General features: G+C 39.1%; 4 protein-coding genes across 9 annotated transcripts; 2 read left to right on the top strand and 2 right to left on the bottom strand.

The window, feature by feature from the left end:
- Positions 1–9,247: 9,247 nt before the first annotated feature.
- NSUN3 (NOP2/Sun RNA methyltransferase 3) lies at positions 9,248–28,991 on the bottom strand. Its single transcript, XM_074816702.1, has 6 exons — positions 28,866–28,991; positions 27,426–27,535; positions 25,548–25,891; positions 23,802–23,956; positions 23,149–23,270; positions 9,248–9,518 (listed from the first exon to the last, which is right to left on the bottom strand). The coding sequence occupies exons 1-6, from the start codon at positions 28,989–28,991 to the stop codon at positions 9,257–9,259; spliced, it is 1,119 nt and encodes a 372-aa protein (XP_074672803.1). The 3' UTR covers positions 9,248–9,256.
- A 5,386-nt stretch (positions 28,992–34,377) lies between these two features.
- Positions 34,378–87,141, bottom strand: ARL13B (ARF like GTPase 13B). 6 transcript variants are annotated; one of them, XM_074812266.1, is made up of 12 exons: positions 86,954–87,141; positions 79,269–79,440; positions 77,472–77,542; positions 74,839–75,088; positions 49,439–49,544; positions 46,489–46,691; positions 44,004–44,100; positions 42,534–42,759; positions 41,940–42,056; positions 41,531–41,599; positions 39,655–39,698; positions 36,454–36,515 (listed from the first exon to the last, which is right to left on the bottom strand). In XM_074812266.1, exons 2-11 carry the CDS (start codon positions 79,325–79,327, stop codon positions 39,691–39,693), a joined length of 1,206 nt encoding a protein of 401 aa, XP_074668367.1. In that variant the 5' UTR covers positions 79,328–79,440; positions 86,954–87,141; the 3' UTR covers positions 36,454–36,515; positions 39,655–39,690. The 6 variants fall into 6 exon arrangements, with proteins under 6 accessions (XP_074668358.1, XP_074668402.1, XP_074668376.1 ...); XM_074812257.1 differs by lacking the exon at positions 39,655–39,698 and having other exon boundaries at positions 34,378–36,515; XM_074812301.1 differs by lacking the exon at positions 41,531–41,599 and having other exon boundaries at positions 34,378–36,515.
- STX19 (syntaxin 19) lies at positions 54,603–65,539 on the top strand. Its single transcript, XM_074816828.1, has 2 exons — positions 54,603–54,683; positions 64,193–65,539. The coding sequence occupies exon 2, from the start codon at positions 64,277–64,279 to the stop codon at positions 65,153–65,155; it is 879 nt and encodes a 292-aa protein (XP_074672929.1). The 5' UTR covers positions 54,603–54,683; positions 64,193–64,276; the 3' UTR covers positions 65,156–65,539.
- A 342-nt stretch (positions 87,142–87,483) lies between the features above and the next one.
- PROS1 (protein S) lies at positions 87,484–122,348 on the top strand. The gene is made up of 15 exons (XM_074812245.1): positions 87,484–87,938; positions 92,287–92,444; positions 93,516–93,540; positions 93,874–93,960; positions 97,749–97,871; positions 98,032–98,154; positions 100,002–100,127; positions 106,900–107,021; positions 109,497–109,615; positions 111,723–111,912; positions 112,890–113,057; positions 114,121–114,289; positions 115,855–116,003; positions 116,811–117,024; positions 119,987–122,348. Exons 1-15 carry the CDS (start codon positions 87,860–87,862, stop codon positions 120,130–120,132), a joined length of 1,998 nt encoding a protein of 665 aa, XP_074668346.1. The 5' UTR covers positions 87,484–87,859; the 3' UTR covers positions 120,133–122,348.
- Positions 122,349–144,179: the final 21,831 nt, after the last annotated feature.

Here is a 144,179-nt window from a genome sequence, read left to right as displayed (position 1 = left end):
ATGCTACTGGGTCAAGCTTGGCTTTTGTTGCTCCAAGATCTGTGTGGCTCACACATATCTATCTGTACATTTATCCTCTCATCATTTCTATGAGTAAAACACATAATTCTCAGTAGACAGATGGAAAAATGAGCACTGGAAACTTTGAGGACAAAACAGCAAATACACTTCAATAAGTCTTAACTCTGTTTTCAGATAAATCAATAGGAACTTTGATTCTGATAGCAGAGTTAGGCCTACACTAAGGGCTTCTAAAAATCACATCAGAAGCAAATTGACCAAAAGAAATCAATAGAAAATCTATTGTCATGGTTTAAGCCCAGCCAGTAACTAAACCCCACACAGCTGCTCACTCACTCCCCGCCCCGGTGGGATGGGGGAAAGAATCGGAAGGGTAAAAGTGAGAAAACTCGTGGGTTGAGATAAAGACAGTTTAACAGGTAAAGCAAAAGCCGCGCGCACGTGCACAAAGCAAACCAAGGAATTCATTCACCACTTCCCATCGGCAGGCAGGTGTTCAGCCATCTCCAGGAAAGCAGGGCTCCATTTTGCGTAACGGTCACTTGCGAAGACAAACACCATCACTCCAAATGTCTCCCCCTTCCTTCTTCTTCCCCCAGGTTTATATGCTGCGCGTGACGTCATATGGTATGGAATATCCCTTTGCTCAGTTGGGGTCAGCTGTCCCAGCTGTGTCCCCTCTCAGCTTCTTGTGCACCCCCAGCCCACTCGCTGGTGGGATGGTGTGAGGAGCAGAGAAGGCCTTGATGCTGTGCAGACACTGCTCAGCAATAATGAAAACATCTTTGCATTGTCAACACTGTTTTCAGCGCAGATCCAAAACACAGCCCCCTACCAGCTACTACGAAGAAAATTAACTCTATCCCAGCCAAAACCAGCACAACTAGGAATCAAACTCTGATCTCCTGAACTTCAGGTTAATGCTACAGCCACAACACCATCCTCTCCACAAAACCATAGTTGCAGTTTATAGGTGCTTTACAATGAATGGTGTTACAGTGCACAGTTCAACACTTGAGACACAGCTCTACATGAAACTGTTTTCAGCACTTCGTGTTTTCAGCACTTGAATTCAAGGTTTGCATTCTCTTGAGAACCACACAAAAATATAAGTCCCAGCCTAACAGTTCAAGTCAACTTTAAATAAAAGACTACTCACATATTTAGAAAACCCAGACAAACCTCTGAAAATACCAAGATGGTGAAAACCAGCCAACCAAGACCAACCAGTTAATTCATCTGTCTTAGGTAACTACTGTTTTCCAAGAGCGGCTGCAAGGGACTGGATGCAAGTGGACTTTTAGATGATGTACATTTAGATGATGCAAATGTCCTTCAGAAAGGTGGTGTTTGTCTGTTCAATTACTGTGTTACACCAACACAGCACAACTACTTAAATCTACGCATTCATAAATAGAGTCTTCAATGTCATGGCGCTAACTAAAGGCAAGGGTACTTCAACAGGCTAGATATACCCTAGCATACATCCAGTCAAGGGAAGAGTTTGTAAGTCTTTGTGTAATCCAATTCCAGGACCTGTGACTGCAGCAAGCACTAAGTGGAAGAGTGTGTTGTACAGTAAGGCTTCATGATCTGTCACCTGCAGTGCAGTCTGCTGAATTATTTAGTCTCTACTGGTACATAACTCACAACTACATTCTGAGTGTTTGAGGTAAACTGCAAACTGCCCAAGTCCTCTACAAACCCTGTTCCTCATTAAGCTGGGAATGTGACTGCTCTCCAGTGTACATTATTGTGAAGAAAGGAAGCTTCTTGAGTGAAGACATCAGCCTGTCAAGAAACTCCTTTTCCAGTATGCACATGCTGAATGCTGCTATGAATCCAGATCTTTCAATGCATAACCAGCAAGGCTTACGGTTACTAAAATATTGCTCATACATTGTACATTTTCTTTAAATAGGGTCAAGGATGGTGGTTTCTGGAGGGAACAGACACCTTACCTCTGTCTAAAATGTTCTCAATAAGAACACTAGCTAAAATATCCAAAGAATCAATAATTAATTTTATTTTTTGTTTGTAGCTTGCTAATTGAGTGAGTCGCTATCCAAACAGATGCTTTCCAAAAGGGACCTTTCTCAGCCGCTGGTGCTGCAGACTGCTGTGTAATGTACTAACCCACTGATCCATACTGCCTTCAATTTTCTTTGATGCTTCCTATTTTTCAAACGCTGAAGCATAATGTTAACCTTGCAGGTATAACATCATCTATTTCTAACATAGAAACCTCCTGCAATTTATTTGGGCAAATTTTCCAAAGACAGTACTTTACACATGGAGACCTTCTACATGCATACCATGCTTATAATAAATAGATAGATGGATAGGTATATAGATAGATAGGCAGATAAATAAATGTCAACCTTTACATCTCGTTCTGAAGACAGATCACGTTATCTCATCAGCTGGAGACTACATCAATGGTTATGACTTAGCCACTTTATAAAACATTCTCTGAACCTCAGATGAGAGGCAAGTTATACACGAAAAATAGTGTGTGCAGGAAATATACATTGTATATCTACAAAATGGGCCATATCCCACTGCCATTAAAATTGATGGGAGTTTTGCCATTCACTTCAATGGGATCAGCAGCAGTATATAAAGATGAATTGGCTATAAGCGCACACACTGGCGCTTTATGGGCATGACAATATAAAAGCCCTGTGTGAAGTAATGAAATGAATTATAACAGTGCTGGGTATGTCAATCTTCCTTCTTCTACCTTCAGTTGCTGTATCAGGAACATTAAACGTTTCCCTAGTTAGCCATAGAATCATAAAAATTACAGATAAAAAAGTACTATTAAGTCTACTTCCTGCCAACACAAAATTATTCCTCCCTGCACTTTTTCTAACCCTCTGTGCAGTCTAGTTTTACACCAGTCAAATGTTCTGGCATGTTCTCCTCCTTGTAAAGAATTATTTCATCAGCTACTTAATCACACACTCAGCCAAGCTAGATTTTTCCTAGAAAATAAATCAACAAAGCAAAGAATCCCTACCAAAAACCCATGATATATCGCTCTGAATTTCCTCTTCTTTTACTTTGGGACAATTAGAAAAATACTTTTTGAAATCTCTATCAGTTACATATTTCCCTGCTTTTCATAGCCCACCACATCCAAATGCAGGCAGTAGTAGATGCTCATTTGTTACTGGTGTGATGGTGAACACCAGAAGCAGGCAGGGAGGTGAACTGATCATTTAGTTCTCTGAATTTTGAGTAACATAATTCCAGAACTGAGGTCCAGTGGACACAAGAAACCTGAAATCTTTGAGGTAAAGTTTTAGCAGTCTACGGCAGGCATACTGGAAACTTACCAAAGCAGGGAACTGGAATTGGCAATTCTGGAGACCCTTTTCAATAATATGTTCATGGGGCACACACAACGCCAAATCCCTTGATACAGGCAGTCCTTATTTTGTCAGCCAGATTGAATGAGGAGTTTGGGGACATGGTTATTTCTGGTCAAAATCTAATGAAATGTTCAGTCTAGACACCACTATTTAATTCTCAGTAATACACACATGCTTGTCTTACATTTCTGAATAAGACTGAAATCATTAAAAAATGAAGCTATCATTCTGTATTCGCTTTCATGTTGCTCCTTGCCCATCCACTCCCTACTGCCTTATCACACTTCTGGGTTTCACCCTGTTTTAGTTAGGGCAGGGAGCACTAGCCTCCTTCCTCTTTTAGGGTAGGATGTTTAATAAGCAGTGAGTACATTAAAAAAAAGGGGAAAAGTACATCTAAAATATATGCTACGTCTTTATGTGTCTTCAAATCAAGGGACCTCAAGCAGGTTAAGATGCTACCAGAACACCTATTCAGAGACGAAGTTTTGCCTTGTTAGTCCGTGCCGTACTAAGGTACTTGAAAACCGTTCATTCACAGATACTCACTGAAGCAAGACACGCACCTCTAGAGATCTCCCCAGTAGCAAACGAAGTCACTTGATACAAAGGGAGAATCAGGAGTCCTGTCAGGGCCCATACCTGACACAGGTGCAGCTATACAAGTATTACACATGAACAGTGTGGGTGACCGAGACAAAGCAACAGTTAGCCCACATCTCCTTTGAATCACTGTAAGAGCTACTCTGATGCTGCATGTAAACAAACCTCTTGCCTATTTTGACTGCTTTATTTGATTAGCCTTGTCAGAAGTAAGGTCAGGCCAAACTCCTACAGTCATTAAAGATGAAAGCCATATATCAGGGAAGCATCATTTTGTAAAGAACAAGGTAGGAATGTCACTAACCAGCTGAAGCGCTAGCCTCATTCAAATTTGGGCAGCTGTGCTGCCTTCCAGTGCTCCTATCTTCTTTAACAAAAGACTTAATTCTGCAACAACTTTTGGAGCACTTCTTACTATGGAATTGATTATTACCTGTGGTTTTGGGGTAGCAGATCCATTTCCTTTTCTTCTGTGACCATGAATGCTTACATCACCATGACACACTGGTAAGTGACCATGGTACTGCCACGCCAATACTGTCACTATCACAAAGCGAAACAGCGAGGAAGCATTTATATAAGTGACCACCTTAAACATAGCTGTAGGGAGGTGAAATTCTTCAGTGAAATACAAAGACTGGCACAAAACCTAGGTTTATGTTCCATCCCTTTCTCTCAAGAGTAGTTGTGACTTTTTGATCGAGGCATTTTATTTTGGTACCACCTGAAACACATTTTTAAAATGGAGCCATGGGAGCTCTATGATGCTTGCTCCTGTTGAAAGCTATGTACAACTACTAAGAAAATAAAACCTTTCAAGGCCATTAAGGCCTTGACCTCAAATCTTAGGAGGCAGCCAGGAAGATCAGCCAATGAAAGCATTTTCTGACAAATGTTCCATGATTGCTATGACCTGTCTTACTAAAAACTATCTTTAGTAAAAAATCATGTGGTGGGGACACAGCAGCACCATCTAAAAGCTAAGACTAGTGACTGAATATGCTCTGTGCTCTCTGATTCAAGTTTGACATACTGATAACCAAGAAAGTTTCACTTTTACCAGAGTTTTTACCTGAAAGTTAAGAGACTACACCAACATGTGCCTGTACAAGTTCCCCTGGAAGAGTCTTATTTATAGCCAATTGCATAAAGTTAAATCAGCTTATCGGCAGGCCATATTCTATGACAGAACAGCCTATTTAAGACAGATCAGATTCTCAACATTTCCTCCCACCAAATCAATTTTTCTGATAGCAATGCTGCACTGGTACAACCATTCATTTTGCAAGAAACAGGTAGCCATGCTCTATTTAAGTGATCATAGCTAATTTAAATATCCTGTAAATTTAAAGGAAACCCCCCAGTTTTCATGATTGATGTCCTCAAAAGACATTTTTCTCCTAAGGTAGCCAAATGAACTAAGGGGGATCCTCCCATCCCAGCACAGGTAACTGGCTCCCACTCTCCCCCAAAGGAAGTCTTCTCTCCCCACACCCAGACCCTCACAGACCTTTTCCTCTGCAGGCTCCAGCATCGCTGGTCTTCCAGGCTAAAAGCCATGGCATCTCTTTTCCAGTATTTCACATTTTTCTTCCACTGCTGTGTTCCTGATCTTTTCATTTTACCCCTCTTTCAGCATGCTTCATCCTCTCTTTGCACATCTTAGTAAGAAAGCCAAATGTTCATTAGTCCCCTAGTTGACTGTAACAGCTCACAATCATTTGTGTGTAATCTGTTTTTCCACTCTATTCCAGAGTGGAGAATGCTTTTGACAAGCCATAATTGAATTGTTCACTGAATAAAGGATAAAATTTGGCAAATACTGAAGTCACCTTTATAGAAGGCCTTCATTTCTTATTGTGCCAACCCGCCCCCCCCCCCCCCCCCCCCCAAACTAACAGGGGAATTACTTTTTGTACGTTTGAAAAGGGAATGGCAGAAAAGCATGATAGTATTTGAGCTCCAGTTATCCCTGCTGCCTCTGAGGTATACTGGCACTGATGTGTGCTGTGCATAATATGATTGTGAGTAGTCGGACAAACGCTCTCTTAATTGCCTTCATTAGAGATCACGTAGATTTCTCTAGCTACTCCACAGTCCAACAAAAACGGTTATTTTCTTGCTCACAGCTTGCTCACCTGTCTTCTCCCTGGGGCTACAATTTTCTCTAAGTTAGCCTGACTTGTTTGCTATCCCATTTCCATCAGTTGCCTGCAAAAGAGGAGGCAGGACATAGTAGAGGAATTAAATTACAATTCCCTGAGAAAAAGGTATAAAAAAGGAAAATGTTGCAGCCTCGTCCTGAAGGTGAGCAGAAGTCATCTTAGGATATCAGAAGTATCTAAGAGGTGCCTGAATGGACACGAAAGCTTTTCAAGTACCACTGAGTGGATGCTGTTCCCCACATGTGCAAACCTTGCCCCTTACCTCCACAGGCATGCCTCCCATCCCTTCTGCTTTCCCTTCTCAGCCCTTCTCCCTTCACATCCCTGTCACCAGCCAGAACTGATTAGAACTGGAAAAAAAAACCACCTCTGCAGCACTCTGAACTAGCATTCATCTGCTCAAAGCAAAGTAAGTATCACATATTAATTAGCCTTGTTTTTCCCTGCCTTTTTGGTGCACTTTTAGACTAGTTGAAAAGAAACTCCAGGAGACCAGCAAAGGGTTATGTGGAACTCAGTGCAGCTTTTACATACATCAGGAGGCCTTACTGCATAATTTAGGTCTAATGCAATGCAGTTCACAGGGACTCGCCCATATGCTGAGATTGAGCGAAGTTCAGTTTTCAAGGATCCCTTTGTTCTTTCTGTGATTACCTAGCCCACATTCTCCTCAACCATTCAGTTTAACCACATATTTTAATTCCATCCCTGAGTAAGTTACATTCTTGGCTTTCCATTTCAATTTCCACAGGGCAAATAAAACTGATGGAAAGCGTTTTGACAAGGGTATTGTTATTGCATCCAGTAGCCTGAGATGACTCCAAATCTAGATATTACATTTAATGTTTCTGGGACAGATGCTGTTAGGTCTTTTCATAAGAACACAGTATCATCTGCATACATTAGTAACTTCTGTGCCTCAAGTTGCATACGCTTTATATCCTCTTCAGTTTTCAGAGACACTGCTGACGATGTAATACTACGGGGGCACCTCAAACATTTTTCATCACAAAGGAGGTGAAAGAATAACCATGGAAGCTCATGCACCAAAGAGGCAGAGTACCTTATGCATTAATTTCCTTCAGCAAAAGATGCAGCAGCGAAAAAAACTGCGCAGCCCATCTTCCTCTTAGTCACAGAAGCCTGAAGAACCAAAGCTACAGCTCACAATCAGCATCTGCTTGCAGACAACTAAGATTTTCTTCAGTTCAGGTGCTGTGCTTCTGAACTCTGCCTTCTTACTGCTCTGGATTCTATGGACAGGACCTTCCCAGCAGCCACAATGCTCAGAGGAGGGACAAATGTTGAGTGCTGCATGACCACGGGTGTACTGACAGAGAACTGGGGTGAATGCAGAGTCGAGGCTCATCAGCGTAACAAGGTGAACAGAGAATAAAGGCAGTGAAAAGCCAACCGAATTTTTCAGAGACAAAAAGCAGTTCTGTCATGGTTGTATTTCTGAGCTCACAGCAACAGAATCACCAGAGAATTTAATGTACAACTACTGCATTGCCAGCATGGTTACATGAAGGACCCTACAGAAGGCCTCAGGCAATCAACTTTATTCCTGCCTTTGTTAACGAGGTGCAGAATGACCAATTTGGTAGTTTTTCCAGTACTTACAAGCTAATATTCTTTTGTATTCAGAAAAAAATTAAATCCGTATTGTCATGTTTGTGCTTGCAAAAAACTTATAATTACATATACACAAGAGATGTACACACAAAACATATGAAATATCTAAATGTACACACACACATTTCCACACAAGCAACTTATCTACCAGAAAAAAAAAAAAAAAAAAAAGTCTCTTCTTCAAAACACCATTCCTTAAAAACAATTATTATAAGCTTCAGTCAGGGAAAGGACCTCTCTTTGCTTGAGAGAGGGATGAAAGGGCTCCGTTCTGCTTCAGGACAAACATTTGACCTAACATATACACTGTTACATGATCCTCTCATAGGCATAATTCGAGCACTGTTGGATCAGAAGTTTTCACACCTAGCCCACAGGCAGTACATAGGGAGACACAGTCTGCATGTGCATACACATGACCATGTGTGTGTATGTGCACGTATGTCTATACATTAACCCACATTGTGTAGCAGAATTGAGGGAACCTGAAAACACCATCAGTACATGTTCTCACTGGGACTCTCTTTCCTTACACACCACAGGTAAAACATCATGAATTCATGCAACATTTCTTAACTTGGTGGACAAGCCACTTCTCCAGATTGTCTGTTTTGCTCGTCATGACTGTAATTATGTAACAAAACTCTTTGAATACTGTGCTATTATTGCAGTCATTAATCATTATGCTTCTTTTTCAAATATGTTCTCTAGAGACTGCTGGATATACTGCATTATGCCACAAACTGAGTACCAAAGCTAAACACATCTAAATCTACCATTTTAAGGATATTACAACATAATTTACTCTTTCAATTTATATTTTTGTAAGCTGAAAAATGTAAAAAAAAGAAAAAGCTGGTGTCAATATAGCTGATAACTTTTACGACTGTAAACAAAAGGCAGTTTTTAACCAGTAAACAACTTAGCAAATATGAAACTTGTTTTGCCAGTTGCTTGGAATAGTCAGCGCTTAAGATGACAGACTCTGCATACAAACCAGTTCTTACAAGAAAACAGATTTCTAGATGTGTTTGAGAGAGAATGCAAGATTTCCATGACTTCAGACCACTGAAACCATTCATTTGAAAATATACTGTATTTAAACTGAATTAGTAACCAAAAAACCAAAACCAAAAAACAGTGCAAAACCCCACCTCTATTCTAGGCCTCTGTTCTAGGATACAAATCCATTTAAGAGCATTACCTTGAAAATAATACAAAGAGTCCTTGACTTCATAAGGACTTCACAGAAGCCCCCAAGTCCACATTAGAAGACACATTCAATATTTTAAGCTAAACTAAGTGTCTAGCTTCCTTTTATTAGGGGGCAGCTGATACAAACCTGCAATGCTCTAGATTCAGTTGCCTTGGACATGTTCATACACACATACTATATTAGAAATAAATATTAATTTCTCACATATCCCATATAAAAAACTAAAGGCATCAGATGGACTACATTTTCTTTAATTTAGCAACATACATTGGACCCCATGCTTTCCCTTTCTCTGGGAGAACCAGAAGTTCATGCTGTTGCATACCACTGAGGAAAGTGAATTCCTGAGAAACAGCTTTGGCCATTTCACTTATGTCTACAGGCATAACATTACTGCAGGAGTTTAGAATGAGATTTATTACATCGCTGTTTTCTGCCTTTGAGAGAGTGCATGTAGAATAGACCAACGATCCACCAGGACGCAATGCTTTAATAGCAGACCTACAAATAAAGAAAAAAAAAATGCAACATAAGAAGTGACATACTGGGGGTGGAGGAACATGTAAAGACTTCTAAGTCTAGAGTTGTAAGTAGGTATACATACATATGAGAAAAATATCATCATGAAAATGTCTTAACAGTATATAATTGACAGTTCAGGAAACTACCTGCAACACATTTTTGCTTTCTCATTTATTAATGTATTCTCAGTTAACTGAAAGTATTTTTTACACAACAGTGACAAGCAGAAAGCAGCATCCATTCAGAGTTGCAGAACATATTTCAAGAATTTATATGCACAGCACAACTGTGAAAATGCTGCAACTGTGCATACAAAATGGGTTACACCACATCAAAAGTGCTAGTTAGATACTTAGCTAGCTGCTTGCATGAACAAATATCAGAATGTACAGTTGCAGTAATAGCCTGAACTAATTACTGGGCTGTAATTCTACAAACATTTCTGCAAATTCAGCAATATATTTAGCAGGTAAGAGGACTCGGGGGTTTCACTGAGCCACTACTTTTCAACCTGATTTCCTAAGGAAATATGACTTACTGGATTTCCTGTTTATGTTCCCCTCACCTATTAACCTGCTGACAAATTTTGACTAAACAAAGGCAAAATGGTGGCTTAAGATTTCAAGTATCCTGAAAGCTTCATGACTACTGGTGGATGGACAGAACAGAGGCTCTTTTTCACTTTCCCACTGAAACCGAGTTTAAAAATTACTTTAAAGCAGATCTGCAAGGTCCTCTTTTTGGATAGATAAAATATAACCTATGAGAGTATAGAAATGAGATATGCAATCCATATTTACCTACTGCAAATTAAGAGAGTAAGAAAAATCTCAAATCTTGCACCACAGAAGAGCATTCTTCAAATCTGGTACCACCACATAACTGAAAGAGGAAGCTACACTAAAGGTTCATTTGCTATTAAAATGCTCTCTTAAAATAATCCCTTTTAATCATACACTTTGGAGCCTTCCGGGACATAATGGCTCAAAGACTGAGTTGTAAGCTAGTATTCAAACAGATCACCTCACTGCTTCTGGAAAACAGATACTACTGGGCTGAAGCAAATACCACATTAAAATACAATTGTTCCCTAACCAAAATTTCTTTTGTTTAAAAGCAAGAGAATCTGAACAGGTGAATGCTGTTACTCAGGTTGTGAATATCAGAGAGACAAGGCAGGCATTCAGGGGACCTGCAAGTGTGTCATTGGGAATTTAGCAGGTGCTCGAGGGCAGGGCAGATATTGGAAGCATGGATTTATGGAGCACAGTGACACACACAGTATTGCTGTATGGAAAGACACTGAATAATCTTAGATTGGTAGATATTACTGACAATACTGCACTAACCCCTCAAAAACAAATCTACGGGGAAAAATAAAAAGAAAACACCCCCTATCCTCAGACTGCATGAGGTGAGCAGCCCCCAAATGCAGTGAGCCTGATTCCGAGCCCAGATAAACAAACACAATGCCACTGAAACAGCAATTACTCCAGAGATACACTGAGGACTTTCTAAGGGTGATATCTGAAAAAAAAACAGTTGAGAAAGGAAAGAAGAAAATACAAGGGGAAAAAGATAAGTCCTTTTAACAGGATTGGACCTTTTCAGGAAAAGAATCAATAAAAAAAAGCCTCATCACAAGCAGGATCAAAGCAGATCACAGATCAAAGCTGCTCTGAAAGTCCTGTTTGAAATAATATGGAAACACCAGGACAAATTACTGTTTCAAACAGAGATAATACAACTGTGTTCACCTTCCCAGGTGAAAATTCCTGCATATTACACCCAATCTGTTTCTCTGGGGAGTGTACACATTATCTTGCTCATTTTTTCTATGAGTCTTGGTTACATTAATCAGCAAGCCAAGTACATATTTTACCGGAGTCTATACTACTCCAATTTTAGTTAGCGTAAAAGAGCAGAGCTCTCAAGTGAAGATGCTCAAAGAAAAATCAGTGTTTAATGCCTTTGTTGTATCAGTCTTCAGTAAAAAGATGGAGAGTGAGCAGATGGCTAGCACATTTAGCGTATGTGAGTGAGCAGTTCAAGTTCAGCCTGTTATAGGGAAAAAACATGTTACGGAGCACTTAGTCTGAATACTTTCAATTCAACTGAGTCTAATGGACTCATTCTAGGATACTTCCAAAATTAGCTAAAGCTATCACAAAACTACAAGCTTATCTCAGACCTCTGAGTAGCTTTTGGGAGCCTACACAAATGTTTAAGACTGTTTTAGACACAGGTTGATACAGGATGACACTTACCTTGAGACAGTAAAACAGAGCAGGTGTCATCCTAACGTCCCTTCCAGATCTTACTTTCTAAAATTCTGCAGTTACCAGCACGCATTTGAATTGCTCAGCTCCAGACACTCATCCTTCCTCCCCTCTTCATCCCAACACACAAACACTCTTCAGCAGGCTACAAAAGCACCAGTCCTGGCCTCGAGGTCCTAGGTTGTCTCCACTGTCACTCCAGCTACCTTCCTTGTTTGCAGCTGTCCATTTAAAAGGGCAGGGCTTATGCGGCTGCAACCACAGTGCACCCAGATGTATGAAAGGTAACTTGTAAAGCACAGCAGGAATGTACAACCTTCCCTTCTCATGAACAACAAGACAGTAAGAGAACCACACACTGATTCCAGCTTCTCAGCCTCATACTGCTTCTGGAAAACATAAAAGCATTTTTTCCCCCCATGTAATAGTTGCTTGTTTTTTAGCTTTCACATTAGAACTCAAAGAGAACAGAGCTGAAGTCTAAATGGGCTCTCAAAGTTAAGCTGATCTTCACAGTATTATTAGAAACCACCTACTTTACTCATTTTCATAGAATTGTCCCCTCCAGCTACACCTTTTCCATGCATACAGGAATGCCAAGCCACGAGAGGGCAGCTAGCTGGCTTGAAAATGCAAAAATATTTTTGCATGACAATCAAGATGTACTTTTAGCACACCTGATAACTTTACTCATAGAAGTAGATAACAGCAACTGCTTTCCTACCTATAAGACAGATACTACATGAACATTCAAACAAGTGAGAAAATATTTTTACCATGTAAGAGTGGAAAAGGTAGAACGTAAAGGTAAACACCAAAAAAGTAGATATAACTACAGCTTACAGGGTTAAAAGCCTGGGCACTTGTTAAGAGTCCTTTCCTTACCATATGTAAAGTAACAACCATTCAAGACAACACTTTTAAAGGCACCATGCTCCTACAACTGAGTCACTGGGGCAGTGATTCAGAGGAAAGCGCAGCATGGGCTTCCGAACAAAATCCTGAAAATCTCACATCAAAACGCCCCTAACTCTAAGCCTCCTTAGCTTAGGAATCTTCACTGGCCCATGACCCAGAAAGGTCAGGCTGCTCAGTGCAGTTATCTTTATTCTGAACCTAAGTCACGAATTAAAATATCTAAGGAGGATTGGTTTACACTGCAAGGTTAATCAATGTATCTATCCATCTTGTCAAGTTCAGCAACAGTTGTTTCAGTGTCTGTGTTCAAAGTCAACTGACCGCCACCCCTGATTAAGCCGTGCTTGGCTTTTGATAAACCTGCACTGAGCTGCAAAATTCAAAGTGAGGAAGTGCTGGGCTCAAAGTCACAGGGTGATGCTATGCTGGGCTAAGCAGATCCAGAGAGTTTGGTCCCCTCGTCATCAGCAAGACAGACAGACAGACAATTCACTCATAAGAGAATTTGTTCAGATAAATTTAAGAAACTAGTCTTCCTCTATAACCAATGGAGGGAAACAAGCTTATCCAAGGGAGAGGTCTGAGCTGGAGAATAACTTACAGACATCTAGCAGAACTCACTGCTGCTATGACTTCACCATCTAAAAATGTAAGATTCCTCTTACATTACATCTTGATTATCCTCCAAATCCTTCCTTAAAGCTTGACTCTTAGCTGAAGGAATTTGGTGCCTGTTGTAAGGTACTTTGTAACACCTAAAAATGGGCTCCAAATCTAGAATGATTAAAAAGAATGCCAGGGTAAAAGACCCTGAAAATATTTTTTCACCTTCCTCTTATTATAATATATTGTTTAAAAATAAAATACATTAAAGGTAATTAATCTGCAGTTAGTTTTCTCTTAGTGGTACAGATGACCTTCATGTTTATTAAAGAATTAAAACTTCCAGTTCAAATATAGATCTAGTTATATATAATGTCATAATTTTAAATTCAGGTATACACATTTACTATAAAGAATTTTACATGTTAGAGGTACTAATACTGCAAAGTCTCAAGCTTCATATGGATAAACATAAGAACACACATTAAAAGCACAAGAAACTTTCCCTGGAACCTCGTAACTTGTTCACCTTTCCCTACAACCATTTCTGCTTTAGTAAGACGACAACCCCTCAGTACTTGCAGTTGAGACCCTACAGTAGCACCATCACTGTTGACAGCTAATATGTGTAAATCAAGCTTTTATGTTGCCTGTTATTATACTACACCACTGCACAAGTGTGAGGTTATTGTTCTAGTGTCATAATATAGTCAAGGCCTAGCAGAAAAGACCAAAATTGGTGAAATGCACAACAATCCATTAACATGCCCTATTTACCAGGTAAATATGAAAATATTTTAAATAAATATATATTTTTAAATATATATTTTTATATAAATATAAAAATCTTGCCTGTATACAAGATCTCCAAGGTTAGTTCTTCCAGGAGACAATATAAAACAGTATGCAAAAGTAGTAATTATATCAGAGAACTGCAAGTATTAATGCATGTTCGTTACAAGACGACATATGTGCTAAACTAAAGAAAAAAAAAGCAGCTCTTTTCTGGGGTTCTGAACACAACTTTAGTTCATATCAGTATATCAGAATTTAGGAGACTTTAGTGATATCCAATAGTTGAAAATTTTAATGACATTTTCAAATCATGAATAGCTTGGAATTACAATAGCTGGAAAATTGCCGGAGTGGGATTCACTGGCACATCATTCTATAGGAACTTGCCTGATGCTTCTCCACACTTCCTTTGAACTACTGACATTATCATTTTATAGCCACTGAATCCACTCTTAAATCTTCAGGACATTAGCACAACAGACACCTGTAATCCAAACAAAAGGTTGATGTCCATCCCGTGCAGGAAGTACTCTAGAACAATTTAACACACACAGATTGTTCCTCTCCTCATTCTAAATTAAGTTTAGTGGTTTTTTTTTTAAAAAAAAAAAAAAAGAATTAGCAATACTTTCCATTTTTGCAAGGTGTGTCTTTGGATACGGGCTCAATGACATGTATTGTACTATGGAAGTCAGAGGTACGAAAGATGCATTAATCTGTCCTAACTCCTCATATTACAGAAGTACTGCATAAGATTTTTATTTTTTTTTTTAAGAAATGTATTATTTTAAAGCAGTTTTATCTAGTTTATTTCTCAAGAATTACTTTAAATCTAACAATGGAAAAAATGCTAACAGTAAATTAGGGAAAAGAGAGCAGTTTTATTATTTAATATCTCAGGGAAAAAAAGATCACTCTAAAGCCACACAATAATTTTAAAACCAAAAAACTCTTACATGCAACTAAAATGTGGTTAGCCAGAACCAAAAAAGAGGATTTTTCACACTTTTCAACATGAAAGGCTGACATTTTGTTCATTCTAAAAGTCTTGGCATCTCAAACATCCTTTTAAAAATAGGCAGACAATAAATACATATTTCATTCCATAGCTAGCACCTGCATGTCCAGCCTACTCCTCCTGTGCTTGGGTTTATGTTGCATGCCATTGGAAGCGTCAGCATTAATTATGTTAATCATTCAACCATTTTCAGTATTAAAGTAAAAAGATTACATATATTTTAGAGCAATTTTAAAATAATACAACACTTCAACAGTGCCATCTTTTGGCAGCTGGGATGTATTTCTGCTCAATATGCAAGATAATGTCTGATCAGAATAAAAACTGCTAACCCTTTTATAAACTGGAAGGCCGCTATAAGGTCTCCCTGGTGCCTTCTCTTCTCCAGGCTGAACAACCCCAACTCTCTCAGCCTGTCCTCACAGGGGAGATGCTCCAGCCCCTGATCATCTTCGTGGCCTCCTCTGGACCCGCTCGAGCAGGTCTGTGTCCTTCTTATGTTGAGGGCCCCGGAGCTGGACACAGTACTCCAGGTGGGGTCTCAGCAGAGAGGAGTAGAGGGGGACAATCCCCTCCCTCGACCTGCTGGCCACACTTCTCCTGATACAGCCCAGGATACGGTTGGTTTTCTGGGCTGTGAGCACACATTGCTGGCTCATAGTCACTTTTCCATCCTCTAATATCCACAAGTCCTTCTCTGTAGGGCTGCTCTCAATCCACTCATGCCCCAGCCTGTATTTGTGCTTGGGATTGCATTGACCCATGTGCAGGACCTTGCACTTGGCCTTGTTGTACCTTCATGAGGTTCACACAGACCCACCTCTCCAGCCTGTCCAGGTCCCTCTGGGTGACATCCCTTCCCTCCAGCGTGTCGACCACACCACACAGCTTGGGGTCATCAGCAAACTTGCTGAGGGTGCACTCAGTCCCACTGTCCATGTTGCCAACAAAGATGTTAAACAGCGCCGGTCCCAACACCGACACCTGAGGAACGAACGCCACTTGTCACTGCTCTCCACTTGGACACTGAGCCTTTGACCACAACTCTTTTGAGTGCCAGCATCCAGCCAATTCCTTATCCACTGAGTTGTCCATCCATGAAATCCCTGTCTCTCCAATTTAGACACAAGGACGTCATGCGGGACAGTGTCAAATATAGATATGAAGATATTACTGAAGATATCACACATTTCCTTCTTCCTCTTGGAAGGAGTCCAGATACATTGTGGCAATAAGGCCTGCATGTTAAAGGTTTTGCTTTTATTTCTCCAAACCAATTCAAAATGATAAGGAAATTCCTCCTTTGTCAAAATACCAATTTTTTTAATACTTCATGATGGGCGGTGACAGAGGTGCACAGAAGACAAAGACAGTAGTTCAAGTATTCTCTCCATATCCCAAGCAGGTACTCCCTCTGCTCCTCTCAAAGTAAGCTTTGCTACAGTGGAGAGAATTGCAGTTCAGAATAACACGGTAGCAACAGTACAAACATGAAGTGAACTGCTTTTTTTCAGCATTAGATTGAACTCTAAATAAAAGTAGACACAGTCACCAAAAAACACCCCAAACAACCAAACACCACAAATTCAAAAAACCCAGCCTGTTCTGCTCTAGCCAAAATGTGTCCTGAAAATTCTGATAAATAACATTTCCATAGCAAACAAATTTAAATTCTTCTAAAGAAAAAAAATGAACGTTCAGTTTAACATTATTGAGTCTTCTCCTCTAATGCATGGCAGCTTCCGAAATATTTGTCTCGCTAACACAGGGCTATGAGACATCCTTTGCAGTACCAGAACTGCAGTGCCTTTGCAATGGTAACAGATTGGTTTATTTCCCGTTCACAGATTTAAGAGCCACAAGTGCCAACACAATGCTCAAGAATTTTGCTTTCACTCTCAATGTTGCAGCTGCCCCACACACTCACACACTGGATTTCTGCAGGCCCTGTATCACTAACAGCAAGGCTGTTTCCAGCTGTCCAGCAGCCAGAGGTAGTCCACTGTCACAGACCTTCAATCCTTCTGTTGTTTTAGTCATCCCAGAATTACCTTCCTACCTTATACACTCTCAGAGGTCCATCCCTCTTTCCAACTTAAACTTACTATTTACAAGAAGAACAACATATATAGCCCAAGCAGGACCACCTCAGCTACAGAAGGGAGAACAAAAGACCTTTGAAGCCCACTACAGACTTTGCCACACAGCTTTAGTGTTTTTCCTTACAGCTTTTGAAACACACGTATACACAGAAAGGACTGAAGGTGGAATTAAAGCAAAATTTGTGTCTGAATTTAAACCTGTGATCTCAAAACAAATGACTAGCTGCTGGGTAGCTTATTTGTTTATTCATGCAGTTATTTATTAACTCAATTAACTGTTTTGCAACATATCATTAGGGACTTGATCTGTGAGTTACTCACAGGGCACTGCCACAGCTTAAGGAACCAGGCGGTACATAAAATCAGGAACTATTTATTTTAACATCTCTGATGGAAGACAACATGGAGCTAGAACAGTGGCCACAGCAGTCACTCTTTGTGAAGAAATTCAAACCAACCACGAGTCTAAAACACTCAGTAAAATGACTCATACCACCAGCAACATAATCAACAGTGTTTTGAGGAATGGCACAGCACAAACATAGCACATTTAAAGCATACGAAGTTAGAACAAAAACCAAAATCTCCTTGTCCAGTCAGCAGCTACCTAACTGTTTTCATCTGGAGGGTCAAGAATGCACAGAGAGGGAACACCGTTTGCACAGCAAGACACTCTGGGCAGCATGCCCAATCTGGAGCCCAGGGCCAGCAGACTATATAAAGTATGCAGCTTTTCTAAGATAGAAGGTGGTTAATGAAGGAATCATCCACACAACCCACAAAAGATTTGCTGGTCCAGCAGTTGCAATTCTAAAAAATTCCCAGTGGAGCTAATTGACTAGATGGTTATGGATAACAAGTGGATTAAATGGGCAGCTACAGGGCAGCAAAGGGAAAAATTCCAGGGAAAGAGCTGAAGAACAGTGTGATGAAGCAATCCTCAACATGATTTTCTCCACTTTCTTACGTGCCTTCTTTCCCTTCTCCACAGAAAATGGCATCCACTTCTTTCCTCAGCTCACCTTTCCCCTTCTGGTACCACAGTTCAGAATCCCCTCAGGTCACTCCAAAACACCCTTGAACTTCACCCAGGGAGCTCCTTCCAGCACATCTGAAACAGAAATCTGTGGCACAAGATGGCTGACGTATTTCTGGAGGGACTCCCTTGTGCTTCTCCTTCCCCCATGACATTCAGCCCTACCACCCTTTTAATGCCTGACACTAACACTCAAGCAACTTCTACGATGGTAAATTTTTTTAAAGGTTCAAGACACTGGCTCTCCTTGCCTTTGCAATGAACATTAAAGGCTGCTATTTTTTTTGTCAGTAGCAAATCACAAAACTGAATCACTGCATAGGACAGCTAGCTATTTCTGAGTATCTTCCTTTTTACTTCACTTTTGTCTTAAAACAGAAATGGTGCAATAGTACCATATGCTAAATATATGATGGTATAATGTCTAAAAAACAACTTTTGCCTTCACTGTACAACATCCCCCCCCCAATTAAGAGCACACAATTCCTCTTCTAGGTACACGTAGAAAACTCTACATTTCAGTGAAAACTAGAGGTGACACTGAATGCAGGAGGAGGACTACCAGGATTTTTCCAGTAAATCACAGTATTTACTACACACTATGTGAAAAAGACTTTTTTTCAACAAGTAAATCTATACGCATTCTATGAAACCACATCACTAATTTTCACATACCAGAGAAAACAGAGCAGCTTATAACTTAAGGTTTGCTATGTTTGTGTCCTATACTTTCACCAACAGTTTTAACATTTATTCTAACTAAGATATATTTTCAAAGGTCTGGAACTAGAGAAAATAAAGCAGGTCCTGTGGCATGTAGATTAGGCTTTAGAGACTCAGGTTGTCAATTCTACCTGATGACTCAAGGAAAACAGTCAATCTCATTTTACTTCCCATGTGTGTAGATTGCTAAACCACCATAGGAAATGGGTGCATCATCATCAGTCACTGCTCTGGGACAGAAGCAAGACAAACACAGATCAAAAACTTTATGAAGCCGCTTGCACAACATCTGGTTACTTACATATGACATTAACTAATGGTTTAAGTACCCTTTAATTCAGAAAAATAGGTTCAGAATACTTGGGTTGAGGTTGCTTTATTTCCTTCAAAATAAAAGCATGTGCACAACCCTTCTACCTCCCAAACTATTCAATAAGAAAAAAAACAAAACAAAACAACCCAAAACCTCAAAACTTCTGGTAACCTTTTCTTGAAAAAGACCAGCAATTTCAAATACCATGTTATGACTGATACCCAAAGCAAAAACGTTCTTTGTACAGAGGGAAACATTCATTTTACCTCACTATTGCGCTCCACTTGCATGGGTTTGTAAGAGGAGATTTGTATGTTATACAGAACCAGACACAGTTCCTTAAAAATCGTATTTAGAAACAAAACAGGGATTGAAACATTTCATGAACTAGGAAGAATAAAGGGTTTTCTGGATTTCTCAAGCCAAGTTTAATACTTCACCCTGAGTTCTGGAAAATGAGAATACATACAACTTGAAAGAGATAAGCTAGGAAAATGAGCATTTTGTATGGCTTATTTCGCCACCAGTAATCCAAAGCACACTTCAAACTTCTCATGCATCCCGAATTCACCCAAATCTCTTAACTTTGCTTTGAATAATACCTAAGACATACACACAGTCTCGATTGTAGCCAACTACTAGGAAGAAAAAGAGGTGAAAATGGAAAGTCAACCAATATGTATTTTTTAAAGTTAGTCTGAGCTCCTGTGGACCAGAACGCTATTAAATACCAATTGGCGCTGAGAGATGTTGTGTATAGAAGAGTTACAGTAGTCTGAATGCCTTTGCTGCGTTTTCTAAATTGCATCCTGTTGGATTTATTTTCAGCTGAACCTTAATGCAGTTTCTTTTAGCTGCAGTAACTGGTCTAGGAATAATTATAACATCCATAACAGTTTCACCACTAAGGTATTATGCACTTGAGCTTAATCCAAAATTTAATTTCTATCTGAAAACTGATAACATTGGCAAATTCACTTAGAGGAACCACTGTATTTTGTGCTAGCATTCAGTGTCAGGAAATGAACATTCCTTCCTTACTTTGCAGTTTGTTTTCTGCATGAACACTCCAAATAATAACAAGATTTGCAGTGTGTTCTTGCATTATGGCACGCAGCAGGGATGCTTTGATTTTGGTATTAACAATCGTTACAATCTCAATTTCCTTCAAATCAGTGGTGCCCTCACTGCTTTTAAAATTTGCTCTTCAGCATTTATGCCACTTATTTACATTTCAGTTTTTATTCAGACTGGAGTAGGAAGATTGTTGCATCAGTTTCAACACTTCTTCCAGATCTTCATTCTCTGAAACCTCTACGTTCTTAATAAATGACACTGTCTTGCAAAACCTACTTTTCTTTCTTTCACTTCCTCTCTGATGTCCCCAGCTTCCCCCCCCCAAGCAGATCTGCTTTAAAAAAAAAAAAAAAGCACAAGATGACCAAACCCAGAAAAACAGATTACAAGTGAAGCATTTCCTTAATTAAGAGGGAATCTCAAATTCTGGGCTAAATGTGACTTGATAGAAATGAAAACAGAACGACCCTTTGCAGTTCATTCTTCCCACTTGTGTGTTATACTTAATACTACTGCTAAACTGAAATAATGCTTGGTCCTTATACTTTAAGCTTCATCTTCAAATGGCACAGTATTTCTTACACTACTCTCAACAATATTGCTGGCATCAAGCTTTATGCTCGTTTTTGTTTTACAGATACAGGAATCAAGGTGAGAAACGCCCATGAGCATAAACCACCAGGTAATCTGAATAGATAGACCACAGGTAGCTCTTCATGAGCTGACTCACATAAAACGCAGTACAGCTGGATCAACATAGCTTCAGCCTTCCTGAATATTACTGGAAGTATCAGAGATGGGATTCAAACTCAATTTTTTATTTATAATTATAGACTCTAGCCATAAAAAAAAGGCTTGAACAGGGTAGCATTCCACAATTTTAATTCTGCCAAACATCTAATGCACTTGCATGAACCAGTTAGCCTTTCCTGGTCTCATTTTATCATTTCCTTCTTCCCTTTCACATGGGATCTGAGATGTTTTTAGTAGTGGAAATTCATTCTAAAGTGATTGGATAAAAGGTACAATAAAAATACAGTGAACAGCTATACCATTTACTAAGTATACGTCAAATATTTTACCCAATAACGCTTGTAATCTCTAACTCTTGAACCTAACCATTTATTTCATATGCTCCAAAATCTTTTAAAAGACAAAAAAAAAAATCCAGTGCACATAACAATAGATTGGTCAATCTACAGAACTACTCAGATCTATGTAGAGCAATGAAATTACCGTCCTTTTACTTCAATTTACATATCAAAAGTATATTGTCCTTACAAATCTAATTTTTATTGCTGTTGCTATAGTAAAGTATACTTTCAACAGAAGCAAAGTTCTCTTCTTGATTTAGGAATACTCAATTAAATCTGATTTGGGCTGACAGGAATGTCTCCTTTTTTTAAAAACAAGGTTTCTGCTGTCATGAGTTCTCCACTTCAGGATTACAATCTGGAGTGATTTATGCAAATTCTCAAAAGTTTCTCTGCATGATATATGCTTTCTTTTGGTACAGGTTCACAAATTGGATTTTATATGTCAAATATTGAAAAGGGAAAACTGAAACAGGTCAGTGTTTTAGATGTGATTGATTTCTTCAAAGGAAATGGGTGACATGATGCATTATTGCAATAAGATACTTGTATTTCTGTTATAAATCATAGGCTTCTGCAAGGCCTTTTTCAACTGGAAGTCATGCAAAACTATCTTGAACTGCTGCAATGGGAACTTTCTATAAAAACTTTCTTTTTCTTTTTTATAATATGTTATTTTTCCCTCAATTTGCTTTGACAGATGGACTTCAGGCGTGACTGCAAAAAACACTCAAGTCTAGAAGGTATTATTGGGAAATCACTTTTTTTTCCCCCCCAATAAGAAAAACTGTAGTTTGAAATGCTTCACAAATTCTAGCCTATGGCTGGTATTAAAAAATGTAATACACAACAACCTTGATTTGAATTACAGGTGGATGTACTTGAAAAATAAACAAACAATCCTTTCCCACCAAACCCCACATTCTTTTACTTTTTTTTCCCTATCAATTATGATCAGTAATCTTTCTCTGCTACACATAGTCAAACGGGTATTAAATTCTAGCAGCATGTAAGAAAGTACAATAGTGGACGCAATCTTTTCATATAAACAGCCCAGAAAGCAAATTCTGAAGCAGCACTAACTAATGACCTAAGTGACGGCTGGTAACGAGTCCTGACTTACAGCTCAGTTATCAAAAAGAGTGCAATAAAGAACTGTAAAGGATAATTCTGTGAAAGAACAACAACAAAAGGAGTTGGGGAAGAACGCCCAACTTGGTAGGTTTATAAACTACTTTCACAGACATTTAAAAAAGCACTATTAAAAATTATATGTGTGTTTTTGCTTCAGCTGAGGAATATATCTGAAACCATTTTAGCTGTGTCCACCAAAAATATTTTGATGTTGTACCAGCCTGTTCTGAGTCATCTGAAAATGGACATATACGTGAACAAGTGAGTTGAGGACTGTACAGCAGTACAGTAATAGAGGACCTATGCCTCACTGCTTATATTACCCCGTACAAACTTCCATATTCACATTAACCTAGATCAACTGTTTATTGCAAACAGCATTGCAACAACATATTCTTCACTTTCTTTTCACATGGTGAAACCTGGTTTTGATTATGAAACATGACAAATCTTGCCTCCATATCATTTTTATTAATTATGAAAAACTCCTTTAATAGCTTTCCTTTGCACTTCTCACCTTAGCAGCTGGAATTGTAGAGATGGTAACTCCTTCCTTTGTATTAGCCTAAGTGTAGCTTGCTGAATATCAGAAGAGAATAGCCAACTTCTGTCATTTGAACAAGGAGCATCAACCAGTACCTAAACAATAAATAAGAGCAAATAAGACAATTCACAATAAAGATATTCACTTTCTGAACACTGTGTGCCAAAAATCCACTCAACTTACTTTTGCAAACACTTAGAACACCCTTTTTATTTTCCATTTTTGTGGCAGAAATGATGTAATTACTATTTTGAGATGTTTTTATTGAGTTATGGAGGGAGAAGGGGGGGGATAAGAAATTACTGCTCCAAAAGTACCCTCTACCTGATGAGCTCTCACTTGTTGCCCCCCTTCCTAATTACACATTGCGCAAAGAACATTGCTGCAAGGTCTCCAGAATTCACTACCAAGACTCAGTGGGTAACATCATCTAACACAATTAAATGTACAACATGCTTCATAAAGTAATTCCTGAGGCTCTGCAAACCCTGTACATGACCTTGGTTCCCCTTGACAGATCAGATATTTTTGTGGGGGCCAGAAAAAAAAAGAAAATTAAAAAGCAAGCAGCACAGGAAGAAGCAGCAGAATGTAGAAATATATTTGCGAATAAGACATAATGTTACCTTGTCATATAATTCAGGCTTAAGATCTCCAATCTGTCTACCATCCAGTTTAGAGACCATTATTAAGTTAATCAAAGGATCCGGGATGAAGGATTCTATTGTCTGTTTCAACCACCTTGATCTCAAATCATCATATTCATTACAGTGAAACTGACCTTAGAAAATTAAAAAAAAATAAAGTTTTGGTTTTTTACAAATACAAGGAGTTACACCAATTTCAGAAGCTCTACTGTTTTGCCATGACTATACACCTTATGTGCTTATGTTATTGCATGTTTTATAACACTGCTGAATTTTTATAAACCCAAGTAAATTTCAACATGCTTCTACAGAGGAATCCATATTTAGTAGCAAATACTTATTGTAGCAATAGACTTCCATAGTAAAACAAACTTTAAACATAATCCATATCCAAAGACCAGTGCTAAGTGAGTGCCTTTCTGGGCTCCTTGAGCCATTGTCTAAATTAAATACATTACCCTTATTAATTACCTCTTAAATAAATAAAATATCGGTTTTGTGTATCCTAAGCCAAGCAGTCCAACTCCCTAGTTATTTGAAATTTAACCTAGAAGTGTTTTAACTGAAACCTTTTGGTTGCACTTATTTTAACACTGTAGCCAGAGTAGTTAGCCCTTCAGAAGAAACACTGCTGTTGCTTGCACCCAGACCAGAAACACAGCACAGTATCTTTTCCTTAGTCCCGTTTTCTAATTTAATAAAATTTCTATTTTCATGTCTCCACAGGTTGTCCTACACCATGTTTGTCAAGCACAATATGGTACATTTTAGCATTCTTTGAGGTATATTAAGAGTCAACTTCCTTATATCTTATGTTCACAGCAACAATTTAGTATCTTCAGAAGCAACCATAGGATAGAAGTAGATATTTTTGCAAACCTTTTGTAAAGGGCAATCCACATTTAATTTACCTCAGTGGCATCACCTCATTCCTCTAGAAGAGGAAGGGAGAACCAGCAGTAATCAACAGGTGCAGGTGGTTATAGTAACGGTCTCATCAGTAAGAACATAAGGTGCTGGGAACATTTTGAGACAGTTACTACCCAAGCTAATACAGACACTTGGAAACAGCAATCACAGCTTGCCTTAACTCCCTGCCCTGGAAAGACCAACCTGCTGTTTGCTGTTACCTTCTAAACACTATGATTATTTTTGTGCCCTTGTGGAACACCAGGTGGATTGACCCACAAAGCTTATTAAATACTGATACAGAACAATTCCTCATCATAAGCTTTCTCCTTCTGCCTCGATCTTGCACATTTAATTTGTTATTCTCTGTTTTACATCAGTACACTTAGATTTACTTATACGGTTTGCATAGAACTGGCCAGAGAGGTAGCAGAGGAAAAGGAAAAAAAAAGAAACAAAATTACAAGTATCGTTAAGATTGCAGATTACTTAACTCCCTGTGCCAACAAATCTACATCATTTTAAGTAACTTTTTGAACAGTAACAAAAAAGCAACCAGTGGAGGAAGAAAAACATAAGAGCTACTCCACTTTTGTCTGTCAGTCTACAGTAACCTATATTTAAATAACTACTGCATTTTTCATCCTCTTTTAGGTAAACAGACTTCATAAAAATCTTACTAAACAGCATAGAACTACTTAAACTGCTGTTTGGTTTTTTGCCCCGAACCCAAATCTTGTACAGAAAACAGGCACAACTGAAATAGCCCAAGCACAGAGCCAGGGATCAGCTTCTAACAGCACCTCGATGCTTTACCTGGATAGGCACACTGCAGTGTAGCTACTGATTTACCCCCTGGTGCAGCACAGAGATCCAAAACATCTTCCCCATCTTTCACTTCTAATGCCAACACTGGCAACAGTGAAGCGGCATTCAGCAGGTAATACTCTTTCAGTTTACCAGCCTGGTGTTTTTGTGCAGGGAATCTCCCAGGGGTTCTCCTGATGTAACACTTAAAGGATGCTGGAAGATAGGGCAAACTTCCTGGAAAGGCAGGATGATATCCCTTCATACGCAAGGTGTTTTCCAGTTCAGCGGATGGGCTGAACTTGTTAAGCAGAATGGCGTACTGCCAGCACAATGGGTATGTGAGTACATCTCTAGATTGAAAAAAGGAAAAGTAATTTAACAGCTTGACAAATAAAATGAGCTTTCCATAGTGTAGGAAGCCTTTTCTTACATAAGAGTAACAATCTCACCATGGGATGATTCTGATATAATCAAAAAGGAAACATTTTGATTAGGTGTGATTAAGAAAAGTATGCAGGAAAATAATTTTAATAGGAAATCAAGCCACCATTTTCTCTAGTTATTGCATTTAAAGCACTTATTCTGAAACAAGATGTTCTCTACTTTTCCTCATTCTTTAACAAACAACTGCAGAATTTACAAATGATGAAGCATAATGCTTCTTCTGACTATAAAGTACTTCCCTAGGGACAAAGGACAACTGTAATATTAGTTGTAAATATCACAACAAAAAGAATCACATTGCCTTTGCAATGGTTGTTCCAGCCAACACCATACAACGGAGTTTTTACAAGTGTTCTTTTCTAAATTTCCTTTCATGTTCTGCAAACATTGGGCCAGAAAAACTTTAACCAATAGATATTCCTATCAGACAGTCAAAAAGCAGTGTTTTGCAGTGGGAGGAACATGCTTGTTCGTATTTCAGTTCACTTTTTCAGACCTTTCTTACATGGATTTCCCCCACTTTCCATTTGAATTCCTCTCATTACTTTTTCTTTTAGCCTCAAAAAATACTCCTCAGGAATATTTACTGCCTAAAAGAGAAACACATTGATCCAACCTGAAAGAGTTTTTAAGTTGATTCACTTAAACTAATGCTACACATCTTTTTTTTTTTTTTTTTTAAACAATGGAGACACTTATTTTAAACTAGAGGAATCACACGGTTTCTAAGACTGATCATGCAAGATGCTTTTCCGTTCAAAGTAACATGGCACTGATCATGGGTCGCTCCTCATGCACTTTAGGTCAGTCAATTGCTTTTGTTCAAATTCCTGTTGAAAAGTATATAAGCTAGGCAGTGAACTTCTCCAGAAGGGCTCCTCCGCTGGCTTTCCGACGAACAACCACCACCAGCGAGCAGGAAAAGTGTCTTCTCTCAGTACCACAGCCAGTTCTTTAGAGGCTGTGTGATCAAGGCCCAAAGCGATAGCCTTTTCTGTACATGTTGCCAATATTCAACTTCTTCTAATGGAAGAAATCAGGGGAGGTACCTGTCTCCTAAAATCTTTGTCTCAGTCTCTCAAGATACTATAAAGCTGTAGGGAAAAAAACCCTAACAGAAGCTGTTAAGTATAAAGGGATGGTTTTTGGATCAAGTTTTTATAAAACAGTCAACAAACACATAAGATTGTAGTCTTCTTGGAGTGCACAGCATACAGGAGAACAGAAGCTTCATCACATCCAAAAGAATCATGTCAAGGAAAAAACTAAAATTCCAAGCTTTAGTCTTCTGCTATTTAACACTTATACACTAGTTCTAAACTGAAAATAAACTTAAGCAGTTGTAACAGTCCATGACTGTTTTCAAAGTTATTTTATGAACCACTTAAAAAAATAACAGAACCTCTCCTCTCACACCGCCATCTCCCCAAAACAACAGACCTGATGCTGGCCCATGCTTCTCCCAGTTCCGTTGTGTACTGCTTCTCAAAATGATCCAGAGCAACTTGACAAATCTGCTTTTGAAGTTTCTTTTTAGTTTTATTTTCCAGCTTCAGAGAAAGGAGAAAAAAAGCAGTAAAAAAACCCCAAATGAAACTCTAGTGAGAATTTTAGTTCCCACTAAATTATTAAAAGAACATTTTATCAATTTAAATGATGTCTGTCAGTGATATTAGGATGCTCAAATATCAAGGTCACGCCACACATGCAATCAAGACCTAACAGAAATTTCAGAGAACAAACAAGTTAAGCTAATGTACTCCTCTCTTCCCTACCTGTGAAGAGGTTATTCAAAGCTTGCTGATAATACTCTTCTACATCCACTGTGCTAATAATACAGTGGGTTCCTGGGACTCTAATATACCAGGAGCAAAATAAGCAAGACATGAGATCCTGCACTACGATCACTTCTGCCAAGATGTACCCATGTGCTTAACTAAAAGAAAAAAAAAATAATTTGAATCGTTGTGGAAGTCAGCTGGAGTTGAGCCATGAAGCACTGTAATAACTAATTTATTCCAGGAATAAGGAAAAAAAAAAAATCGCTTATACCTTTTGGTTCTTTTATATTTTTAACCTGTGAAAATTTATTTTAATGGGGGGGAAGAACTTCTGGTTTCTTAGCAAACTTGGGCTACTCAGAAGGAAAACCCCAAAGTTAAAACACTAAATTTAGATGGATTTCCCTCCCCAAGGACATGCAGCAGCCTTCCCCTTCCTCCAGCCGCCCTACCATCCTGCCTCCTCCTCCCGCTCCCCTCTGAACCACTAACAGAAGGACCTGCCAAGGTCCGAGTGACTTCTGTTGTCCGTTAATTGCTTAATGAAGCACCACGGTGCACTGGCAGGTCCGGTTTTTCTCTCTCTAACCAACAGATTCCTAGCCGGGGGGCTGCGCGGCCTCGCGGACCGGGGCCACCGCGGCACCGCAGCCACCCGCGGGCTGGCGGGCGGGAACGGCCCCAAAGGCCAAACGGGGCCCGGGGAGCTTCCAGGACTGAGGAGGGCCGGAGTGCGCAGGTGTCTGCGGAAGGGACATGGGACTGACCACAAAGAGGGTGTAACGGCTGCCGAGGGGGACCCTGGCACCGGGCACAAGGCAGCATCGGGCCGCCTTCGGCAGCTGCAAACACCCCCGGGAGCGCTACCACACTGCACACCGCCACCGCTGCCAACGGAGAAGCTTCAGTGTGAGCCCAGGGACGGACCCTCCGCTCTGCCCTGCCCGCGGGCGGCCGCCGCCACCCCTCTCGGGCAGAGCACCGCCCCGCGGCCGCTGTAGGGCCCCGGGCCCGCGGAAGGGCGACGCGCAGGAAGGGGCCGAGCGTCCCTCCCGCCCCGCTTCCGGCCACCGCTGCCCCGGCCCCGCCGGCGCCTCACCTGCTCCGAGGCCCGGGCGGGATGGCGGGATCCTCCCGGGGGATCCTCCCGCCGCGGCGGGAGGGCGGCACCGGCGCGCGGCGGGGTCGGCAGCAGCAGCCGGGCCGCCGCGCGCGGCAGCCGCATGGTGGGAGCCGGGGGCGGGACCGCGGCGCCCCCTGGCGGCTGAGGGGGCAGCGCCACTCGCCCGGACCCCCGCCCCCGCCCCGGGTTACCAGAAATAAAGACTCGAAACCAAGATGGGGTCAGAGAGGAGATGGGGGGTTTATTCTGCACAGGGTGCCAGGTGGAAAGCACCCACAAATCCAGCACACCATATAAAAGAACTTAGAAGTATTCATACACTCCAAACTACATGATTACACATTTACTGTAATGATTACTGGTTAATTACTTACTGCCTCTGTCCCTCATCGGTTAGTAACATGCTCGCTCGGATTTAAGGTTACAGTGGGTTTCTAATTTTCTGTGCAGGCTCAAAGGGTGAGGGTCTTTATTCAGGCAGGGGTCTTCGAAGCAGTGGGTGTGATTTTTACTATTATAATGAGGATAGTTCTTCCAAAGGACACTCTAATCTCTAATTAAACTGATTTACCTTGAACAATTCTAACAAGCTTCCGTGTTCCAGGATGTTTCTCCAAGGACAGTCACTCCTGATTACAAGTTTCTTACTAATTATTGTTAACGGTTTGAAGAACAGACTGACCTAGCTGATGCATACAGTCTGCCCTTACATTTGATGAGAAACATTTATATGGACAATAATACATATTATATGTCCTTGGGTGTGATGAGAAACAGTTGTGCGGCCTACACTGTGTGATGAGAAAAGTTGTGCAGCCTACAGTTTCCCAGTAAACAATACATTCTTTCTCATGGATAGCAAGCACATAAAATTTAACCAACTCTGAACAAGGCCTCTTATTCAGGGTAACACTTGTGTGCCATTGTTTCCAGGAGGGGCGGGGGTTGGTCGGAGGTTTGTTTCTTTGATTTTGGTTTCTGTGTGGTTTTCTTTTTTTACCACGAGAGGCTGTACTGTCCTCTAGTCTCCTCTGCCTCTCCAGGAGAGAAACCAGGATTAGGCATCAACCAGACCCTCGATTATCAACTTATAAAACTGATCCTCATCCCAGAGCCTGCCCGAGGCGCTGCTGCCATGCCCGCCACCACCACCAGACCTCTGCTAATGCCTTTTCACCAGCCCTCAACCCCTGGCTGGCCCAGGCTTATGCAGACTCTGCAACTGCTATTCAGCTGCTCAGCAGCCTCTTCTAAACCACACTGGAGATCAGCTCTAGCTGAATCTGCTGCTACCACAAAGAAAAATGGATAGAAAGTTGAGAATTCTTCACACAAATGTCTTGCACGTGTTTTCAGATAACTCATTCTCAGGAGAACCACCTGACCCCAGTTCGTCAACTGTAACTGGTTTAGCAGTGCTAAAACCTGAGGCGGCTGATATGCGTGGGCAGTTCCTTTCCTGATGCCTGTGCCTGAACAGAACCATGGAGACCTGCAAACTCCTCCTGTGGGAAAGGGCATCTTGCTCTGTTGGCCATCTCTTGCTGCAGTTGTCATGGCCTAGCAAAACAAAGTCACCGCACACCCTCCCTCTCTCAAAAGCTTGCTTGTCCATCAGCATTTGCTGACTGCTTCAGTAAGAGCGACCCCTGTGGAAACAGCAAGTTTGTTTAACAGTAGTTTCAATTAATGGCTGCCCACAAGCTTCTCCGTGCCGAAACCAGCCTCCAAAATCCAGACTGGAAAGGGGTGCAAATGTAAAGGCAGGAGTGCTATCATATAGATAAATATTTGAGTTTCTGGTACTAATGAAGACTAAGAACACTTACGCAAACCTCATGCAAATTACCATCAAACGTGAAAGCTTATTTAAAATGTTTTAATCAGGATCCTGACGAAGAGCCAGTAGACAAAATGGAGACTTTCTACATACCAAATGTGAAAGGAAACCAGAAAGGCTTTTTGATAAATGAGTTGTACCAGCAGATACAGAGAAAAACTGGTATAAAAAGTACAGTTCTCTGTGGTTGTAATTCTGCCAAGACCAGTAACATACAAGAAAATACATAATTGAATTTTACTAGACCAATAAAACAAAAAAGTATGCTGAATGAGTCACCTTCCCCTAAATCTAGGGCTATATTCCACTTGTAGATAGTGCCATCAGTGCTGCTTAATGTGTCTGAAACCAGTAAGATTTGCAACGCATCAGAAGCAAAGGAAGGACTTCAGTTAAACAGTTTGTTCACTAGCAACACCAGCATCACAAAGAGCTGAACTGCAACAAAACAGTAAAAATGCAGCTGCAGCCTGTATCTCTCCTGTGTGCTGCTTAAGAGATGGACTGACTCTGGGGGGATTAACTTCAGAACCTTTTGAAAGGCAGGCTACTGTTCTTAATAAAAATTAATCCAAAACTATTTCTGTCACCTAAGCACCTACGCTTGCCAGGGTAAATGACCATGTGCATGCCCAGATGCCCTGTTAAACCACAACCTGTACCTCATTTCTGCAAAATCCATTGTATCTCCACAACTCCACAGTAACTGTGGTCCACAATTCTCTTAAGCTAACACATTTCCTTTAAACCTAAGTTACCTTATTTCAAAACTGTGTTTTCTAAGCATGTCCTTGCATTCAGGAAAGCAAAGGAAGAGGACAGAGTGTCCCCTGATTGTCCCCTGATACTTTCAGAGAGTGGAGGATGGCTGAAATGTCTTAAAATTAGCGAGTAAATATTCAGAAATATCACCACCAGCACATCAACATCCTCCAAGCCTAGTGAACAGAAAAAGTCATTACTAGTGACTTTCACTGTTCAGTTTCAGGTGTCCACAGTTTCCTGGAGCAGGCACACATTGAGTCTTCACCATTATTACATAGTAATTTAGAAATACACAAGCAAACAATATTCTCCTTGTTTGTTACATTAGGGCAGACTCAGGAAAAGCTTGCTAGGTTTTATGGAGATCAAAGTCATGGATGGCATGACTTTTAGGATAAAAAATATGTAGATTAGAAGATCACGTAAATTAATGCTATTGGGATGTAGTACTCTTTGGGAAACTTTTTAGAGACTACTTTTCTGCATGATAAATTTTAGGACCCTGCTTTTTGCAGTAGCAGATGCAAACATGGTGGGAAGATGGGCTAAGCATCAGTTTGAGGTCTGCAAAATCTACTCCCTTCTGAAGAAAATTTTGATGTTTATGTATACGCTTCAAAATACCAAGTCTCCTATTCTTCAGTCGTTCAGTCTATTATCTAGCTGCTTATCAGTGAATCATTATTTCAGTAGCACAGCTACCTTATTCAGTGTCACCTGGCTTTGCTGGTCTTCACAAGTTTAACCCACATTCCTCGCTTGATGCAAGGACTTCATTTCTTGTTACTCATCCTCACTCAACTTTTCCCCCTCTCAATCTTTCCACTAGCCCAGCAGGAAGCGAATTTGCAGTGATCTTAAACTCTTATTCACTGGGGAGTATACATAGATTGCTAAGCATTACAGGGTCCACTTCCTTCTCAAAAGCACAATTTTGTTACCATAGAGCAGTTGCCAGAGCATTCCTAAGTAAGAAAATACAGTTTATGTGAACAGTAGGGGGAGAAGATAGGAAAAAAAAAAAAACAAAAACCAAACAGAAACTCTCACAAAACCAACCAAACAAGAAAAAGATTCTTCTGTCCTAAGATAAACTTGTCTTAAATTACACTTACTTTTAAAATACAGTTCCTCACTCCATTTACAGATGCATCTATTGAAATACTATGGGGTACGTTCTATTCAAAATAGTAAAAAACTTTGTTGAATGAATTCCAGAAGCTAGGAAGCTAACAGACAGCATGGCAAAGTTAGTGGCTAGCACCCTGAAGTTACAGTACTAAGCTTTCAACTAAAATATAAAATACTAGAGTATCTTAGTGGAAAATACTGTTCGAATGTTATTTAAAGAAATAATAAAAAAAAAAGCCTACCCTTCTTGCTTTGTTACTGTCCCATCAATCTTTTCTAATGTGACATCATTATATCAAAAACAACAGTTCTCAGGAAATACACTGGTTTCTGCTGGAGAAAAAAATTGTTGTGAGACCACTCCTGGCAACTTTATTTTAAAAGTAATCTAAAATAGCAAAACTGAGAAATCCATTTTTAAGTGACAGGTAGGCCTCCAGAGGATAGAGTTACGGTTCTGTGAGTTTCAAGGAAAGGATAATCACCACAGCCTTTCTTTATAAAGCTCACACAGCATTCACAGCCCAGAAAGTGAGAGAGAGCATGGGCTGAGAGCCTGTTGCACAGGGGCTTCCGTGGCCCCACTGGCAGCCAGCGGTGTGATGGATGTGCTCGAGGATTGCCAGTTACACTTGCCTCGCAGGCCTCTCTGCGGGTGCCTGGCTGCTTCCATCTCGATCCTCGCAACCAGGGCTCACAAGAGGGCCATTAGAAAGCAGGCATCAGCTGTCTATTGGAGTGCTTCTTTTAAAGCTTTCTAATTCTCCATCAGGACTGTGGAATTGAAATAGAAAACTCACAAGATTATCAAATAGCTTCCTCTAAAATCACAGTGCTTTCGTCTCACTTCAATATGAGTTCCCCTCACTGTGCATTACTTACACGGAGAGGTCATGTCACAGACGTGAAACTAAACCTAATGGATATCAAATATATGTACTTTTAATAATAGAATTATAGCTATTATATTCTATTTAAAACCTCTAAATCTCTAAGGTCCTCCTGTGGATTTCAGGTTTTGGCTAAAAAGGAAGACAACAATGAGAATGACATATTTTGAAGCACTTATTAGCTTTTACATTAATTCACCTCATGAAAGTTACTATTCCTTATCTTAGAAGATACATTTGACTTACCTTTAAAATATTTTGTCTAAAATGTATTTAAAATATTGTGCACAGATAATGCAAAATATTCTGCTTATGTAGCACATTTCTGTGTTCTTACCACTCATGTATTTAATTACAAATACTCTTAGCTGAATGCAGACACATTTTGAGTGATGTTACTGACAGCAAAGAGCATCGGAACCTGACAGAACCTTCTAATTTGTGCAATAATTACCTCTCAACTTACAACTGTGCAACTTATTACCTCTCAAATATTAAGTGCACTATCAAAGCACTTTATATGTATATATATACACATAACTTAGTGCCAATCTCTCAATATATTCTAAATTTGACCACATTGCAGTTGTAAAAATATGCAAAGATTCCATCTATGAGGTCTCTATTTTATACATTTTAGCAAGGTAAATGAGGCTTGCAGCCATTAAACATTTATGACTACACTTGCTTATGAAAAATTGTAAATTTTTGATAATATGGGAAACGTTGATACCGTGCATTACTTTTACTCTATACATAAATGTCATCTTGAGCACATAAAAAGTCAAGGTAGTGTAAATTACTGAAAAAACTACTGTAGAATAATTACAGAGCATATTAATAAACAAAACTGTATGAAACATTTTTGAGTACTTTGGTCACATATTGGTAAAATTTATTTTAAAAGCAGAAACAAAACTGATGCATGTGTCCACACACACAACACGCATAGCACACACTTCACATGTAAGTATCAACATACATTTCAGTTTCTCAAATTTTGTTACCACAGCAGTATTTAGCTTTATTTTTAACAAAGATTTCCATTAATTTATTTTAGATAAGTGTTAAAATAAAAGGGTAATACATTTCTAGAAACTGAAGTTGTAAAAAAAAAAAAAAAACCCAAACCAAACACCTGTGAAAGTAGAGCCTTTAAGCCAAAAAAGTTAAGTGGTAACATAGCTAAAGATAGAAAGATCGAGTTTGCACACAAACTTTTATGCAACTCCCCCTCTACTTAATATTGTGTTTGTTTGAAGTGAAAACGACTTAAATCCTGAGAATAATCAAACTGAACCGTGTGACACTATTAGAATACAACTCTCATGCTGACAGTCACGTACAAATTGTTTCATCCTTACACTAAACTAGCAAACTTGGAATATTCCTCTCCACACATTCCAAATGTAATATTCTTAAGACTGATTATTTTTTTCCCCACTTAAAAATACTCTTTTAAAAATATTAATTAATAATTTTATTTTGATTAATATGGTAGAAGTTTATTTGTGCAACTCATTGCTGTAAGGGATATATGGCAAAGATTTCTAATGTCAAAGTGCTGAATATAGACATTGCATTGTTTTAACATCTACTAAAATCATTTGGTAATACCATGTTATGGAAGACTGAGGCCGTAATAGAAAATCACCAAGTTCTGCTGCTTCAAAAAAAACTTTGAATGGGGGTTTTATCCTTGCTGTAACTAAGTGGCATAATGACATACCTTTTTATACAATAAACCAATGGCTGTCTCCAAAGTAAGAGGAAAAACATTTACATAGGAATATATCCAATTGTAACCCTTGTTGTTTGTGTATCACTTGTATGTGATTTTTTAAAATGTAAAATTAACACATTACATGGAAGTATTATATAAGTCCTTAAAAACCTGGGGTTTCTTTAGTTTTCAAGATGGTATTTTAGTATTATCGAGATTAAAAACTGCTGGAGCTTAATCCACATACTGGTTGATTCAGTTTTCCATCAAAATTGATGACTGAATTAGTGCAAAACTTCCACTCACTATGTGCAATTTGCTTGCACGTTGTAGCAGACAATACAATATTCAGCTTTACTTTTTCAACTGAATTTATTACCTATGCCAAACTCACTTAACAAAACAAAGAAAAGAACACATAAGAAAACTTTCAGACAATTACAATAGCATTAATCTTGTATAAAATGCATTTATCTTAAACTTTCCTTTCTACCTTCCCCCACCCTTCAGACTGCCAGAAACATGAAATATGCATCTGGTAATGTAATCCCTAATAAGAGGTATTGCTACCGTAAGAGAAATGTAAGAGTCAAACATCCTGTATTTGTATGCATTTGACTATCAGCTTTCTAATGCTTTGTAGGTATCATTTTATTGGTAACAGGTATGCGTGTCCACTCAAACTTTCAAATAATTTTATAAAAAGTTAGAAAAATATACTCAATATTTGTTGCATAACATTCCTATATTCACCCTATCATACATTAATCTTACAAAATGCTTTAGAATCATTTATTAGCTGCAAAAATACCAACCACTGCGCAGCACCTGGAGAAGGGTCTTGGTGAAAATGTAAAATCCAGTATTATGTGATCTTGAAGGTATTTTTCTTCAGGTTTACAGCTATGTATTTTCACAAGTAAACCCAATAAATATTCAATACCATGTTCATATGAGCATCCATGGACCCATAGACCTTTCTTGATTTGATGCTAAATCCTGAAGAAGAGCTGGTGATGTGAAAAGTAAATGACAAATTCCAATCTAAGTATGATAGAATAAACTCCATGTTTAATTGTCACCAATTTATTTTGCAACAAGCTGATAAGAGTGTCTTTTTAAAAATTTTCCTTCAAGGGCAAAACATGTTTCTGATACAATTTTTTGATTATGTTCTTTTAAATGCTGTTTGTGATCCAGTTAAGCAATGACATCATGGGTATCACTGTTGGGTCTTTGGCGTATAGTCAGCGGTGGCAGAGGCTTTCCATAGAAATCTGTATAAGAAATGCCAGAGAAGAAAAACACATTAATCTGTCATTTACCATCTCCCTTGCTTAAAGGATGTTTAAATGATGTAAATTCTTGCTTCCTTAATGAAAGCTAGGTAGCCTACAGGTTTAGAGCTAATTCCTACAAGCAACTTTCAGACATAGTGCTAATTAGTGTCTGGAGGTGTATTGGCCAAAAGAGGGTTTAATTACATTTTGTTATACATGCATCAGCATTTGCAAGATCAAGCCCAAAGGTGATCTGTAAACATCCCTAAAAAAGGAAATGATACATCCAGAGTGTACAAATGGCAACTGAAAAAATGAAGTATTAAAATTTGAATGTCACTGTAGTCGAGTCTGCCTTGCAATAAAGTTTTAAGTGACAGTAACGCTATGCAGCATCCAAAATTTTGGGACCATTTATGCATGGCATCTATCTTGAAAGCCATACTAACTTTTTAAAAGAAAGTATTCTGTTAAGAATTTTTAGATAAAACGGCAACATTTCCTTTTGTCAATAATGGAGTTTAAAATAGTAAAATTTTTCAAGACAAAGTTATTAAGCACACCAGAAGAGAATAACAAGTATTCTCAAACATTTATAATTGATATAAAAGAAAAAAACCCATGCAGACTGGTACATGCAAAGCATTTCACAAGCAAAATAACGTCATGAAAGATGGTAAGAGGAAAACAGGTAGAAATAAGAAAAAATAAAAGCAGCTTTTTGAGGCATTCAAATCTCAATTTTGTTTATACAGACAACCTCTGCCGCACCAAAGCCTTGATGGCCTGCCAACACAAATTCCAGCTTTAATAAACCATAATTTTCCAAGAAAAATATATTCCACTTGTTCTACATATGCAATAACTTGTGTTAAAAATTGCATTCCTGAGCTAAAATTAACAAAAGCAAGCAAGTTGGATTATATTACTCTAAGAATATGTGTGCATGCCTGTAGGATCAAGGTTTTACTTATCCTTACATTTAATCAGTAAAATAACACTTTTAAATTATTGTTGTAAATATTTTGATTTTAATAGAGCTAATCCAGTGTTACAGCAGCATGTGAAAAGCAACAAAACTGCAACCAATGATTATAGGGTAAATGAAAACCTGTACAATGGATGTTTTTATTAGTCAGTTTCTTGAGGTCTGGCAGATGACTTTAGGACTGGAAGGCAATTTTACCTCCTATAATGAGAGGTGTTTATTGTTCTTGCTAATATATCCTCCAGTGACCATAAATAGACACTCATTACCTAGTGTTGTGCTAGAGTCATTAGCATGACTGGAAAAATTGCAGTCTTTAGTGAAAATAAGTGTATAATTAAAGATTTATATAATTGACTCTACTGCCTGTTAACTCTGCCTAAACATCCAATGTAATGTTGTGTGCAAAAATGATCACAAGAATGACTCAATATATATACTAAATAGTCTGCTCACCAACACTTTTAATTTTCCAGTTTGCACATTAAATCATTAACACAGATTTATGTCTCTGAGAACACCTAGCATTACAAACCAGACCTTTGGAGGTTGTTTCAACCTCACACTACACTAATTTTATATATTTCAGCAGGAAGGTCTGTGACACTTTAAAAAAAAATAATTTTTAAGACAAAACCAAAGGAGCAAGTGCTATCCTAACTGACAAAGACCTGTAGTAGAATGCATGGGAATACTGAGAAACACCTGTTCCTGTGTTTTTCCATGGACTAGAAGAAATCAACATTACAAAAAGTCCTATCTGGTTTGAATTTTAAGGGGCTTGACTTACACTGAGGAGCTATAAAAGCAGACCATTAAATACTTTTTTTGTTCCTTGCTTTTATGGACAGTAACAATTTTACCTGGAGTTCTGACAAAAGCATCTACTGGGCATCCTACTAGAATTGAGTTTTTTCAGTCTGGTCTACATGAAGGTAGGTGCTCATTTGTCCCATATACAAAGACTTTTCAGCCACTTGGCCAATAACCATTTGTCAAAGCAAATTGTTCAACAGAACGCAGTGTTGCTGTAGAAAACAGTGCACTTCAGAGAATCCAAAAACCCACAAAAAAGGAAGCTTTAAAGTCCCAGCTAAAGGAAATAAAAAAATACTTCAAGCTTTCCCTGCAAATTGTGCCTTCATGCCATTTATATAAATTAATCATGAAAGCAAAAAGGAAACCAGGTCTTTTTATTTCACAAAGGTTGAATGCCTGAAAAACTTTTAAAACCAGCTTTGCAGTGAATTTTGGGGAAAAAAAATAAAGATCAAACTGGATTTATTTCTGTGCTGAAGGGACAGTCAAAAAGAAGTTGGTTTTCAGAAAGATGCAGTTCAGGGAATATTCTAAAGAAATGGATCAAAGGTAGGCTCTACTGGTCTTAGGAAAACTCGAATGAGTTTCCAAGCAGGAGCAGGTTCTCCATCTGCAAAATATGTAAAAAGACATTGAAAAACACTGTTGTGTGACAGAAAATGGGGAAAGACAGATGGCAAGCTAAAATCAGTGCAAGATGGACTTGGTAGTGTTAGGTTAACAGCTGAACTTAAGGGACATTTCCAACCTAAATGATTCTATGGCTCTCAAATGGTATGAGTAAAAAACCATCTGCTTTAAGTAAAGTAAGTAATTGACATTCCTTGATTATCAGGTCCTAACTAAATATTTGACAATGCTGGACCATGCAGCTGAAGAGCTTTTTTCATTTACAAATAATGCTTTCCTAATAGATGTTTTCTTGCTTTCTCAAGATTTTCTGTATCTGTGTGAATCTTGTGAGTGTCTGAAAATTCCTGAAAAAAACAAATCTCAGCAAAGATCGGGTAATGTCTTGGATTCAGCTGCAAAGTTCTAAGCACTCCATGTTTCCTCTGATCAAAATGGTTACACCTCTGGTCAAGAGGTCATTCCCCTACCAACATCTTTTCCATCATTAGATTCCAAAATAATTATTATCCTTATTTTACAAATGGAATAAATTAACAGAGATCTTAGGCTACTAACTCACACACCTGTGTGTAGGGAACGTAGCTTAAGCATTTTTTATCTCTTTGTCCCACCCACGCTCTTGCTACAAAACACAACACCTCCCTTAGGCAGAGTTAAAAATTAAGTACCACCTCTTCCCTTTCTTCCCCTCCCTACCTCTTCATCTGGCTTTTCTTTCTTGCCGCCTTCTTTCTATATGCCTTTAAAAAAAAGAGCAAGATGGTTTTATAATTAAGACTACAAATTACATTTTATGCACATGAATTACGCTCCTGTGAAAAATAAATATCTAGGTTTTAGAGATCTTAATTCCCCTATTGGCATCTTCTGATTCTTTGGCAGAGAAGCTCCATGTTCTGTTGCTTCAGAACTTCAGCAGGTATGTCCACATGGTGCTGTACTATGTGGTAGTAGTACAATCAATTCAAGTCAGGGTTAGGCTCAAGGATCACTACAGACACACTGAGCTCCTTTCCCTCTAAGTTCCTCAATTAATGTTCTCTTTGTTCAATTTGTATTGTAAGTGTTCCCACTGCTTTAGTGTGGTTATCCTCCTCTCATATTACTCCAGATGTCTCCACATTCACTTGGCTTTTCAAAATTTGGAAAACAAAAATGTAAGAAAATGAATAAATTATCATCTCAAACTGAGAAAAAGATGCATGAGCATATGAAAACAATCTTCCATGGTCTTCCAAAAATAGAAAATAGTCATAATTGAAGAGAGAAATCAAAAGCCTGCCTACTAACACCTTGACATTTCCAGTTATTAAACTTATTTTTCCTTTCAGTTTGTGAACTTCCAGGGACACTGGCTCTTCAGGCAAAGCAGCAGATCTCAAGCTTTATCACTGACACCTCTCCTTGCAGACCAATAATCTAGTTTTCAGTTGCAAGTCTCACTACTTCCGCAATCAAATTTATCACAGAATCACAGAATTGTCTAGGTTGGAAAAGACCTTGAAGATCATCCAGTCCAACCATCAACCCAACATTAACAGTTCCCAACTACACCATATCCCTCAGCGCTGTGTCGACCCGACTCTTAAACATCCAGGGATGGGGACTCCAGCACCTCCCATCATAGCTGGGATTGCAGTCCTTCATTTGGAGTTGCTAACATAATGCACTTAATTCAGAAGTAACCACATGGCTTTAGATTTCTTTCTCACAAGAAAACACCCCCAAATCAATGGCAAAAATCTTACAGACAATGCTTTTAAAACCATATGGAAAGAGTAGCAGTGGGTAGAAGAAATTTTAGACTATCTCAAGAGGCAACACAAGGAGTCAGCTTGCATATAGCAAATCCATGTGGACATGGGCTGTGGTTCACAGAACTACAGAAATACATGGGGCCCTTTTGGGTTCAGTATTTTGAAGCAATTAGCACTTCCAGATCAGATCACCAGATCAGTGTGGAAACAAACAGGCAGCTTAATGCAGAACCAGCCCGGGTGTGGAAGAGCCACTATGGATGCCAAATTAATAAACCCTGCTGGATCTCTGCAGTCCTGCTTAAGGCTTTCTGCAGTATCCTCTCTGCTGAGTACCTCAGACTTCTTTCAGTACCCAGGTAAGCCAACTCCTGTCCCCATTGCATCAGATAATGATGAACTGTCTACATATGGACAATGGAAATATACTCTGAAACTTTCACGTTGAATGCAGTGTGTGTTTGGACTCTTAAAGTAACCGGTCTAGTTACTCTTTGTTATATGGCACATTATAATATTTAGGTGTATGCTGCTGTGCAACTAATTTCACATCATTAATAGCTTATGATATCCCGTGCCACTTTAAACTTTGTAAGGGAATCTGAGAGACCTTTTTTTCTTTGGTAAAAAAAGAAGTAAGACTTGAAAAATCAAAAAGATGCTTTCTACTAAGCAAAGGGTTAGCTTTTGGTCAGTGAAAACTGGCATTAAGAAATTAAAAAAAAAAAAAGATGAAGACTGAAATGAATGTAGAAGTGAATGAACAGTGCAGAATGCTTTAAAAAAAGTACAAAACCCAAAATATTTTCAATTACCAGCATGATGTGTTTCACCAAGAGGCTCAAGTTTTCGAAGTCTATTAAGTTTGGGAGTTCCCCAGCCAACTAAAGGAAAACAAAGACAGTCAAAACATGCCACGACGGCACTTGAATCTGATGAAATGTACGGAAGCCAGTTCTCTTTGGAAGAAATCAAAGGATTTAGAAATGCCAAAAGTATGTAATATATTGTGAATAATGATTCCCTCATGGAATAGATCAAATTAATACTGCTGAAAGTTCATACCATGAAGTGGGAAACTGCATCAAAGATTTCCTAGAGTATAGAGTTTAGTAGCATATCTCTGTATGAAGACCATTTCAGTTTCTTCATTCACAAATTAATATTTTAAAGGATTAATAACCACAAATTGAGACATCGATTATTGTTTGTTAGTACACTTACCAGGTGGAAGAGCTGGTGGTGGTGTAGGATTTTTGGGAATAGTGTCCTCTGCATTAACAGGTTCTACTCTGTGGCCTCTTTTTAATTTAGGTTTTTTATTTTTTTTCTTACTGTTGTCTATACCAAACAGAAATAAAGCATTACCTATCATATAGTTACATTCAGAGAATATTTTAGATCAACCTCTAATACAATTGTTGGGCTGACATACATCAGCATTTTCAGTCCAAACTTATACACAAAATTATATGAAATGTAAAATTTACACAAATTTTGCTATAGAAAATAAACTGTAAGCATAAAATATATGCAAACTCTATCTTTTAATAAAGAAATTCAACTTAGTTTGGTACTGATGGAAAGTGGGCCACATATTTGATTATGATAAAAAAAAACCTAGTTTGAGCTACAGTGTCAGTCACACCAACAAATGCACTTTTTTTTGAAGCAGATTTTCCAACACAATAACCTAATGGTGCATTTTTATGTTTCAATAGATTAAATTGATGTGTGGTATCATGAAAAATAATAGACAGAGGGAGAAACTATGTGAAAAATAACATTAAATGACACATTAAAAGGAAGCAGTTTTACCTGAGTCAAGGGATTCTGAGGCTTGCTGCTCATTCTCTTCTTCATGCTGCAAAAGCTGTGTAGTTGTAGAATTGCAAGTTTCTAGTCTACTGTCATTTGTGTTTTGGCTACTGCTACTTGACAACCGCTGGGCATCCATTTGTTCCTGCTCTGTTTGCGATTTCAAGACAATTGTAGCCTTTTCAGTCTCCAGTCTTTGCCGCTTCTTTTCCATTTGTTTTTCATTCTAACAGAGATAATTTTTTTAAACAATGTCTAATGATGTAAAGTGACTAATAAGACAGGGAGGTTACTTTAAAAATCAAAGTATTCCTAAAATATTTTTCTGCCCCACAATTAGCATAGAAAATATTTTCATGAAGAAATTAAATTTCCAATATCCTGTCCACAGGAAGAAAAAAAAATTAAAAAAAAAAATTTGAAAAAAAGGTTTAACAGCAAAAGAAATGATCTTTAGGTTTATAACCTGTTTTCTTGCTTTTGTTTTGGTCATATGACAAAAAAACAGTAGCTATATAAACAACATCAACAGTCCTGCGCAAAAGGTTAGAAAACTCCGAATTTCTTCCTCTTCAATTATCTATTTTTTAATTTTTTTGATGTTTTACTTAAAACAAAGTACACGTGCACAGAGCTTAAGTATCCAGAAAGTGCTACCATGAGTTGGACAAATACCAGTTGTGTCATACCGACTCAATGATAGGCTATTTTACAGGTTCTATATCACTAAATCACCTGCACTACTCGCAGCTATACCCTTCTCTTCTTACTCTGTATGTTTTATAAAGTGTATTACTGTGCATGTAGATGACTTTACAAGATACATGGATATAGGTGCTTTTGTCCTCGAGACAAGCAATGTTTGAATTACTTACTGGAAAAGTCTCTGAGAGTTTACATGTTTCTTGAGATTATGTTATCTCAAGTCAACTGAATAAAAAAATATGGTACAATAAATAAGAACTGCCTGAACTCAGAAACACTGGTTAAGGAAACTTTTTATGTTAATATGCTTTTCATATGTCAAAGCTAAGAAAACTTTTCAGTTGTCTCTGTTTGCAACAGAAAACAGTTACACTCAGAAAGTTGAAGCAGTCGAGGAGATTTTGTAAGACTCACTACATTACTAAAATATTTTGCAAGAAACTAATACACCTTGAATATTTTCCACTCCTGAATATCCAGTAGTTTAATTAGGAAATGTGTTCAGTCATCTGTTTATAATACCTTTATTTTACTGTGCCTACAAAGCTTTTTGTCCCCAAATCACAATAGGGGATTTTCTTAACATGAAAGCATTGTTTCAATGCACAAAAACCAAGACTGCCAAGATTAAAAAAAAATAAATAAAATAATGCTGTGCATACAGACTTAGAACAATTCTTTGAAATGAACCATTTTTCTCATTACCTCGCAGACATTTGTTAGTGGTAGGTCTAAACCGATCCAGATTTCCACATATTCTCATACCTCAGAAATTACAGCAGATATAGGCTGGAAGGGGTTTACAGAGTTCCCAGGCTCAGGGTCTTCCTCATCGGGTACACTTCTTCCTTCTTCTCTTTCCCTTTGTTGTTGTTGTTGGGTTTATGATGTTGTTGTTTTAATGTTTTTGGGGTTCGGTGTTTTGGTGTTTTTTGGGGGGGTGAGAAACAGAGATGATGAACAAAGAATTATGAAGAAGCCAAGCCATGAAATTTACATAATAGAGAACACTTATCAGGTCATCTAACTTATCCTCCAATTTATGCCAGCTGATTTTTACAATATGCTTCAGTATTTTGAAAAACATTCTACAGAAATCACATTGACAGGCTAACATCAATAAAGCACAAGTATATGTTATGGCAGAAGTAGAAACACATGCTGCTATGTGCCAGAATGTTCAATCAGCACTTCAGGAAGTAGGAGCAGTTTCTGAGGACAGAATATGTGACAGAATACATCTGTAACTGGAAGGTTTTGATTGTTCAACAGTATGCTGAAATTTTCATGCTGAAATTTTCACACTGGTAATCTTTTATAACAATTGTTTCAAGGTATTCAATCGGTTTTTTAAAAAAATAAAAATCTATATGGTGGGAAACCAGACTAGCTAAAACCTATTCTTCTGTTTTTAGTACACCTCCATTTCTCACAGTTGTAGATTCTTCTCAATATACATAAGGGAGAACCAGTACCAGACTGTTCAGTTTATACAGAACAGTTAGGGAATCATATTTGCTTTAACTAGACTCAGAAAAGTTCAGAAAGACACATAATGCTCAGTATACTCTTGTGGCACCAGCACTAGTTATTTTTTATGTACCAGACCTCTCTGTAAGAAATATTAAATTACTGTGTATTAAATAATATGTCTTTAATAAAGTCACATACTTTTCATCAATCAATCTGATGGTACTTGTGCATAGGAAGTCACTGTTTCACCTACTTTACAGTTGCAAGTATGGGGAGAGGAAGTAACCCTGTTGTTCAGAGGCACAGATGGAAATGAAAAAGAGGTCACCGATCTACCTGGGAAACCATGCTACTTGGAAGGAATGGCCAGTGCTATGTTAAAACTTACTGGCACTACCTCTCTCTCTGGTTTTCCATTTGGAACAAGGCAATTGCTACTAACATATTGTAGAGGAAATGCACTTTTTAAAAAACATTCCAGGAAGCAAATCTGAACAAAAAGCAGTCTGGGGAATTATTAAAGGACAGAATGAAATAGAATTGCACTTGAATCAAGATTAAACTATTTCTTACAGTAAGAAAGCAATTTGATGCAAAACAGCAAAATGAGAGCTAATACCATCTCTTATGACTGAGCCAAGCCCTCAGCTACAGACGAAACCAGCAGAAGTTATTAGTTAGCTTTCCTCTAAGACACAAGAAGTTTAGCAAAACTTTTAACCCTTTAATCCAATTCAGACCCAACCAATTCTCCCAGTGAACAATCAATCAAGATCACTGAGCAGGAACAGAATATATGGAAAATGCCCATATCATCAGAGAATCTCTTTGAGACATGTTTCAAGGTCAGTCCTCCTCCCTACACCTCTCAACATGGCGTAAACCCAACGGAATCCAATGGTCAGAGGGTTTTGTCTAAGCAGAGACATCTGGCAGGCTAACAGCATATGAATTTTTTTATGTTTGTGAAATATGTACGAAGACCATATCAAATTCCAGGTGTTTAAAATGTGCTTAAGTAATTTACTTGAAGTAAAGCAAATCATCAAGAGTACAAGCCAAGACACTTCACAGTAGCTTCACAGTTACTTCTCACAGTAACTAAGACTCTCAAATCTCTGCATATATAGGACAGATGGGGGGACAGGGGTGCTCAACAAATTTTTTAAGAATGTCCCAGTAAAATGATTCATATCAGTCTCTAATAGGAAGCATGGTGGGCTGCTGATGATAAAGGGCTTTGAAGGGAAGCAATAAATCACTTGTCCTGCTTCCCCTCCCTGCATCACCTTCAATCTCTCCATGTCTCACCTGCTGGATATCCTGTAGCTTATTAAGCATAATGTTGAATAAAGTTTCACCTCTAGTCTTTGACATTCACATATGGGTTACAAAGTCTAACTTAAATTAATAAAAGTTTATTTCAGAACACACTTGAAGGTAACTTAAGATTGAATGACAGGATTTATTTTTTAAGTTAGTCTCTTGTGATGTTATATTAGCAAGCCCAAATTTATTTGACAACTACCTTGCAATTCTCATTCACAGTACATTTCCAGCATAGAGTGGATAAAATAAAGAGGATGAACCAGGCAAAAACTTGTAGGTCTTAAACAAAGGCTCTAGCGTTCAGGTTCACACTTTTAATATGGAGACTCTTGGCTTGTAAGCTTTAAATCCTCGATAGCTTGTTCCCGTAAGGTCTCTGTACAGGAGTGAATCGGGTATCTTAGAGAAAGGGAGGAAGGGGAGGTAGAAAAAATTACAGAGAGAATACCTTTCTTCTCGTATCCTTCTCACTCTCTCAGCTCGTTCTAGTTTCTTTTGTTCTTCATATGCTTTTTGTTCTGTAGTGTCTCTTTGGATGCGCTCATTTAAGGCATCAAAATCTTTTGCTATGATATGTAGAAGCCAATATAAACCCTTTTTTATTGATTTATCAATTTTCTTCCCACAGCCCATGATAGCTGAGCAAGGTTCCTGTAAATATAAGGAGAAGGAAAGGAAAATTTTTTGCAGTTCAGATCACATTCCTTCACTGAAAACAAGAAATCAGCCAAACAATTACTGTTTACTGTGGAGCTTGCAAAACACTGAGAAGTATGAGAAATAAATTTGCATTTAGGTATTCTATAAATTTAGGTGCTTTTTTTGCCAAGATACAAATCACATTGGTTCTACCAAATTTCATTATTTCCAGTCCCATTTAAAAAATACAATAGTGCACAGAAAAACATGTTTACATGTCTGTCTCTAGACATATATACACCTGTTAAATATACACACAGCTGTTACATATACAGCTATGTCTATGTATATTTACACATCTGTTTCTATACACATCCATATCTGTGCATCTAAATAGAAATATAATTTATCAAGCCCAAATATGCATGTTCTGTTTTGCTGCTGGTTTATAAAAAGTCCATGTTATAATTATCTAGTAAAATGGAAAAAATGAGGTGCAAGAGAATCAGCTTCACTTCAGTTCATGAAAGAAATGTTCAACTTGTTCATAAGCACCTAGGGGATAAAATAAATCCCCTAGTGTGAATTTGTCAGGAAAACTGTCAAACCAATTCAATTTTTTAGATCAAAACAGGTACTGTGGATAGGGGTGAAGCAAAATATTATGCATCTTGATTGGAGTAAAACTGTTGTCATGATATTCTCACTAGTAAGCAAGAGAAACATGATCTAGGCAAATCTATTGGAAGATGGGTGCAAAACCCATTTCTAAATTAGTTTGGAATCTTTTATCTAGCTTGGATGCAACAATTCAAGGAAGTGGATTGACTGGAAGGAATCAAGAAGAGTAGAGTGAGAAAAATCAGACAAAATTGATTATGAAAACACATCTGGTAAGAAAACATTGAAGGAACAGGAGTAGTTCTCTTGAGATGAAAAAGCTTCAAGGAGATATAATAGCCTTCAAAAACTTAAGGCATAACTGCAAACAGAAGAATAATAATTTGCTGTTCATGTTTATTGTCAGGAGGACATGTATAATGGGCTTTAATTCGAACAAAAGAGATATGGGCTTGATTCTAGCTTAGAACATGGAAAAGGACTAGATGATGTCTCAAGATCTACTCAGAACTATTTTTCAGAATGTTTTGGACCACTGTATGGGTCTTCTAAACTATTCTCTGAAAAATAATTGAATAGATCCAGCTATGTATTTGACAATGAGAAAATGATATTTCATTCTGATTGTGTTCAGTATTTGTGTTCATGAATGAAGGAAGATTAGAAAAGACTAATTCTCCAATGTCAACACCTAAAAAATTCTCTGTTATCTCTTCATTTGACAAGCATTTAAATGGCATCATAGTCAGATATGGTATGTACGATTTACAACAGAAAAAAATAATTCTGACCTGTTATGTCCCCCCAGAGTGCCAAACCTAGTTTGCATTTAAATACATTCCTACTTTGTCTAAATTAAGGTTCAGATATGACTGTTGTTCACTATGGAACACTACAATACTCTCTAGCAGAACCTAATCAGGGAGAAGATATATAGGCAATAATACCTTCTTTCTCTGACAAAACTAAGATAAAACAATAGACAGCAGTGGGGCAATTTTCTTCTTGGTTTGCACCAAGACTATTGTTGCTGTCGTTCAGTTGTAAAATAGAGAAATTTAGAAATATAGAATATACAGACATACTAAAAATCCTCTTTTTTGGGTCATTCTCACTGACACTGTGTGACAAATGACTCCTTCCACCTGCTTTAATATTTTGTGGGGAAATGTAAAGATCCAGAAGAAAAGTAATTAAAATAAGAACAAACAAAAGTTTTTTTGGTCCTTGCCTAATTTTATTTAAAACTTGTTTCATAATGCCCCTGTTTAAATTCACCCCATGAGTCATCATATTGAAATAACTTGGGACCATGTTTACCTTTAATGAGCCTAATAAAGAAGCTGCCCATCTGAGTATGTAAGACTCTCATCTGATTTCAGCTAAAATGCCTTAAGAGTATGTGATCTAGTTTCTTTGTTGATTACGCCCAAGATATAAATGGAGAACAAGAAGAGCATTTTACTGGAACATGTCATAAATTAAGTAATTCTGAAGTACCGGAAAAATACACTAGAATCTTTCCGGTCTTTTATATTGATAATGCTTTGCAAGAAAATATTTTTGTCACAGAAGTCCCGTGGAAAAAAAAGGTGAACTTGCAATTTTTATTCCTGTGATTCCTACATATGCAGAGCACAAAGTCTACTGACTGAAGAAAAGCACTCAAAGAGTCATGACATAATGAACATAGCTATGCCCTGCTATAAATCAACTTTCTAGAGAAAATAATAGCAATATGTATTACCCTATGAACTTTGCAACGCTCCTGAGGGAATTAAAAGTCTTTTTTAATTTTTAAAACCCAAATACCAGCCGGAATGGTTTTGCAAAATTGCCTTCTAATTTTGGTTAATAACAGCATAACTCTCATTACTTTTTAAAATGTTTCTTATTGCAATTAGAAAAAGATTATAAAAGTAAAGCCCACAAATAGTTAACTAACAAACTGGTTGATTAAAAGAAAGCAGAACATCAAGGTGAACAGTAGAACTGTTTGCAGAACAGATATATGTACTGTATTTTTGCTGAGATTGTAGGATTTTAGTTTCAGTTTTCTCTACGTGGCACAATCTCCTACCTTATTGCAAGCTTTACATATATATATTAGAAAATGAAGCACCTTAAAATATACTTACAATTTGACATAGACACTTGTGTTCATTGACAAGCTTTTCCAGAGATAAGGACTCAATTACATCTGCTTCTGAGAGAGCTCCTTCTCTGTCCTGCTTATTTGCCAGCCTAAAGAAAAGATCAAAATAAACACTTCATACCCTGACACGAGAAAGATTTTCAGATCTCCAAAAGCTAAGTTTTTGACAAAAGTAGGAAGAAGAAGGGGAAGAAGGAGAAAATAAAGAGAAAATAATTTGTTTCAGTTTTAATTCTTAATTGTTCTTTCTACTTAATAAACATGTTAGTCCAGGCACAAGTTTCAGCAGATACTAACATTAAAGAATTACTAAGGTGCTTCATAATTATTTAATAATAATTAATAGACAAAGCAACTATATTTTACAGTTAAGAAGATGGATGTAAAAGACTGTACTGCACTACATCTAAAGCTACACAGTACAATCTGTTGGAGTCTACAGATCAAAGTTCAGAACTTTGCAACTTCCCAAACCATGCGTATTTGCTTGCATAATACTGCTTCATGATCATCTTGGGTCGGTCTACTATCCAGAATTTCTCTCTGATGTCAAACGATTTGATATGTAATGTTTTGAACCTGCTCTTTGTAAGTAAAGATTAAAGCTCAGAGGGAGGAACTTGCATGAATGCCTCTAAAACCCACACTTTATTATTAAATAGAGAGCAGTAAAAAAAAAAAAAAAAGGGTGTATGAAACACATAGCTTACAAAATAAGTATTCTGTAAGATGAAGTGCCATCATTGTCTTACTTCTTAGAGATATGGTAGCAAAGGGAACACCAGAAGATTAACAACTTAAGTTTTTGGGGGACTCTTATTCTTGATCAGATTTGTCTTCTATCTATGTAATCACATCCAACACTACAGCCAATAATGTGTGTTTTTTAAAAGGCACAAAACAGATCTGATTTATCACTCAAAGAATGTTATGCATTATTTCACACTTTAATATGGACATACACTCTGAAGCAGAGGCTGTTACGTTCCTTTCAACACTGTTATCAATAACTACTACAAAGATAAGAGGGATGTCCAGAATTATAAACAACTCAAACACTTAAGTTTCCCCTCAGCAAACTCCTGTCGATGCCATGTTCTAACCACAGAAATGAAAGTTACTTCCTTTTGTCAAGACTAATTTTTTAATGTTTCACCGAAAACTCCTCTATATATGAAATGAAACTGGAAAAGCTTCCCATCTAAAGCCCTTAAAAGGTACATCACAAACTACCTGTAAGAAAAAGCAAGGGTAACTGCCAAAACCTGTATGGAACCACCTCTCACAGAAAGGCAAAATCTTTTCCCTCATGAGGATTTCTCTCAGCTATCCAAGTAATAATTTTCATGAAACTCACAGGACTTGACTATTCTTGAGACTGCAATTTCCTGATTAAAACAGATTTAAACTGGTCAACATCCAAGAAGGTAGGATGGATTAACATGGTAAGTTTACCTAAGTATGTAGGAATGTGTTAGCCGAGCAGACGTATTTCCTAAGAAGAAACTTTAAAAAGTACTTTCGGTCATGTTCTGAGTTCACTTACAAGCAAATTTTAATAACAAATGGACAAATTTAGATAGAAATCCAAAATATATATTTTAAACAGACAAACAAAAATGGTTAAAAAAATGCATAGGAAATCATTCATGTTTCTTGAGGGTCTGAGAGTTTTATAAGGAATAATCAAAACTTCACAAAAGAGGTCAAGTCAAAAAAGAGTTGTTCTCATCTTCAATAAAAACTCTTTGTGACAATAGGATACAGAGTCTTTCCTCTCCCATTACCTGCTTTTAATTAAAAGCTAGTATGGTAAAACTCTAGGAACTATGAAAAGATATTAAATCATATTTTATGAGCAATGGACTACTCCTGTTCAAAGGTACTGTTTTTCAGCATGAAAACTGGTACTGTTTGCTTTGAACCAGTGTAGACCATTCTGGAATATAAGCATACAATGCAATTTTATTTTGTATTTTCTACAACAGTAATAATCCAAGCCAAGTGCAAAGGCTGCAAAGAGGAGTATTAAATAACATTAGACAATCCAAAAAATGTACTTGTCTCTCTCCAATAAAGGGATTCCACTAAAACAATGTTGTTCTGAAATTTAGCAACCCTTCCATTACATGAGAACTCTGATTCAACTCTCTGGATAAAATGACAGATATTTGCCTTCCATGAACGCAAGGGCAGATGGCTTTGGAACCAGACATCATAGCCTTTCCTTTGAAATCTCACGTCATCATCATCATTAACTCAAATGGCTTTTAGGGAATGTTAGGCCAAAGCTTGTACTTTGGATTTATCATACTCGTTGCTGGGAAGGAACAATGGTAGGAATGCACTCCACAGTTACCAGAACTTGACAGTTACTTCAGTTTGATCTAAGACGTGATTCCTTCCTATCTTCCATAATCACAGTATAAAAGCCTCAATTCTTAATTATTTTAGTCCCAAGAGAGTTTTTAGCTTCAAAGAGACGTTAAAAAAAAAGCTGTGCTGCATCTACAGCTCAGAAAAACATTCCTTGTCACCAATAACCTCATGCACTGTGATTCATTACCTAATCTTTCTTTTAAAGAAGAGTTTATGAAGGAGACCACAGATGGACAGCTTCTCAAATGTCTGTCTCAATCTTCATCACTCTTAACTATTTGTGGTCCAAAAGGTTCACTTATTTATCATCATCTTGGGGATAAAAACCCCTACATCCTACTGATAATCAAAACTTTGCTGACTTGCCTGAAGAGCTAGAAAGAGCATAAGGCTCTTCCTCCCCACCCCTCCCTTTGAGAATGTCCTGGTTTGAGCCCAGAGGGCAACTGAACACCACACAGTTGCTCACTCCCCCATTCCCCCTGCCCCATGCTGGGAAGGAGAAAGTAAAGCAAAAGGCTCAGGAATCAAGATAAAGACAGGGAGGGATACGTCATCCATTACTGTCACGGTGAAAAGACAGACTTGGGGGAAGAAAAAAGAACATAGATTTAATACAGACACTAACAACACTTAACAGAGTAGGGCCATGAGAAACATTACTACATCCTGAAAACTCCCTCCCCTGCCCCTCCCTTCTTCCCAGGCTCAGTTTTGCTCCCAATATCTCTACCTTCTTCCCCCCAGCAGCTCAGGGGCAGGGAATGGGGGGTGCAGTCGGTCCTGCTGCTTCTTCCACCTTGGTGGGGGGAGGAACTTCTGGCATTCCTCCCCTCTTCCAGCGTGGTCCCCCTCTCACAGGAGACAGTCCTCCACAAACCAACTCTGACATCAGTTACTCACATGGGCATGTGGGTTATGGTCACCCCCTCGTGTTGCAATCCTCCCAGGGCTGAACTACAACAGCAGGGCCTTCTTCCCATGGGGTCCTGGCCTTCTTCGGGTGCAGTCACCTGTCCCAGTGTGGGGTCCTCCACAGGCTGCAGGTCAGCATCTGCTCCACCACAGACCCCCATGGGCAGTGGGGGGGGCAGCCCTGCCGTTTCACCATGGGATACAGGGCGGTCTCTGCTCTGGCACACCTCCCCCCTTCTCCTCCTTCTTTCCACTGACCTCGGTGTTTGCATCTGTTCTCCTCGCAACTCCTCCTCACAACTCCCACAACTCCTCCCAGGTTCCCCTTCTTAAATGCGTTATCACAGAGGTGCAGCCACTGTCACTAATTGGCTCGACCTTGGTGCAAAGGAGGGTCCAACCTGGAGCCAGGGGAGCTTTGAGAAGCTTCTCACAGGGGGCCACTGCTGTAGTCCCCTCCCCTGCTACCAAAAACCCCCGCCACTCACTCAAACCCAGGACAGATAATCCATTCCCACTTCACAAAAAAAGAGTACTTCTATGGTACTTTGTACGATTTAGTGCAGAGATTCTCTAACTGTTGCTCACTGCATATATAGAACCAAGGGCATTTTCAATATGCTTATGATACTCTGCCACTATTCCTTCTCACCAACCAGCTAGAACAAGTAATGTCTTCTCAGCATTTAGCTATGAAATAGGGCCAAAACTAAACCAGGGTAAAACTGAAATGAAATTCAAGAAAGCTATGGAAAGTAATTAAAAGATTGGAAACAATTATCTCCACTTTTTTTTTTTTCTACATAAGCTATCTTTGTTACAGTCTGAAAATCCTACTGCACCGCCCCTTCGTTTCAAAACACATTCCTCAGCAGTGCTGTCAATTCATCTAGATCTAATTGAAGAAAATAGTTCTGAGCACAAGAGTTTGTTGCCACAGCCTATCCTTTTTTCACCTAAAGATTAAATAACTGCACTATTTACTATGTTACTGGACTGCACATTCTACAAAGCACAGCTGAAGCAGAATGGAATGTTGGTAAGCTGCATAGCTCAGTGTGTGACACTAACGTCCTATAACTTGCAGTAGGTGCTGATTTTAAACCTCTAATATCTTGAAAGGTGTAAGATTTATCTTTTTTGTCAATTAGCTTCCATTTTCTCACAGCACTTGTTGCAATACTGACTGTATTCAAAAAATACAGCTGAGGTGCTGTATCTGGAAAAGCAGCATATCCAAAAATAGCTGTCTCCATCTTATGCTCCCCAAGAACTGAAGTGGGATTTGCACAGGTCATACATACACCCCTGCCCGCTTCAGACTTTAGGTCAAACCTATAAATAGAGTTAAAATATTTTTAAGATACTGTGATAAAGGGTAGTATTTTGCTGGTGTGTTGTTTTTTTTTTTTTTTTTTTTCTTTCTTTTCAGGTAAATGCGTTAATAGATCAATGATCTACCCTTGCTTGTTTTTGCCTTCGTGCTTCAGTGTAGAACGCAACCCCTGAGCTTACACTTGTGCTCCATAGGTAGGCAGTGCTCCACTTCCAGCTTACAAGGCCTCTATCTAGGGAGCTGCTCCTTAGACACTTCCTGCTACTGGGCAGCCCCAGCACTGATCCGCCTCTCAGCAAGGCTGGGTTTCAAACAGGCAGAACCAGATTCCCCAAGTAGAAAGCAATCAATTTGCCTGTCTACTGCAGTTGCAGAAGTCAGCTTCTCTCTCACACCACCACTCCTGAAGATGAACCCCTGGAAAACTATATAAGAACTAGAAGCAGAAGGCAGGCAGAAAATACTTAATGGGATGCCACCCAAAACACATTACTTAGGCAAATCTTTGAAACAATGTTTTTCAGATTATACTGAAGCTTAACCTCAGGAGTTCCTCTGTAAAGGATAAAAGAGAAAGCCACCAGCACAGGATTAAAAGGTAAAGACTTTTCTTTTACTTAATGTTTATAAAGCTGCAAATATCAGAAAAAGGCTGTGTAGTGTGGTTTAGAATGGAAATGTGCCTAAGTGTCAAGACACACAAATAATGGATGTCTACTCTGAATGTTTCTCTGGGTGAATATAGTCTCAGAGCTCTGTTGCTCATGCACAGGAATGCTTGCTTTTGAGGCAGTTTTACGCATAAAATGCATATTCTTTAGGGAACACGTCAGAGTTATCTTAAAGGATAGACCTTGATTTTAATTTTCCAAGTCAGAAGAACTTCATTATATAGTAATTTTTCATGTTTAAAAAAACTGTAGGAGGTATACATATGAAAACATAGTTGAAAGCCCAGGATAGTGTCTGTTGGTTTATCACATTAAGTTTGCTGAGTAAGAAGATTTCATATATAAAATCATGCTTGGCTTATTTCAGTTGCACATAAAGTATATTTGGAACTTTAGTGTAACAAACTTACTTTACGCAAGAAATAAAGAAAAGGTAGGCACCAACTGTTTCTGTATCAAGTAGGAATTTTTTAAGCAGCTAGACAGCTTCTGAACTTTATTTTAAGAGTCATGGGAAACAATGTGGAAAGGGAGTGTATGTGTGCATTGGCACAACTGACATCTACAGTTGAGTAACATTATTTCTCTTAGAAGCCAGAAGATATGCCAGAGAAAAACAAAGTCTGAATGCAAACTGTATGTGTTCCTTGACCTGATTCTAAAACATAAATTACTAAGCAAAGAGGAAAAAGAAAAAAATAATCAGTATTAAAGTTTACTTTACAATCCAAAAGATTTGGTGAAAAAAAATCCAGTATGAAATGGACACATTCGTATTTCAGCGATCATCAAAAATCCAAGAAGTGTTACTGAAAGGGTTCCTTTGCGAAAAGGGTATTTTGTGTGAGGGTATGTGCACACACATGTGCGTTCTTGTTTTGCAGACTTGGAGGGTTTTTTAATACACTGTTACTTTCCAATTTACGCATTTCCCTCCACTTGTGTGGGATTCTCATGCAGTAACATAACACTGAAAACTAAACACACTGGGGTACACACTGGGTGGGGTAATCTGTAAAAGTATCTCAGAGATGCTGCTTCTGGGGTTCAGTTTAATCAGAGTCAGCTATCACAAACCCAAAATTTTGGGTCAAACCTGCATGGTGGCCATCAAAATTAAGGAAGAACAAAGCATCCCTGAGGTCAAAATATTACAGTATCAGAACTATCGACATGACTAAAAGCAACTTTAGGAAAATGTATCTTTATGAGAATGATTTATCTAAGATCAAGACTATTTAAAAATATTTAAAAGCTTTTAACTGCACTGAAATAATCCAAAGGGTGAGTGTTAACAGATCTTAAACTACATTCTTCTTTAGCACTCTAAGCCCCTGTGCCTTCTGCACCGTTGACAACAATTACAAACCCATCAGTAACTTTTTACTGATTGACTCTAAAATAAGATGGCTTATTTCATTTCTTTAGTGTGTTTTTCATGCCTTCAATTCTTAAGCAAAACAATTCTTTGAACATTACGGTAAGCTATAATGAAAAACTGGTGAATAAAGTGCTGTAAGATTATCTGCCTGCAAACATCAATTAAGAGTTTGCTTTCATGCAGTTGCAGGGAGATATAAGAGACATTTCTCTAATTCAACCTTTTCCCTAAACAGTTCCTCCAGGTCACATTTAAATAAGGATATTTAGAAATAAGATTCTAAACTCATCTTGTTTATAATATCTCTAGGCAACTCTAGAGCAACTTCATTCTCATACTACCTGTTGAAGTGGTTACAAGAATGTCAACACTTCCAATTTGTTTCATTTTGGTTAAGTGGCCTCAATCTTACCACAGGTCTGAATCATATTCCTATTTACCAAAAACATATTTCTCTGACACACTCTGCTCTGTTATCAGTTTAATCATACCTATTGATCAAATAGGCTGGATACAAAGAGATGTCTGACCTCATATCAAGCATATTATGTTCAGCTTCCAGATGTGTAATTTCAAAAGCAATGACAATAAATATTGCCATATATTTTTGTATGAGATTTACAAAAATTGTAAATATGAATTATTTTCTTATACTCTATTTCATCTTGATATACCAATACCTAGGCAAACACTGAAGTTATTTAGTCAAAGTTGCCTATAAAATACGTTTTTAAAAAAGCTGCCTGGAAATCCTTACATTTATTACAGGTGAGTTTCCAAGGCTGTGGTACGTAGCTATATGGTCTGACAAAGATGAAATGGGAATGTAAAGTATGTGGGATGTTGCACAGTACAAATTTTGAGCCTGCAGTTGTACTGACAGGAAGACAAAAATCTTGAAACTGATTTATAGCGATACAAAGTCATTAACTAGGAGCTCAAAGTATATATCCTATTAAATGGAAAGAATTTCACCTGTCCTCTATCCTGCTGCAGCCCTTTCTCTTGCTCCTAATATATTTTCAAATACTGCTTTAAAATATATCAATACTTGGACCTTAAATATGTGATCTTTTGGCAGAGGAGATTACGGTTTTCTTTCTGGATTTCTGTGACCAGAAAGGTGGCCATCATATTTGCAGCAGCTAATTAAGTGAAGATGCTGATTTCTATTATTATTCTTGCTGGAAATAAACAAATAAACCGAGGTATCTACAATGTATACATTTATTTCTCTCTAGTGCTCATTTCTGAGGTCTCACTGGTTTAACAGTTGAAAAAAACACCATCAAAACATTAAGTAAATTCTTCAGTTTTGCTTTTAATCAAGGGATAATCCATTTCCTTACCAATTACAGAGAACAATCTACACACTAACTGACTTGCAGGGTGAGATCATTGTTTTGTCAGTCAGGACTTGTAGGTGCAGCATGTGTCACCGTAACTGTGACTTATGTCAGTGCAAAAGCATGAACTCACCACCTTCCACTACCCAAAGTATCAGTAGGGAACATGAGAACTGCTGTCTGTAGACATGGAAATGGTCAAGCCTTCCACATCTGCAGCCACACATTCATAACAAAGGTTCCAAAACTGCAAGCAACAATCTCAGATTTGGCACTGGTTCACTGTGCATCTTTGAACCAAATAATTCATAAAATAACAAAACCCCCACGTTTTTTCTAATTGGAACGTAAGAGAAGCACTGACAGCTGTAGAGATTTCAAAAGTATAAAAACTTGTAATATAGATGATTCACAAAGTGCTGTACTCTCCCACTCCACTAATGCTAAAGTCTATACCTTGTATTATTCCCTTCTCTTCTCTCTCAGGATTCTTTCCCATATCGTACAATGCCACACAGTCAACACAAGACAGCTACATCTCCTACATGATTGTGTTACAGATTTCTGGCCAAACAGCCAAGAACATCTCAACTATTTTAAGTAACTAAGGTTCATTTTCCCCCTCTACCTCTCCCTTGGAGAGCTTACTCCAGCAGCATGATTTGGTTACACTTTTCCAGCAACTTTGGACTCCTCCTTACCCATCTTTGAACTCATTTGAATACTCAGACCTGTTTTATTTCATTTGAATCTCATGTTTTCACTCAGTGTCAGAATTTCTCCACCTCCCATGATCTATTTCACACTAATGAGAGAACTCCCAGGCTACCTTGCTTCAAATGCAGCATTTTTATGCTCCTGCATACTGGTCATTTTGGTTTCACTGGGTAGCCTTTTGGCAGTTCTGATGGGTAACATTGTCTCAAGGGGACAAGCAACCAGTATTCCCTCAATGTTAGGTAGTAGGTAATGCCAGAAGCAATGTGCTACAGGTTATTTCCCAGAAACAAAGGCTGACAAGTACAAATGACTTTTTATTTTTTAATATTAGGAATGAGATATCTATTAGCACTTAAGTCCCCCATGCTGAAAATGTTACTTATTTTGTATATACACTGATACAATTTAGCTACCTTACACATTCAAGGGCATCTTTTTTAGGCTCATAACCAGGGCAAGCTCTCTCTACCTTTGGTATTTTCCTGTTGAACCACTCCCACACTTCCACAAACAGAAACTTGACTTTAGAACTATTTTTAAATATGTTTTTCCAAGGACTTATCACCTTAAGACAGAGATGCTTTAAGAGGATATTTTCATCCAACCACCTCGCTGTGTGATAATCCTTGGTTTAAGCATGTTTGTTTACAAAGTATTTAAGTTAAAGGAAACTTTTTAAACAAAGGAGAAAATAAATATAACCTGTAGCAAAATTACTTACTTTAGTTACTTAAGACACATCTTCGGGTAATAGGGAAAGATTCCAAAACACCATCAAAAAGTTCCTTCTTTTCTTGTGAGAATATATGAGAGAGCACAGCCTTTGGAGCAAACTGAAAATTCAACTCAAGCCCCTAATTTTCCCCACAGACTACTGTGAGTATCTTAAACTGTAGGCATTGAAATGGTATATTTGTCTCACTAATTTTTTGTTGTTAAACTTAAGACACTTAAAGCAGTAATCAAGTTCCAGACTAGAGTATCACTCCAAACATTACTCAGATTTATTGTGCTCAAAAATAAGTTATACAGGTTTGTTGGCACCATGTAACAGAGCTATAATGTAACTTCACTGCAGCCTGGAAATGGATTAAAAAAAAAGAAAAAAAAAAAAAAGATTACTTGTAACCTGAAATTCCTTTGGGACATATTGCTTGAAAGTATCCCCTACCCAGTGTCCTTAACTGATTTATAACTAAGAAATAGAAAAACAAACTGACTCTTATTTTTGTTTCAATCATTAAAAAAAAAAAAAGTAGCTATGATGCAGAACACAGATCATACATCTTAAAGAGAGTTCTGTCCCTTGATTGTCTGCAAGTCCTCTTCTCCTAGTGGACCACAGTATGTTAAAATGAACATAAGAAGGCATTCAAATTGCATCAAAGATCAAAAACAGAGCCTTTTGTGTCAGGCATTTTAATGAAGGTGCTGAATAACCATGAAGTAGTGAATAAAACTATAGAAATTAAAATAAACATGAGGTTTTGGTAAGTCAGGGGGTGTGGAGGAAATCAACCAATTCATCAAAGCCAGAAAAGGAGCCATTAAATCTAATCACAACCAGTAACAAGAATTCCATATGATCAGCTTACTTCACATATCCATTTATGCCTTTTAACTTAATGCAGCTCAAATCTCATTTTTGGATGTAGGCTTCCTGTTTACTGGGTCTACTGATAAATTATATAGCTGGAAGAATACTCTATATGGCTGCTTTACAATTAAGCAAAAGGACCTTTCCACTTGCTTTTTTTTTTTTTTCTTTTTTCCTCCTTAAAAAATGGAGAAGATAATATAAAAATTTTCATTTCATTCAAATTCATTATCTTCAAATTTAGGACATACTTTGTCATCATGACAGATTAATAATGGTGGTCCAGTCATTGGGATCTATTATTCCCCTAGTCAGTGTGCTGAGGTAATTGTCATTATAAAGACTTTCCCAGCCACATATGTCACCAGTTTGACTAGAGAGATTCATAACCCTGATGAGCAACACAGTAAAGTTATCAGAAGGCAAAGACTCTTGCAATACCCTTAAAATGTATTTGACAAGGATGTGAAAATTGCATTTCTGAACCTGTCAACTATATATAACTACATACAAAGATGCCTACCAGAAGAACAAATACAAACTTAACCACCAGTGGATCTGCATGATAAAAACATTGCGAGGGGCGGGGAGGGAAGCCTTTCTAGAAGATAAGGTATGCCAGAATGACCAAACTGAAATGCCTAATGTGCATTCCTACTTTTTCTCCTCAAATACGTGTATGAAAGTACATCAATAATCCTTGAACTCTGAGTACAACTTAGCTACTGGGCAAAGCTGGGCCCAATTCTTCCTCCTTTCCCTTCTTTACCTCTGCCACCTCCTCCCCAAATCCATCCTATAGCCCTGTCTGTTCTTTGGCTGTTTTCAATCTTACATTGCTTCTAAGTGTGAACAGAGAAGGTACAGTGCCACAACAGTTTGACTAAGTTATTGTAGCATATTATTAGAGCAACTCCATTTTTAACTCCATCTTTTATTAAAGACTGGCTAGCAGCTTGTGATTCCAGCTGCAAACATATGGTTTCAGCATCACTAACAGTTCAGATAAGACTACAGAGCAGCATTTATGACTGACCAGAAACATAGGCAAACCTCACCGATGCTCTTCAGATGTATATGTGCAAGAGCAGGGCCATTTCTAAACATAGTCAATAATTTGAAGCTACAGTTTAACAAGACAATGCTTTCCCATCTACTGATTTGCTTTGCTTTTACTACAGTCAGTCTCTTAGCTGTTTGAACCCAAATTTTCCAACCTTTGATGAAGAAAAAGTCTGATGAGGATGTGCTAGGCTGTGCTACTTTATCACTTCAAAAGGATCATCTTTTAAGATCTTTTTTTGAATGTAGGGGACACACTAAGTCACTGCAGTGCTTTCAGTCCACATACTCCATTTACTCAACCCTAAAAGAACAGGCATATTCTCCCTCTATTGACAAAAACTTCAAGGAAATAGATCTTTCATCTCAATCAAAAGAATAACAGGATGTGCCCCTATACATATACACAAACACACAGAACAACAACAAGGACTCAGTATATGAACAAAGCTTGTTGTGGAATACCCAAGAAGTCAACCTAACAATTTTCCAAGGTTATCTTTGTCATGAAGACATCCTTATTTATTTGAAACCAGCATGCATTTCAGTTGCCAGTATAATCAACCACATTTATTGGCAAGCACATTCAGTGGCAGGTTTTGAAGGCAAGCCCGATAGGATATAAGATACGAAACTAGAGTTCAATTGCTTACATTCCAGTCTTTAGTTAGTTTGATGTTTAAATGAGAAAAAAAATATTCCATTAACAGCAATCCTAAGCATTTTCCGCTTACTTCTTAGCAATTTGATACTTGAGAATATTTGCAGATTTGCAATTCTGTTGTTTTGGTTTTGTTGTTTTTTTTCCCAAAGGAATACAGCTATTTCAAGACCAATGCCCCCCAAACATTGAAAAGTAGATGTCAATTGTTAATGCATACACAAATTGAAGATGAAGCTCATTATTGTTCTTATGCCCCTGTGTTTAACTTACTTTCAAACCACGGAAGATATGAAAAATTGGTAACTGCCCTTTTGAGAAATTGTACTGTGTTCTGAAGGAGTAACTGAATGACTGCATGCATGTATTAGACCTTTTCAGTAATTACTTGCATTCTCTTAGATACAAGAAAGTCTTGCCACCTCACATCATAAGCATTAACGGTGCCCTTAGAACTTGCTTTTAATCACAGGCTTGTCAAGCCATGCTAAATTAACATGGGTCAACAGATGTGTTAGGCTATACTAAAACACATTTTCTGGTCACTTCTCTGAAGCCTTGTTTAGCGCTCCTGGTTCCTTTCACATGCCCCAGGCTGAACTTTCCCTGTGGCAGTCTCCCTTGTGCCAAGCAAATCTGAAACATTCCTAAAGAATGTTATCTTGAAGAAATTGCTTGAGTTCTGCTGCAGGGAGATACACAGCAAGTTAGGCAATGAAAAGGAAATACTGTAACAAAATTAATGCATGTTGCATTTTCCCCACCCCTAAGTAACGTTTTCCAATAAATTACTTGCAAGCTTGCCTGATCACAAGTCTCAGGACATTACTGTAACTTCTAATGACTGGCAGGCTTTTTGGATTCTCTTGAGATGAATCAACAAACACTAAATTCAGATATTAAGGCATTAAGGGGAAAAAAAATAAAAGCAGTAAGGGAAATCCATGCTAGGGTAGAATATCAACATTCTTTCTCACGATTGATCTCTGTAGCATTTCAAGTTTTGTTTTTCAGCTAATCCTCCTGCAGACAGCCAGACTTAAGTCTGTGGAAGACATGTTCACACTGTTCAATTCCATGATTTATATTATGCGAAAATCCATTTAGGGACTTTAAATATTCATAAGGGAGCAGAGGTACCGCAGCAGTATCATTTCAAGCTGTTCATCGTAACAAAATCGTTTGCATATTGACAGGTTACTGGATTGATCCTTTGCAGTTATTACAAAGGCATCATTTTGGATACTATAGAGAAATACTACTTTGCTTAGTAAAAAAAAATTAAAGAAAAAATCTTCAGAATTGGGATTTAAGAAGAAACACACCTATAAAACACTATTATTTCAGAAAACTGCCCTGAAACCTCTGAAAACAGCCAAAAGATACTACTGTACTGTTTAACATTTACACTTGAACAGCTCTTTGAAAGACACACATTTGATTTAACCAGAAGATGCCTAAGTAAAAATCCCATCATCTTCTAGTCCTGAACATTTTATTTTTCACAAAAATTTTCCATTCTTGATCCTAATCCAAGGAAAACATTCATGTAGAGTTTGAGGAAAATACTTTCTTCCCTATAATTAAAAATAGTTGAACTTAAATATCTATGTTCTAAAACATACACAATAGAAACTTTCTCTTAATTATATCTCCAGTAAAGCTTGCACAACAGCTAGGGTAGAAAACAGAACTAAATCCAATTTCTATTAAATAAGAAACAGTACTGAATTGTATCCCATTATGGTGCACAAAGTACATTTACATAAATTTTATGAAGGCTGCAAATGACAGTGTAAGAATAGATGACAGGAATTCAAAAAAGGCTTAGAAAATTTTCAAGCTGCAACATTAGTGATATGGATCCACCTCTATAAAAACTCGGACATTAAAAGAAGCATTTTCATTCTAAATTATTAGAGTTCTGTTCTGTTTTGCTGTAAAGTTAACTGCTTCAGTTACTATCAGTTTAACTCCCCAGGCAAGGGAAGGCAATGAAAATGGAGAAAGGTTTTTCAGTGTGGCTAAACTAAAAGTCTAAGGTAGCTGATTCATGACAGAACACTGATTCACTAGACAGACTATCTCATAACCTCAAAAGCTGAAGTGTGTGTTTCCCACTGAGTATCCAAAAATGGAGCAGCAGATTCACTTCTACATCCACAAAGATTTAAAAGTTGATTAGTTTTCATCAAATAGAGAATTACGATAAAATAAGAATTTGAGTTACTCCTCCTCCCCAAAATAAAAGTCCTCTCCACATGCCATATTCCTCATTGTTCTAAGTTCTGGACCCTACACCACAAATGTACCACAAAAATGGACTTGGGCTGCAACGCACTGTATGAGGAAAAAACACTATAGTGAAGAAGCTGAGGGAAGACTGTTAATTGTGCCCATCTGAAGATAAATTAAAAACTTTAGGTTATGATTAAGTCCTACAGAAACCGGATTAAATGGCGGAGTGTGCTGACACCACCTATTTTGTACGTTTGTTCAGAATACCTACCACTTCCAATTCATTGCTACATTTACTTTATTTTTGAGCAGAGGGAAGTAGCTCTAATCTCCAAAACTAGTATGTATACATATAACTGCTACATATAACTGCTAACTAATATGTATACATATAACTGCTAACTTTGATTGTTGTTACACTTTGATTACAGTGAAACGAGAAAAAAGATATTGGAGTTAACTCCCTGTGTTGCAAGAGCAGGAAAAAACCTGAAAAAAACCTGAACACAAAAACCATGAGAGACCGCCTCCAAGAGCTTAAACTGAGAGCTAAGGAACTACAGATAGCTGGAGAAAACAACGGTGCCATTGTGCAAGAAGAAGAGCAGGAGGAGTTTGAACAGCAGGCCATTATTTATGAGAAAGAGCCCATAACTGAGAGGCACTTGCATGAAATCCAGAAGCTTCAGACTGAAATTAATAATTTGGTGGAGGAAGTTCATAAATTCAGTCAACAACAAAAAAGCCTAGTATCTTCAATGAGAAGATTCAGTGTCCTTAAAAAGGAATCTAACATAGCAAGAGAAATAAAAATTCAAGCAGAGCACGTACGAAAATGTTTGGATGAACTGTCAAAAACAGTGAAAAAAGCTGAAAATGAACATGGGCCATCACGTGCCACAGTAAGAATTCTAGCTTCTCAGCATGCTTTCTTGTCCCAGCGTTACCTAAGTGCTATGCTCTCATACAACGATGCTATAACTGCTAAGCAAGAGAAATGCAGAAGATTTATTGTCCGTCAGCTGGAAGTAGCTGGTAAAGAGGTATCCGAGGAAGAAGTCAATGACATGCTCCAACAAGGAAAATGGGAGATTTTCAATGAAAATCTACTCACTGAAGTCAAAATAACCAAAGCTCAGCTTTCGGAGATTGAACAGAGACACAAAGAACTAGTCAGTCTGGAGAACCAGATCAAAGACTTAAAGGAACTTTTTATCCAGATATCAATTCTGGTGGAGGAGCAAGGGGAGATGATGAACAACATTGAAATCAGTATGAACAACACTCAAGAATACACTCAAGTATCTAAAGAAAAATTCGGGCTTGCAGTCAAGTATCGAAAAAGAAACCCTTGCAAAGCAGTATGCTGCTGGTGTTCTCCATGCTGCAAATGACAAAAAAAATAAACTGTTTAAGATATCAATGGCTCCTACTTAGTAAACTGATCTTGTAAGAGAGCCTCAGGATCCCTCGATTGCTTCATTTTTCTTCCCATTTCCCCTTCCACAGAGCTCTCAGGAAAAACTGCATCTGTTTTTCCAGAATTAGAAGAATGCAAAGAATTTTATGGTTTTCACAGAAACACATGAACTAGGGGAAAGGATCAAAGGACACAAGTGACACTTTTTTGTTGTGTTTTTTTGTTTGGTTTGCACCACAATGTGGCAACAAACTACCTGTTATTTTGGGAAGCATTGAAAATATTGTTAAATCTCAAAGACAGGATTCATAAGAACGGTTTAGTTACCTTTTACAAAATAATAATTAGTGGTTTTAATTGCCTTATGGGTTTTTAGACTCATATTTACTTGATTCAAATTCTAAGTTTTTTCTTCCAGGAATCTGAAATTCTACAAAAAAAAAATCTACACATAGAGCAGACATTGTTAGTAAAACAAACAAGAAGTCAGAAAACAGTTATCAGGAGTCTTTCAATACTACCTCTGTAGGAAAAGTTACTTACAGGCTTACTTACCTACTTAACACTATGAAATAATGCTCATGTTATAGTAGGACAGTGTGCACTGTCTTATGGAATGTAAAACGGACATTGCGTTATTTACTTTAATAACACCATGCTGTATTTCTTACAGATAGGTGTCAAGCTGATATTTTCTGAACACATTAAAGACCACTAGCAGCAGAAGACCACAACACCAAACCTACGGGGACATTTGTTAGCAGTCTGCTGAGAAGCCAACCATTAGTAAACTGACATAGAGATATTTACATTATTCAAAAACATAGGCAGACCCCTACTAGGTAAGGATAGGGGAATATGATACTTTATTACAGTGGTAAGACACATTCTTACTGCTGCTAGCTTATCTAAATATGCAGTTGCCTCTGCAATCTCACTAGTACAAAAATGAAGGAAAAAAAGGTAATAAAAAATAGAACTCCATCCTTATAAAAAGAAACATAATCTAGAACCAGAGAATGATATAGGTTGGAAGGAACTTCTGGGGGACATCCAGACCAACCTCTTATTCAAACTCTTGCTCAAATTAAGACAGGAATTTCCCTGGTTGCAGCTCTTGTCCACCACTTCTCACCCTACCACCACGCCTCTGAGAAGAGCCTTGTTCTGTATCTTCACAACAAATGCAGCTCTCTGACTCTCCTCATCTGTCACACGCTCCCATACCCAAGCAGCGTGGACTCACTATAGTATAATTGCATTTGTCTTCACGGTCTTCTTGTAGTGGGAAGTCCAGAACCGGACACGGTATAGGACATGCGCTTATTTGTACTACTACAGAAGTGGCCAGAAGAACTAGTTGAGGGTTTCCAGAACTCTAAATGGCTCCATGAAATTCTGCCAAGTGTGGAAACCTAGGATCCTCATGCAGGTATGCAAAATAGATGCCTAAAGTACTAAATATGAATACCTACCCAGAGAACCTAAAACAGAGCAGCTAGCCACTGACTCAACATGTCCCTGAAGATACCTTAGATGTTCTTCATGAAATAGCTGAATTAGCAAGACATGAGCTATACCACTACTTTATTTTGCAGCAGCAGTTATTTCTACAGTGAAGAGAAACAAGCAGATGCAAAGTGCTTCTGCTTTCCGTAGTCCCAATGGTTGGTTTCTGCTCTGTACCAAATCCCTTTTGGAGCTGAATGAGAAATAGTGCTCTAATGCAATTTAACAGAAAATAACAATGCAACTGAGATAAAAAAGTTACTTCCAAAAAGAAAAAAACAACCACTAAAACCAAACACCAAACCAGGAATATATTTCTGAACTCCTTTATGCTGTGCAAAGACACAATCAATATCACTATATCTGGATACAGTCAGAGAAGTCAGAACAAATTGCACTGCAATTCTGCAAGACACTAAGTGAACTAGATGTCTTTAATTACATCTAGTGAAAAAAAATTAAATCAATCTACTATCAAAAGGCACTACTGATTTTTTTCCACATTGCAATATTTATAAATAGTTGCATTCCTTCCATCCAAGCTTAAAATTGCAACTGAAATTAACTGATATCAAAGTACAATCAGATGCCTGAACCTTAAAGTGAAGAAGATTATTTACACAGTAGCGATGAAAAATAAAATTAGATGACATCACTGATACTATTCCATTAAATAATTTCCCTTAACTGTTACATATATGGAAGATACCTTTACATTCCAAGGGCAGAGCAGAAACTAGGCAATAAGCAATACAGAGAAAAAAGTTGCTATGGCTAACATGATCTCTCATATACGCATATGTATGCATGTATGTATATAAATGTAACACACAGAAATAAGCACTCCACAGAAACACCATCCCATCTTCTTTTCCTGTTTTTACTTTTAAAAAAACCAAAGGTACATAACTGATAGCCCTTTCCTTCTCTCCTGGGCCCTTAAAAAGAAAAGCATTATGGTACTTCTGTGAAGTATTATTGCAGCCAGCACTGACAGAAGAGAAACCCAAAATACACCACCTGTTCACACAGCATCCCCCATGCAGGAGCGTTCACACAAGCACCCTTATTTGAGAGAGAAACGTGTTCCTGGGCTAGCCCTTCCTCTTCACACAACAGATATGTTTCTTTGAAGTAAGCATGGTCTTGTTAAACAAAAGCTGTACTTTAAATCCTGGAATAAAACTCAAGTTTCACTAATACTCAGGAAGATGGCCACCTATCCATACACAAGTAAATAATTCAAGTAGTTTTCAGCTGTATATTGGTTAGAAAATGGCAAAACAGAAACATAGTAACACACTGCAGAAGAACTAAGAGCGAAAACCAGAAAGACTTGTGGAAAGCTTTCTCTTAATACGAGGTGCTATTAACCGAAAATAAATAGTATTAGCTACAACTTACATTGACATCATGAGAATTTGATATTGTGCATTCAAAATGATTAACAGCAGAAATTTTGCAGTAATCATTAAAATAACTTTCCAGTGTTTTTTTAATTACATAGTTATGCAGAAGAGCCAACAAATTAAAGCAGAGCTGCTAGTGTTCTAATAAGAAATGTGAAATATTAATAGCTATAATCCCTCATCACCAAAATAATGGGTAGAAAGTAGCTTTCTACTAAAAAAGAATACCTGCCCAGCAATCTCTCTGGTATAAAAATATCAGCCTTAGGACATGGACTTGTATTTCCTCTTGCAAGTGTTTCATGTCAAACTAAAAAAAATCAAACACAAAACCACAAAAAAACCCCAACAAAGACAAAAATAATCCCAAACAAAAACAGTATTTGCCTACATAATATGAAATCTAAGTATTCCTTTCTCATAAAAAGACAAAAAAAATTTTCTAAGAGAAGAAAATTTAAACTTGCATACCTATATAAGTCTTGAGGATGCTGACAGAAGAATTGGCCCATGAACATAAGAACTGCAGGAATTCTTGTTTTCTACAACTCAATTTCCCCATACATAACAGACTGATTAACTACTTAAGCACTTAAGTATTAAACGAGGCCTACATGAGCAAAGCAAATATAAATTAAATAGTAACAATGAAGTAAAAAAAATGCTAAACAAAGTTTAACGTCTTCAGATAATTTGTACTAAGAGTCAATAACAGCTAATACCATCGGCACTTTAGGAAAACTGTCTTAAAATGATACTGCGATACCTCCACGGGTGATGATAGATAATACGATGCCACAGTACCAGTTCAATTTGAAGAAAGTATCATACTGAACAGTATCAGAACTCCTATATTCCCATACTGCTGTAATACAGAGCATCTTGTACCAATCTTATGCCCACATTGCACAATTCAGCATATTCTCTTTCCAGGCTACTGGGCTCCCACTTCTCTCTGAATAGTGCTCAGGCTTGCTATCCATTTCTTTATCAGGTAGGATGACGAGCAAGAGTTTTCTTCCCCTTTACCCTTCTTCTGTCAGCAGTGTCTTCTTACCCCTGGCAAAAAGCAGAGTTGCCACGTGCGCTATGGGATTAGTGTACTATGGGATTGGGGCACACCACAATACAGTTGATTGGGATGGAAGAAGAGATGGCAAAAGGAAGAGCGGGGCAGCGACTCCAACTCTACTTTGCTCTGTAATGAAGGTTGCATCTCAAACTCTTTAGTAATGGCACCTGTTATTCATTGTGAAATGAGACCCATCTACCCATGATAATTCATGGCGACATCTTGCTAGCACACTTACAGTATAAAGTTGATTATGAAAAAAGACATCAAAGATGACATGCAGTGATTTTCAGTGCTTTTCAGAAAGGACTGTTTCTTGTTTTGGCAGATGTAAAACAAAATAGGAAAAATATTCTGGGGAAACATTCTGTTATTCAAAGAAACAATAGAAATAGTATATTTACTGGGAAAAGATAGCATTTAAAAAACACCAGCTTTTAACTTTTTTTCTTAAAGTCACTTTTTCCAGAATAAACCACATACATTTCTTCTACTGAAAAGATTTTAAAGTATTTGTTGTGGATACAATTTTCCACATACTTCATGAAAGAACTGAAGGCCTCATTTGCACACCTCCCTATACATTATGATTAAAATCCTTTTACTGCACACATCACAGTCCTAGCTGGACAACATACCCAAAATTGTTCTCCCACCTCTCCTCCCCTGCTTCTTCCCAATGCACACATTAACTTAGTTGCTCACCTGGGTGATAAATTATAACTATACTGTCTTTGGGGATAGTGCCAGAGAGCAAGCTCTGGCCTCTGGATAAAGTGTTGTGGACTAGCACCCATGTACACTGTTTGGAGGGAAGAGCTTCTGGAGATCCCCCTCTGGAGAGGACTGGTTGCATCCACACTACAGCACTTGACCCCAATCTCTTGTGGCTGCACATGACATCCCTCTGGCCTTAGGACTTACATATATAAAATCATTTTTTCTAAAATTCAACATGTCCAAAATAACAATCAGTGCAACGCATCTCATGAAAGAACTGTTCATGCTGATATCATATGGTTAAAGTTTTGGGACATAGCATGAGGGTATGTAGTGTGCAAGACCTGCTGATGCAGTGTTGGAGACCTATCCTGATTAGTAGGAGCTGAAGTCGGTATGGTCTACACCCTTATTATCTGACCAAACTACAGTGTTATGCAAACATGTCCTCTCAGAAAGGGGGAGGACATGTAACTGTTTCTCTCCAAGAAGGAATAAGTGAATCAGCTGCCACATATACAGTATGGCTTATTGTGGTGACAGCACCCAAAGAACAACAAAAGGGGGGAGAGGGAAGGGAGTGAATGACTAAATCTCTCAGTGTAGACAAACCACATAATTACTGTGCTGTTCAAAATGGAAAGAAAAAAGTTTAATTTGTCTACTTTCATTAAGGACTGTGTGTCAAATACTTCCAAGTCTTTGCTGGTGACCATTAAGTGCATCACTGTTGAAGTTTGCTCCTATTCTTGGGGTTTTTTCTGTGTGTTCTTTTTTGTTTTGGGATTGAAGTTTTTCTTTGGGGGGGAGTTGGGTTTTGTTTGTTTATTTTTAATTTTTTTAACAACTCCAACTCCACATCAGTAAATGAGAAAATCTCAAAAGTGAATGAATCTACAGAGCACCGAACAAATATATAGAGCAGTGGACAAACCTGCCACCACATAACAGCAAACAACCAGAGAATACTTTTATTTAAATGTTACTATCAGAGATGTTTTTACTGTAATGAACCAGACTCCATAGTTATAAACAACATTATCTTTTTATAGGAAGAAACATACAGTTATCTAAATTAGAATATGTTATTTTCTTTCTTAAATCTTTAAAAAGGAGATATATTTAAATAAAGGAACTTCATGATTCAGCATATATTTTACCCATTACCTCACATCAAAATTTGTTTACCTGAGCAGAAAAAGTGTTTTCCCCACTACTTTTTTAGATCATTTTTGCAAGGACAGTTAGCTCCTACAATAACTGTAGCGCTGACCTCATACAGGTAGAAGAGAGAGAGCAAAAATTGTTTTAATTTATTCACTTCACCTATTCTCAAAGGTGACAGACAGCAGTCCTTCGCTTGTTGCACCAAAACCAGACACAGCATGTGCTTACCCAGACAGAGAGGAAATACTGAATGGAGGAAGGGAAGAGAAGGAGAAAGAGGGTAAGACTTCAGGAACTAGTGAGAGAAGTCAGAGTATGTAAGAAAAGGTGAGTATATTAGGGAATGTGTTTATTCATTAGCACAGAGTTATACAAATTGGATTTTATTTCCTCTTGGAATTATTACTGAACAGCCAATTTTCCAAAAGCATTCAACAACAGCACTCCTCTTCATCCAAATCCTAAGAACTTTACAAGTAAATCAAGATGAAAGTTCCAGTAAGCATTAATTTACCTAACAGGGAATGCAACTTCTGTTTCAAGTTCTTTTATGTATGATGAAGTTGTCCATGGTATAAAGGCAAATTAGGAAGAGAACTCCCGACAGATCAGAATTCTTGTCCAGAGGCAAATTCTTGCTTCCTTACCATTGTTACCACTCCAGTATCACTCCTTTCCAAGTTTTATTAACTAATAAGGAAAATATTACACAGCACAGCCACAAATATGATATTGCTAACCTGATAACTGGTATGTTCCTTTACAAATACACGAAAGGAATTTTCTGATGAGCAATGGTTTATTTCAAAGGTCTACCTTAGCTACCAGTCATGAAGACTTTATTTTTCCCCCAATCCAACTGGCAAGATCAGTTTTGTCCAGATAGATGAAAGCCCGTAAATGCAAAAGAAAAAGGTAATTCTGTCTTTTTGATTATTGTCTACCAGAAGTACACAAAAGGAAAAAAAAAATGAAAAAGAAAAAAAGGCATAACCAGCAGGTTATTTCAAAGACAAACAAATGCTAGGTACACACAATGACACACCTGATACTGCATATATGCTGCTGCCTTCAAAAACCAGAATGGACTTGCATCCAGTCTTAGAGCATACCTGCATATACTTCATTGTACCAGATGCTGCATATAGCACAAATTAGGGTAAATAACATTAGACTAAAATCAGTGCTGATCATTGAAGTTTTTGGTCATTGGTTCCAGTATAAACATTTCAATTGTTTCATTCTGATCAGGTCACCAATACCTCTTTCATCATTCTTCAGCACAGACACACTTTGAAGTTACAGCTCGCTCCTTTTCATTCCTTTAGAGCTTAGGTTCTTTTACTAGTTTTTAAGATGATAATTGGTAATTAATAAAACATTAATAACTGCTTTGTATTTAAGCATAAAAATAACACAGTAGAGAAATCTATGCACCTACAGACATCAGAGAATAAACAAATTACACCTGTTTTTCTGCTTCTCACTGTTTATTTCAAGTGCTGGAGGGAAGCAGTAGCCCAGACCAGACATGCACTTGTGGAGTGTGGAAATCACACAGAGAAAGACTGTCTCTCCTCTGGCATGAAATTAGAACAGTATTCTATTAAAAGATAAATAGATTGTGCTCTGCACTGCAAAAGCATGGGAGAGAAGGGAGTTACTTAAAGTAAACTTCACCTTTCGTGGATTTAATACTCAGAGGACACTGCATTGTTTTCAGTAAATACCGGCCTTCACACATACATGCACAGACTAAAATGCACTAATTAGAAACTTAGCAAGGTATTAGGGAACTTATTGCTACGTGGATACCAAATATTAAAAAAACCCAAGCAAACAAAAAACAAACAAAAGCTGAATCTCCTTAGAAAAGGAAAAATCAAAAAAGGACAACTTTCACCACAAATTTGGAATCTGCTGTTTGCTTTATTCTGCTTTTGACACATTTTCATTTTTCAGTTTTAGGGACTCAAAAGAAAAAAGTTGATGCCACAGAACTCTTATTTGGCAAGTATAAGTGACGGGTATTTGCATCTCCAACCAAAGGCATCTTCAGGGAAGGAAGGCGCATGGGACCAGTTTAATCCCATTTGCTAAGGACTCTATTTCCATACCACAGACACCAGGGCTTACTGACCAAGCCTTCCTGCTTCACAACTTGCAGGCTTCACAATATAAGAAGTGCTTCAAATACTGGAACAAATTCTAGGGTTTACATGATGTGAACATGCCAAGAGTAGCACAGCTATGCCATGAACACAGACACCAAACAGAAAGCAAAGACAATTCAGGAAAGAATTCATAACTCAAGATGCCAGGCTCATATAGGGAGCATAAAACAAAGAACTACTGGATCCCTCCACATAACTGGGACATTGCAAGAGCAAATTCTGTTCAAAAGCTTGAGGCTCAATCAATTAGAAGGCAATACCATCAAACAACTTAGTTTAGTTACCATTAAACTCTCTGCAGGTACAGCCAGCCACCCGAATAAACTCTATTACGGGATTAGGGCATAGAGATTTCTATGAAAATAACCCTAAAGTTGCATTTATTTAGAAACATTACACAGCTGTCAACTGTCACAGTTGCATTTGCAGAACAGGTTTGAGTTTAACTGGCTGCATTAAGTTGGTTTTATTGCCTTCCCTGTACTAATGACATTTAGATAGCAATGGAATTTAAAATCTAATCTATTTTTCAATTTATACACCATTAGCTTGCTGAACTACACTCCACTTGACCAAAAAAATTAGCCAGTTTCACCCTCAAACCATCAGAGCATCACTACTTCTTAAGAGGCCTCTCCTCTTAGCTTTACAGATTCTTTACGATCTAACAGACATGTTGTGTATATACTGCATTATAGAGGTCTTATGTCCACCAGACATATTGTCCTGATAAACCATTTTAAACTTCCATACTTTATAGTGTAACTTCAAAAGGGTATTTGTCCTCAAAGACCTTTTGTGTGGCTAATCTAATAAAATATGTTATTTCCAATATTTTACAAAACCTAGTTTTTAAGCAGAGAAGTTCATGAATCTATCTGTTCTGTGACAGAATGTCTCTAGACCTTTTGAAACTTTAAGTTGGGTATTTTAAATTAAAACACATGCACTGAAACAAAAGCATATGTCAAATACTATTAAAGTAGGCCTTCTTTAACAAAATTTTGCTGGTCATGTATCAGCAGCACCACCATGTGTTAAGTGACCAAGATATTTATTGCTGAGAGATTACTGGTATTGCAGGATATAATCAACCATTTACAGTTTAAGTAACTGATGTAGGCCTAAATAGTGACAATATTTTTACACCATGTTGCCATGCCAAACTTGGAAAGTCTTCAACCTACCATAGCATTTCAACTAATATTAGAATTTTACAGGATTATAAAAACCCCAATAACTTATTATTTTTCCACTGCTAATGAAAGAGAGAGAAATAAATATTCCTGAGAAGGAGTAAATAAGATCTAATGTCAGATGCAGTGAATGGATTCAGTATATCACCGTCTACAACTCAAGAGGGAAAGACACACAGAAAGACAGAAAAGGCTTTGTTCACTAGTATGACACTAAGATTGGCATAAATACTTCAGAAATACTGCAAAACTAAATGTAATATTGCATGGTGTTAAAGTTACAGTAATATTAGTGTACTTTATACTTATGTTTGTACTACATAAGTATAATACTTTTTTAGAAGGTGTATCGAAGGTCAAAATTTACAAAATTTCAGGTTATTAGGAGAACATTTATTCACATTACTTACACTAACACAGGTTTTCCTGATATTTTAGGGCTGTTTAAAACTTCTATCATGGCTTGCTTTGTTTCTTCCATTCTTGCAATGTCACTGGAATCCACAACAAATATTACACCGTAGGATTCGGCATAGTAATTTCTCCAGATATTTCGAATTCGTTTTCCACCTCCTAAATCAAAGATGGTGACTTCAAAGCGTCCCTGTTTAAGGTCAATCTTGGAAAACCCGACTGTTGGAGCCACGTCTTCAGGAGACTCTGTCAGAGTTCAAAGAAGAAAGCCTTCAGTAAAAAGTGTCCTTAGTTATTTAGAGGATTTTACATTTTGACTTGTGAAGCAAAATTCCTATTTTAAAAACATGAAGCAAACCCTCCCTGTTAAGTGACACTATATTGCTAACCACATATTTTTTACATTAAAATTTTCCCTCTCCTCAGGTAATTTCAAATTAAAACACTAGTCTCTCAACCAGATACTTTACATTAATTTAGATAGAAGCACTGGGGCCAGGGGCAGGGGTGGGAAGAGCCAAAAATGCAATTTTTAATATTTAACACCACAGTTAAATTGCAGTGGTGTTTAGTGTACTGCAGTTTCTACTTTCCCCCTCATCACAAATGCTCCCAGTCTGAACAGTTATACAGCATTTTCATGGTATTAATCCAAGTCTGAGAAGGAAAACAAACAAAACAGTTAATACATTATGACCTGGGAAGCCTTGTGCTCTGCCAAATTTATTCTTTATCCCTCACGGTTGTCAAAACAGCTTCACAAGTTCAAACCAAGGGCTGAGATGAAGCAACTGAAACCATGTTCTTCTGAGATGTAAACTATTTGATTCCCTTTAATCAAGAACAGGTTTTGGTCTTTGTTTGTTTATTTTTATTTATTTATTTAGTGTGCCATTCAATATGCTAAAAAACTATAGCTTTTTAATTAATACTTTTGCTTGCTGTCTCCCTTTTCGGAGAGCAAAGAAAGCATGTACTTGCCTCACACCACTAAGCTGTCTCTGCAGGGGTGTGTTAATTGGATCTCTGCAACTGTTTTACATAGCTTGGTAGCACAAGACAGGAGAAACAGATGTAAAATTCAGCTTGTTGAGAGGAAGAAATGAAGGCATGGTCTTTATCCCATTTTTTCCCCAGAAAAAGGACTTTTAGAAATAACTGTCAACATTTAGCTAATAAAGGCATTAAAATTGGTTTTGAAACAGAATGGAAAGATAGATAATGAAGCACTCATGTTTTCAGGGCAAAGATTCAGGAATATAAAGAATATTCATAATTTTATTCACACTTTAGCAAATCTATGAAGTTACATAACATGCGTAAACAGAAAGTCGAGATGGAGTCTCCAAGTCTGCCGAAACACTACTTAAGTACACTCTTGTTATTACACAAGGTGAAAGTTATTTAGAAAGACAATCCCACAAGGGGGGAAAAAAACCCCTAGAGAACTTTTGTTTTCATAAGCACAAGTTTTATCTCAAATTATATCCTGCTTGCATGTGTCACTGGATGGTGGAAAGTACCCTCCAAAATCAAGTGGTCTCTTACTGAAGTATTTGCCTAGAAAATTGCCTGTGTTTTTCTGGTGATAAATAATGATATAAAGTATGTATCACTAGAACCATCCTTTATGTTATATACATACACAGGCGATTTCCTTCTTTTGAACTTTTCCCTCATTAAATATACTTACAACACTGATTTTTATATAAAGTTTACCGCTGTATGCATGTTACTGGTCACCTGAAAGCAACTTCAGCATATGCACATAAGAAAAAAAAAAAAAAAAAATCAGGTCCATTGATTTCTCTGATGTATACAAAGATGTGAAACACATCATTAACTAGAATATTTTGTATCATTACATTAATTCAAAGTAATTATTAATTAGAGTGTGGTCTGCAGTCTTCAGAGTTTCTGTTCTACACTTTCTTTCACTTAAAGCAACTAATGGAGACAGACTGCTTGCTTGTAGCTACAATGTTCCTTCAGCTATTTATTAAACTGCTGAAAAAAACCTTACTCTAGTCCAAAAACACACTATCATGCTCATAAAATTTAAACAAGAACCCAGAACAGATTTTGTTGCAATTAGCATTTTGCACAGTTAACAATACAGTGGTCAACTCAAGGCACATAAGCGCCAACGTACTCTGAACATTTGGTCTTCGTGTTTCCAGGATAATTAAAAACATCTATGGACTAATTTTTTCTGTCTTAAGTGGACTAAAGGCTCTAATACTGCACAGTGCAAGGTCTTAAGCAGCCTTTCTCCATACTGTCTACCTTGCCTCTACACCATACCGTTACCTTTGAAAAAGATGTAGCAAAATGGTAGCAACCTTGCCGAACTACCACTGACTAGTTCTGTGTTAGCCCAGCATAATGTGAAGTGCAGTTGCCAAGGAGCAAATGCAGAGCTTGCTCTGCTACTTCTCCTGTGACATGCTTACTTTGGCAACCATACAACACTTTTGGTGTAATCACCAAAATTTTCTTTCAACAATATGGGAGAGAGAGATAACTTAAGAGATGAAGCAATATTTTCATATTAAAATGATGGAAAATTAGTAATTATACTCTCTCTTTAAATGCTCCATTTAGATGATAAAAAAAAATAATTGCTTACCTCCTTGAATTCCTCGGACTGTAGCAGTTTTACCAGCATTATCAAGGCCCACCATTATTAGTGTCACCTTCCTCCATAAGGAGAAAAAAAAAAAGCAAGATATTTCAAATCTTTTTTCCTCTGGCTAGACATCACTTACTTTATTAAGGTTTTTTTAATACATGCATAGCAAATGTACCACAAAGTAGTTGAAAGAATAGGTATCAAAATACCAAGTAGCAGGCATTGTTACAATTGTGTGGTCAAACCATCCGATTAGACAGAACAGCAGAACAAGCTATGAAATGAGCAGTCTAATATTCTGCTGTAAGTTTCACATGAGACAATGATTGTGCTTTCAACTTGTATCTGCCTGCTGAAATTCGTTTTTACATGGTACTGTAAATTTTATCCTTTTTTTTCTGTGTGGTCATGGTCTCTTTAACAATTTCTGTAATTTCATTTCCATTCCCCTGTATTTTTACCATCTCTCTGCCTCAAAGTTTTGCCTATATGAGAAATTTAATTCTGTCCGAACCAGTGCATCTGCACACACTATACAGTATACAATACTTGCGTAGACAACATCAGATGCTGTAGACAAGCAACACTGGGACTCACTGTGCCTTTGTTTCAAGCAGGAGCAATCTAGACCGCAAACGTGCAAACCAGTGGTGTTGAGTATGTGCAATATATTAGCAAACAGGTATACAGGTTAGAATTTATACCAGGATAGGTTTTTGAGTAAAGCAATAGGAAAAACCTATGTGTATGCCTCAACTGTTCCTCCTATTCACAAAATTGCAAAGGAGTCAAAGGAATTTGCTCAATTTTATGCCCCTTTAAGTGAAGGAATATTAAAACCAGTTATTTCCAGTCTTAAAACTATAATAGCATCATACGTGAAGTATAACTTATGCAAGTTCTTTCAGAACAGCCAAAAACCTCTGAGAAAAGAGCCTAAAAATGAACAGTAGGATCATAAATTATACTTTAACAGCAAGCTAAAATCAGAACAGCCATGAACTCACAATTGTCTATAATACATTGGTGGTGTCAGAAGGCTATGCAAGCCAATATAGTTCTTTGAACAGCAGCACCTTCCGTAAAACCTAAACTATGAAGCACTGAAGAAAAGAACAAATCCTCCTACATGAGTGTGAAGTATAAATAAGTGTGGTGTACCCTTTATTTCCCTTCCCCATAGTTTTTAAAAAGTTTAAAACAAATTATGCACTATCTGTGCATCTCTGCTAAATGGAGGGAAAAGTATGCAGGATGTCAAAGTAAAAGTAACAGAAACAAACAAGAACAGTAGAATTCCATAAGCAAGAATAGATCACTGGACTACCCACAAAATGCAGTATTAAGATACTTAGATAGCAGTAAGAAAACTAGTATTACACTGGGGCTACAGTCTACTCTTATAAACAAAAGTGTTTTAACACATTACACTTCAGAATCTCAAAATGTAGACACTAAATGGGTAAGACAAAAACCAAATAAACTTTACATAAACTTTCTAGCACTACCCCATACTGCTCAACTTGAGGAAACAGTATGCAAAGGACAATATTTTGAACTTTATATTTTCCTGAAGTCAGAAACAAAGTACCTGAATTGGAGATGATTAACATTTCATTTAAGTTCAGAAAATGTATTGATTCTCTCTTGGAGAAAAAAATGACAGATTTTGTCTTGGAATTAAAAAATACGAAACAATGTTACACAGCAAAAAAAGCAAAACATAGGTGAGAGGACATGAAATACAGTTTGGGAAGGTCAGCACAGAAATGTAGAATACTTTCACATGTTTACCTGACAGGTTCCTGCCACCGTTTTAACCAGCTGCAGCAATTGGCCATTAGACTGAACATCCCTCTTCACTAGCCATTCAGAATCATGAAAGCTACAGAAACAATGTGGACAGTCCAGAACAACCCAGGAAGACTGGGAGAGACACTGCAGAGGGCCAGATGTTGTCTTGTCACTGTTAGCAAGAAAAAAAAAAAAAGAAGACATGCATAGTTAGCCCCTCTGTATAACCCGGGCAAGCCATTTCCCTAGCAGCAGCCTGACTATTCAGAGTGTGTCATATTCAGTCAGCCCCATGACAGTCTCATTATGTCTTTTACTTTTCCATCCTCTCAGACTTCATCTGCCCCTATTTTACATATCTGGGCAGCAACAACACAGTACTCACACAAAATACTAATGCAAGACCACTGCACATAAGGAAACCTGCAAGTTAGAGCAGTAAGATACATCAAGCTACGAAATTCCAGTGCTTGCCTTGCTAACACATCCCACAGATCTGCTGATTGGCAGAAAATAAGGACCAATTTCAAGCATGAGTAAGGCTTGTAAGAACATAAAAGAGTAAGACATTAAAAGTAAACAAAGAATGTCCTACCTGTTAAGTAGATTCATTTAACTGCCAATTTCTTTTACACAAAAAGATCCCACAACAAAGAAACTGGGTTCTCCATTGAGTACTTTGAGGAACTGGCAACTTAATATCTAGTAATTGTCACTAAATTAAATGAAGTATCAAGTACTTCCATCATTTTACAATCCCACTTTCTACTCTTTAAGCAGGAGAAAGAAACAGAGAATATTCCTCTTTCTGATGTTGCTCAGTGGAACAAACAATGGAGAGTAACTGTGTGATCGTGTGCGTGTTTATTTGTACAAACACTTACCTATGAAACAGTAAAGCTTACGCAAACCATGCAGTCAAGTGCACAAAGATGCAAGTTTTAAAGCTTAAAACTCCCTTAGTTATTCAGCTACCATAATTCTACTGCAAACAACAGTAACTGTGCAGATAAAGGCCTTTCACCAGCAAGTTTTGGACAATTTTACTTCACGAGTTCAAACCCACAACCTCCCTGGTAGGATGATGTACTGAGTCTGTCTGTTATTTTCTTCACTGCAGCCTGCATGTTGCTGTGCTTTGTATTTTTGGCTAAAACATTTCTGATAATGCACAAATATTTTGGCTATTACTGGACAGTGCTTGCACGGCATGCAGGCTTTCTCTCTTTCCCACTCTGCTCTGCCTCGCTCTCGGCCCAGCCAGTAGGCTGGGGTGGGCAAGAGGTTGGGAGTGGACACAGCCAGAACTGCTGGCCCCAACTGATGGGAGAGATATTCCATAACATATAATGTGCTCAGCAAAAAGTAGCTCAGGGAGAAGAGGAGTTAGGGGGAATGTTCATGGTTATTGCACTTGTCTTCCCAAGCAGCTGTTAAGTGTGCTGAGGCCCTGCTTTCCAGTGAGTGGCTGAACATCTGCCCACTGTTGGGAAGCAGTAATTAATTCCTCTTTTTGTTGTCCTTGAGCATGCAGCTTTTGCTTTCCCCATCAAACTGCCATTATCTCTACCCACAAGTCTTCTCATCTTCCTTCTATCTTCTCCCCATCCCGTGGGAAAGGGAAGTGATCAAGTCACTGGGTGCGTGTTTAGCTGTTGGGAAGGGTGAACACACCACAGTCCTTCTTGGTGCCAACGTGGGGCTAAAGATAATGACAGCTTTGATCTGAGCACGTTATAGTTGTTAATTGGCAGGCTCCTGTGCTGATCACTGAGCTTGCTTACTTTACTGCATATTAGAGTCCAGCACCTGTTAGTGGCTGGAAAAGGCTGTTTAGGCTGCTCCTGCCTTGGGAAAATGCAAAGTTATTTGTGGGATGATGTTTGCTTAAATGCACTTGGTGGGTAATGGGGAAGGATAGGGAAATCCAGTGTGTATCTCAAGGAGATTCAAACTTGGGGGAAAATGACACATGACTTGAGTTGTACATTATAAGAGCACAGCAGGAACCACTTGAACCAAAGGAGGCTGAGCCCTTTGAGGAACCAAGTGAGTGTACCAGTGACTCAATGCAAGTGGATCTTGGCACCCACAGTCACTTCCCCTGCCCTAAGCCACCACCTCCTGAGATGGAGCCCAAGTCATCAACTGTTCTTATTGAGGGAAGGGGCATTGGGGGGGAGATACAGCATAGGTGAAAATATCCATGCAGATGTCATGGGACAGGGAGTGGTGGTTAATGACATATCAATCTCTCCTCCAGATTATCACAACCTTGCAGAAGGAATGTGCACTATCACCTCAGCTCACAGGCTCATATCATATTAGCTCCCATCCTGATCAGTAGCTTAAGCTAAAAAAACAAGTGTATTTATATCAGAGCAGCTGAGATACAGACAGATATTCCCTACTGCTAACTTGCCTCCATGAGCAGATTAACTGAGAGTAGTGACACTTTGAATTACCACAGCAAGTTTCCTAAAGCTTGTTTCTCAAAGTGTTTTTTTTTAACAAAGAAATTCCATACATATTTTCATATTTTAAATTATAACTAACCTCAAACTAAGGTCATTTCAAACGATGCAGAAAACTGAGTAATTAAAGATTAAAACAACTTTCCAAAGTTGTCATCTTCCAAATCTAGATCAATAGAAGTGGAACAAAAATTGAGGAACCATCCCTAACAAACATATTTTGTCCTTAACAAACATCTGAGAGCAAAGGCTGCAGCTCCAGCTGGGGGGTCTGCACCATCTCCCCAGCGATGGCCGATGCCTCCCCCCAGACAGAGCTGCTGCAGGGAGAGGCTGCAGCGCAGGGTTCAAGCTGCAGGACATGCCTGGATCTTTCTCCTGAGGCGGGGTCAGGCAGCAGATCTGCCTGCAAAAGGTGTGCCCAGGTGGAGGACCTCCTGTAGCAGGTGCTGAGGTGGTGAGAAGTTAGATAGCTGAGGAGTTAGATAGCTGGTTCCAAGCGCAGCCTGCAGCAGACCCACAGCCCATGGCCAAATAGCCAAAAACTCCCCCACTGGAAGACAGAGAAGGGAGGGGGGACAATAATGCAGAAGAATGGAAGCTGGCAACAGAAAGGATCTGTAGGAGGAAGAAGCTTCCCCGAGGCGTGAGGTGCCCTTGCAGAACAGCTTCATCGCTCCACAGACTAAAAAGGAAAGACCTGTAACATCAGGAAAGATGCTGGAGTTGAGTAAGGCAGCCTGGTCTGCTCCCTGTGTAACAACCAGTGCAACTAAGAGAAGGTGATGGGTGGTAATAGTACGCGACTCTCTTCTGAGAGGTACAGAGGCACCCATATGACAAACTGACACACTCTCTGGAGAGGTGTGCTGCTTACTGGGGGCTCGAATCGAGGGTGTCACTGAGAGACTGCCAAGCCTCACACAGTCCACTGATTATTATCCACTGCTGTTGTTTCATGTGGGCACCGGTAGTACAACCAGGAGCACTCTGAGGAGTATCAAGAAGGATTACAGAGCCCTGAGAGCAGTGGTAAGTGAGTCTGAAGAACAGGTAGCTTTTTCATCAAAGCTCCCAATCAAAGAGAAGGGGTTCGAAAAGGCCAGTGGAATCTGGAAAAAAAAAAATGCTTAAGGGGACTGGTGCCACAGCCAGGAGTTCGGCCTCTTCATAGAATCACACAATGGTTTGGGTTGGAAGGGACCTTAAAGACCATCTAGTTCCAAACCCCCTGCCATGGGCAGGGACACCTTCCACTAGACCAGGTTGCTCAAAGCCCCGTCCAACCTGGCCTTGAACACTGCCAGGGAGGGGGCAGCCACAGCTGCTCTGGGCAACCTGTGCCAGTGTCTCACCACCCTCACAGGAAAGAATTTCTTCCTTACATCTAATCTAAATCTACCTGCTTTCAGTTTAAAACTGTTACCTCTCATTCTATCCCTACACTCCCTGATCAAGAGTCCCTTCCCATCTTTCCTGTAGCCCCCTTTAAGTCCTGGAAGGCCACTATAAGGTCTCCCCAGAGCCTTCTCTTCTCCAGGCTGAACAACCCCAACTCTCTCAGCCTGTCCTCATAGAGCAGGTGTTCCAGCTCCCTGAGCATCTTCGTGGCCTCCTCTGGACCTGCTCGAACAAGTCCATGTCCTGTTTATGCTGGGGCCTCACAGCACTGCAGGTGGGGTCTCCCCAGAGCAGAGAAGAGGGGAAGAATCCCCTCCCTTGACCTGCTGGCCACACTTCTCCTGATACAGCCCAGGATACGGTTGGCTTTCTGGGCTGTGAGCACACATTGCTGGCTCATAGTCACATAACATCCTTGTCTCTAAATTGGAGAGACAGGGGTTTGATGGATGGACCACTCAGTGGCTGAGGACTTGGCTGATGGTCGCACTCAAAGAGTTGTGGTCAACGGCTCGATTTCCAAGTGGAGAGCAGTGACAAGTGGTGTTCCTCAGGGGTCGGTGAAGGGACCGGCGCTGTTTAACATCTTTGTTGACAACATGGACAGTGGGACTGGGTGAACCCTCAGCAAGTTTGCTGACAACACCAAGCTGTGTGGTGCAGTTGATACACTGGAGGGAAGGGATGTCATCCAGAGGGACCTGGACAGGCTGGAGAGGAAGAGCCATGCAAACCTCACGAAGTTCAACAAGGCCAAGTGCAAGGTCCTGCACATGGGTCAAGAAAATCCCATGCACAAATACAGGCCGGGCGATGAGTGGATTGAGAGCAGCCCTGAGGGGAAGGACTTGGGGGTATTGGTGGATGGAAAAGTGACTATGAGCCAGCAATGTGTGCTCACAGCCCAGAAAGCCAACCGTATCCTGGGCTGTATCAGGAGAAGTGTGGCCAGCAGGTCAAGGGAGGGGATTCTTCCCCTCTTCTCTGCTCTGGGGAGACCCCACCTGCAGTGCTGTGAGGCCCCAGCATAAACAGGACATGGACTTGTTCGAGCAGGTCCAGAGGAGGCCACGAAGATGCTCAGGGAGCTGGAACACCTGCTCTATGAGGACAGGCTGAGAGAGTTGGGGTTGTTCAGCCTGGAGAAGAGAAGGCTCTGGGGAGACCTTATAGTGGCCTTCCAGGACTTAAAGGGGGCTACAGGAAAGATGGGAAGGGACTCTTGATCAGGGAGTGTAGGGATAGAATGAGAGGTAACAGTTTTAAACTGAAAGCAGGTAGATTTAGATTAGATGTAAGGAAGAAATTCTTTCCTGTGAGGGTGGTGAGACACTGGCACAGGTTGCCCAGAGCAGCTGTGGCTGCCCCCTCCCTGGCAGTGTCCAAGGCCAGGTTGGACGGGGCTTTGAGCAACCTGGTCTAGTGGAAGGTGTCCCTGCCCATGGCAGGGGGTTTGGAACTAGATGATCTTTAAGGTCCCTTCCAACCCAAACCATTCTGTGATGATGGTTTAGATAATTTATACAGGTAGGAATTGAGAACTCCTTCTGATCTTATGAACCTGCTGTATTCAGGGATGCTTTTGTGTGGATTTGTCATCGTTCAATGTTAGAAAAAGGTCAGATTTCTTCCAGAGCAGAGACAACAGGTATTCTTTAAATATTTATAGTCTGTTAACACAAAGCACCTGAGAATAGCTTCTCCACGGAACGGCTTAGTGTATGAAGAACAGAGAAGTTCCTAAGGGGAGCAAGAGGATTACAACTATTACAAGTATTAAAATCAGGCCCTGAAGAACCCAAAGATCAGAAAAAAAAAAAAAAAGAACCCCACATGCAGTGGAGTATGGTGCCTCAACCTACAAGCAAGTGCCAACAAAGCTAACTTTGAGAACATAGCTACACAAATTTTCAGTTCAATCTGTCAAAAAGCAAACTGTAACAGCTCAGTGAACAAAGCACTGACAAAAACGTAACATTTTCAGTGCCTGAGTATCATCACAGGACAATTTCCATCCCATATTGCACAGACTGTGTAGCTTTGCAAATTGTCACAAAAGTGCTCTAAAGCACAAATATGGCTCATAGCATTCAAATGGGATTCATGAGATGAGGAAAACTTGTTAGAGAGTGAAGAGCAGAGGACAACTATTTCATAACAGAGGAATCTTGTTTAAACAGAAAACCCTAAAGGGGGGTGGGCAGGAGGTGACAAATAAAAAATTTCCAAAACTTGCCACTATAAGAGGAAAGGACATTCAACACTGCTAAGAAAATGATGGTACGGAGGCAAATCACATTGTGTTATGCTATTTTGGAGAGACTTGATCCTTGAAATAGGTACGGAACACACTAACATGTATTTCATATGTTGCAATAACAACATTCAGAATTTGTTCCAGATATTATGTCTGTCGGCTTGAACTCTTTATGCTTTTTGAGGTGAAGCAAAACCAACATGCCCACAAGCTCAGAAATATGTAAAACTGCGTAGTTAAGCCAGTATTCCATTTAGGTAACCGGTCAACACAAGTGTCAAGGACTAAGAATGTCAAAGATCCCATTTTTAGGTAAGAGAACAGAGAAAATGTACTACAGAGACTAAGAAAAACATGAGTGATAACTGCATTAACTCTTAACACTCTAGATTAAGATCCAGAGCTACTTAGCAGCCCATATGTTACATGATCCAAAGTACTGGGTACCAGCAAGCCCAACATCCAAAGTCATCTGATGAACAAGTTTATCCACTTCCATACCAAAGTAGAAAACAAGCATGTTTTAACATTTCACTGTCAGCGTGAACAGAACATTTACATTAAATGTTCTGCCTTTGGTAGAGGCTTTTATGGTGGAGGTTTTTTTCAGTCACATCAAGTTTCCACTTTCTTTAAAACATAATTAAACATACCAGTTAAAGCTGACCCTCCTCTTAAAGTTTCAATATCTAACTTCCTACTGTGATGTTCCTTGCATGACTCGTTTGAATTTTAGCTATAAGAACACAGTATTTTAGTTGTATTGTGCTGTATTTTGAACAGCAAACCAAGTGATTGAGCAGTGAAAAAAGCATAATACAGCAAAAATCTGAACACCATCCTCTCTGCCAAAATTGCAGTATAGCTAACAGGTGCATGAAGTGCAAGCAAGACGTGAAAGGTCTTGAAAGACTGAAGCATACCAGTATTTGTGAGTAGTTCTAGGACCGTCAGTTCTTCTGTAAAGAAAAGTTACTACAAGCGTAGTTCAAGTGACATTTCGGCACTTTGCTCCTCTTTTCCACTGTGGGAGTACTTTTTTTTTTTCTCTATAAAATCTACATTTTAGAGAAAATCAACTCTCTGTTGCTTAAAGCCTTGCACGCAGGCGGCCAAACACACCCATAGCCCGAGGCTGCCGTTGCGGACACACACCGGTACGTTTTACACGGAGAGACTGAAGCGCAGCTGGAACAAACCCGGCCCGAGCTCCGCCGGCCCGAGCCTGGCGGGGCGACCCCTCCCCGCCGGCGACCTCACCCGCCAGCCGGCCCGGGAGCTGCCCCCGCCCCGCCGCAGCAGGCCTGCTCCGGGCCCTCCCCGGAGGCTCAAGCGCCTGAAGACGGCACCCGCCGCACCGCGAGGCACCCAAGCTTCCGCTCCGGCCCCGAGCTCCCCGCCTCGCCGCTCCCCCGCGGCACCGCCGGCACCCGCCGGTTCTGGCGAAAGAGGCCCCCGCGGGGCCAGGGGCGAGCCGCGCCACCAGCCACCTCACGCCCGCCGCCGCCGCCGCCGCCGCCGCCTGGGCGCCCCCCTCCCGCGGCAGCGCTTACCGGTCGCTCAGCGGAGGCGCTGAGGCCGCGCAGCCCGAGCGCTAACGGCTCCGCGCCGCGCGGCCCGTCCCCGCCAGGGTGGCGGGCAGCGGGACTGGGGTCGCCCCACGGCCGAACGCGGCGGGGCGGGAGGAGGAGGCGGCCGCGGCGCTCCGCTCGGCTCCGCCGCGCCGGGCCCGAGGCAGCGGCTCCGGCGTCACGTGCCCGACACCCCGCTCGCGCGCAGCCGCTCATTGGCCGCAGCCGAGATCTCCGAGGCAGTGGGGACGCGTAACCAGGCCGGTAACCCGTGGTTACCGCTAACGGGCGGCGAGAAGGGACAAACTTCCCGGCAGCAGCACAGCGCGAAGGCAGGCAGCGCCCGCGCTCGGGCGGAGGAATGCGAGAGGGCAGGCCCGCGGCTAGCCAATAGGAGCGGGCGGCTTCCCCGGTGCCGCGGCGCATCAGCCAATCAGCTATAAGGGAGCGAGGTCAGAACGCCCACCCCCCCATTCCCCCCCCTCCCCAGCCCCGTCCCCCATCCCGAAAGTAAACAACGGCACGACCCTACAGTAGCGCCCGTCGCCGGGCCGGCTCTGCCCCTCTCCCGCTGGTGCCTGGCCCTCCCCGGTTTGCGCCCTCCCGCTCGCTGTGCGCGGCGCGCCGGGAGCCGCTCCCGCGGAGGATGCTTGCGGACCCCCGCGTGCCCGGCCGCCGCCGCCCCCCCTCCTCTCCGCGGCGCGAACGCTGCCCCCGGCGCCCGGCTGACGCTGCCGCAGGGCAACGCTGCCCGGACGCGGCCCAGCCTCCCCCTCCCGCCCCGCTGCCCCTCCCTCCCGCCCCCAGAGGACCGCCCGGCCCCGCCGCGCAGAGGAGCCGCCGCGCAGTCACGGCGCCGTGCCCGGTTCCGGCCGCCCCCCGGCAGCGATGAGGCCGCGGGGCAGGCGGTGCCTCCCGCTGCTGGCGGGCTTGGCGGTGGCCATCGCCCTCGCCGAGGCCGCGACCTGTGAGTGAGGCAGGGCTGGGGGGGAGGGCGAGTGGGACCGGGGGGCCCCGCGGTAAGATGCCTATCGCGGGGGGGCGGGGGGCGGCGACGCTCCCCGTGGGCGTGAGGACGGGGTGCCCGCCGGCGGCCGCCTCAGCACGGAGGCGAGGGGCGGCCCTCCCCACCGGTCCGGTGCATCGCGGCCTCCCGTCCCGGGTAGGTGCCACCCCGCCGCCGCCTTGGCGGAGCGCCTCGGTCCCGCCGGTGCTGGCGGCTTTCTGGAAGCCAGCGGTTACTGTTGGGGCAGCTGAGCCGTCACCTGGCGCTGGTCGCGGCTCTGAAGCTGTTTGCGGCCGAAGTGCAGCTCTGCCGCTGAGGGGTCGGATAGGGCTTGGATGAGAAGCGCTCGATAGATGGTGGTCTCAGGGGGTGGCGTTATTGTGGAGTCCAGGCAAGCGGCCCTGACTCTCTTGATAAGTTGAGACCTATCAGCCTGGGTAAGAACTACTTGCTTTCACGTAGAGAATTAAAAAAAAAAATAATCAAAGCTTATGACTTTGACACGAAAATATTTGAGCTTAGTAGTAGAAGACAACAATGTGTATCTGGAACAAGCAGAATTGCAGCTCAAAGTAAGCCTGTTTCTGACGTGTTTTACTAATGATTAAACAGGCAGAAGAAAAACCTAATGTTTACTATTCAGACTTTTGTTTGAATGCTAGAGATTGTGACTATGGAGGGAACAGTATGGAAAGATTAAAGTTCATTTTACAGCTTATTTTTGAACAAGTCCTAAAAATAAATCTTCTAAGAAATATTTTGTAATGTTCTTTTCTCCTGTTTTCATCACATTTTCTATTTCATTTATCATCCTCACTGCATACCTTGTCAGTTTTCTCTTTTATGAACAGTGGGAAATTAGAAGTTGTCCCATTCACGCAAAATTTCTGTGGTCCGTGTAATTCTGTTTAGTATCCCTGGCTCTGAACAATGCCAGGGATTATTTCTGGAACGTGGAAAAAAAAAAAAAAAAAGAGAAAACAGAAAGATCTTAATAATGCCGCTTGTACCATTCAGTAATCATAAAGGAGAGTTGCCTCTCTGCTAATCTCAGTGCAGCTGCATTTGGTCCAACATCCAGTGAGGGACACGTTTTGGATAAGCTGTACAAACCAGATAATGCCACTTTCTACAGTGGCATCCCATGTCCTTTTTATTCAGTTTATTGGGTCTTCTGAGTTTCTGGGAGAGAGTACTAGTAGGCTACAACTGCTTTCCACAACTGGGATATTAGGTAAGCAGCTGTAAGCTATGTTTAACAAGCTGCACTACAAAACAGTCGTAATGAACCACTGAATCTCATCTTCTCCCCCCATTTTCTTTTTCTTTTTCAGTAACATTACTTCTAAACAGGTGCCTGATAAGTAACCACGACACAGTGTCTGTATAACACCTATTGAAATAATAGGGCTACTGAATTCTGTAAGGCTTCAGTGCTAACCAAATGAAACACACCGAGTTCATTAAGGGTTAACTATTGGTTTGGCAGGGTCAGAAGTGGGCTGGAGTTTCCTGTAATCAAACTGGCAGCAGCAGCAGTCACCATTTTTTTTTGTTTTTTTTTTTAAATAAAGATCCTACCATAATCTTTATAAGGAAAAAACTAGTTGAATAAATACACTACTAATTCTGTGCATGGAAATTGAAATACTTGCACTAAAAATACAGAATTTGTATTGAGTTACATGTTTCATTTAAACTCAGAAGTCATAGGAAGTTAGTTTAGGAGAAGGCTGAACTATTGTGGTGTAGGGGAAAAGACCTGTATTGAAAACATGAGGTAGACAGTGTTATATCTGGTGTAATGTCCTCACGAAAATTGCACACACTTGGAATTTTCTTGTGCTTATTTACTGAAAAACTTTGTGAAAATGAGAATGATGTAGCTAAAGGTCAAAACAAGATTGTTTCAAGTCAGCTGTAAATGAGGCCTCATCCACACCACAGACTCTCTGCCCCAAAGCTATGTCAGCATGCTTGTGCTGGTAGAAATCTCCAGTGTAAACAAAGTCAGCAGGTGCAATGCACAGTTTTACCATTTTGTTGTCACTCCTTTCCCTCAGAACAGATGGACTTTCTTCATCCTCCCTATTAGGCTGCTTTTATGTAATGACAAATACAGCCATTTACCCAAATTAATTAAAATAGCACTGCTAGCAACAGGTGGTGATAAATAATCAAAATGTTTTTCTGGGTCTGCTTTCCCGTGCGATTAGGGCTCAGAAGAGCTCTCATGAGGTCCTTCTTGTCCTGTCATCTCACCGTGCTTTTTGCCAGTCTGCCAGCAGACAATACGCTAGTGGCAGGCTCGCGGGTTGAGAGAAGACGTCTAGGAGATCCACAGTTGCAGCAGCTGTATGGAGGATACATAACAACCAGAGAATCCAAATCCAGCTCTTGAAATACATTGTTAACAGCCCTTGAGAGGTACTTATGGCGTACCTTAAGGTTTGTGAAAGTGGAAAACAGTAGAAGAGGAAAGCAGGCTTGAATCATTTCTTTTGTGCCAAGAATTCCTGGAAGTGGGACCCAGAAAGTGAGATAAGACTTTTCTTTCTCCGAGGAGTTTCCTTGAGGATCAGTCTTCACCTTACAGAGTTCTTTCCATTCTGCAGTAAGACCACCTTGTAGATCAACACATGTATAAAAAAAAATGAATCCTCAAATACCAGACCGCTACCTGCTCATATACTTATTAGTGGGGAAGGGCACAAGCTGACTTCTCCTTGCATTTCTAAGCAACTTGCTGGTTGCTCTCCGAGATAAAGGTATGCTTCAAAACTTTGGAGGTATGCTGTAGTACGTCCACCTTATGCTCAGGAAGTCTTACCTATTGCCGTAATGGGAAGGTTAGTCTTACCAGAATGAAAGCAAATAGATCAGTTTGGAGTTAAAGCTTATCCCACATCAAATACATTTAGGATGCTGTAACAAATGTTTCTTCAGGTCATTATCCAGTGTTGCAGCACTTCAGAGTGTTTCAGTTGTGTTCCCTGTCACTTGATGGAGACCTTTAAGGAGTGTGCTTAGGATGGTATGGTTTTAATTACGTCTGTCACCTGAAAGCTATTCTCGCTTCGGGTTCTGGGATTCATTAGCTGCTCTTTCTAATAAGCCATCTAAGTTTTTTCTTTCCTGTTAGTGCACAGACACTGGGAGGCTGTTCTCTGACACTTGGCTGCAGGCATGTCTCATAAAGGTGCTCTGGGTTTGAGGTATTACGTGCTCATAAACAGTACTGAGTTGACTATGTCTGCTTGAATTGATCTTCTTTGTAGACTCGTGATGAATATGTATGTACACCGTACCTGGTTTGCACTGCAGGTGTCATACACTCACACGTTGTGTGTCTGAGAGATTAAGTTGTGCCAGGCTGATAGAAGAAGGGCAGGTGTAGAAGTGTGGTGCTCTTTAGTTAACATATGTCAGCCATGCACTTTAACCCTATCAGCTGGACTTTTTCCATTTATGCTCATCCATTTTTCTCTTAATCACAAGGTACGTCCAAAAATTAAACTAACAAGGCAGTCTAATTTAGTTGCTGTTCCTGTAGTGCTGTGTGCTCTACAAAGAACATCAAAGCAAAGACATCTTTCATTTTAAATATAATTTCTCAACTCACTTATTTTTTCACCATTTGTGTAAAAGTCAATAAAATGCCAATAACAGGATACATGAAAATGAAGTAATGACATATAACATGATGGATCTGAAATGTAAAAGTTAGCCAGGATTGTATTTTATCTTGGTAAAATGTGAATGTATTTGTAGGTTGTCTGCCTTGATATTTCTTGGGATATCATACTCACCTTTTTCTTGTTCTTTACAGTCTGAAAAATAAAATAACATATACGTTCATTACATATAACAGGTAGCCTCATTTTATGACACATTTTTGGTCTCACGTAAGTTAAATAGAATCAGAATATTTACTCCTAGATCACTGAAACATGTAATTTAAAAGGCTTCACAGCTTTTTGTTGGTCACATATCTCACTTTGTAATATCCATAGCTAAAAACCAAATCTTGTCCTGAATGTGACATTTAAATTATACTTCAGGCATAGCATTGCACAAACTTTTTTTTTGGTGACTCGGGATTTTTTTGGTCAGAAACAGCTACCCCACATACAGAAAACAGAATCCTAGGATTTCTTGCCCACGTTTTCCAAAATGATAGAAAACAGCAACTCCTGACTAAGCATTCAGTTCAGATTTTTGCGTTAGATTCTCATATTTATTCAGTGCTTACAGTGTTTTTCAGCTGTTAAAAAATAAATAACAACAGAGCTCCTTTGTTTCTACAAAGTTCTATCCCAGCAGTATGCCTCTCAGTTCCTGGTGAGGAAACGTCGAGCAAATTCTTTTATGGAAGAAAGTAAGAAGGGAAATCTAGAAAGAGAGTGCATTGAAGAATTATGCAATAAGGAAGAAGCCAGGGAAATATTTGAAAATAATCCTGAAACTGTAAGTATCTGATGAATATCTATAAGGTAGATAGTAGTTCTTTGCAGAGGGAAAGCTAGAGATTCATAGATTTTGCACTGCAAAGCTAAGAGAACTCCACCATGCAGACCAAGAACTGGTTTGAAATTCTTTTGTGTATAGAATCTGCACAATTAATAATGAAGACTGTATAAGCAAGAGAATAGTTGAGTAGATTTTATTTTAATTTCCAGTATGGATCACCAGTTTTAGACCACAGTTGTCTGCAAGCATTCCATGTGGGGAAACTCTTCTGGCTTCAATTAAAATTTTACACAGAGGATGCTTGGCATGCAGCCCTTTTAATGAAGGGATTGGACATACTACTGTGAGCTTTTCTCCTAGCAGGGAGAACTCTGTTCCTCAGTTCATTCCCACTGCACATTATTTAGTATTAGGTATATTTTATTCAACTTTGTACTATAAAAGGTTTATTACAAAATATATATGGATAAAATGAATTCTTGTTTTGCAAACTATGTCAGTTCCATGTCCTGTCTCTGATAACATTGCATGGATTTGGACATACCAGTTGTTAAGTTTAAATAGTTTCAGTAATCAATAATCAGTTGTTTTTAACAATTTCTGTTTTAATAACACTTTTTGCTTTATTTGGAATGAATTGCATGTGAGATATTCAACCTATTCCAGGGTTTTTTGTTTGTTTTAGGGTGAAAAAGGGAAATAAAGGAGGCTGCTCTGCATCCAATAACAATATCAGGCAAGATCCTGCCATTTAAAGAGACAATTTTCAAAGTCATTTTGACACCCAATTCATTTTCATTGCCTTCACTTTGAAAGTGACCAGTTCAGTGCAGTATCTTAACCTCTCCACTGAGACTTGTGTTTACTAAATAATCTGCTGTTTTAGCCTAAAAGGTAGTGATATAGAAAACTTGGTCTATATTCTATGAGTCAAAGTAAATATTTATTTTTTGCTTCTTTTGTAGTTATAATACCAATATATTTTAGAATGTACTCAGTGATACATTTTGCTGTAATTCTATCTACCTTAAATTTTTCTTACTCTTTATTTTTCTTTTCTTTCTGCAGGAGTATTTTTATCCCAAATATTTAAGTAAGTACAAAAAAAACCTGAACAACTCTAGTATATCATTCACTGGTCATCTTATTTAGATAATACTAGCTTAGTTATTCTGCCCATAGCGCTTCAATGATTTCCATGCTGATTATAATGCATAGTAGCTCCTAGGCAGTTCTGTGTGCTTAGATCCTAGCCGAGGCACTCAGAAGGTTGGTCTGTGATCAGCTGTCCTTAATATGCCCAGACAAGTTTTCTGATTCAAGCTGTGAGAACAGACTCTTTGAAGATGCCATGCATAAGCTGTTGTAATTTCAGTCTAAATGAGTGTTTGTATCATAAGCAGATTGTGTTGGTTTGCATTTGCAGACTGCCTTGCCTCCCATCGAGCAGGGATTTTCAGGGTTACTGCAGTTACTCCAGATTCTCCAGCTGACCTGAGGGTTTGTGTCAGTGGTAAGTGCTGCTGTTAGATACTTTACTTAATGCACTCAAATCTAAGAACATACACATATGTGGCTAGAAAGCAGTTCACGTAGGCAGACAACGAGACAAATCTCCACTTAACTCAGGCAAACTCAATAATCTAAAACAGAAATTGACAAAAACGTATTAGGTGAGACAGACCATTTTCTGAGCAAGCAGTGTAAGTGACTGTTTTTAACTTTATGAAGCATGCTGGAAAACAAACATAATTAACTGCAAAATGGAAGGCAGTATTCTTCCAGAAACATAGAAGTGTCATGCACCAACCTACTGATGTTCCCTAGTATGTCCTCTGTACTCTACCACGTCTTTTAGTAGTTATGACTGACTCTACATCCAGCAAGTCCTGTTCTGTCAGTTAATGGAAGAGACCTTCTGGTTAATTTTCCTACCTACCGCTCTTGGCCCATAGTTACACTTCATGAAGTGGTGACATTATCAGCTGAAAAATCCAAATATTAGCTGGAAGACATAGTCATTGAGTCCACACACAAGAAGGTCACAAAGCATGAAACTTGTGATGATGTTTGAATATTTCATTTTTTATGCCTATACATTCATAAGTCCAGCATGAATTATGTTCGTTCTAGTAAATTTGCAGGAAGCAATCTGTACCATCTTCCCTACTTGTCACAGTTGAAACATCTGTCTAAACCTCTTAAACCTTTACAGCCTGGTTACATCAAAGAAGCTTTTACTTGGTTTGAATAGGGATACTTAACCATCTGACACTGTTTTTGTCATTGAAAGCCATGGAAGGCAAAAAACCCCGTAATAATTACGCTGCACATGGTCATGGATGAACATAATTTCCAGATCATTTGGCCAACGTTACTGCTGTCACAAACTAAAACGTTTCCATTCATATCACTCTTTCTCACTCTTATTAGAGGTCCTGGGAGGAAGGGATTTATCAGAGTTGTGTGAATGTGCAGTGTTTCTGTATTACGCAGTGAAAACAACTAGTTTACTTGACAGTCATTGTATTTCTCCATTTGGGTTTACATTATAAAATCAAATTAAATAAATGGTTACTATTGGTCAATGACCAGGATAAAGGAGAAGTAAAGTGAGTATACATAAAATTTTCAATTGTTTCTGAGGCTTAAATGTTCAATTACATTTATGCACATTTCTGGAAGGGAGCTACTGCTGAGAAACTGGAATTTACAGTTCCCCTTAAAACTATATACCAATTTTTTAAGATGTATTTTCATTGAGACAAAGATTTTGTAATACTGATATAATTTTTTTTAATTTTAAAAGTTTGGTCATTCTGAATTTACCAAACCAAATTGTTTTGATATTGTCAAAATGAAAAATCCAATTTTCCTAATGAGAAATAATTAAATAATTATAAGACTTAGTTTATAATAATACAGTTTGAATCTCAAGCTGAAAAAAAATCAAGGAATAAAAATAACAATGCAAACAGAATTGAAGAATCATTTCATTGTTTTTAGATTCATCCAAATTACTTATTTCAGAACACAAATAATTTTGTAAACAATTGCAAGAGTTCATGAATATATTGACTTTTTAATCCCCACCTAGGAAGGAAAAGGAAAACTTTCACAGGAATAGAAGACCCTTTTTCATACTTTTCTAATCCAAGCAGGTATCTAAGCTGCCTCTTTAAGTCCCTAAACATCTCTATCCCATAAATCTGCATACTTAATTGCTGTGGAAAATAAACACTTAAAAATTTCTGCATTTACATCTATCCAGCTCACCATCACACATGTCATGGATACAAAAGCCTCTGAGCGACAGAGGACATTTCTTGCCACCTACCCTTTCTATTGCAGGCTGAGTATCTCTTCCGACATTTGGTTCTTGCCACAAATGTTTATCAAAAAGCATTGCTGGGAAGTAGGACAGAAGGCACCCTGAACTGGGAAAAGAGGAACACCAAGACTGCTTTTGGAACAAATGGCAGCTACATAACTGTTACTGCAGTGGCATCTTAATCATTCATCTGTGAATGTAACCCCCTTGTCCATCCAGTCCTATCCATCCTGTGTTGTCTTCTTCCTGTAGTGTTTTTCACCAGTTCTCCTTTTCTCATTCATTGGTTTCCTCAATTTTCTTGTCCTTTTTATCCTTAATTCACCTCATTCCATCTACTTATGCTTCACACTGTCAACCCAGTCCATCTTCTCTCAGTTCAGACTCTCACAAGCCATCACTGCCTTTTGTTCAGAAGCATTTAAGTCAAGTTTGTTCCCCAGTTTCATGCTGAGGGTACCTTCCACATCGATCACTTATGAAATACTTTGCTCATGCCAAGCTTAGTTCAAACACTTGTTCATGGACCTACAAAAGCAGTAAATAATCAAAAAAGACAAAAACATAGGGAGTTCTAGAACTTACATTTGAAAATTGCTGTGAAGGATCCTTATATAAATCCCATTCCTTTTATTTCTTCAGCACAATTTCTTCTCTCAGTCTTCATCCACAACTGGAGTCCTTTGGCCTGCACTATGAATTACATGACATGCAGCACCTATTCTAGAGGTGCTCTATAGTTTTAGAGCTTGGCTGGCCTCTGGGATTTTGGATTTACTTGCAGCAGAACTTAATTGGAAGTAGATTTAATTGACAAATATACTAACACAGATTTTATTAAGCTTTCTTAGTCACAGAAATAATTCCATAGGGCTCAGTTCTTTTTTTTTTTTTTTTGAGTGAAGTAAGAAACATTTAAGAAATCTGGTGAGGTCTTATGTGCAGAATTGCAGCAAGTTTTGGTCTTTAGAAACACTGGCCTTTCATCCCACTGTTTTGAATCTGTACATCACTAATTCCTTTCTTCTTTTCATTCTGCTATCTGTTTTTTAGGACACTATTTTTCAAAGCATGCCTCAGAATGACATTCCAAAGCTTTACAAGAACATAACTAAAGTAGAAACAATGTGTTTGTAATGTTTGGAGGCCTGCAGAAAAATAATCCAAAAAGCTACCAGCATATTCAGGAGACACAAATAGAATTATGCCTTATGTAGTGTGCTGATGTAAATTTATGAAAATGGTGGGAAAAGTTAAAAGAACTTTATGTATTTTGGTTAGAGGAAAAAAAGGCAGTGAATTCTGTGTTCTCTGGCCCAATCTATGTATTTTGAGCCTTGCTTTTTCAGATCTTGCTAGCATGTATGAAGTCTTCAATCACTCTTTACAATGCAAATGTGTCATTGACGTTAATGTTTGTAAAAGGTGATGGTATTAGACACTGATGTATCCACAGGACCTGGACAGCCAAGGCAACCTGAGGTGTTAGTTTCTCTGTAAATGTGACCCTTCTTGAACAGAGAAACTGATCACCGTAATCTTGAATTCTTGGTATTCTTGAAACTCTGCTATTTCTAGTGAAATTTGTGGTAATATGATGTGACAGAGCACTGTTCTTTAAAAAGTGAAATACATCATTAAAATGTAATGAAAATAGTGTCAAGTCTGCGTTTGGTCACATTTTACAGGGATTAACAGGGATTAATACGGTTTAGTGAGTCATTTGTTTTCTAGTTGGTTTCTGTCTGACAAAGAGAAAGTACTGGTGGCTTTGTTTTTTCTCAGACACTTGTGAATTCTTACTGACAAAATTAGTAGCAAGATGGTTGTATGGGTACTTGATCTTATGCATCAAGCCCTTTCCTCCTATTTCATTAAAGCTACCTGTGGGAAGAGAATAAGAAAGACTAAACTGATCCTTGAGGAAAAATCACCCCAGATAATTATTTCCAATGTTTTCCATCCCACAGAAATTTCAAACCAGTGTAGCCCTCTGCCATGCCATAAAGATGGATATAAGGAGTGCATAGATGGACAAGCCAAATATACATGTGTCTGTAAACCAGGATGGCAAGGAGAACATTGTGAAGAAGGTATAGTCTCCAATCTCATTATGATGTTAGTTCTCAGGAGCACAATTATAGTTCTACTATTATTGAATGGTATCAGATCTTTAAGTATACCTACCCCCCACACAGTTGGTCAATGAATGCTTTCACCTCAGCAGAGATTTTTATTTTGTTTTCCTTCTAGATATAAATGAATGTGAAGACTTAAATGGAGGTTGTAGCCAACGCTGTTCCAATTTACCTGGAAGCTACCGTTGTTTATGTGAAGATGGCTACTTCATGCATTCAAATAAACGGGATTGCGGAGGTAGGAAGTGAGACTTAAGGAGAATATCATTACATGACATTACATTGCCTGTGGACTAGAGAGGAGAGAATTTATTCCAGTAGTTCCATAAACGCTCCTGCTAAGTCAGCAGGAGCTTGCATTGCCTCTGAAAGATGCAGTCCTGCTTCAACTTGGTTACTCATTCCACCTGCAGCCTTACACCACTACAAGCATTTGGGCAACTGTATTGTGAACCAGATCAAGGAACTGAGCTGGGTTGAAACAATTCAGAGAAAAAAAAAAAAAAAGAATAAGAAAAAAGAGAAAAGCTATAGATTAGATTCTGTTTCATTACTAGAGCTTGTTTTGGTCAGTAACCAGTTTCACATACCCTTTAAGCATGCTGAAACAAGAATCTAGAGGTGTGCAACCAGCTAATATTGTTACCATGGAAATCCTGTCTAGTAAACACCAGTTCAGGATGAATCACTCCTAATTAGTGATGCTGCTTTTTTGAGAGTTTGAAGTTCATTGGAGAAGAAACTATTAATTAATCTGAAAATGCTTTTAATGGAGAGAAAGATTTGTCTTTTATTCACTCAGCGTAATTTTTTTCTGTACATGCTTGTGTCTGTTATTATTTGCCATGTCCTTCATTCCATTCCAGATAAAGACTATGTATTGACATAGTTAGCAATTCTTACTGCATAGTTAGAAGAGAATACAACCTCATTCCATTTTAATGTCATATTTTATTGCCAAACTATGACAACAATTTTGGATAATGTCTTGAGGGCCATCTCCTGCTGTCATTTCCTTTAGTCTATATATTTTTGTGAATGAATAATTTCCAAAGAAATTCCAGAAGAACAGAACAATTCTGTTTTGTCAAAAAACACAAGCAGGTAAGTTGGTTAGAGTCTTTGCAATTCCTGAAAATATACTGGAAAAGTTGGTTAAAAAAATAATCAAAGATAAAAATACAGTAATATACCTTAGTACCTAGAATACTAGTTTGGTCATTTCAACCCGATTTAAGTGTTTCGTTACATCCAACTACAAAATTATACACATAGGAATTTGGAGTACACACAATAACTGTAGAAGAGTAGGCCTAATTCAGGACAGCTTTGACTTAAAAAATGTTTTGGGAGTCCTAGCAAGCCAATGGGCAGGATCTGTTCTCCCTGTGCAGCACTATTTCCACAACTACTACAAAACCACAGAGAAAACTAGAATGATCAATTCCCACTTGTATGTGCAGGGAAGTACTACCAGGGCTGATATTTTTCTGTCTGCAAGACATCTAGTAAGATTGATACTATATGCTGCATCCAGTTGTCACATCTGTGTTTTGAAAATGACATTGAAAAATTGGAAACAACACAGAAGATAGACACTAAAATGGTTTGAGGGATGGAGAGACAGTGAGGGACTTGAACACCTGTCAGCATAGCCAATTAAAAGACAGTTGTGACATGAATTGATTGTAGCATGTAAGAAACTCTGATAGGATTATCTCTTGTCTTTCTGAGTGTCTTTTTCTAAGATAGGATTTTATTATGCAGTCTGGTTTAGTTTATCTCTCTGCCTTTCTGGACATGCATCCCTTTTCCTGTTATCCATATAACACATGAGAGAATGAGAAAGGCAGGCAGGCAGAGAATTTGTTTTTCACTCAGGGCATGTGGAAGTGCCTTTTAGAGACCTCTGGAAATCTTTACAGCTATAGCTGTATGCTGTGTTCATCTGCTATGAAAGCATGGTAGACCTAGCAAGAAAGAGCCAGTTTGCCAGCCTTACTCGCTTTGTAGTTTTGGATAGGGTTAGGAAAAAATGGTATGAAAGAGAGTGACTTGTTTTTAATAACTTGTTTGTATTTCTAGATATAAATGAATGTGTGTTACATCCAAACATCTGTGGGACAGCCATCTGTAAAAACACCCTGGGGAAATATGAATGTGAATGTGCAGAAGGCTATACATATAATTCAACTTCCAAGAACTGTGAAGGTAGGCCTTCCCCCCCACCCCCACCTTTTTTTTTTTAAAATCCACTGCTATACCAAACTCCAGCATCTCATCTTCTGGTGTACTTATTAACCTTCATACTGTTTATTACAATATGAATCAATTGTTTGTTCTTTCAGAGGTTCAGGCAGGCTATATTATAACTGTATACACTACACGTAATGACTTACTCCCAGACGTTGGAGGGGTTTACGGTATACTCCCATGTCCTGCTGTATACTAGATAGCTTTCTCAGTTCATGGAAGCTCTTCTGTCCCCCTGTAGAGAGGACTTTCTGTCCAGGCTCTCAAACCAGCTAGCATGTTTCTTTCAGATAACTTGGAGCAATGTGTTGAAGATCTGGATGTTACTACAGTGTCTTGTACCTCGTTTTTAAGCATCATTACAGTTATAAGGATGGAATAAGGCTATATATTAAACTGATTGATATCAAATAACTCAAGACAAGCTATAGCAAAAGCAGTTAAAAGTACTTATTTGGCAGTTCCAAACTAGGCAAGACAGTTAGGAAGATTTATAGAGAGATAATTGCCAGAAATGAAAACCATGCTTAATGAAGTTATCTTAAAAACCTAAAAAGCTTGTCTATCCATCTGATAGGCTGTTTAGGTGCTTATTTAGCCCTTATGGCCAGGGGCTCAGTCTCTGTCCTTTATATGTCCTTAGATCTCAGATACTGGAAAGAGCTTTTCACTGGGGTCATTGAATTTCATTTAAAATACCATTCATCTAATCCTTCCTCAGGGTATCTAGTTATGCTAGAAAATAACAGCGTTAGTGTGACCTGATCTCCATTCTAGGCTGGAAATGACAGCAAGGTGGCTGTATAAAAGATTTTTTTATAAAGACCCCACATTTAAAATAAAAAAGTTCTTAAATATCCAGAAAAGGAGCTATGAAAAAAGGAGCTGCACCAAAGGAGTCTTTCCTCAAGAGTATTCCTTTCTGAAATGAAAATCTGTAAAGAAGAATTTCAGAACAAAAGTTCTGTAACAATTATAACAAAAGTTGAAAAGTACTGATAGCTAGCAGTAAAGCAGCAAGAAGCCATTCATACACAGACCGTCAGAAAACATTGAAAGTATTGCAAGTATTTGCATAATTGTCCTAGAACATATTTTCTGTCTGTCTACTTGTCAAAACTTCTGTTTTGTACACACATCAGAAATTAAATTTCATTTGTAGAAGAGATATATAAGCTCTTAGAGTTTTACTATGAAGAGGAATTTTCTACATTGCCAGTTTAAGAAAAATATATCAGTGACTGATTTTTTATTTTAAATGCTGCCATAATGTTATTGCTCACAAGGACACAAAAGTAGCTTCTTGCTGGCTATGAATCTTTTGCTGCATGGCTTTTCCTGCAGCTTGCTTGTGACAAAGCTTTGCTCAGTGGTAATGATTACATATTCAGAAGTCTGCTCTTTGTCCAGTTACTATGGGATTAAAACATTACTGACAATTTTGTGTCTCTGCATGCACTGTAATGAGTAAAACTTCACAATAACTAATTTCATTCTCACTCCTCATAGTACTTTCTGCAGATACATGGGTTGCATCAAATTGAATTTAAGTATTTTTTTTTCTTCTGAAACATGGATTCCAGAAGATTGCAAGATGAGGATGTTGTTGAGCAAAGTCTTACCTCCTAGGAGGAGGATTATGTTACTAAGCTTTCAGACCTTGTTGTAACCACATTAAATGAGTCACCAAATCCTGTCTAAGGACAGGATTGTGCAGACTGACAGGAACATAGCCTTACAGAAATACTAAATGACATTAGTTTTTCATTGTCATATTGCATGTAGGTGGCCAAATTCAGTTATGCTTATTATAAAAGTCAAATTTACATACATTAATGCATAACTATCTCTGTGATGACAGACACAAATGGAGTCGAATAGAAGACTGTTTGGGTTTTTTTGCTACAGTTCTTCACGCCCACATTCTGGGAGACACAATCAGTGGAAGATATCTGTACAGCCTGGTCTTTGTTTCATAGAAGCCATACAATTTTAGATACAGAATTCGATTATCATCTTCTCACCACCTTGGCAATTTCAAACACCTTGCCAAAAAAGGGGGTGGTGGGAATGAGTAAGTATGCTTATCATGCTAAAGGGGTCTGTCTTGACGTCAGTATCAAGGAGGCAAACGAAGCTGAACCCATATTTTAAAGAATGACCTAAGTTTTGGCATGTCTTTCTCCATATTCTTCTTCCTTCTCTGAAGGAGGAACTTCCCTTAAGGAAGTGACTGAACGAGTTAATCAAACAGTACAAAGTATGTCTGTATTCTAATATTCAGGTATTAGTCCTTCCCTAGCACATCATCTGAAAATTTGAGACATGAATTTCCACATGAATTGTTTAACACACATAAAACCCTGCCTACCCACATCCACGATCTGGGGCAATCACCATATTGCCCTAGCATTATATAGAGTAGCTCCCTTCCAGGAAATGGTATGCAGTTCCTTTGTGACTGATTTTATCATAATTTAGCAACTTATCTGAAGGAAGCTATTTAACCTTCCACTGAAAGCAGCTGTATAAACCCAGGATGCTGCTCAGATTCATGGGTTTGTGTGAATAGCTTCTGCTGACTGTTTTATGATGCGGGACTGACATTTGGACAGCCTTTGAAATAGCTCAAACGTGCAAAGATGCTGACTGCAACTTGGAAGAATAAAAGCAGGATAGTTATAGCATAAATTAAAACAAACCTCCAGAAAGCTTGGTCTCCTCCAGCCTGTGCATGTCAACATTTCTGTAGCAGGACAATTAGCTCCGCACAGGGAGATCGTGCCATTTGGACTGATGAGGGATTCCAGAACATCTGCTGAGGAAGGAGACTTCATACCTATCCAAGAAGCTCTCCTGTCCCTCTGCTGCTATAGTACATCCTGGAGAGAGACCTTACCCTTTAGCAGTAGGTTCAGTTTGGGTAATGGAAATTTACACCCCCACAAGACTGGGACAAGTCTCTGAGTAATTGATTTAGTGATAGAAATTCATCTGTCAAACTGTGTGATAAGCTTTTGTAAAAACTTCATAAGTCTCTGTCTGCAGACCCTGAGCCTGAGGAACGTGCTCAAAATTAACTGCTGCTTTCAGAGAATTCAACACTCAGATTTACTCAAGTACTACTGGTTAACCCATGCTTGTAGTTTTTCTTTTGTACTGCTAGGAGTTCAAGTACTGGAAGGGGTGCAGGATCTTTCACAGAAAACAATGATTCCTAAAGTGTCTACACAGAGTCATGCTCCTCTGGGAAGGGCATGGGAAGAGAAGTCCTTCTTGGAGTCTCTCTACTCCAGTTCCTCTTGGGAGGTGTTAAGTTTTTTATTTCCTTTTACATCTCCACAGTGAAGCAGGCTCTAGGGTTGGGGTTTGGGGTTTTTTTTGAGGTTTGGTGGTTTTTTTGTTTTTGTTTTTTTTCCCCTTCTTCTCATTGTGTGCTTAGGCCTAGGTAGATTTCTTGGCCTTCTCAAATCCCAAAATGATCATAACCAGAATGATTTTATTTTTTTTTCCCTGAAAACAGGCAGGATAGGAAAGGACGCAGAAAGCGTTCTCCTCATCCACTACATAGTATGGCTAAGCTACGTTTTGGATTTTGTCATTGCTTCATTTGTATGCTAGTGAGGATGCAAAAACAACAGTGACAAAATCAACTTCATGTTGTAACACGTCATCTTGTTGTCTTAATTTTAAGCAGACATCAGATTGCCAGTCACCAGAAATTACTAGGAAGTGACTTCCACAGCAGATCCCCTTTCACCAAGCTGAGCTTGCAATTTACTGGTTAGGCAACCCCCATCAAGACCATAAACAGTTTAACGATTCTAAATGGAAAGGAGTACACATGCCAAACAAAAGAGTAAGAGGTAATCTAGTTGTAGCTGGAGGAAATGAAGGGGTCAGTTGCAAATATGCATCAGCAAAATATTTCTTAACAGCTGACCAAATCCTGCCCTGTGACTGATGTGCAAGCATTATCTCCAAAGCACATGCAAAGAAGTTTGAATAAGACTCCAAAATAAACACTTAGGTATTGGAACCCACCCTTGTATCTTACTCCCCTAAGAAGTACTACAGGTGGCAGAAGCCAAAATGAATGAAATAGGAATTAAACCATGAGTAGAGGGTTGGTAATTTACAGTTGCAGGAGTCTCCACATGTGTGCATACATATATACGTGCAAAGTAACACTTTTTAATAGGACAGCTTTCTCACGTCTCAGCAAAGATGAAACCCTTAACACTAGCAAACATCCACCTCTGAAGGGACTGTAATTTCAGACAGTCATAATTTAATTTATATGCTCATTGTTTAAAACTAATTCAAGTTGAAGATGCAACACAGAAAACATCTGCAAAATGTCAGATGAATTTCAAGAAACATTCAGTACTGTATTTCTATATTAAAAAATCCTTTTACTCACTTAGCTGACATTTTGGATGGATGAAGCACTTTGAGGGATCAGAGAGAAGCAGAAGAATCTCCTATATAACCTTTCTGCAGCTGTGAACCTAAGACCAGTTAGAACTTGAACAATCCAAAAAGCCACAGTCATCAACTCTCCACATACATTTTAGGAGCTGTCTTCCAATCATCTTCTTTCCCCAGAACGGGAAAGCACGGTGGCATCACTTGCTGGTCAAAGGCTTGAGGTCTTCCACACGTCTTTATAGTGTATCCCTAGAGAATCCTCCCTGGACAGGCAGTGGAACAGTGTACAGAGCAGTTGATTTGAGCTCACTGTTTATAGACGTACCATGATAGTAACACAGAGGATACCCATTAAGAACCTTGTTTCTTTTCCCATCCCTCACCCCTTTCCAGGGGAGAGAGCTCCTCTGGTGAAATGGAAGCAAGGTGGTGGTGGAGCTGGCTGTAGAGTGCTAATGCCACATTGAATTCTGCACAGCTTGACTACACTACAGATTTCTGTATTGCGTTCTATGCCTTTCAGTAGAACGCCCAAGACACTTGATAGGCTTCTAGCATGCAGTGCAATCATTCTTAAACTTGCTAAGCTAGCTCAAAATGGCATTGAAACTCTTTCCAAAAAGAGGGAAGTGAAAACCTCACTGTTGTATTCCGTCAGCCTGCTACGTTGCAGGAGACTGTTCTCAGCTTGGCAGAGCAGAGGTAAGCAATCGTTCTGGAGCTAACAGAAGTGACTCGGAAGAGTTCTCAGTAGTTCATGCAAAGAGTGAACATGAAAGTTGATATCACATAGACCAGTCTATACAAAGGGCCATCCCACTTGTGAAGATCAGAGGGTAGAATAGGAAACAAGCAGAAGGAGGTAGAAATTATGCAAACACCAGCAGAAGACTGTATTTGAATCCTGTAGCTTACACAGCCACATGTCAGCAGGAAAACTGACACAGCATGTGACTAGCTCTTGAGTAGAACTTTAGTTCTGGCTGTATTAGCTGCAGTATGGAACAGTACAGCTTTTTCATCTGATAAGGTCACGTACGAGGGAGTGTATGCGTGAGCACAGACCCCTTGCAGTGATGACTTATGGCAAAGGTGAGGAAGAGGAGACATTTTAGTAATAGGGAACTCTTCAGCCAAACATGAGACCAGTTTTCTCAACCTATTAATGACCTGTTGGCCATTTAGATTATGTAGAAACTGCTAGCACTTGGCGCTAAAGCAACTTGCCCACGATCCTTAACTGCAGCAGAGGTAGAAATCAGAAGAGCATCCACAAGCTGTTGAACATTGTATCCTGTTTTGAAAGGAGATTATGCATGCTCACTACAAAGTAACAGTTTCTCCAATAAGGTTTTATGTTTTTTCTAATTTTTTTTCTCTTTTCTTTTTCTCTCTCCTCCCCCAAGTAACAGGAAAAAAAGGATTTTAATCTTTAAAAAATGCTAGCATAATATAAAACAGATTTTTTTAAATGCACGCATCGGTACAAAATTGTTTATTCCCGCTAGAAGAGCCATTTGTTTCAAGAGTATTGCAGTTTCTTTAATTGGAGGCCCAAAATCACCCTCATTAGAGTCTCTTATGCAGGAGAGATTTTGTTTCTGTATTAGAAATGTAAGTAAGATTGACCTTTTACACAACCTTTCATTTCTAAATTATTTATTATGTACAGCCTACTAAATAGAAAATTAAGTTCCTTTACTTGGTTTAGCTTATTCACAGCTCAAATCAGATTGCTCTCCACAAATAGATGCTGTCTGAAACGTAGTTACTTATGAGATTACTGTGTGTTAAAAGGTATTTTGCCCTGAAATTATTTTGGTTTTATGTGATATTCGTGTCCTTTCATGTGATAAGCATGTCCTTTCTCCACATGCCATACATACTCTTCATACTCTTAAATTCTTATGACATCTTATGGAGAAAGGAAGAGATCTGACCTAGAATGGCATTTCTGCCATAAATGGTAGTCATTTATTGAGGTCTCTTTCACTAATTCAGCCACCTTACAGCTCAGTTTCTTACTGCCTCACAAATCAGACCAAATTTTCCCCAGCTCTGCACACAAAGCTTCTATCAGATTGCTAGGTTTTATACACCCAGCAGGTAATTCTGGATTGTAAATTTTACATAGGAGACATCCATTACCATTACTTCATCTTAGCAGCAGTCACCTGTTGGATTCATGTTATGTCAGAGAACCCGTCTTGTCCATTATTCCATTAATTTATTGTGTTAGTTTTCAGTCTGTGCCATGAATAATCTGAATAATCTTTCTGTTTGCTACCATTTCTCCTAGATATTGATGAGTGTGCTGAAAATGTTTGTGCTCAACTCTGTGTAAACTCTCCAGGAAGTTATAACTGCTATTGTGATGGCAAGAAAGGGTTTAAGCTCTCTAAGGACATGAAGAATTGTGAGGTAAAACTGTACTATGTAAAATTCCATGCAGAAAATCACAAAGTTGGATATTTCTCGATGACAGGATAAGTTAGATTAAAGAAAATAGAAAGCTATTTGAGAACTGACTCAAAATTGCTGAGAAAGTACTGGGGACTCTAAGTTATGGTTTGGCTCACAAAGCAGACCCGGTAGGGATTTGGATGCCATTCAGTTCATGCATGCTCATTTACAGGAATCCTGTCAAGAGAAGCTTGCCTTAGCCAGTCATCTTTATTCCCTGCTGCTTCCAAAATGAGTCCCAGCTTTCACCTATCAGACAAATAATTCCTGTTCAGCTTACTCAGAGCCAGAATACTGCATTTGTCCATATGTTCCCAGGTTTTCTTTAGACTGCGCAGAAGTTTTCACTCACTCTTTCAGAATTACTCTACGCTTTTACTGTTTGGGTTGAAAAAAATTGATTGTTTTCCACAGTTCTCATCTGCTATAGCTTAAGAAAAAGCACTTAGTAATACTTGCCAATTGAAGAACATCTCGCAGCCAAAATCAGCTTTCTTGCTCAGTTTGAAAATTTACATTTCTTAGCAGCAGAAAGTTTGAAACTCTGGAGAATCCCAGTTCAAGGATTTTCTTGTGAGTGATTCTCTGTACACTTTGAAAGGCAGGCTGAGACTTGTTATGCTAAGTGAGCTCAGATAACTGCCAACAAAAAACCACCTCTAACACAGTGTAACAAAATTGGGCTTAAACAAGGTCTGACACAAGTTCTAGCATGTATGTATTAGATCTTGTTTGTACTTTCTGAAATTTAATGTCTGAACAACACTTGCAGTCACTGTATTTCATTTTGCTTATTCATGATATAGGAAGAGTATTTTCTAGCCTCATTACATATTATTTTCAATATTGTTCAGAAGAGATTAACTCTATTTGAAAGTTAGTTTCAGGCTTTTTAATTGGAAAAAAGTAGTTTAATCAGCTGAAAATATATGCAGTTGAAAGATTAGTGACACTAGCAGACATAAAATGAAGTAGCCATAAAATTCAGGATGAGCACCTATACATTTAATGAAACTGCTGCATCATGAATACAGAAGTCAGAGTTTGGGAAATGCATTGTTAACTTTTACCAAAGTACAGTGTGTCTTGAGAACAAAAAAGCCCTTCACACCTATTCTTGATTGTTCTTTTCTGTAGGACTACTATACTGCCATCATATAGAAGATATTCAAGGGGTGTTTTGAGAGATAACTTTAGATCAAAGAGGCTTTTAGGCATCTACTAGTCAATGAGGCAGGTGTTCTAAACTGCATTCTGGAAGAGTCTTCCCACCTCTCTCCAAACGCAGAGTCAGATTCCCTTTAGGTACAGGGAACTAGAGTGCTTTGCTTTTAAAACAAAACTGTAGATATTACTTTAATTATAACATCACAATTTCAGAAGACAAAGAAGTCAACAATGCCTTAGAATGGATACCTGACATTTGTTCACTGAATGTTTTTCTAGTTTAAACTTGTGCCACACAAAAAATAGGCATTATTCCTGGATATAAACGTCTCCATTTAAAACTTCAGGTAGATGAATACCTGAAAGAATAAGCACCTTTTTTTCCCTGCTGCAGTTGGCTGACTGTGATTACTCACATTGACTTTGGCTAAAGCATTAGGATTAATACCAGTTTTACATACTGTTGTAGGCCTTTCAGTTGCCACAAATACTTAGAACTTCTTTTACAGTTTTCCTGAGAATGTAGTCTTAAAAGCTTCATATCCCCACTAACAGTTCTCAGAAGTATTAATTTACTGCTATTCCAGCAGAATTGTGGTGTTGATTTAGTCAACATTCCTTTCCAGAGCTCAAATAGGACAAGTACATTCACAAAACAGCCAGATAGAAGCATTTTCTATTAATCTGTTACTTAATCCACTTGTGAATTGTTACTTTTTATTCCAGGTAAATCATTCTAGTAGTAGTAGAGATTGTTCAACTATGAGTAGTTGTACATCAATGTTGATAAAATAAAAGGTGATTTTTAAATTTTTTTTTAATTAAATCTTCTCAAGACACAGCTCATTCCCTTCTAACACCTGATCAGGTTTAGATTCCAGAGAACTTTAATAATGGAGCCTGGCAGGACCCTAGTAGGTGGGTGTAACAGGTCCCTGGTGAAAGGAAAGCTCCTGATGGAAGACTGGAATTCTTGATTCAAATACTAAATATTAGTTGCAATCCACCAGAACTGCGTTTCAACCTGAATTATCCTCCAACACCTTAAATAACAGACATTTCAAGCAAAACAAAAAACACACCCCTTCATTTGTACATAGGTATTCAAGTTTAAAAAAAGAAAAACAAAAGAAAAACCAGAGATAAGCCATTGCTTTAAAAAAAAAAGGGGGGAAAGGACAGGCTGACATCCAACAATACAGTAGGAATTGCTTCATGAACTATCACAATGCATTAACATCTTTTTTTATTCTCTACCATTTTCAGTCTGTTACTGCATGTGTCCCACTGAACCTTGAAAAGAATTATGAACTGCTTTACCTGGCAGAGCAATTTTTAGGAACTCCTGTTCTGTACTTAAAATTTAAATTGCCAAATGTCACAAGGTAAGCATTTGCTATTGATAACAGTATGCATTGAAATTATGGACATTTGTTTCCATTAATTTTCTGAGGGTTTAGAAAGAGTGCATTGCATGCGTAAATTATATCACCATCTCCCCCCTGGTTAAGATACCTTTGTATGGAGAATGCATTACTCAGGTTCCTACATACACTGGCACTTAGAGGAAGCTGGAGTCATTTGAAAGTGGACAGGCAAAAGTATTGTGTCTGGAGTCAGTTTACAGCATCTTTTATTGGTTGTACTGTGTCCTGGAGCCACCTCATCAACGTAGACAGCAGCTCTCTTACGTAGCAAAACTAAAAGGTCAGCAAGTTTCTTCCAGATACCTCGGAAGCAGGTAGGAGGCAGTAGCAGCGGTGTCCCAGCCAGGAAACAGTGCACAGCTAGAGCAAGGCATGCACCACTGGCATTCAGATGGGATCATATCAATGATCAACAGAGTTGGAGTCTTCCAGCCGTTACAGTCCCGGTCACCAGTGCTCTTGTAGGAAGAGGTGTATGGGCTGAAAGAGTTCAAAGAGGTCCAGACTTGAATGGGCAAAAAAAGGAAGTGGATTGGGGGCAGTAAGTTTCATAGGCAGTAGGTCCCATTGGTTTGTGGACATGAGAGCAAGAAGATTGGTGCTTCCTCGTGACAGAAGTTTACTTTTCCTCTGAAGGAAAAAGCAGGGCTTGGGGAAGGGGGGAGGGAGTGATAGAGATACAGGAAGGCATTTAGAATTCTCAACATAAAATTCAGATGTTATAGGAAAGTAATTATTGTACAGCTTCCAGTTATATATGGGAACGGCTTTTGTTTGGATGTTGCTGCTACTTCACTTGTGCTCTGGCTAGAAGCTGTGACATGTTACACACATGCTGCTGAGAATCAAAACCAGGCCAGTGCTTCCCTCCCACCTCCATGCTTCCTTTCACAGGGTGTTCCAAGGACACTCATAGAGCACAGTACCTTGTCTAGAGCACCGTCTGTATGATTTCCTTTACAGCTGTCAGAACAATTACTAATGGTAGTGACCCCTTTATTACTCTTGAACTTCTTTGCTGCAGCAGCTGAAATTGCAGTGTTCCTTGAATTACTGACCAAACAATTTGAGGGTAACAGCATCAGCTGCTGTTGAGCTGGTGATCCCCAGAGCCTCAGAACCATACAGAAGGACATAAATATTGGAATAGCAGCAGAGGAAAAAGTTCTCGAGTTGACCAGGCATTAATGCTGTCCTGCAAGACCTTTCTAAGATGATAAATGTTTGAAGCTATCTTAATAGTCTCTGTGTAAATACAGAATGATTTCTCTGTGGGTCTGCATGAGAGGCAATGGCATCTAGCGGACAAAGAACAAGACTGAGAGTGAAAGTGACCTGAGTTCTTAATTACAGCTCCCTTACTTGTTGCTTTTGGTGTTTTCAGCAAATCCTAACTTTCAAATGCTTTATTTTCTCCTTTTATTCTTAATCTATTTTATCTAGTCCAAAAGTTCTAGGAGACAAGGGCTGTTTTTTGCTATACTTACACTCTCTCTCTTCCACTGTACAGATGCTATCATGTAAACTGTAATTTTGCTACCTACACACGTTCAACGAACTGGCAAGATCCAGACAACAAATCCTGGAATTAGAGAATGACATATAAAAGGCAGCAGTAACCAAAGCAAATTGCTGGGTTATAGCTGTTGTAGGACAACACTTGACAACCCTGTTGTACTGAAGCCCATCATAGATCATGTATTTTTTCCGCATCGCATCTCCACAAAATGCAATAGGAATATTACATCTATCTTCTTACTCAAGGGAGTGTGATATCCTTCACATGTAAAGCTCATAGCAGATTTGGGAACTGAACCAAGGCTCTTTCAAATCCCAGCTCACGGCATTAATCTCAAAACTTTTCACTCGATTTGGATGAACAAGGCTTACATTAGGTTCTGCTATTGACTAACCGTGTGCAAATATCACAACTGCTCAGATACAGACTTACCAAAAGGTTCATACCTATGATCTTTTTTTTTTTTACCCTACTAATGAGTTATCCTAGGCTATACAGTATTTCATGTTTCCTGTCTTCTTATTAAGATTCCTTCTTCAAACTCAGATTTACAGCAGAATTTGATTTCCGGACATATGATGCAGAGGGAGTTATACTATATGCAGAATCCCTTGACAATACAGCATGGATCTTGCTTGCTCTTCGTGATGGGAAGATTGAAATTCAATTCAAGAATGAATTTGGAACAAAAGTCACCAGTGGAGGCAAAGCCATTAATGATGGACTGTGGCATATAGTAAGCTGTGTTTTCTTCTCCTGGTTGCTTCCTTTAACCCACTATGGGAATATTCTGTCTTGATAAGTAAAGTAGGGAGAAACTAATCAACTATTAAAAAAAGCTTAAAATTATGCCCTCAAATCCCAGAATTAAATAACAACCAAGAAACACACAAGAATGCCTTACACATCTGGGAAATTGTGGCACCTGTTTACAATCAAGAAAGTGGTAATTACCTCTAACTGGCAACATAAGAACTATTCTTTGTAATCATGAAAAAGGAAGCAGCAGAATATTAAGTAAGTGTGATTGCATGGTCAAGTGCATAGTTATTAGATACTTCGTCTAGATAGCAAGTATTGCATTTGCTAGACCAGAAATCCATCTCATTCTTCAGGCTTGCATACCTAAGATGAAAGGTCCATCTATAACTCACACCAGATTAACAACATCAATTAGGTTTTGTTTGTTTGTTTTTAAAGGGATACAAGAGAAGCTAGGATTCTGCATAGACCTCCCGTCTCAGATTAGTGCAACTTCCCCGAGCTTAAAAATGTACTTTGATGCCTAATAATAGCAGGAGCAAGCATTGAACCTGTTTTGTCTATGTCTGATCTGAACATTCAATCCTCCGTAGCAGGTTGCAGTGACATGGAGAACTATATGCCAAATATGGATTGGATATAGAGCAATTGTAGAAATCAGCTTCTTGCAAACTTTATAGCACATAAATCAAACCAGTCAGCTGCATGGGTTCTCCTAGGGGTAAGGTGGATGTGGAATGGAAGATGATCCTTCTGTGGATCCATGTGTCCATGGATATGGACAGTTGTCATAATTCAAGTTTAAATATGCTGTAAATATTGACTACATTAAAACTATTTTACAAGTTAGGTATTTAGAGAAACATTAGTAATGCTTCATACAGGTATATATAATTAGTATTTAAAATATTCTACATGTTTGTGTATGTAATTATTTGCATTTAATTCTAGATATCAGTTGAAGAACTAGAACACAGCATCAGTGTAAAAATAGCTAAAGAAGCCGTGATGAGTATTAACAGCCCAAGAACTCTTTTTAAACAATCACAGGGTTTCTTGGAAACTAAGGTGTATATTGCAGGATTACCTCGCAAAGTGGGCAACACTCTGGTTAAACAGGTAACTAAAATAATAAGAGTAATGTTGATTAATACTGTTCTGTTCTTTCTTTGGTTTTGTATTGTTTACTTAGTAGTCACAGAGGAAGGAAGAGTGGTGTGGAATACATTTAGAAAATGAAAATCGGGTTATTAAACCACTGTTTGGAAAATAAATATGCATGAAGCTTCGTAGTCTGTCCTCAGGTTTCAGTTGTAAAAGCACAGCGCTTACAGTCTAATCTTTCAGGATTTTGTAGCCTGTTTCCTGATATAGCTTTAAGATCCCCTATATCATCACCACTTCTGCTGCGAGAGCATTTCAGAGTGATTCACATTTCTGGTGCTGGCTTTTGCTAGGCTCTGAATAGGTATGGAATTCACTGTGCAGGCAGCACAATGAGCTTTCATTTTTACTAGGTTTTATAATAGCCCAGGCTAGACAAGGCCCATGATTCTTTCAGTCTTCCATCCTCAACATCTGTGTCTTATGCTGGGGATGGGTACAGTCAAGTTGTTGCGACTGTCTGCTTCGCAGTCCAGGAGCCCTCAAACTAATTGTCAGTCTAAACAGAGAGACAAGTAACAGTACAGTAGAGGCTGCACTTTTTTTTTTTCCTTAAAAAAACATTTTTTGCTCAAAAGTGACACAGAGAGAAAAAATATGAAGCAACACAACAACATCCCCTCATCCAATAGAAAATAATTCTAGAAATTTCTTTGTACTTTGGTACAAGGAAAAGATGAAACCTTGAACAAGGAACAGTGCTAGTGATCATTGTCTTTCAGCTACAGAAAAGCTGTTGTGACCTAAACATAAGGGACAGCATGAGCTTTAAAAATTGAAGCAAACTATTTTGTACGGATCACTGGCATTAAAATGGGAAATGTTATTAAATCGGAAATACCTGAAGTACTAAATGTATGCCATTTGTTTTCTCCCAGCAGCAGTGCTGTAACCTATAGTATTGATAAGGCTATTATCAGCTTCCCAGAAATAAGTTGATATGTAAAGTAATGCTTTATTATTAACATTTTTAAAACAACTCTGAATGCAAACACCTAGTGCTGTAATTCTTCTACAGATTAACCCTCGGCTAGATGGGTGCATTCGTGCCTGGAACCTGATGAATCAGGGACATTCAGGTGTAAAAGAAGTCATTCAAGAAAAACAAAGCAAACACTGTTTAGTAGCAGTGGGGAGAGGATCTTTCTATCCTGGCACTGGAACAGCAACATTTCAGATAAACTATAGTAAGTATTTTTCTGCATCTATTACTATATTTTTTGCTGGTCTGGTGATGGAACTGATGAATTGTTAAAAGAAAGGAAAGAAAAGGGGGACTCACACAAAGTAAGCTATACACCAGTGCATCCAGCAATGATTCCTGTAACTTCTGTTAGAAATTTGCTTGAATAAGAATTCTGATCTCCTTGGTGTCATCCATTTAATTTCTGAACTGCTTTAGGTTAGGAAGCATATTTTTTATTTGCAAAGGACAGGCACTGTTGAACACATTCTCATTACAAAGATCTAATTCTGTCCCCTGTTCATCAATGGGGAAAGCTATCATATTACTGACAGAAAAATAACATTGAGGATGGATAGTTTTGTGTGTGTGATGCTGCTTTTAAACAAACATCCTATCTAGAGGTTTTAGATGCATCTCTTGCTCCTTCCTGAACCCAGAACTTTCTTGCCTGACCTCCTGCCCTAATTTCAAAATTTTCCACCTGAGAGCACAAAGCGAAACACTTCTTGAGCATCGTCCCAAACTCTGTTGTCATTATACTCTTCCCTCTCCCAAATACTATGCTACCCTTCAGCCCTGCTCTGATCCCAAATCCTTTTCATGCCAGGACTTGCTCTTCTTTCCCAGGCCTTTTCTTTAAATTCCTTACCCCACTTCAAAAGATTTCTCCAACTTTTTATATTCTATGTTTCCAACCAATTTATAGCAGAGTTTCCTACGCTACTCAAGTTTCCTCAACTTTCTTCCCATTCATTCACTAACATCATGCTGCCGTGACTCCTCCCGACCTTTGTGTTTGGGGCTGCTGCCATGACTCTATCCCCTCTCCTTTCTGTTCTCACCCCACCTCCCCCAAATCCAAGAGGCTGCCCACACCTGCTACTGTCCTTCTAGGAGCTGTTAGAGCCCACTGTCTCCCTGCCCATTTGGCTTTGTGTAGGAATATAACCTCACCTCATATTTTAGTATTTCTGCTTCCTTGAGAAACTACTAGAAGTCAAGAAACTACTAAATTTGACTGGGGTGGTTGTGGGGGAGAGACACTGAAAGAAAAGATACAAAAGATGACAAATACCTCTCTAAAAAGTAATTTTTATGTTAGAGCTTCACTATGAATGCATCATATGAAATTATGTTTGCACCATCTGCATATTTACTTTACACACCTGCATATTCCCATTTTAATAGTGGAACTACTTTGAAATGTAAAAGTGTATAAGAACTGCCAATCTTCTACTCAGTGGCAGCAATTTATGAGTAAAATAGGTTTTTGCGTTTAATTCTGAACTGACTTCTAATGAATGTGGCACTTGTTCCACATTAGAATGGAGAAGGTGGGAAAAAAAAAGTCAGTAAGCACAGAAGATTAGGGAAGATACAGGATTAAATGTTTTTCTGCTTGGGTTTTGTTTTTAGTTCTTTCTAAAAGTTCCAAAGTTCACTTTTTTCTGGAGATTAGTAATAATTTGTCCACAGTGGGAGCAGGTTAAATACTAATTTTTAACACCATATTAATTTTTCATTAGCAGGTGGATTTATTAATGTCAATTATTCTTTTTAAAACAGATAATCTTGACAGTGCTGAAGATTGGCTAATAAATGTGACTATGACTATTCGCCCATCCGCAGACACTGGTGTTATGTTTGCCTTGGTTTCTAATGAAACAGTGCCTCTTGCTATGTCCATAGTGGACTCTAATTCTTCTGACTCACAGGTGATCTTACAATTATCATAGCAGCTGATATATGCATATAAATCACACCTCTGGTTTTTGTCTCACTACTCCATTTGTTAAAAATCAAACAATAAAAAAGCTACTCACACTTACTTGCAGTGGAGCTGGTAGGCTGAATTAATATTTTGAAAAGCACTTAGACTGCATAGTGCTGTACAGAAAATATATTACTACTAACAACTGCTACAGCAGTGAGTAAGCACTAAGCGCTCTTATGTCAGGTACTACTCATTACATCATGTCTTCAACCTTTCCTTCCAAATGCACAAAGCAGAAATGGGAATATGACAGAAGTAGAATGATGATATTATAGCAATGGCATCATGTTAGTTTTGATGTATAAACAGATCTTTTTGTCCTTAAGTTTCCATTTACATCTGTTTAAGTCAGGCATTCCAAGACAGAGCGTGATTCATACACCATGGCTAATCCATGCTTTTGCCCAAAGTAAGAACTCTGTAGTGAACACTTGGTTACCTTTGAAACTGTAGCAGTACTCCTTTTGCCCATAAGAGAAACAGGATTTCACCTCAGAACCATAGCCAAAGATTTTTTACACTGAACATTCTCACTTCTGAATTTAAAAATATAAATGAATGGCATTCATCACCAAAGGTGATAATTATACATCAACTTTGGTAACTTTCCCAACTTAAGGTACCAGTTTTGAAAATGTGGCTCTAACATTTTCTTCTACTTCCAAATATAAAATGCATCAGACCTAAGTATAGCTGTGTGTTAAAGTTATACGTGACATCTTTTGTGACCTACCATTCTTCCCTTTAGAAAATCATTGTGACCATTGGAAACATCACTGTTGCACATCTGGAATCAAAGAAGTTATGTACACCCAGGAAGGTGCTGGTTGGACTTCTAGCAACCAAACAGCAACTTGAACTGTCTGTTGATTCGCACACAGACAGAAGCAATTCAGAGCAACTGTCTATCCTGCACCAAGCAATGATGACAAATGTTGTTACCTACTTGGGTGGCCTGCCAGGTGAATGCTATTTCTTCTCATTAATTTAATTATTTGTACAAGCCTGATTATATTCAGCCTTACCCAAGCTAGAAAAAGCCTACAACTATACAAAAAGAAACAGTTTTTTTCCCCAAGTGCTTCTCATTTTATCCAGTCTATTCAGCTTTTGAGGGAGCCTGCTTTTCAGCTGTAGCATTATTAAGCCCATTAAAAGGCATGAGTCTCTCTCTAGAGGTTTGAATTTAGTAAATGTCTTTATTTTTGAGCTGGGGAGGAGTGAGCATTGCATATTTCTGAAATGCCACCAGCTGGCACAATTTAGGAACTGCATCAAGCATGTAAGAAAACCAGGCATTTGTAAGTAAATTAAGTGTCAGAAATGCAGAGGGAGAAGTCAGGAATATGGTTTCAGCAATTAAACTCTGGGAAATAGATGACTGGCAATCGTTATGAGACAGAAAATGTGTTGAAACATCAAATACTTTGTTTAAAGCAAGCTGCAAGTGTATCCTCAGTCCTAAGCCATGCACAAGCATTATTCTGTACAGGAAGCGTACACATGCTTATCTATAAAAATAGTTTGACTTCACGGTGAATTGTGAAGAAAAATAGCATTGCCACAGATCAGGAATTTTCAAAACCTAAGATCCTCAAACTTGAAAATTGGTAGAGGAAAGACACCATAGTTACAACGTTACTACTGGCAGAGCTTTTCTCTATCCTCTATTAAAGTTATTTTAGGGAGAATAAGTCACAATTCCTAAGGAAATTCTAAGAGTTTGACCAACACTAACACTGTCTTTGATACGCATTGTACATGTAGGCTGCAGTGTCATAGCACTGCCCCAGCTACAGCTGGTCTTTATCTGCAGGGTGCTGCTTCTGCAGAAGACAAGGGTACATGGGAGTAGAAAGAAGGGAGGAACTGTGTAGCCATTGGAGATGATCTCTTTAGGCATTTGCTCCAAGGTAACATACACAGGGGATGTTGGAATTATGGTTCCACCCTCTAGACTTGCTTGTCAGAATAGAAGCACAGTGCTTAGGGCAGCGCTGCAGGTACCACAGCCTCTGAAGTGGTGGTTGCCTCAATATCCAGGCCCCTATGTTGGAATTTACTTGTTCTCTATAAGTCTTCATACACTGGTAATCAAGAATGTAACAAGATTTAGCCACCAAATATGACAATTTCTCCTCTAATTTGGTTTTTGAATGGATATGCAATATCTTGGAAACCAGATAACCAGGTGAATTTAATTCAAATTGAATGTGTAGAATGAGAAGAATGCACTAATGGTACAGTACTGTCACACACCACAACAGTCGTTTTGTAATACCTGCTCACTTTTGAAAGAGGGGTGAAGTCAGTATTTACTTAGTAGAAGTGAGTCAGTAGGTTAACTGAGTCATAGTAATGTAACTAAGATTCTGGTCATTTCTTAGACCTCTTCATCTTGATATTTAAATGACTCTTTCTTGTACATTGCCAGCCACTGAGTAATTGGCATCTTAAGAGCTAAGACCTTGGCTTCAGTCATACATCCCAAATAGATAAGGAGCAAGTATTAGTTACTTGCTGCTCCTTAAAAATAAGTGTAATCCCTCAGTTTTAAAAGGTATCTTCAACATGCAAATGAACAAAAAACCCACTCTGTATCTGTAAGCGGTTTCTACTTAAAAGTGTCAAAAGGCAACAAAAGCCCCCACGTTATCCAAAGGACCCTCTTACCCAACAGTCTGCTACCAAAGAGAGAAAAAGTAATATAGGAAAATACTTTCGGTCTCTGTGTACAGCCAGTTTGGCTACACTGGTTCATTTACTCACTTAACTCGCCCCTGAAAAGCCTCTGGGATTGCTGAACAGTATAAAAAGTAGGTAAGGATCTCCACACTGAGCTGCAGTGCACAGAACTGTATGGGTAAAAGGCACCTAACAAAAATACACGTTTCAGGAAGACCAGAAGTCCCCATTTTTGATACAAGTTTCTTCAAACTAGTAACAGCATTGGGAGTATGCCTCTGTTAATTAACTCAGCACAACCAGCACAGGCTAAATGAGACTTGCACAGTTCTGCGACAGCAGCGTTACCATCACTGCAGTAAAAAGAGCAGAAGGACACGATTCTACAGGACTGTTTATGCTGTACCTCAGCTTACAGCAAAATAAAATGACAAGGAAGCAACTTTTCTTGTTCCCCAGACAATCAAGTCTATCTTCTAAGTGTGATAGGATGATTAATGTCTGAAAAAAAAGATGATGCTCTTAAGATAGCTTCTAGGCATCCTCATTCTACTTGCTGAAGGTGCTTGAATCACCTTATGTCTACCTTGTAAGAATTCAGTTGTATCCTAAGACCTCAGAGCAATGCCTGCTTGATTTTGTGCTTCACATATTGTTTCCTGGAAGCATATCCATGATCTGATGTTGCTGTAACCCAAACAATACCTAAATAAGCAACAGATAAAGTGAATCTTTTCCAGAGAATTCACTTTGAAGAAACAGTAGGGAAGCAGTAAAGTGTGTGGAGTTCCCAGGGGTCCCCTATCTGAGAACTTGCAGATTTGAATCCAGAGTAGCTTTCTGGCAAAAGCAAGATGGTTCTTTTTGTGACCTCTAAACCCATAAACATCTGTTTGTACATCAGGACAAGAACAGTGGACTCAAGGAAACAAACTGTTGGTTCACTGTTGTTAATACAGGAAATGCTACTATGAAAAACATTCAAGTAGTTAGATTTCTGGATGGGAATAGACTTCTAGTGCATATTTCAAATTTTACTGACCTTTCTCAGCTTTGCTGACTTTATCTCAGTCTTAAAGAAAAGAGAGAAGAACTTAAGTGTTTCCTGCCAAATTGCTCTTTTCTCCCATGGCTGACTAATGGATGAGGAATGGAATATTCCCCATGTTTTTGCTAATCTGAAAAATACATAAGAACTTGCATGCCTTGGCCTAATAAATTGAATGTGTTTCTGTGCAGATGTTCCTCTGGGTGCTACATTGGTAACCGCTTTTTATAATGGCTGCATGGAGGTGAAGGTCAACAACAGACAGCTGGATCTGGATGAAGCCATTTTTAAACACAATGACATTAGATCTCACTCGTGCCCACTGATCATGCAGTAACCATTCAATTCTTAATTTAACTTTTTTCTTTCAGATATAATTTGTGTAATTAGTCTCATGCCATAATGAAGCCTGTGTTATTTTATTCAAGATGTGCCAGGAAAATAATCAACAGCATGTTTTTCCTCCCTTTTATACAGAATGGGGGAAAAAAATCCCCTCTCTCTTCAGCTGTAGAGACAATCAAGATCAAAATTCTCTAAAAATGTTCTTTTATTCATATCAGTGATAAATCTTGAAGCTAGATTTATTTTCCATGTTCATACTATGACCTTGATATAGTTAGTTTGGAGAGAAAGTTCAGGAAGTTCTGTTTAGAACCAATTTTACTTCTTATTTTTCATATATCAGCACAAAGTTCAAAGTTGCATATTTTGGTAATGTATTTGAATCTAAACAAAACAAGTCTTATTAAACTTTTCCAAGCATAACATGCAAAGAAAAAAATCTCTACAGGTTTTGTAATGTATGCTTTTGGTAAAGGAAAAAATACCCTGGAATCCACAGCCCAAGCTCTCTGTGAATATGTTTACAAGGTTGTATCAATATTGGTAATGCAACTTCAAAACTTAAATGTTTTTGTAAGTAGCTCACTTTTTGAAAATAGCTTTTGTTATACTGTACCAGCTTTAATTCTTCTACCTTAGGAACCCAGCTTTAGACTTTTTGCAGGGTTCTGGATCAGGTCAGGTAATTTACTTTCCAAGTGGGTTAAAATACACCCCAGGCAATTTTGGAAAACAGAAGAGATGGCTTGAAAGAAGGAGCTCTGATCTTCATCACAGGACAAACTGGAATTTGCTAAGTAAAGCTGAGAAATTGCAACAAACATTTCTTCCATTCGTGACAAATCTAGCACTCCTCAATATGAGCACCCTCCAATGGTCCATCATATTGCCTTTATTTAGGTCAACCTTGCAACCTAGCCCCAGAAGAGATTTGTGAGCCTTGTTGCAGTTGTGTTTCTGATGTGCTCGAAAGCCTAAATTTTGCTAGTAACATCAGAATGTGTAGCCATATTCAGCTCAGCCAACAGGTAATTAGAAAAGTATTGTTTTCCTCAGGTGTGCTCTTTTTAAGCTTTTCTAATATTTCTTTAACATCATTTGAGTGTTCTTTCCACTTCCAACCTAATTTTCACACAACCAGAAGCCTCCCTGTGCAGCTCACCTAGTGGTTTTGTTAACCCCAAACCAAATAAATAGCAAGAGAATTGCTGTAAATGATGGATATATACTCTCATCCATCAACCAGAGACACATTTATCTGCCAGGATTCTTGACCCAAAGTTTGCTTTCTTTGCTTGAGACATTGAAGTGGAAACGTATGTACAGAAGAATGGATTGTGACAACATTCATTTTGAGGATTGCCTTTCTCCCGAGATATTCCCAGTGACATTAATGAGGTTTCTTTCATTGTTGAGTACTAACATTAGTACATCAGTATTGCAGAATCTGAGCCCATCTTTCAACATTATTGCTTTGTCTGAGGTTATTGTTAACTTCATTTCCCACTTGTGTAAGGTAATACAGAATTTGTGCCGACTTTCACACCAGCCAGCCTCAGTACAGCCTTCGAATCTGTCCCACCCTGGTTCATACGTAGCTGCTTATAAGCAGGAATACCATACAGCTGACACCCAGGGGCTGATTGCCAGTGAACTTTTCTAAGATGGCATGGGGAACAAAAAGCTTTGATTTCTCCAGACTCCATGGAGGGGAAATGACTTCAGGAAAGCATCCCTCCCTGCTCTCCTCCCATCCCAGTGCTAAAATAAGCAGGTTTTGCATGCAAGGTGGAGCTGAACTGGGACATCAAACACACCTGTGATCATTTGTAGTATCTCAACAGCACCCACTGAATTCTGGAAAGCCCTTCGGTCAGCCTCTGCCTGAGCAGCAACAAACACAGAAATGATGAGATGAGGAACACAAAGTGTCAGCAATACTCTAAATGGTTACGTTGGCCTATGCGAACAGAAGAAAAGGTTTGCTTGGGGTTTTTTAGGTTTTGTTTAAGTGTAATAAATGGTATAGAGATGAAATGAAAGAAAAAACAATTTTCTCAAACAGACACCATTTCTTTTTGTTTTAATGAAATAATATTTTAGGGTTTTGTAGTTACAATGAAACCTCTGCACTTTTTTTTTTTAAATGTAAAAGTGCCTCCCTATTGTAAGAATTAAATAAAGCAGCATTTGCAAATTTCTTTTCATTTTAAGTAGTACTTGCATATCTTTGTTTGCTTTCACTGTGCAAGATTTATTCTCGTGGTCAAATGGCTTATTTGGGAGATTGTGATAATCTTCAGCATCAAAGAAAAGAATTGACTCAAATTAATATGCTATCTAAATAGGCATCTATATCCTCTAAATAAGTTTTTAAGTTTATTAGTTGTTTAGTATTGCCTGAGGAAATTAAGCTTTGCTTAAAACTACATGTGGAAGAAAGGAGATCAGTGAAATTTACTGATTCATATCTTTTCTCCTTCATCAGATGTATTTCATTGTATTTTTAGCCATAATTATTTCAGCAAGGGCCATTCAGTGTTTATACAGAACAGCTGGACCTGCTTTGTGCTTTTTCAGCTCCTGTGCACCAAGTGTTGCAAGTCAGTATGTCCTAATTTCCTTGAAAATGAAATTTAATCATGAAATTAGTTCTCATTTATACTAGAGCAGCCTCCTGCTTACATGCCTGATCTAAGTTTACATGATTTAATGCTGGTATGTCTCCTGGTAGACTGAGCGCAAACACCTTCACTGCTGATACTCAAGATTAGCTCTAGAGTTGTCAGCTTGAAAGAAGGAGAGGCCAAACTCATTTTCAGTCATTCTAGCCCTGCTTATCACTGAACAATGACTGATTTTGATGTCATTAGTCATATATACATATTTTGTTGCCTTCAGCAACCTTGTTATATCATAACCATCCTGATTTGGGAGCAATTTCATGTTTCATCTGCAAAAAAAGAACAGTTACGTACCAAAAAAAAAGATAAAAGGAAAACCATAACAGCTAATTCCAAAGGGATAAGTAAGGCATCACTTTATGAATAAAAAAACAGCTCAGATACTCAGACTCTGGTTTTGTCCCACCTTCTTTTCCTCACCACAGCCCTGCAGCAGAGTTTAGAACTAAGTGACCTTGCTTCCTGTCATTTTGGGGCATGTTGAGGCAAGAGTGCCAACAACACAGAAATACTGTTGTAGTACCATTGGAAATCAGAAGGAACATCTACAAAAAACTCCATCCAAACTACCTACGAAACCTTCACAGTAACACGATTCACTGTTCATGTTTTTAAAATGTCTTCTATCCACAGAAGGGCTGTACCCTCATTGTCACATTGGGCATATTCTTTTGCTCTAAGGGTAGTTACGTTTCAATAGGAATATGTGAGTAAGCAGCTAAATCATAAGCTGGTGCCAAGTAAGGGAGCTAGTATCCTGCTTTTAGGCACTTGAATCAATCAAGTGGTTGCAAATTGACACAGCTGTATGTAATTCAGAACTTAATTATGTGTCTTTTTTTAAAAAAAAGTATGAGGGGTTTTTTAAGGAATCTGTGGCATCTCAGCAAATTAGGAATGTGAAAAACCCAAGTAACAAGAAACCAGTATCACAAAACAGATCTATGGAGCCACAGACTTCCCCCCACCCACCCCTTGTCATTTTGCCAAGGATCATGGGAAATACAACAACATATAAAGCAAAAGACACCTCCACACACACCCCCAAATAATTAAATGCATTTTGGGAAAGTCAGACATGCGAAAATACTTTAAAAAGTACTGCTGGCATAATTTAACAGTTTCATACATTAACATAAAAGCATCCTATGCAGCAATCCATCCAGAAGATTTTTGAAGTAGCATGGTGCTTTGTTTCTGCCTCTTGGTTTTGGAGGCACTAAAAAGGCAGAAACCTATTCCACCTCGGTGCACTGGCTTCTATCCAGTCTAGCTGAGCACTTGGGGAGGAACACACACATGAAAAAACCCAACCACCAGAAAAAACACTGATCAAAAAACAAATTAAATACCTCAAAACAACATACACCAAAAACCACAAGCCAATTTGATCTAATACATGTTTTCACCTCCTTTCCTCTCTCTTCCACTCCACGCCCCTCCAAATACATAAATATCACTTTCAAAAAAATGCATCTCACTTTTTAACATCACTTGGCAATTTTACATCATCCAGCATGGCAACAGTTTGTTCAGAAGCCAGGGCTGTGTCTCCCCACTCTGCAAAGCCAGCTTTACGAATGCATATACTTGATCAGGCATGCTTACAAGTAAACTGGAACTTAAAGAAGGACTTCAGGTTGCCCTTAAGTATCTGTCATTAGAAGAGTAACCAAAGACACTGAATGAACATGACTCCAGTTTGTGATGCCAGACTTGCTATAGATTGTGTTGCTTGTTCACCTTTCCTCATAAGCAAAATAGGCCCCTGAAGCACTTCTGAAAAATTTTGCTTTACTTTTGCAAGCCTTAACAGTTCCAAAGTAGTGCTTTGTTTCTTAATGCTCATTAAAAATCTGTTTCCCTTCCCTCCCATCCCTCAGGAGGTAAATGAAAGCCAACACAACAAAACACCACTCCTCAGTTACAAAAAGCAATATAATTAGCTTTTCTAGAGACAGGACCAGAATCAGCCTCATTCTTCTCTGACCAAGTTACACTTTTTCTGCTGAAGGCGGCTGAAGCACTAGTGGGGGAAGCATGTGCTAACAGCAATGCTGACACCCGGCATAAGTAAGCTAAAGAGGTGGTGAAGGCCACAGGACTGGAGAACAATGCTTCTAGAACTTACTAGTGGTTTTATTTACGATATCATAAATACTAATTAAAGGCCTTATTAGTAAGACATAGAAGACCACTGTAAGATACATGCTAAGTTACATGTGAATTGTTGCAAGTTTTAAGTAGCACAGAAAATACAAAATAAGAATGGCTTTGCTTAAAACAAACCTCAAGAAAAAACAGTTTATGTATAGAACAGCCAATATTTCTGACTACTATTCAGCAGTAGCTTACCTTTCCAGGAAAGGTTTTTCCCTTCTTTGAGTTCTGATATGATTCCTATCAACCAAAGAGTTTTTTTTTTTAAAAAAAAAAAAGCAGCAGCTGTCATTAGAGCACGTCTTCCTCTTTTCTAGCCTATCACAGAGTGCTTGATCATTCCCATCAGCTGGTCACAGACTCCTGCTAACGCAGCCCATTGAAAAGCAATCTTCTCTTTTAAATCTGGGCAGAAGCCAGCCTTTTGCTTAAAGGATTTCTTCTGGAACAGAAGGTCATGTAGATTTAACAAACCTGTTTGCCTGGAACAGGCAAACCCCATCACCTTATAATTCATGACTTTATATTACCACACTGGGCAATAGAGGCATTAAGCAAGTTGCACAGATGACCTGAAGTTTGTGTCTTGGTGAAGGTTTATACACGTTCTCACAGTCTTTCCAAGGATTCATAAGTAGTCCTTTGGCAGCTTCACAAAATCCTCATAGTGAAGTCATTATTCTGCATTTGCTGTTTTCCACAGATGTGAACCAGGATGACATCAGGATCTGCCCCAATCTGTCCTTCCATCCGGTGGGATGGGCCAAAACCCCCAGTCTTCAGGGTGTTCCACCCTGTGTGGGAAATGAGACTAGTCTGGTTCAAAGAGTCAGGAGAGGGACTGGTGTCCTATCTTCACAAGTGAAGGGTGCTTTTGTAGGCACTTAACTTTTTAGACAAAGATAAATAAAGAGTATTTCCAAGTATGCTCCATATAAAAAAAGATTGTCTCTTTAAATAAGAATTTCAAGTAAGATAAGCACAGTTAATGTAGGTCTTTTGAAAGCAAGATGAGCCTTGCGTTATTATTTTTTGAACTTTATTTACATGGGGAAGACTTTAAAGAAATAACCTGACAAAAATTAGAAATACAGGCTGAATTTTTTTTCAAACAAATCGATGGAATGTAATCACAATAATTTGGGGCAAGATGGGTTGGTAAGTTCTTTACATGTCACTGAAAAGCTCAATCATTCATTTAAATGGTAAGAATCTTCTTTTCATATTTTGTTCCTGCAGAAAATAAAATGTTGTCTACTGCTGTTGTAAAGCAGCTAACTTAAATGTTTACTCTCTCAACTGTTTGTGTTCTGTAGCAACCTTTTTTCTGAACTGGCTTTGGACTTTTATCAAAAGGTGAAGATACTGGAAGTCCCAGGTTCCCCACCACTAATGATATTAGCAGTTCATGCATTCAGCAGCTCTTTGCTCTGTTTTGCGTGTCAGTGACATCATTCACCAAAGCTGGTGAAGCAGAACTATGGCCTAAGATCTCAAGGGCTTAAAATGTAGTTTAGCTCATCTATAAGAAAGTAAGAACAAACTTTGTCAGTATTTCAAATGTTCGGCTACTGCCAGAAGCCTGAAGAAACTGTTGCTAACCAAGGATGAAATTGATTTAATCAGTCTTAACCCTGTTGTAGGTCTTGACATAAAAACCACTCTTCACCCTACAAAAAAACCCTAACCAGTGAAACTTTAAAAGTGGACATTAGTTCATCAGGAATATGCACAATGAATATTAAACACACCCCTGAAGCACTTTGTGCCTTTGCCCAGAACCAATTGGGTTTTCTTCATTTTTCTTCATTTCTCTGCTGCCAATATTGGGTTTAACTCCTACATTGTAGAGAGTGTTTGTGTAGGCAGGTGGCAAAACAATACATGAAGGAATGACCTTCAAGTGTGTAAAGGGGCATTAGGGATCCTCCTGCTATTGAAAGTCAACCACCCCACTACCCTTCATGTCTCTGAAAATCTGTCTTGTTACACAGCCAGAAGAACCTGATCTGCACACAGTATCTCAAAGCCAAAACTTAAATTGTGTGCTATTCTTTACCAGAACAAAGACCTACCTGGGTACAGATACAGAGGTTTGTTTGTAGTCAGAGAAGAAATGCAATAGGTTCAAAGATTTTCTGACTTCGAACAAAAATAAAACATGCTTGTGACAGTACTGCATTGGCAGACCAGTTTTAACCTATCCCTGCTAAGTATGATGTATACGGAAAGTGAGGAAGCAACTTTACAGACAATCCAGAAAACTGATGACTTCCCATGTCTGTTGTACACTGTACTATATATAAATGCATAGCATAATGCATTTTTAAGTATTAAGTGTTGAACATAAACCATGTTGGCTTTATGCCGCAATGCCAAGTTTAAACTCCTGCTAGAAATTATGCAGATTTTCAGTTCCTAGAGAAAAAGAAAGTTGCAATGACACCAATGCCTTTTGCAAATTGCAGCTAGGTTTATATGCCACTGCCCCAATGAGAGTGTTGGGGACTCCAGTGTGCTAGCAAAATTCATCTCCACGTCTGTTCCACCAGAGTTCAAAAGTCCAGTCACTTGACATGGCTATGTCTGAGCCTTGGAGGAGAGCTAGCTGGCCATCACTCAGTCTTCCTAGCAGAGAGGAGATGCTGGCTGGCCATGCGAGGCAAGCAGAGGAGATGGTACGTGTCCAGTTGTTTAGGGCTTATATTCAACCGCTGTTATGAAGGTCTGCCGTCTAGAGGTACCATTGGATGCTCAACTGTTGCGTAGTGCAGAGCACAGAGGATGTGTAGCCTGTAGATGGTACATCTACACCCCAGGAAGCAATGACATGTTGCAATAAGCTGTCTTGCTTTAAACAAGCTGTATTTGACACCGATGTGGAGCATGGTGCAAACCTATTTGTGCCACTTTGTAAGGGGGAGAGAAGGCCCAGGTAGCACTGCTGCTTTTCTGGCTACCTGTGCATCACCTCCACAGACACTGCAATGTTTATGTGTTGATTTGCAAACATACTTACAACAATTCTGCATCTTCATATTAGCTACAAGGATTCATCTGCTCAAAGACTTCAGCTTTGTGCTGCTGGTCACCAGGTTGACTTTTCACTGGAGTACAATGGTGGTTTTGTCACCTTGCCTTAAAGGGCAAAAGCCAGTCCTGCCCCAACCCCTTTATTTTGCCTTTATAACAGGAAGAGGTTTGTCCCAACACTGTCCTGAAGGCAAATTGTCTATTCTATGTTAGTCCTCTCCTTACATGTATTAGGTTTCCCACCCATCATCTACACCAGTGAAAGCAGATCTGTGGATGTGCTGCTACTTACTGAATGTTCACACCGAAGTTCATCTGAGTACAATTGAAGAATTTTGAGATCCCAGTGAATGTACATGTCTGACCTGCATAGCAATAAAATACCGGCCATGGTAGCTGACAGCACAGCAGCCTCACTTGCAGTGTAATAGGCATGCTGGGTTCTTCCAGGCTCAGGCACCATCTGCAGTGCCGAGCCCACTGCTGGTATTTAGTTATCAATTCCCTTGCTGTTTCATAAATCACAAAAGAATCTGGCTCACTTTCTTATGACTGGGTTGGTCATATAGGACTCTACCTCTTACCCTGCTTTTGTAAAACCTCCTCATTTCTAGTCCTTTCATTCAATTTTTCTCAACTCCATGCTCTTCAAGTCTCCTCGTGCTTCTGGATGAGAAAACGTCTGTCTGAGCTTCCTTTTCTGATTTGCGTCACGCTTATTTCTCTGCCCCTGTTGTTGATCACAAAGTGGGATTCAAAGCATGTGGTGCCACCCAACAACATTTTAGTCGTAATACTTAGATTACATAGCTCTGAAAGCTGCACTTGCACTTATGGGAGAATATGATCCCCTGCTGTTTGCCTGGACCAGTCTGAGGTCTATCAGAAGGGGGTGTCCTTCTTCTAGGGTTGCTCTGAGATGTCATATCCCTCTGTGATGTAGTTTTGAAGGGAGAAGTGTTAGCTACCACGGAGAACCTGAATTTTGAGCACTCTCAGGGTAGTGACAGTGCAGCAAGGCTCCTGTCTAGCTGAGGTGACATAACCAGCTGTTGTTGAATTCATGTCTGACTGTACCTGGACTCACCTTACCAGCTGCACTTCCATCTAGCCTGTGTGCAGTGAGTTGATGGTGCTATAACTTCATGGACATGAGAGTCTGCTTTCAGGTTCTCTGACACTGGTTTTGGGAACTTCTGTTTATTTGCTGAGGAGTTGAGCCCTTGTTTCAGAAAGCACAGGTCTTGCAATATTTTACCCTTTCAATATTCTACAACCCTGGCAAAAGGGACCCTAATGTCAACATGGATGTTAGACAGGTTCCTGCATAGCACTGCAGGTGAGAAGTGTTTTCCCACTGCTGACCCTTTGGATCCTGACTCTTTAAGCATGGTTGCTTGAAGTACTGGTCTTCAACAAATACCTGGAGAAAGGCAATGGTTTAGATCCACTGGAGACAATCGTAGACAGTTAGCTGGTCATGCAAATCATACTGCTGCTACACTTATTAAATATCTAACTATCTGCTTTGGAACATTATCACTAGACCTGTCCTCTGCTTCTCCTATCTGCTGAGGACAGAGGAAGAGAATTAAACAAAATAGTCTGATCTTTCAAGAAAATGCACATCTGACGTTGATGGTCTTACAGGGATGCTAACCAGCTGTTTGTTTATTATTTCTCTGGAAATCTTTGTCTTGTTTCCAATAAAATACTTTCTGTCATAGGTTCACTACGTTTCCCTAAGACTGGGGCACTGTTTTTCATTTGTATTCTCTGTTTCCTGGCCAAAAATTGCATTACAACCAGAGAAAGCTTGCAAGAATGTAGCAGCATATTGGGTGGAAAACAAACATTCTAGGGATATTGCAAGTATTTCCAAAGCAAGCAATACACCCTCAGCAGGGTCAGAATTGAAGTTCATCTAAAAAGGAACAAAAACACAGGACGGTTTGAGGCAGCAAAAATAGCATTTCTTATACAAAGGGCTCTGGATTGTGGGGCAGGGGAGCTTCTGCTTACAACATGACAAAAGGTGACGGCCCATATTAAGATGTATCTGCCATGTAGCACTTCTGTCTGCATATATCAACTGCAGCGACGTGTCAGCTCAGCCACTCTGCCTTTGCCTCATTGGTCAAATATGCTTAATTAAGATACTAAAACCAATGAGAAATGGATGTTTCTCACACGGCTAACTACTGATGTGCTGTCAGTGAAGTGTGTATGTGTGGAGAATCAGATATTTTAAGGACAATACATTCCCCCTCTCTCCCCTGGAGAACATCTACCTTAGCTGTCAAAAATCCTTTCACGTCAAACTGCATTATTTTGGATGACCTATTGCCTGTTTCTCACCCAATGCTTTGATATAATGTGATACACCAGTTCTTAAAGAAATGCTTGTATCCATTATGTTTATGTAAGCTGTTAAAACCAACAAAGTTACCAGGGAACACACACGCTAGGCTTATACAAAATATTTGTTAATACAGTTATCAGCCTGGCAACATCAACTCGGAATTTGGTGGCCTTTCCACATGCTTGTCAGCAATGACATTTTTTTCCCTGGGATTCAGCTACCTATCCATTTGCTGTTCCATAATCAGGTTTTCAGAAATGAAATCACTTTCTGAAGCTTATGCAAGATCTGCTGTAGAGAAAATGCTTGCGCATGCACTGTTAACTATGAAAAACCTCTTTGATTTTCCACCAGAATTCTTTTTTTTGTATTGAAAATGAACTCCAGAAATGCAAAGGAATTACAGAGAAGTGGACACTTTGTGAAATTAATCTTTGAAGAAAATATTATGCTGTGTTTAAAGATGATTCTTGTAGGTGGAGAGCTGGGCACTGGGGTTCCTGGGCAGGCAGGGCAGGGATGGCTCCCGGGCACCTGCCTGGCTACAGAGATCTGAGGGCTCAGAGGCGTTAGCAACAGTTTGTTTCCTATTAAGTCACAAGACACGAAGTTCCTCAGCCTGGAAATTCCCAGTCAACGCCAGCTGAAAGCGGCAAGAGGTGCGTGTGTCAGTGGCGGAAATAGAGGCAAGAGAGGGCAGAGCTGCTGAAAAATATGGTCAGGTCTTATCAAACTCAGCTCAAACGCCCTGCAAAGGTTGTTACGCATTTTAAAGATTTTTGCTTCCCTGCACCGCGTGGTTGAGGCGCCCTGAGCCGTTCCGGGACGCTGCTCTGGATGCGCCCGCGGCGCGAACCCGCGGCCCGGCGGGGAGACCCTGCCGGCAGCGCGGGAACCGCGGGGTGGCGCTGCGGCACCGGCACAGCCGGGCGGGGCGCCCCTCCACCGCCTCCTCCTCTTCCCCCTCCTTCCCCTCCTCCTCCCCCTCCTCCTCCCCCTCCTCCTCCTCCTCCTCCCCCTCCCCCTCCTCCTCCTCCTCCTCCTCCTCCCCCTCCTCCTCCTCCTTCTCCTCCTCCTCCTCCTCCTCCTCCCCGCAACTACAATCCCCACGGTGTTTTAACCAAGAAAAAAGACTGGGGCAAAATGGTGATTTCTTCTTTTTACAGAAGCACTGTCAGGAGAAACCTGCATTTCATCTTCTAGAAGAGTTATAGTACAAATTAAATAAGTCCTGACATTTTCAGACTTGTGAAGTCCTGTAAACACACAGTGAACATTTATTATTATTATTATTTATGGGCAAATGGGATTTCTACCCACCATTGTGAAAAGTAGACATTTACTTTGAATGAACATTTGAAATGCCATTTGAAGATTCCATGGAGTAACTGTTGCACATCTGAAGTGATCTGGGCAAATTCATCCTGCCTTTCACTAGTCATATTATCTTTGCATTAAAGAGAATTAAGAAGGTTCTCTCTCAGAATTTTAACGAGTACAAATTATACATAAAATCAGAAAAAATGCTATAAATTGCAAATAAGGATAAAAGCAAAACTTCTTTAGTCTGGATAGCTCTGATCTTCATAAATGAGAAAGAAATAGTTGAAGTATATTGGGCAGAAACTACTTAACTTTTCTTTTTTAGCTAACCCAAAATGTTTCACAAAATAGTATCAGCAATAGACTCTGATGGTAATCTCAGATAAGCAGGGGATCCTCTCCAGTTATATATTTTCAAGTGTCTCTAAATGGTCTGGTCATTCCTGAAGGCTTTTCAGGCATTTCTAGCACCTACAGCACCAAAACTCAGGTTTTGTGTCTGACTGTAAAGGAGGCTGAAAGCTGTCGGTCAAGTTATAACAAAGGCAACAACCTGGAGATGCTTATTTACAGTTACATGGCTCCATACGTTATCCATGACAAAAGCAAAAAAGAAAAAAAAAACACAAAACAAAGAGGTGTGTTAAGGGATCGGAAGTCAGTGCTTAAGATCCTGTTATGTACAGCTGGATTCCCATCCACCATTTCTATTAAAGGTCTCCTATATGTTCAAGTAGGTCTGTCAAAGCTTTCTAGCTAAAAACTACCCTATTTCTGAAAACTACCCCAAGACCCTGGCATGAAAAGTAGAACTAAACCCTAACCCAAAATGAAAGTAGCAAATCCACGTACTGTCATCAACAACATTCTCTGTAGTCAGTATGCACTGGGATGAGATTAGCACATCAGCTTTATATCAACAGGCATTCTGGGTAGCATCTTCACATGCAAAATGTCTCTAAAGTCATAGACCTGTACCACACAGGCAGTAAGAGTATCGCACGGTAGTCAGAGCTTTGACTATGCTATTACTGAACACAGTCCTATCAGCATAGGTCTTGCCTATTCACGGGTCATATGAGTGTTTACGTATAGTCTATTTATGTCACTGACTGTAAAAAAAAAAAAAAGAAGAGGGCAAAAAAGGCCAGAGGAAGCAATGTTTTATGCAGAAGCTTCTTAGGAGGCACAAGATGGGCAGAATGAGTTTTTCTCCTCAAATGTGCTTCAGTCCCCCATGCAGGTGGCAGGTTTTGCACCAAGGAACAGAAGAGGGAGTATTGAAGAAAAGAGGAGATGAACTTCACAGCTCTAGGCTTTTTCATTGCTTTCCAGAGCTCCAAAGGGACCAGGGGAAATGGGATATAAAGTGGCTGTTCTGATTTATGCTGGTGATCAGCCAGGGACCAGGTGGCCCTTGTATGTCTCAACCAAAAATATCACTAACAATAACCTTAATCCTTATTTTTCCCCTGAGTACTAGGGATAGAGAACAGAGCTGAGACCAGTCTTTCAAATCAGCCACACCAATACTACAGGGAAGTGGGAACACCAGCTTTTCTCCCAGACATATGAACCACCAAATGTCTCTCAGTCCCTGTTTGATTTTTAGGTAGTATTACTTCTTCCTCTCCACTCCTTATCCCAACTGTAGAGTGCATGAATCTGATTTAGACGAAAGGGCCTGGTAAGACTTCAAGCTAGAATAGAAGGTAGTCTCCTGTCAAAAGTCAAGCAATGATAAAAAATCCAGTATTACCTTTCATTTGATTTTGGAATAATTATCCATACAAAATAAATGAGGCTGGAAATTTGATCTGTTTTGCTCTGTAATAAGCATGGGTTTAGAGATTTTGTTGTTGTTGTTTTGGTTTTGTTTTGACTATAATAAGGGAAGATTATACCAGTTTGGAAATAGGGAAGTCATACACACGTTTGTGGTTTCCTGGTTGTCCTGAAGCCTCTTTGAAATGCAGCATCAGATACAGAATGTCACAGATCTCTAAACCAAGGCTCACTTAAGTGCTAAAATGCAAGAAGAGTTGACAGCTCTTTGAGTTTCTTTAGAGTTTTTGCTTGAGTTACACACTTACAGCATGGCCCTTGTCCCTGTTGTTGTGTTAATTATCATCCCCTTTACTATCAAACCACTGCAGTACCAGCAGTTCCTCAGGACAGTCCCCAACAATTGGCTCCAACAGGGAAACTTCCTTGAGCCCCTCCATAATGATCATTCACAAATGTAATACTTTCAAGCTTTTCTGATAGACACTTGTCCTTCTAATAGTGGTCTTTTTACATTTCAGTAATATATTGGCCCCATCAAGTTGCTGGCAAACTTCCTGCTTCTGATGTATTTGAAAAAAAAGTTTTTATTGTTAGATTTTTCACCCTTGCTCCTCAGAATCTTTTCTGGCCAGCTTTATTATAGCTTCACATTTAGCTTGCCAGAAGTTTTATTATCTTTTCTATGTTATTCATTTGGACTTCCACTTATTGAAGGATGTCTTTTTTACTTCTAATAGCTTCCTTAGTTTGCTTATAGCCATACTGTCTTCCCTTCTTTCTCCAGTTCTCTTAGACTTCAGGAGTATTGGACCAGACTCCAAACACTCTCTCTGAAAATGCCAAAAGTAAAAAGTACCCAATTTGTCAAAAGCTAACAGAATTTTTTTTTTTAAATTAAAATTGAAAAGCATGCCCACCCTGTAGCAGAAAACTAAGGTTCAAATTAACTTGCTCCCTCTTAGATCCCCCTTAAAGTCATCATAGGTTTCCAGGATGAAAATAGAAGCATCTGAAAAGCTGATGGAGAATACCTTTCATGTGGGGAACCCCAGGAGGAAGAAAGATTTAAGTATGAGACTAAAATCTTCAATATGCAAAACATCTACTTGCAGGTCCAAAAGGTTTAATCAGATCTTACGAAGTGATGCAAGTTCAAAGAATTTAACATGAGCGTGTACTGCGGTGCTTGGGAAAAAATACTGTGATGTTGATAATGCAAGAAGCTCTGAAGTGAATAATTCTCAAAGCACGTGCATGGAGCTGGCAAAGACTGTGCCCTTAAAACAGTGGTCGAGAGGGAATGTGTGATTTCGTAAATCAGTCAAGCAGTAAGCTTTCATCTTTGGAGCCCTGGTTTATAACTTACTTAAGGCGTTAATTATAAATGTCTTGGGTATCCGTTCCTCACTTAATTAATCTCCACACTTGCATGAAGTGTGAATCCAGATCATAACCAAAAGCTCACAGATGGCCTTATCTGACTGGAGGAGAAGGAAAGCCGCTTTGGGATCCAGACACAGCAGAAAGACAACTCACACCTAAAGCCTTACAAATACTTGTGCACCAGAGATGGTAGAAGTTTTTGCTTTTTCGCTCAGCAGTGATCTTCCAAGTCTGAGGATCCTGATCTAAAGAGGGATCCTTGAAATTATCGCAGAGTAACTCCCCATCAAAAAAGGTTTGACAGGATTTAGTACACACCTATTCTACAGACTTCTATTAGTAGATTACATTAGCTCATGCTGATCCATATGATGCCTAGACCTGTCTTGTTATTCAAGGGAGGCAGTTTAAAGCTAACATGGATATCTACATTCTTGTCCTATGACTGTAGACATGCCTATAACCTTATGGTGTCTGATCCTTCATTGTGCAGTGGTGTTAAACTTCTGATTCAAAGAATGTTGTCCATTGAAACTTCATTGATGAAAAGAAAAAGAAGCTGAAAATAATAAGAAAGGTGATATGAAGATGAGAGAGAAGAGAGACAGAGGAAGAACCAGGTACCGAAAAGAGAAATAGATCCTAGAGAAAAAAATATGAAAATCAGCAGACATGTTAAAGGCAATTAGATTGATTCAAATGCTTTGGAACCTGGACTTTTCTCATAAAGTACATTAAATGGAGAAACCCTGGTAGTGTTTCACTGCACTACACAAAGCACTCGCTAATTAAAAATAAATCAAAACTTAGATTTCTGTGCACAACGCAGTCTTGTTACCTGTGTAACTTGATTTTTAAAGATTTTTGATGTCTTCTAGTGATGAGTTCATATAGAATAAAGCATCAGTTGATTAAAAAAGAGACAAAAAGCTTTTTAAGTTACCATTGTTCTTCTCAACCAGCTGCAGCATGAACATTCTTCCTGTGATTAGTTTTGCACGTGAGTTAAAGATTCAATTCCATAATGAACTCATCAGTTTCTATGTCTATCACTTATGCAATCTGTTTATTATTGGAAAGGTAAAGACGTACACACATTATTGCAAAGCATTATTAACCAGTGGTAGTAGTTATTTTTGTTTTTTAAGAATTTTCTGGTTTATTTTTTCTGCACACAGTTGAGCTTTAATTAAGATTGCAGTTAACTCGACATCACAGGCTATGTCTGGGTCACTCTTTCAATTTGGAAGCTCATATGTCTCTATATTCTGGAGTATTACAGCACAACAATTTTAAGAAGTTAAAATTTTGTAGATCAGGGATTATTATCTAGAATATCTGACTTCCCCCCAACCCCTAAAGGATGGACAAACAATATTTCTCAGCTAGTACAATCTTTGTCTGCACACCCATTGATTTTGGCCCTTCAACTCCAGGTGAAGGTCATGCTTGGTGAATAATCACAGGTTTAACATCTCAGTCCAGCTTCACTTATGTTCAACATTTGCACTGGATAAAATGTAGTTAAATAAGTGATTTCAGTAGAAAATTCTGCTTTTGAATGAAACTATGAATAGTTTTATCTTGAAGATTTTTTTCCTGACTGTGACTGTCTAAGTTTTACTACTTACAGTAAAACTATAGTTTTATTGTTCTAATAGAGGATAAAACAACTTTTCCAGCTTTTGAGCTGACCCAAATGTGTTAGAGGCATCTGTTTACAATTGTCAAAGGTCTGGCTTTGCAGCAAGTGCGAAATCACCAATAACTAACATACCTGCAAAGTCCAGTCACATTTTTTATATAGAAACAAGCTGGTCGATGATGCAAAAGTGCAACGTAGAAAAAAGGTAATGAATTTGCCACCAAGGACCTGGATAGAGTTCATCAGATAACCTAGAAGAAATTTCTTTTGCAGAAATGCAATTATTATTAAAACACAGTTAAATATATATATACACCATATCACACTCAAGATTGTTCAAAAAACTTGGAAACGTACTGGAATCCAAATAGATAGCATCTCTTTTTACTTAATTTAAAACTTCTGATTTGGGTTTGATTTCCTAGCTTGGTGACTGGCTTTTGAGTTGTGAGCATTTGAGAATGCTTTTATTTTTATCTCCTTTTTTCCAGTCAAGGGTAAGAAAAACCTAGATTTCTATATCTAATTTCTTCTTGTTGCTGTAAGCTCCGTGCGCACACACATATATAGAGGATCATTGCTTCATCTGGCTCTTATGGACCCAAAGTGCTTCAGAGGAACAATTTTAAATGTCATTACCTTTAGGACTCTTTTTGATGCAAAAACATAAAGTTCCAGCTGTGTTGTAAAATTACAACGCTAAAGTGAATCTCAATTTTATTTTGCTTGGAAACCAGTGGGCAATCTTTGGTTCAGAAATCAGCTAGATGAAGGATCATGAATTCATGGCTCTTGAGCCTCTTGTGGTTCAGCAGCAATTCAGGTGTGGCTCAAGCATGCAGGCAGTCACGCAACAGCAGCAGTGTCATGGTGGTGCCTGCCCTATGGTGATCCAAATCCCCAGTAAGCCGATGGAGTGACCTAATGGAGAGCGTTTATTCAGTTCATTGGTTCATCCCCACCCTTGGAGAGGGAGGTGAGCTCCTTCAGAGTGGTGCCCATACCTCCCACATGACAAAGCTTTCCTGGAGTTCTCTTCCCCAGTTTGGCTTCCTGACTCTCAGTTCTGTCAAAATTTCCTAACAGTACTCCTAACATCAAGAAAGTTGTTTGCTCCACCACTAGATATGTCTTCCACTTTGTTTTTGACCCCTGAGTCAAGTAAAAAATCACATATCAGTAGGGAACTTGCTTGATGTGAAAAGATGTTATATCTGTAAAAAGCATTTGTTCCTTAAGAAAAAAGAAAAGATGCAGAATATACTAAGACTGTGTTTTCTGTGTGCCCTGACTCAGTGTAGAGACTGCCAGTCATATAGCTACAGGGACTGTAGAATGAGTGGGACACAAGGAGATAAAACACTTTTATCACTTAATCTGAAAACCTAATGCAACTTCCTATTCTACATGGGGAAAACAGAAAGAAGACACTCTTAAAAAATAAAAGCTTCATGCAAATGATAGGTACTCCAAAAAAAAAAAAAAAAGTGAGAATAATGTTTTTCCCACTTAAATAGATTATTTTAAAGTGTAACTCACCAAAATGCAATGTTTCATACAGTTCATACAGTCCATCCAAAGCATGTACAAAAATCCCACAGTCTTCATGAACTTTTTTTTTTTTATTTTTTGAGTCTACACTTCTGCCCATTTTGTTGGGTCACCATGAGTCAGGCAGAGAGATGTAATACTGCAGGGAGTTTGGTAGGGGTGGCAGCTTTAATAAAAGCCATCACTGTGTAAATAGTTTGACAGTCATTTCAATTACATTGCTTCCTAATGGAGATAGACATCTGATGGCCTTATTTCCATATGAGAGCAGCAGATATTTTAATAACCACATCATTTTTCACCAGCAGGCTATGAATATTCAATAAAAAATAGTTCCTAAAGTATTTCATATCCTGGCCTTTTTTCCTTCCAAATGATATTTAAAAGAAAATGAGGAAAAAGTCACAGCTGCTTGCTCTACATTCCCATTTTCTAACTTTGTTACTGTTGTTTTGCATAATACTACAACTATTCAATAATCACAAGAAATCCTGGGTTGCAACTACCAGATTTTACATCTTTTGTTCTTCACTAAATGCTTACGCTTAAGGACTTAAAAGAGGCCCAGAATGTAATAACCACCACTGTTGTATCATACTAACCTCTTCTTTGTGGCTGTTTGACAGAGTATAAAAGATGGTATAAATTGTACTAGCCTGACACCATAAGAAGAAGCTTCAGTACAAAATTAATCAGAAAAAAATACTTTAATTCCTTTGTCAGACTTGTAATCAGAGAAACCAGTGATTGCAGAAGGACAGGAACTGAGGCCCGTATTGGTGCCCAGTTGATGTCCTTTAAGATTTGTACTTGGGCATTGATGACAGCCTTGTTCTACCTCTACTATGCCACATGAATATATAACTAGATTAGGGCCATCCATATAGCATCCACCAGGAACTACAATGGTTAGGATCTGGAATTATTCCTACAGAAGTCAATGGAAGTCTTATTGATGATTTTAATGAACATTGGACCAAGTTCAAGGACAGAGAAAGAAAAGGTTTTGTTCCTGTGAGTACCTTAGGCCTATTCTGACCTCCACTATAATGTTTTGGGGTTTTTTTGTTTTTCCAAGCATTTAACAGGAACAACTATTTGTTTAGGTGTTACACAATTGTGCTATGGGGAAATGTTGAATTACAGAATAAATGGCATTCCTGACAAATTGTAATTACTGCCCAAGAGAGCGAACACCAAGAAACTGCTTCCTCCCAGTTGTGGGAACCAGGCGTGTGCTGTGCACCTGATCAGAAAAAAAGAAATAAATCCCCCAAATAAAAAAAAATAAAATTCCCACAGCCAGAAGACTCACACAGATTCACACCAACATGTTTGGGATTTCAGAGTTCTGCGCAGATGTCAGATAGGGGAGTGGGATAAGAGGGACCAGTGCCTGGTAATTATGGCTACATGAGCTGACATAAAGGAAATTTGAGATTAGAAACTCTCCCCCAAATCCAGAGGCCAGACGTATACCTCCTGTTTACCAGCAGTAATCTCTTTCACTTCCATGATACGGTTCCAGATACACATAACACATGCAAAAGGCAGGATCTGGCCTCTTCATGTCTTGTTTTTTTCCACAGTGCTGTATCAAGAGTTTCAAAGATGTGTCACCATCAACCTCAAAATGTTAAAAAAACCCCCAACTATATGTCAAGCCTCAAAATTCCTGAGATATGTTAAAAAGTAGACTTAAAAATAATAAATAATTAGCTCCTTTAATTTGCCCATCCCCTTTCCCAGTATGTAAAGTTCAAATATTTCAGATTTTTCTCTAAAGCCACAAGGGCCAAAAATATATTTATTTTCCAATAAAAACTGAGATTCTCAGGTGAAAACCAGATTGCAATCCATATTGTGAAGTTCATGAAGCTGGAGGACTCAGACTCCAGCTGGATGAGAGCAAGAGGTGGGAGACCAGCCACAGTCAGCAGGGGCTGATTCTTCTTAAAAGCCAGACAAAACTAAATTGGAGCCAAGGGGTTCGTTGCATGGTAAGCAGGACCAGAGGTCACATTCATACCAGGTGCTCCTGCATCCTGCCATACAGGCAGGACCACTGCTGCCATCGATCCTCCAGCACAGGCCCCCACCTACCCCAGCACATGTAATTCCCCTCACCCAGGTTCTCGCCAGGCTGACGGGGATTGATGTGCTCTTCCCTTTGTGTCTGTAGTCCTCCCAGGGCCTGCCCACCTCCCCAGAGGGTGCAGGGTCTCTTCTCACAGAAATGGGAGCGCAGAGTAACCATGGGGGTCCCCAAAGACCTTGTGATGACTCACGCCCCTTCCCCACCAAGCACGGGGTTTACACACTCCATCTGCCAGAGCTCAAGCCTCCACATACCCTGGGGTTTACAAACAACCCTCCAGGGCAAAGCGAGAGTTGAGGGGCACAAACTGCCACTGTGAACAGGTCTTCAACAAAAGACAGATGCATCTGAGGTGTAAGGCTGTGGATCAATAAAATGGGCACATTTGCTTGTTTCCTCACCAAAGTGGAGCATCCTCGGGCTTAAGGCAAAGTCCTTAAAGGTTTCCTCAATCTTTTTTTCTCTTACATTTTATAATTTTTCTCTGAATCTTAGAGACAGTTAAACAGGCTATTTAACTGTCTCCTCCATCTGCCTCTACTCTGTCCCAGCTAATTTCCTTTGATCATGTCTGGACATGCAGTTAAGTAAAATGTTCCTCAGCTCCTCCTTCCTGAGGTACCTTTTTCCTTCAAAAGCAGGAGGCTTTACTTGGCCATTCGCTCCTGATTTTTCATTTCTATTATCTGTAGGGGAAGAGGGATACACTCTCCACCTGTTCTACACCTCTTGGAGAAGATACAGAAATCAGTTCTCATATCTTCAGCCAATTTCTTGTCCTCTACCAACTAAACATGGGATGAGTAAGGCTCACTGGTATACCAGTATCCTCAGCTTCTCATGTGGGAAAAGATCAGAACAAATACTAGTATGTTTTAGCAGTAATAGGAGCCATGCTGAAAAACTACCTGTATTGTATGGACGTCAAAAGCTTCCCAACTGGACAAAGGCTGAGGCAATGGCTTTTCTTTTGTGCCACTACAGCCGCTTCCAACCAACCAGCTCTCACCTTTCTCTGTAATAGCCCCATTCAGAAAGACTCAGACACTAACAGAAATTTTTTACGTATTTGTCCTCACAGTTCTCCCAGAAGCAGGGATGAACACCTTTAAAATAAATGGGAAGCTGAGGTGCAGAGAGACTGAGTAGCACACTAAAGGTCACACAGGACACCTGTGGGGTAGCAGATGAGGCTCTCAAAGGCCACCCTCAAGTGCCCCAGCCACTCAACCGCTCTTCTTTCAGTCAGGTTTGGAGCCAGAAGGCGATGTCTGAACACCCTTTTAATAAAAAGAAAAGCAGGCAAAGCTTTCAGTTATAGAGCCAAGACTTAAGCCTTAATTCTCCACAGAAGCTCAGTGTGCTCTAATTTCAGTCATGAACAGCTAAAAAAAATGTTCTGGGCCACATCCTCCACTCATTCAACCCTGTACAAAATCACTCATACCAAGACAATTTCACCAAAGAGTTGCCCACATATCTTATTTACTTAATTCCTTGGATATAGTCCTCACCCAGATGAAACTGAATCATAAAGCAGAAAAAAGGTGACACTGATTGTGAGAAAGGGAGAAAGAGGATAGAGGAGCAATGCCATTTGCCCCTCCCCATTTTCTGTAAAATCCTGCCTTTGCTAGCATATTACTTTAGCAAATGAAAGGATCATGGGTGACATTTAGGATGAAGTTCAGCTTCCACCTGTAGTTGATAGCTGGACCGGTTCTCCAGTGCAGCCAGTTTGTTAACACTCATAACTTGTCTTTCTAAGCAAAAGTGCACCAAAGACAATGGACTTTGGGCTGGATAACAAGTATTTAAATAGCTTTTCAACTCAATGAGGCATTTCAAGCTTTTCATTAGCAGTAATTATGCAAGAAGTAGAGGTCACCACCAGAAATTTTACAGAGCTTAAAGAGGCAGGATTCAAAATGAATTTAAAATTAGAAAATGAGATTGTACATTAACACAAGAGGCAGACAGATAAAAGCTATTGCTACTGTGAATCATTGTCTTGAAAAATTAATTGCCTTTTTTTTTTTCTTACATTGCTTTTTGCAACTTTTGACTATTAAAGCACAAAAGTTTTAGGTCCGAGGTGCCATTAACAGGATTCAGTGAGGAAAAAGAAGAGAAACATCACATTGAGTTAGCCTCCCAAATTATCATGCAAATATTCATTTATGATTTCAGACAGGGAACAACAAAAATGCTGTCTTTTGGCAAACAAGATCTTTCCCTCATTATTCTTATCTACTGCATCAGGCCAAAACAACCCAGAGAGAGCTAGAGAGTTTGGTTACTGATGTAGAAACCAAAGTTCTCTACCCCAAAAGTGTTTCCATGTAGATGGATTCTGATCAGTGACATTTATAGGATCAAAGCCCTTGTGTAAGATGCTGCCTTTCTCTCCGGCAATATTCTAGGAGTAGCAATAGAAGAGCTGCAACACAGCTGGAGGCCCTTGGAAACCATTCTGATTTACTGAAGTAGCTGCCTATAGCACTGTGAAGCTGACCCTTGTGCTCCTTCAAGAGTGAGCCTGTACTTAGAAAATTCATCTTTCATTTTCGCACCACATGGGTCAGAATCCCTGAGGGACCATGGACTTTCAAAATGCAGTGCGCCTACTCTTCGAAGGGTCGTGGTGTACAAAGCCAGCCTCAGCGCTCAGTGTGAGTGCTGATGCTGGGCTTTCCAGCCAGCATGCTTCCTTGCTCCAGGGCAGCTGTAGCCTCATTAAGAACAAATGCTGATTGTGCCCATGCACAAACGTTGAGTAAGAGGATGAAGGCAAGCAAAGACTTCTTGAGCCTTTGCCCTGTGGTTTGCATCTCTGTAGAGACAAGCTACCTATTGGCTGCCCAGATCAAATTCTTAAGAGGTATTTGAACCTTTAACTAAGCAAAGTTTCACAGACAGATGTAATCAAGGGCCTCTATCAAAATGGAAGTAGCTTACTGATGGGAAACAGATTTTCTGAAACATGGGAGCATTATTCCCCACAAGGAGTAGGACAATCTGTTGGATTTTACAAGCATACAGATTCTTTAGAGAGCAACCAAGTCACCTGTAATGGGCCTGTTCCCTAAATGTCACCACTGTCCATCCAGAGGAACTTCAAATATTGGCAATGTAATTGTTTTAGGTTGGCAGTGCTGAACAAGCAAGTACAACCTGGCACATTATTATTCTTTATCCATTTTTGATTCAGGAGTTCAGAGTTCCAAATGGACTGAGCAACTCAGGAACACACAATTGAAACATGCTCCAAAATCATGGAGCACATCAATTATCTTGCTCTGCAGAAATCAAAAGAGGCCAAGTCCTCAACAAACTCTGCTACACTGATTTCTAGCAGCTGCCAAACTGTCCATAATGGCTTTAAAATACACTGTAATATAACAGGGTGAAAGTCATAATATATTCTTATAGAGTCACAGAAGCTGTAATTTCATGTTCAAGCTGCAAGAGTCTGAATTCTTTTGGAAATGGATGTGAGTTCGCTTCCTGGTTATGCTAGTAAAAGACCTCTGTGATTACGGGGCACAGGAGAACCAAGGCTTGAAGTAATAAACTCTCCTTACCTAAGTACTGTAGGGTCTACATGTTCCTGTTTGAACTACAAGCTCTGATAGTACAAGCTAAAGAAGAGTATGAGTTAATTCATGCAGGGGCTGTTACAACGTAAATAATACATAATAACGGCGAACAATACTTCACAAAAGGCATACATGGAGTTACATACTGTGGTCTCTCCTCAAAGAGAAAGAACTGCCTGCCTGTAAGAAGTTTTTAGTTTTGATTAATCATTTGTAATCTGATCAAATTGGAGAAAGCAAACTGCCTGGTGCAAATGACTATTTTCCCTTTCTTAACAGCTGACCCAACAATTGGGCACCCTTCTGGGTTGAGGAACAAATTAATATTCTTCAACTGACTTGAAAGCATTGAACGACTGAAACAGGCTGCATGTGGGGTTGTAGCTAGAAGTGGGTTAAGTAGTAAGCAATTA

Source organism: Strix aluco, chromosome 2 (genome assembly GCF_031877795.1).
Source record: "Strix aluco isolate bStrAlu1 chromosome 2, bStrAlu1.hap1, whole genome shotgun sequence".
NCBI lineage: Eukaryota > Metazoa > Chordata > Aves > Strigiformes > Strigidae > Strix > Strix aluco.
This window is presented reverse-complemented; position numbering and strand designations above follow the sequence as displayed.

What these genes read in the sequence shown, in the direction of transcription:
- STX19 (XM_074816828.1), top strand. Translation starts at nt 64,277, where the DNA reads ATGAGAGACCGCCTCCAAGAGCTTAAACTGAGAGCTAAGGAACTACAG.
- NSUN3 (XM_074816702.1), bottom strand. Translation starts at nt 28,991, where the DNA reads ATGCGGCTGCCGCGCGCGGCGGCCCGGCTGCTGCTGCCGACCCCGCCG. An exon ending in ACTGCAGTGTGCCTATCCAG is followed by an intron (nt 23,957 to 25,547) that starts GTAAAGCATCGA and finishes TAATTTTCTAAG; the next exon opens with GTCAGTTTCACTGTAATGAA. An exon ending in AGCCTGAATTATATGACAAG is followed by an intron (nt 23,271 to 23,801) that starts GTAACATTATGT and finishes TTTATTGTTTAG; the next exon opens with GTACTGGTTGATGCTCCTTG.
- PROS1 (XM_074812245.1), top strand. Translation starts at nt 87,860, where the DNA reads ATGAGGCCGCGGGGCAGGCGGTGCCTCCCGCTGCTGGCGGGCTTGGCG. An exon ending in AGGACATGAAGAATTGTGAG is followed by an intron (nt 107,022 to 109,496) that starts GTAAAACTGTAC and finishes TACCATTTTCAG; the next exon opens with TCTGTTACTGCATGTGTCCC. An exon ending in CTACTTGGGTGGCCTGCCAG is followed by an intron (nt 117,025 to 119,986) that starts GTGAATGCTATT and finishes GTTTCTGTGCAG; the next exon opens with ATGTTCCTCTGGGTGCTACA.
- ARL13B (XM_074812257.1), bottom strand. Translation starts at nt 79,327, where the DNA reads ATGTTCAGTCTAATGGCCAATTGCTGCAGCTGGTTAAAACGGTGGCAG. An exon ending in AGTCCGAGGAATTCAAGGAG is followed by an intron (nt 75,089 to 77,471) that starts GTAAGCAATTAT and finishes GAACTCTGACAG; the next exon opens with AGTCTCCTGAAGACGTGGCT. An exon ending in TGGTGAAACACATCATGCTG is followed by an intron (nt 36,516 to 41,530) that starts GTAATTGAAAAT and finishes TTTCTTATACAG; the next exon opens with ATTTCTATGGAAAGCCTCTG.